The sequence below is a fragment of the Mesoplodon densirostris genome, chromosome 12, assembly GCF_025265405.1.
Source record: "Mesoplodon densirostris isolate mMesDen1 chromosome 12, mMesDen1 primary haplotype, whole genome shotgun sequence".
Taxonomy (NCBI): domain Eukaryota; kingdom Metazoa; phylum Chordata; class Mammalia; order Artiodactyla; family Ziphiidae; genus Mesoplodon; species Mesoplodon densirostris.
Window position 1 is genome coordinate 25,545,461 of NC_082672.1, and position 121,896 is coordinate 25,667,356.

General features: G+C 38.4%; 2 protein-coding genes across 7 annotated transcripts in view; one reads left to right on the forward strand and one right to left on the reverse strand.

Moving 5' to 3' along the window:
- ABRACL (ABRA C-terminal like) overlaps positions 1-9,671 on the reverse strand; it is a 13,316-nt gene extending 3,645 nt beyond the window's left edge. The window contains exons 1-2 of the mRNA XM_060114975.1: positions 9,297-9,671; positions 4,300-4,366 (exon numbers count right to left, since the gene is read on the reverse strand). Coding sequence (XP_059970958.1) covers positions 4,300-4,360 — 61 coding nt within the window. The 5' untranslated portion in view covers positions 4,361-4,366; positions 9,297-9,671. The remainder of the gene's footprint in view (positions 1-4,299; positions 4,367-9,296) is intronic.
- Positions 9,672-40,714: 31,043 nt separating this feature from the next.
- On the forward strand, positions 40,715-120,802 carry REPS1 (RALBP1 associated Eps domain containing 1). 6 transcript variants are annotated; one of them, XM_060115108.1, is made up of 20 exons: positions 40,715-40,961; positions 80,044-80,167; positions 81,795-81,991; positions 82,124-82,277; positions 82,834-82,958; positions 83,467-83,629; positions 83,908-83,971; positions 85,117-85,271; positions 96,797-96,918; positions 100,399-100,479; positions 105,990-106,077; positions 106,861-106,962; positions 109,264-109,336; positions 110,655-110,773; positions 111,610-111,674; positions 113,784-113,969; positions 115,156-115,251; positions 116,879-117,027; positions 118,145-118,250; positions 120,542-120,802. In XM_060115108.1, exons 1-20 carry the CDS (start codon positions 40,809-40,811, stop codon positions 120,608-120,610), a joined length of 2,391 nt encoding a protein of 796 aa, XP_059971091.1. In that variant the 5' UTR covers positions 40,715-40,808; the 3' UTR covers positions 120,611-120,802. The 6 variants fall into 6 exon arrangements, with proteins under 6 accessions (XP_059971091.1, XP_059971092.1, XP_059971093.1 ...); XM_060115109.1 differs by having other exon boundaries at positions 109,267-109,336; XM_060115110.1 differs by having other exon boundaries at positions 82,834-82,895.
- The last annotated feature ends 1,094 nt before the right edge of the window (positions 120,803-121,896 follow it).

Below are 121,896 nucleotides of genomic sequence, written 5' to 3' on the forward strand. Positions count from 1 at the left end.
TACCCAGCATCCTAGACCCTCTTTTTTAGCTAAATTCTTTTTTCTTCAAAAATGGACTCAAATGTCACCTTCTCTGAGAAGTCATCCATGATTCCTTCAGTCAAGCTATTAAAGCTCTTCTTATAAAATTGAGTATATATCAAAGCATTCACCATCAGTTATAGTAATAATAGCTAACATTTATTGAGTAACGTTGAATACATTTATTGAACCGTTCAATGCATTTTACAATCATTAAAACTCACTTAACCATTTTGTCAAAGATAAGACACAATTGATTGCAAGATAGCACCATTATTTTATGTTCTAATTAAACTTCCAATTTAACAATAGCACACCATGTATCACAAAATATGTCCATCTTTTAGAGATTTTAAAGTGTGAAAAACAAATATCTTCAATACTCATTGAAAGAGTAGTAGTCAGAAAAGTTTAGAAATGTGCCCAAGGTCACACAGCAAGAATACGGAAGAGCTAGGATTCATTCCCAGAGTCTGACTCCAGGGCACACACTCCTTTTTTAAAAAAATAAACGTATTTATTTATTTATTTTTGGCTGCATTGGGTCTTTGTGGCTGCGCACAGGCTTCCTCTAGTTGCAGCGAGCAAGGGCTACTCTCCATTGTGGTGCGCGGGCTTCTCATTGCGGTGGCTTCTCTTGTTGCGGAGCACGGGCTCTAGGCACGTGGGCTCAGTAGTTGTGGCTCGCGGGTTCTAGAGTGCAGGCTCAGTAGTTGTGGCGCATGGGCTTAGTTGCTCCATGATATGTGGGATCTTCCCACACCAGGGCTTGAACCCGTGTTCCCTGATTGGGCAGGTGGATTCTTAACCACTGAGCCACCAGGGAAGTCCCCCAGAGCACACACTCTTAACCACTTCCCAATACATGTTTCCAGTTTATCTGTCTTCTCGATACCTAAAGAGGCCCACAAGGGCTGAGATGGAATTTTGTTTATTTTCCCATCTCCAGCACTTGAGAAAAAGGTAGCACTCAAGAAATATTTGTTAAACGAAGGAGTTTAAATCTCCAAATAATCTTTATCCACTTAATTCTTTTCTACAGGATGAAAAATGAGAGACTTTAAAGAACTTGATTTTAAAAGAAACAGGTAAAACTAAATTCATCAATCTCCAACTTTGGCTAATACATCATATTTAGATTAGGCTAAATATGATTAATCTAAATCATAATTTAGATTGTCAAAATTATTCCAGATACAACATAAATAACCATAATCTGTCAGTAGATAACATATCTCCATAGATGCTTTCCAACTTGAAAAGTCATCTATTACCAGGAACAGGTAAGTCAAGGAGGCCTAGTGAAGTTGCAATGTTCAAAATATTTTCATCCTTATAGAAGTTAGGATAATTACTTTGTAGTCATCTAGTTTGTAAAGCTGCTCATTTTGAAGTGAAGGTTCAGTTTGCCTTAGCAAATAATAACACTGTGCTAGGGATATAGAGGTTAGACTTTTAAATGCAATTGAATCTGACCAATAAACACTAAGCTGACATGGAGAAAGATCTAATAAGAAAACCCGACAAATCTTTGGAACTATATCTTTAACAATCCAAACAATAGCACTACTCCCAAGAGTGACAGAGCTCATCACAGAGCTCAGGAGAAACTGAGAATGTAGAAATGAGGAACACAGGTAGGGGCATCACTATCGAAAATAAGACTCACTGAGGGACTGCCCTGGTGGCGCAGTGGTTAAGGATCCGCCTGCCAATTCAGGGGACATGGGCTCGATCCCTGGTCTGGGAAGATCCCACATGCCGTGGAGCAACTAAGCCCGTGGGCCACAGCTACTGAGCCTGTGCTCTAGATCCCACAAGCCACAACTACTGAGCCCACGTGCCACAACTACTGAAGCCTGAGCACCTAGAGTGAAGGCAGACTGCCTCTGGAAGCTAGAAAAAAGACTAGAAAACAGATTCTCTAGAGCTTCCAGAAAGGAATGCACCCTGCCAACACCTTGATTTTAGCCCAGGTGACCTTTATCAGACCGTGCTGTGGTCTGAATGGCTGTGTTCTTCCAAAATTCACATGTGGAAATCCTAACCCCACAAGGTAATGATATTAGTAGATGGGGCCTTTGGGAAGTGCCAAAGTCATGGGGGGTATAAGGGTGTAAATTCATGAGTCACAAGGATTAATGTCTTATAAAAGAGGCTGCAAGATTTCATCAGCCGTAAAAAAAAGATGAAACCTTGCCATTTGTGACAACATGGATGCACCTTGAGGGTATTATGCTAAGTGAAATAAGTCAGAGAAAGACAAATGTCATATGATTTCACTCATATGTGGAATATAAAAAACAAACAAACAAAACTCCCTAAATAAATGAACAAACCAAACCAAACAGAAGAGCATGCTGTGCTGTATCACATGAAACTTACACAATCTTATAAACCAATGTTACCACAATGATAGATAGATAGATGATAGATAGATAGATAAAAAAGGCTGCAAAGAGATCCCTAGTCTCTTTCACCATGAGAAGATACAAGAAGTCTGAGACCTGGAAGAGGACTCCAAGCTGACCATGCTGGCACCCTGATCTCGGACCTCCAGCCTTTAGAATTATGAGCAATTAATTTCTGCTGTTTATAAGCCACCCAGTCCAGGGTATTTTGTTATAGCAGCCCAACCAGACTGAGACAGACTCCCAACCTACATGACCATTAAGATATTAAATGTGGACAAAACTATAATTCAAAAAGATACACGCACCTCTATGATCATAGCAGCACTATTCACAATAGCCAAGACATGGAAGCAACCAAAATATCTATCGACAGATGAATGGATAAAGAAGATGTAGAACATATATACAATGGAATACTACTCGGCCATAAAAAAGAATGAGATAACACCATTTGCTGCAAAATGGATGGACCTAGAGATTATCATACTAAGTGAAGTAAGTCAGAAAGAGAAAGACAAATACCATATGATATCACTTATATGTAGAATCTAAAATATGACACAAATGAACTTATTTACAAACCAGAAACAGACTCAGAGACATAGAGAACAGACTTGTGGTGGCCAAGTGGGAGGGTATACAGGGGAGGAATGGATTGGGAGTTTGGGGTTAGCAGATGCAAACTACTGTGTATAGAATGGGTAAACAAGGTCCTACTGTATAACACAGGGAACTATTTCAATATCCTGTGATAAACCATAATGGAAAAGAATATGAAAAAGAATATATATACATATATATAACTGAATCATTTTGCTGTACAGAAGAAATTAATACAATGTTGTAAACCAACTACACTTCAATAAAACATATTTTTTAAAAAAGATATTAAATGCGTTGCTTCATGCACAAAGTTTATAGTACTGTTACATCAGCAACAGAAAACTACAGGGGACATTTGATACTAATGGCTTAATGGAATTTTCAAGGTACCTCCTGTTATTTCAAATGATTTGTGATTCATAAGTAGACAGAGCTATAAGTAAGAAGAATCAAGCTATAATGACAAGCAACTCTTTCAAGGTACTTTTTAAAGTTGTTTTTCACTTATATGATGTAAGTTTAAAACTTTGGGTTCCATTATCCCAGTTGTTGCTGAATGTATCTACTGCTCTTACAATTTTCGAAATGCTCCCCAAACTCTTGTATGTCTGGTCTGAGATGCACGAAATACTTACAGCTACAAGCATAACAGTTGCTTTCATTACAACTTAGGAAAAGGACACTAATACTACCAATTTTACATGTCACAAATTTCACAATGGCTGCTTATATGCTGCTAGGGGGAAAGCTAACTTTAAAAGAAAACTACCTAAAGGATGGCTTCTTTTAGTTATATACACATAAACACCTGATTATACAAAACTCAAAAACCTGGAGAAAATAAAGACAATTTATTAAAATTTCAATCCGAGTCCCTAGTCATTTGGCAATTTGCAAAATGGTGGCAGGGTAAAGCAGAAAAAAATGAATTTTAATAGTGTGCCAAATAAAAATTTGAACATGATTTAATTACAAGATTTCAATGCAGCTAGGTTACAGAAGCACAGCAATTTTCTTTCCATTCAAAGGATAATGAAATATCTCAACCATTCTTTGTATAAGAAACACAATACCCCGGTGGCTCTGTGTCTCCAGAAATCACTTCAGAGCTAAGAGCAGTTATCACCTGAGACTGACAGAAGAGCTGCCATTGACTGTGTCCTGAATCCCTAGGTGATCCCTTCATATGCCTCTGAAAGTTAGTCCTACCTGCTCTAACACAAACTCAGAAGAAATACTGCATCCATGTGATAATACTTACTTTTTGAACCCAGACGATGAATTTCCTCCACTAAGAGGTTAACTTCGTGATCCACATTCATTGCTGCCTGAGGGAGAAAAAAATAAATGTGTATTACTACAGTTTCTACATTCCATTAAACACACCTTGCAAAATCCAAGGGCCCTTTCTTTTTTTCATGTAGCATTTGTAACTATTCATTTACTGTGGCCCTCTTCCTAAAAATACTTGCATGATGTACCCGGCCCTAGAGTACCTCCATTTCCCCAATTTTATAACTGCCCCTCTGGGCTGACCCCACTCTTCTTCTACACAGTCTACTGGGCAGAATGAAGCCATTCTCCTTGCACCCACTATGAACTCTAAGCCCATGCCCTGGGCACCAAAAATACAAAGGTGAGTGACACAGGACCTGCCCTCAGGTAACTCACCATCCAGACGCAGAGAAAGGCCTGGAATGAATAGCACTGTGACAAGAAAGCACTCTTTTAGTGGTGGGTCCAAGGCATTAAGGGAACACAAAGGAGGAAGCCACAGAAGTATTTGTCACTGGGGAGGCGTGGCCACTAGACAGTTGGGAAAGGATGTTCTAGGCACAGGAAAGAGTATATACAAAAGCACAGAAGCAAAAAACAAAACAAAACCGCAGCACACTTGGGGCAGGCCCTAAGCTAGAAGCTGGTGGTACCAGGATAAACCAACACAATCCCTCCCCTCTGGGAGCCTGCGGGCCAGTAAGGAAGGCGGATCCAGGTGGATCCAAGGCAATTTTAATACCACGGGCTCAGCGCAATGATGACTTCTGGGTCCCTTCCTCCAGCAGTGCCCAGTGCAACCTGACTGTAATGGAGAGCCTGTGATGAAAACCATTCATCTTTGGACAAGGAGTTCAGGACTAACAGCGGCTGTGAGAATCCCCTTGGCTCATGAGGTCCTCCACGGGCTGGGCTCTGCCCGCCGTTCCACCATTCCAGCCACCTCAAATCTACCCCCTTGAATCCAGGCTGCAGTTCCATGGGGCTTCTTTTTATTCCTCATATACCCCTCACTCTCACACCCCCAGCCTTCACATATCCTGTTTCTTCTTCAACCCGGACTCTGGCTAACTTCCATACGTCCAGTCCCAGCTGAGATAGAACTTCCTGCAGGAAGCCCTCCCTGAATCCCTGGGGTAGGAGAGCTCTCCCGTGCGTGTTCCCACAGCATGTGTGCCCTCTTCATTTCACTTGATTGGAATGACACTTCTTAGTTTTTATCACTAGAGAGTGAGCTCCTCTATGCGGGGATCTGACTGTCATGCTCACTGCTGGACCATGTCTGGCACCAAGAGCAGGAGTTCAATAAATAATTGGTTTGCAGACTGGAAAATGAGCAAAGACACAAGAAGGGATGGAACCACACCTGTGGGTGTTGTCGCCATGGAGCTGCTGATTTATGTGAGGAACAGAAAGGAGCTCTGAGAGGGAGGAAGTGCACTCAGACAGAAAAGGTAAAGGGGCCTGGCAAACCCCTACAGAAACTGGGAGGAGACAAACACAGCAAGAAATAGGAAAGTGCAGAGGAGAGAAACCCAACCTTGTTGGATCAAAGACGTAAAGTATAGAAGTAAAGGAAGAAGAATGAGTTTCTATAGGAAGGCAGTAATTTACAGTGAAAACAGCAACATGAGGGTTGGAAAGTATAAGCAGCTGGGCAAAAGGAATCAATTCAGTCTGTTTGCAAATCGTAAGTTTTCCAAATCAAATAAAAGAGTGGGATTGTGTGAATGGTTTACGTTGGGGTGATGATTTGGAAGAAACAACTTTATTCAGACAGATTGTAACTAATTCTCTGTAGCTTTGAAAAAACAAGAATGACATCTATGTTTAAATGATATTGATCAAGACCCCAGATTTTCTATCAGCTAATAATAAAAGCACCACTACACTGCGACACTTTCGTGTAAATCTTATAATTTAAGAAGCCTACATTGCAATAAAATGCAACATCTTAGGTTAATGCATCTACACAAAACCGAATATCAAAAATTATAGTGCCCAAATGTGGGAACTTTGTGTTGGTGAAATTATAACATTATATTCAATTCAAGATAGTTTAAGAGAGACACTAAAAAGCTAAAACATACCCAGAGGACACAACTGAAAGACATGCCATGAGAATAATGGTAAGAAAAAAACTGGTTAATTTCAGTGTGGTGGACAGCTGTTATATTTCCCTTCTCAGCACCCATTCCGCCTTCCGGCACCAGCAGTCTAATGTTTGTTTGGATACAGCCTTTCCTTCCTTACTCTAAACCCATGTATCTTGGGTAGAGCCTCACCCTGGACTCCAGGAGTGGTTCAAAGTCAGAATAATTGGTTTGGGACATGGGATAGGTGATCCCATCCTGAACAATGGGTTCAGCCCATCAATTTTGCCAGAACTACTAGTAAAAAGACACTTTCCTACTGGGTTTTAACGTATAAGCTCACAGCCCCTATATAAATGGCTACCATGTGAAAAGAGCCTGCCAGGAATAAAGCTGACACAAAGAAAAATCCAGCCACATGACAATGATTGAGTCTGTATGACCTTGGACTTTCCAGTTACAGGAACCAATCTTTCCTGGTTTGGCTTGTGCTGGTTTGCTTAAGTTTCTGTCACTTGCACTGTAAAGAATCTTGACTTTTAGAGTTAGCCTAGAGAAGACCTGCTGCTGTTTTTTAAAAATTAAAGCCCCTTTTATGTGCTTATGTGAATAGTCTTATTTTGTGTTGCTCTATTGGGTAGGATGGATAGATGGAACAGAAAGGCAGATTTGAAAGCCATATGAGACAAAATTTCTCTAACAATCAAAACGGTCTAACAGTGAATAAAGTTTGCAGTAGTAGTATGGATCTGTGAGGGTTGATGAAGAAATCAGCCCACATTGGACAAAACAGAAAGGGAAATGTCCAAGGGTATTACAGTCCTTTCCAATTCTCAGATGCTTTGATTTCCTCCCACCCTGAATATTTATCTCTTTAACATCGTTTTCCACTCCTTCCACCCCCCACCAGCCACACACTTCAGACCTAATTCTCCTTTAATAATGAGACTCAAAGAGGAAATCCCGCCCTTAAGCAGTATGAATTCCTGGATCACATTAAGCAGATGTATGTTCATCCAATTTTAAGACAGGAAGACAACCAGAATTTCTTTGTAATTAATTACACCTGAGGCTCCTTATCTGCACTAATTCATGTAAACGTAAGAACCTTACAAAGTAATATTATTTATCCCCATTTTATGGATGATGAAACTGACTCCGAGGGGCTTCCCACAATTAAATGCCGTTTCTACTGCATCATTCTGGCTCTTCTCCTTATTTTAAAATTTTGTTTTATTTATTTTTTTGCTGGTTCTTATGCCAACTGCACTAAATATAACAGTGGGTTGTATTTGTGTGAAATGTTACATGCTGAGCGCTTACTAAGGCAGACACTTACAAAGTAAGAAAGGCTCCCTGAACTGACGCCTCTGAGTAGGAACATAACAGGCTTAGAAACTATTGTTAGCATACGTAATTTGGCATGGTTTATGTCTTTATTCGTTTATTTAATGAGAACAAAGGAGTATGAAATACTCCGCTGCACAATCCTTGGAAGGCCCATGACATTTTATAAGGACAGAAGCCTGGGACTGGTGTTAAGCAGCAACATCAAGAACAATGAGACACCACGGGCAGAGCAAGTCTAGGAAAGAAAGAGCCCCTCAGCGGGAGGCTCAGGGGAAGGCGATGGCAGATGCTAGTCGGGCCCTCTAATTGAGACAGAATCCAATTAGGCACTGTGCGTGGGCATCACAAAGAAAGCGGAATGTGGGAGCACCGGGCCATCTGGGCCATATGCTGAAATGCTCCACCATCAAGATGCGCTTAAGAATATATTTAAGGACTCTCATAGCTTTTTTCTTTGGGTGGTTGGTTCCTTTTTTGTTTTGTTTTGTTGGGTTTTTTTTTTTTTTTTTTTTTTTTAAGTTTGGAGGCAATACCTAGAAATGTTCTAATGTCAGGGAATAAGCCTACTGGAGTGGGGACATCTTGGAGTCAGGAGCCACCTCTCCACACTGGGGCTGGCCACTGTTTCCCAGCCCTCCTTCACAATCCCTGACGAGCAGCTGGTGAGGGTCAAAGAATGACTGGGTTCCTTCCTGCCCCTCGCAGGCGCGCACATACTCCATATTTGGTCATCCCTGCACCAACTTTGGGAGGTGGCCCGGAAGGGGTCCCAAAACCCTGTCCCCTGCGGGCCATCACACGGTCACCACCGGTACCAGTGCAGAGCTGGGGAGCGCGGGGTTCGGCCCCCTGCTCCGGGGCGCACGGCTGGCTCCCGGGCGACCTCCCCAGGAAGAACCGCATTCCGGAAGCCTTTGTCTCCGAGAGTCTCGCGCCAGCGCCACCTGCCCGCGCTCCCCGGCTGTCGGTGCGCCCCCGGCGCGCCCCGAGAGCGAGCTCCCAAACCGCGCGACGCAAACGGACCCAGCCCGGGGCTCCCCGAGTCGCTGGTGTCCCCTCACTACCACCCACGCCGCACACAGAATCGGGAGCGTACAGATCCGCACCCGCCGCCGGCGCCGCAGAGTCCACTACCCTGAAGCCACCAGATTCCTCGGGGGAGCCTGTGCCCTCACTCCCAGCCCGTCGCCGCTCAGCTCTGCGGAACTGGCTCCCCAAGCACAAAGCGGACACATTGCTCCGCGGTAAAAATCTTTAAACGCTGCAGGTCTCCCTGCCCTGTCCGCCCCCGGGCGGCAAAACGTCACGTGAGCCGAGGGCGGAAGTCTGCTGGAGAGTTGGGGGGCGCAGGGGCGCGCCCACCCGGTCCCCCGCACCCGCTCAGCCCAAGGTCAGTTATACCCTCCAGGCGTCTTAGCCCCCTCCCGGTCCCGGATCTCCACCCGCAGCCCACGATCCCCCCGGCTGCTTGGCCTCCACCGGCTACCCCCGTCCATCCTACATACCTACCTGGCCCCATCTTCCCAGGGCAATCACTCACCTCTCCGCCTCCTTTTCTTTTCCGAGAAAACGGGGGCTGCGTCGGTGCGGGCTGGTAATCTTCTTCAACGCACTGGGGAGGAAGAAGCTGAGGAAGGAAGTGACTGAGGCAGAAAAGAGAGGCTGGTGTGCTGGAGGAGGAAGGCTAGCGGGGGGAGGGGGGAAGAGTTTCGGTGATCAGGAATGCGGCCGCCCACACTCCCAGGGACAAGCCTATGAGGAGGAAACTCTGAAGAGGAGATGCCCGAGACGGGGGCAGACTCCAGACAGGTGGCGGAGCGCTGGAGGCTTCTAGGAAAATGCGCCCAGAGCTTCGATTACCGCCGCCTTTCGCCCGCGCCGCTCGGAGCCACGGATCCTCAACTCCAGCATCTGATCCTGGACGTTGACTTCCTGCCAGGATCTCTCTCCTAACTTAGGAAACAAAGCGTCCCCAGCGTGCTGAATGCTGAGGTCTCCTAGGAGCAACGTAAGCCAGGAGCAGGGGCCTTCAGAAAGCTACAGACGTGACAACAGGATGGTCAGTTTTGCAAAAGAAAATTCATGTTTGAAAACCAATTTGTTCTACTGCGAAGAAACTTTACTTGGACAAAGATAATTCTTGGTCCCAGTCAATAGAGATTTCTTCCCCTCTTTATTATTTCCTACACGTAACCGCATAATTCAATCATTTTATTCATGCATCCTTTATTTTAGTAACTGTTGTTTTAATCAATGTGTGTTTGTGTGTGTGTACGTGTGTGACATGTTTGCTGTACCTGGCGTCCCTTCAGAAAGGAAACCGAGACCCTGCTGAGAGAACTGACCCAAACTATTCTTAGGACAAAGGTTGCACAAATAACTGCCCCCAAATTTCTCCCCCCCCCCGCCCCACCCTGCCATAGCTGATTGGATTGAGTGGTCATGTGACCCAAGAGACAACAGTCCATAAACTGGCCATCACCCTAAGAGGTGACCTGGAACAAACAGTCCTCACCAAACCGGGACTCGGATCATTAGATAAGCCAATCAGATTCTCCCTTGGAAATGGAAAGGGGAGAATACAGAGAATGAGCTATCTGCCAGGAAGGCTGAAGCGGAGAGGGCTTGAGGCAGAAGTAGAGAAAATGGGCCGCCACAAAGCAAACACTGGAGTAAACAAAAACCAAAGATGAAGTAGAAGGTGGATGGGGGTGGAAGTGGTAGAAGTGCCTCTATGGGAAGCTGAGACCCAGTGGTATATTAAGAACAACAAAGACCTGCTCCCCAGGAAGATATGAGTATCCAGGTCCCTAGGGCTGCACTGGGTCCCGCCACTTCCCAAAGAGCGTTTTAGTTACCCTTTCACAATAAACACCTATGACTTTGGGTGTGACTTCGAATGAGTGTCTCTGTTCCCTACCACCAAAAGATTACTCTTCAACAAAGGTCTGATTCGTCAAGGTTTCTCATGTTACATGAAGTTTAAGGTGATCCCACCATCCGTTTGAGGGCTAATTTTTTCTCACTAAAAGAAAGCTGAGAGGTAGTATTTTATATCTTTCAAAGTCTACATAATGCAAAAATTATAATTCAAGAAACAATCATATTTAGCTATTCTCTAAGCAGGACCTGGCTACTTTGGTTTGTCGCAGTGACCACAATTCTTCATTCGGATAATATCCAGTGAAATGAATAATCAGTCTGTAGTTGAGCCACTTCTTTATAACTAGGTAGTGTTTCACAGTACTTTGCCAATGGGGAGAAAACAAAAGAGAGAGAGAGAGGGAGAAATCGATTACTTTTAGCAAGTAAAAGTCCCTGTTACTATAAAAATGGATTCACTCTTTTAAAATACTTTGTTTATGCATGTTGCACTAAGCGTAACATAAACTTCCTGTAATTTACAAAGAACTACAATTCAAGAAAGTTGTTTTGAGTGAAAGAAATATCAAAATCTCGCCAAGTAATATTTTTCATACCTAATTCCTACTCTTTCAGTTTCCATGCAGGTTTTTGCCATTATCTTTCCTTGTTCTTTTACCAATATTATCATCATGTAGCTAAGCGATGTGGAATTTTAACCTAAAAAACAGAAAATAAAGTTTAACATTTAAGAAGTACTTATTAACTATCAAGCATGCACCGGCAACAATGTGCCAAAACTGAAGGGTACAAAGTAGCCTAAAGCATGATCTTTGTCAAAAAGAACTTTCAGCGATGTACATATAAAATTTTAATTTGTCAAAAAGAACTTTCAGGGCTTCCCTGGTGGCGCAGTGGTTGAGAGTCCGCCTGTCGATGCAGGGGACACAGGTTCGTGCCCCGGTCCGGGAAGATCCCACATGCCGCGTAGCGGCTGGGTCCGTGAGCCATGGCTGCTGATCCTGCACGTCCGGAGCCTGTGCTCTGCAACAGGAGAGGCCCCAACAGTGAGAGGCCCGCGTACCGCAAAAAAAAAAAAAAAAAAAAAGAACTTTCAGCAATGTACATATAAAATTTTAAGACAATCCTTATCCATTTATTTAATTACATAGTATAGACCAGCACTGTTTAATAGAAATATAATTGTGAGCCACTGATGTAATTTAAAATTTTCTAGGAGCCACATTAAAAAAAGAAACATGTGAAATTAATTTTAATAATATGGTTTTATATAATGTTTTCTTTAACCCAGTATATATAAAATACTATAATTACAACTTGTAGTGAATATTTTTAAATTATTAATGAGATATTATAAACTTTGTTTTGTACTGTCTTCAAAGTTATTGTGTATTTTACTCTTAGAGTGCATGTCAGATGCTCAATAACTTTATATGGTTAATGACTACTGTATTGGTTGGTGTAGTTACAGATAATTCCAGAATAAAGCATGACATATAGGCTAATAAATTTACTTAAGAAATTACATGTTCCTGGAATGAGGAAAATAATAACACTATATTTAAAGGTTCATTTAAAAAATATAATTGTCTCTCTTGTAATGAATAGAAAAAAATCTTTGTAAAGGATCTTCAGGGCAGCAATTCTATCCTGAGTATATACCAATAGAAAAGGTACCTAAATCCACCAAGAGACATGTACAAAATATTCACTGAGTATTCATGGCAGCACTATTTATAATATTTCCAAACTAGAGCCACCCAGATGCCCAGTAACATTAGAATGGATTAATAAATGGTAGCATATTCAAAAAACAGAAATTACCCACCAAGGAGAAGGAACAACTAACAACTACATGGAAGGGTATGGTTGAATCTCACAAATACAGTGTGGAGTGAAATAGCCTATTATTCATTTTACATAAAGGTTTAAAAGCAGGCAAAACGAATCAGTGGTGTTAGAAGTTAGGATAGTGGTTATCCTTGTTGGGTGGTGGGAGATAGTAATTGGGATGGGGCATGAGGGGGGCCTTATGGGGTGCTGACAATATTCTGCTTCTTGATCTGTCTACTGGTTATGCGCATGTTTGACTCTTCAACAAGCTGGCCAATTAAGATAAATTTTTTCTTCCTGTGGCTATGTTCTTTTTAATAACATTTTCTTAAAAATAAAGAAGAGAGGATCTTGACCAAACAAGGCTTATTCCAGGAATATAAGGATTATTCAACAATATTAGGAAATTTTATAATTCCCTATGGCCAATAGTCTCTCATTTTTGTCTTATTCTTTAAATGAGGTTTATCATTTGGATCTATCATTCTAGTTCAGACTGTCATCACCTTGTGCTCATGTTAATGTTGGTTATTATGGTAATAATAATGATTATTGCATACCTTGGGCACTAATTTTGGATCCAAGTATAGTACTGTTTGAGTGCTTTGGGTAATATAAAGAAGTAAAAGTAAAATCTGTGCCCTCGAGAAATAATGGAAAAAGAATTATATACCATGAGTAAGTGAAATTTATTTGAGGAATGCAAAGTTGGTTCAACAAATGGAAAGTAATCAATGTAATACACTATATTAATAGAATAAAGGGAAAAGTCCACATCATCATCTCAACAGATGCAGAAAAAGCATTTGACAAAATCCAATACCCTGTCATGATTAAAGACACTCAACAAACTAGGAATAGAAGGGATTTTCCCCAACCTAACAACAAGCACATACAAAAAACCCATAGCTAACACCACACTCAATGATGAAAGACTGAAAGCATTCCCCCTAAGATCAGGAACAAGACAAGGGTGTCTGCTAAGGAATACACAGAAAAAGCTAACAATCAATAACCCAGTTCAGCGAGGTGGCAGGAAATAATTCAATATACAAAAATCAGTTATATTTCTATGTTTTCTATATATTAGGGATGAATAATCTGAAATTGAAACTAAGAAAACAATTCTATTTACAACAAGATCAAAAGAATAAAATACTTAGGAATAAGTTTAACTAAAGAGGTGCATACACTTGTACAAAATAGTATTGAAAGAAAAAAATTTTTAAACCCAAATAAATGGAAAGGCATCCTACATTCACAGATTGGAAGGCTTAATATCCTGTAGATGGCAATACTCCACCAAATCATCGACAGATTCAGTGCAGTACCTATCAAATTTCTAACATCGTGTTTGCAGAAATTGACAAACTGATCCTAAAATTCATATGGAAATGAAAGGGATTCAGAATAACCAAAATAATCTTGAAAAAGAGAATAAAGTTGGAATATTCATATTCCCTGATTTCAAAGCTTACTACAAAGCTACAGTAAATGGTACTAGCATAAGGATAGACATATAGAAAATGGAATAGAATTGACAGTCCAGTAATAAACCCACTCATCTATGGTCAATTGATTTTTGACAAGAGAGCCAAGGCCATTCCATGGGGAGAGAATGGTTTTTTGTCTGTTTGTTTTTGTTTTTGTTTTTTGGCCACGCCGTGCAGCATGTGGGATCTTAGTTCCCTGACCAGGGATCAAACCCATGCTCCCTATAGTGGAACCTTGGAGTCTCAACCACTGGACTGCCAGGGAAGTCCCAAGAATGATATTTTTAACAAATGGTGCTGGGACACTGGTTAACCACAGGAAAATAGCTAATTGGATCCCTATCTCACATCATACACAAAAACTTAAAATGGATCAAGGACCTAAATGTAAGAGCGGAAACTATAAAACTCTTAGAAGAAGACATAAGTGTAAATCTTTATCATCTTGGACTAAGTAACATTTTCTTAGATGTGACACCAAAAGCACAAGCAATCAAAGAAAAAATAAACTGGGTTTCACCAAAATTAAAATGTCAGTGCTTTAAAGGACACCATCCAGAAAGTGAAAAGTAACCCACAGAATGGAAGAAAATTTTTGCAAATCATGTCTGACAAAGATCTCATGTCCAGAAAATGTAAAGAACTCTTACAACTCAACTATGAAAAGACTAATAATCTAATTTAAAACTGGGCAAAGAATTTGAATAGATATTTCTCTAAAGGAGATATACAAATGGCCAATAAGCACATGAAAAGACGTTCCACATCATTTGTCACCAGGGAAATGCAAATCAAAAACACAGTAAAATACCACTTCACACCCAGTAGGATGGCTATAATTTTAAAAAAAGGAAAATAACAAGTGTTAGTGAGGATGCAGGGAAAACAACCCTCAGACAATGGTGGTGGGAGTGTAAAATGAATGGTGCATCCTTTGTGGAAAACAGTTTAGCAGTTCCTCAAAAAATTAAAAATATATTTTAAATTCTTTGACTCAGCATTCTACTCCTAGTTCTATAGCCAGGAGTGGTACATCCAGAGCAGACAAATCCACGGTAAAAAGCAAATGGATTATTGTTGGCTAGATACTAGGGAGAGGAAGGAAAGAGGGCTAATGAGCATGGCGTTCCTTTTTAGTGATGAAAAATACTCTGGAATTAGATAATGAAGAAGATCACACAATCATGTGAATACACTAAAAACCTCTGAACTGTACACTTTAAAATGGTAAATTTAATAGTATGTGAATTATATTTCAATTAAAAAAAATTTTGAAAAAGAAACAATGGAAAGACAAGACTAATAAACAATTAATAATTTTAAAACAAACCAGGGAATTCCCTGGCAGTCCAGTGGTTAGGACTCTGCGCTTCCATTGCAGGGGGTACAGGTTCAATCCCTGGTCGGGGAACTAAGATCCTGCAAGCCGCAAGGCACAGCCAATAAACAAAACAAAACAAAACAAAAAAGAGAACAAATGAAGATGCTTTGGCTGAAAAAAAACTGTTGCACAAAAGGGTTGATAGACCGCCCTGGGAAGATGCTGCCTTTTCCCATTGCTCATTTATCCATTCAACAAATATTTATTGAAAACCGTTATGGGCTAAGATTTACATGTCTCTTTCTCAAAGAGTGGTCAAAGAGAACAAACTTCCCATGTGAAAGAGAACCATTCTTTGTCAACTGAAGAACAGGACTTTTCTAAACTGGTTTATTAGACAATATATATCATCATTATTTCCAGGACTTACATTAAGATATTTTTCTTATTTTATTTTTTCTCTTTTTTTCCCCTTCCTCCAAATCTTTCTTTCTTTTTTCTCTTCTCTTCTCTAACATGCAAATTAGAAACAATGGAGTTCAACAAAGCTCAGGTAGTATGTCCATCACTCATCTGAAGTGATTTATTCCCTCTTTCCCTCCTCCGCCCCCCTTTTCCTCCCCTCCCCCACCTTCACTGCAGAGTTTCTAGTCTCCACCCCAAAATAACTTCGGGTTGCACAAAGCTTTGAGAGTCCAAGGCACAGGCTCTAGCGCCAACCCTTCTTGCTCAGCTCACCACTACCAAATGGATGCAGGCTTTCAGTATGTCAATTCCAGATTCTTGAAAGAGAAAATCCAGTTGGGCCAGTTTGGATAGATTATTATCCCAGAGTTCAATCTGCTGTGTCCAATACATAGGGTTGCCCTTTCTCTACAAAGGAGGTGTGGGAGATGAATCACCCCATAATGTCTACCATAGACAATAGCAACTCTATAGTACAATAAAGATAAAGCCTTGTACAGTAAGTAACTACTAAACCCCTACAGATAGTTTCATTTTCATTTAAATTAATTGAAATGAAATAGCATTAAAACTTCAGATCCTTAGTCAAGGTAGACTCAATTCAAATGCTCAATTGCTACAAGTGGTTAATGGCTACTGTATTGGACAACACAGAATATTTCTATTTCCTCAGAAAGTTCTTTTGGACAGAGCTGTTAGAGGTGGTTAAAAAAAATCAACAAAATCTGGAAAATTATTAAGGACCTTAATAAGATAACTACTATTTAGTTTTTGCATTTCTTCCCCCACTCCCAACCCACCAACCAAACAAATTTACAAATCACCTCTGTTCTAGGCCCCCTACTTTTCTGACAAGCAATCTAAATTCTTACCCGAACGAGGGGCTAAATGCTACATGCAAAGAGCAGCCAGGCAGGCAGCTGTGATGATCACAGGGGAGACAGCTATCAAAGTGGGCACTAAGAAATACAATTTCTAATCCAAATATCCAAGCTGTTGTCCGGGGGTGACAGAAAGCCTGGAGTGGAAGGGGTTAATGCCACAGAGCATGACAGTTCGAGTTAATCAGGCTACACATTAGAATCACCTGCTAACCTCTAAGACACAGTGCCCAGGACCCACCCAAACCAATTAAATCATAATCGCTGGGACATCTGTGTTTTAAGGTCCCAAAGTAATTCTAATGTGCAGTCGAGGTTAAGAACCACCCGTTTGGACAAGCTTTGAAGCCAGCTGCCAGGGAAAGCTTGGAGCAGCACTTGCTCCAAGGAATTCCAAGGGACTTCTGCTGCTTTTCAGCTACAATAGTTCATTGATGTCTTCTTAGTCCATCCCGTAGCATATAAAGGGTCTGCTCTGGTCTCTGCCCAGGCTCCCTCATGGTGTCTCTGGTAGGGACATGTTCCCAGGATGAACAGAGGACAATCTGATCCCTAGGCAAGGTAGGGACCCAACAACATGATCAGATTTGAGGAGTACTTAGGAAAGTCTCTTTTCCCCCAAATAGCTCCTCTACCATCATAATTTATGCCTGAAATTTCAATCCGTAGAGATTGCTTTAAGACGGGCATTGCAAATTCAAATGCTTTTAGAGACAGGCAAATAATAAATGACAGCTGTAGGAATGTTTACCCAATGTTGCTAACTCTTACCATTTTTCAAGAGATGACAGAAATCTGGATTTGTAAATATATATATATATATATATATATATATATATATATATATATATATATATATTTATCTCCCATTTTTTAAAAAATGCAATTCTCTGAAATGCTTTTAACACACTGTCCAGGTAAAATGAAACTTGTCTGCAGGATGGAAAAGTCCCTTTCCAAAATGCAAATGTCCCTAGAAGTAGCCAACAGAGGATTTCTTTTTTCTCAGGTCTCTGTAGGAGCATTTGTCTCTTTCTACAACCCTGATAAATCCTCTGCTTTATTCACAATTCTTTCCCTCAATCCTGCTGTTTGCTGAGCTTCTGTTTTCTCTTTTTCTCGACATATTTCTTCAAAGAACACTTTAAATTTGCTGCTTCTAGCCCTCACCACCCGCTATGTATTTCACTACTTATAACATGGCTTTTGCCTTCACCTTTTTGCTAAAAGTATCCTCTCCAGCCTAAGGTCACTAATGACTCACGACTGGCAGACACATTTACCTGTCCCCAGTTCTCGTTGACCTGCAGATCTCCATAGCACTTGGCATTGTCACCCATCCCCTTAGTCATGATCATTACACAGTAAGGGAGAGTAAGTGGCTCTAGGCTGCTGGAGATCAGAAAGAAGTGGGATCCTCAGAGTGGATCTGAGGGTGCAAACAGGAGGCAGGGGAATGCAGGCAATAGGGTCAACTACAGTCTCCTGGGAGAAAAGTGATATTCTAAGGCTGAGTTCAAAAGAAGCACGTCTAAAGCAGTTCAGAGTTGGAGTTCTGATCTGGAAGTTTCAGGTCCAAGAGAGAAGATATAAACCTGTATGCCTAGCACAGAAAACACTAAATAATCATTTACAGAACAGAAGTGGTCTTCACCACATCCCCTCACTATACTCTGGACCCGATGCAGAAACAGAAGCAGATCTTGCCACTGGGTCCAAGACTGGGGATGGAGGGGAGGAATTACAGCCAGAAGCCAGGGCTCAGGCAGAGGAAATCAGGGGTCAGACCCCCCAACATGCATACCCTAAAGCTTTCGGCAGAATGTTGGTGAATACTGCCATGCTGATGGGCACCTTCCCCCGTGGAGGGGACTCTGGGAGAAACTGGAGTCAGACGGCCTCAAGTTCCTTTAATCAGCTGCGGGAGAGGAGTGGGACGACAAGAAAACACTCGCATGTGTGCACAGAAAGGTTGGGGAGGGACAAAGCAGTTCACCAACTCAGACCCTTTCCTGTATCAAGGATGGATAAAGAGCTACCTCGAGGCTTCTCCCATTGCCATTTCTTCCTTCTCTAAATCCTTTTCCTCTCCTGAGACTCTAAACAAAGGAAGAGTTCCCAGCTTGAAACTTGTCACTTTCCCTCTGATCCATCCTGCCAGTGCTTCTCTATACAGAGTTCTCAGATCCCTGAACCCACCCTAGTCTCCCTGGGTCAGAATCTTTAAGGCAGAGAGCTTGTTAGAAATGCAGAATCACAGACTCTCTGAAACAGAGTTGGCATTACATTCAAGTCTGAGATGCCCTGCTCTGGGCTATTCTTCACCTTACTGTCAGGTTAATTTTCTGAGTACAGCTTTAATCATGTCACACCTGTTAAAAAAAGAAGCAACAGGCTCCAAATGGAGTCACTGTGCTAAGCCCCACATCAGCAAACCAAGGCTTAATACTTAACCTAATTGCAGTTACAACCTCTCCCAGGAATGTAGTCTTAACTGGTCAGTATAGAATTTTCTGGTCAGCTCCAATGAGGTAATCTGCCTCCTTCCATCCCCCATAGGTAAGTTACCTAAGCCTGAAACAATCCACGCTTTTCCCCCTTCTGCCTATAAAAGCCTTCCATTTTGTACAACTCCATGGAGCTCCTTTCTACTTGCTAGATGGGATGATACCTGATTCATGAATCATTGAATAAATCATTCAGTGAAACCAATTAGATCTTTAAAATTTACTCAGTTGAAGTTTGTTTTTTTTCACACACCCTTGCTCAAAATCTTCAGGGTTTCCTCATGGTCCACTAAATAAAGTATATAGTTTTTACCATGCCTTTTAAAACCTTCTACAACCCCTACTACCTTCCAGATTCCTGACCCCCCAAAACCATCTGTGAAAACCATGAGTCATTCAAATTGAACTCCATCCTCTTCCTTCACCTGGTCCAGAGTATGGGGAAGAGATGGAGATCAGTTTTGTTCTGTAAAAGTTTAGTTAGCCCTTTCTGTGTGTTTGGCATACAACCTGTACCTTCTTTCTCCTGGGCCTGAAATCACAAAATCCTCACTTTCTTTTTTTTTTGAATTTTATTTTATTTATTTTTTATACAGCAGGTTTTTATTAGTTATCTATTTTATACATATTAATGTATATATGTCAATCCCTATCTCCCAATTCATCCCACCACCACCCGCCCCCCTGCCACTTTCCCCCCCTTAGCGTCCATACTTTTGTTCTCTACATGTGTCTCTATTTCTGCCCTGCAAACCGGTTCATCTGTACCAACCAAATCCCCACCTTCTTGCCTTTGCCTTTTTTTCCTCTGCCTGATGAGTCCTTCTTTCCCACCATGTCTTTGCCTACTGAAATCCAAGGCCAAAGCCGAATGCTGGCTCTTTCACCAAGCCCCACATGTTATCTACAAGGCAGAGGTTAGCCAGGCACCCAGTGTGGCTCCAGTCCTGTCTGTGTATGTCCTTAGGAAAGGTATTAACCTCTGCAAGTCTCAGTTTTCTAATCTAAAAATTAGTGATCCTAAAACCTACTGGCAGGGTTGTTGTAATGAGTAAATAAAATCGGGTCTCTTTTTTTTTAAATACATTTATTTTATTTATTTATTTTTGGCTGCATTGGGTCTTCATTGCTGCGTGCGGGCTCTCTCTAGTTGTGGTGAAGGGGGGCTACTCTTCCTTGCAGGGCGCGGGCTTCTCATTGCAGTGGCTTATCTTGTTGCGGAGCACGGGCTCTAGGCATGCAGGCTTCAGTAGTTGTAGCACGCGGACTCAGTAGTTGTGGCTCAAGGGCTCTGGGGCGCAGGCTCAGTAGTTGTGGCATATGGACTTAGTTGCTCTGTGGCATGTGGGATCTTCCCGGACCATGGCTTGAACCCGTGTTCCCTGCATTGGCAGGCAGATTCTTAACCACTGTGACACCAGAGAAGCCCAAAATTGGGTGTCTTTTTGAAGCATCCTTCCTCTTTGCAAAAAACCTTGGGAAATGAATTAATATAGCAACGTGCCCAGCCCTGTGTCTTCTCTTTCATTCCATTCCCCTCTGTCCCCAATGTGTCATATGCCTCTCTTGGGAGTCCTCCGGCACTTTGGACATCTTCTAGGACAGTTATATCATGTCACCTTATGAAATGCAAATATCACCATCATCTTTGAAGTTTAATAAAATTAATTCAAGTTTACTACTTTAATCCTCTAGGAAGTCCAATGATCTTCTCTTTTTGCAATTCTCAGGATGTATGTTCAGCTTTCCACTGGTTCTGAGTTCTCTAATCCTAATTACATCTCACACTTCGTGAATGTTTAGCCATTCTACCCGAAGCAGACACGGGAAAGCTTCCTTTCTTTATTCACCCTTCACACTAACTCCTTCCCTCCTCCTCCCCAAAACTAACCTCTGGCATTTGTGATGAATGTCAGGCTTTCCCAAAGGTTTAAGGATGTAGGCAAGGTACATTAAAGCGAAGCAAGCAGTTTATAATGGAATACGAAAGTCTCGTTTACAAGTCCCCTCACAGCCCTGTCTCTGGAATTGCTCGCTGGCCCCCCTCCCCATAGCTCCAGCCTCCCCATCTGCTGCCAGGGCTGTCCTCACATCACCCAGCTGCTTCCTAAGGCCCTTCCCCGGCCCCAAAACCTCTAGTTCGCTTCCTATTGTGCAGAGCAGTTTAGCTTTCCAGTCCAAACTCCAAAGTCTCATTAATGTGCTCTGCTGAAAAAAAAAACCTTCCTCTCTGACCCTTGAACAGCTTGGAAGACCTGGCAGAAGCTTTAGAATTTGCCTTTTTCTCTTTTTTCTTTTTTGTCTCTCTCTACCACTTACTAATCGCTATGAGTGAAAGTAAGTCTACAGCCATTTGTTTTCTCAGTGATGTGAGTAACAACAACTCTCTCAGGGAGGCAAAAGTTGCTACGGTATATTGTTCTGAACAATACATTTATGTAAATTTGTATGGAACTTGTGCCATAGTCATTTCCTCTTAGTAGACTCTAAAGCTCTTGAGGGTGGACAGTGTCTTATTCATTTTGTATCCTTTGCAAAGCTTGGCACTGCGCCTGGCAGGGAGTGGGCACTCAACAATTGCTTAGTTGAATGGACTTAAAGGTTGACTTTCTAACCTCTTGACTCCTCTCAGGGTTATTAAAATGAGAGATTAGATGTGTACACCAAATACCTTAGTCATTGTAGACTGAATATCTTTTTCACCTTCACCAAAATTTAAACAAGTTTCTAGGGAAGAGGTAATATAAAAAAAAATTAGTATGTAGTGAATACATATAATTACCAGCATTTATATTCTATTTCCATTGCCTTTTTAATGTGAGATTAATGCACCTCCGCCCTCAGTATCAATGCCTCTGGACCATATTCAATTGAAATAAGCCACTAAAACATGCAAAAGTTAATAGAATGCATTTTTAATGGGATAGAGTGGCAAGCAATCACGACAATGAAAGTTTCATTGACATCATTTCCAACGTGATGTGAATTTTTAAAATTATTTATTTATTTATTTTTATTGAAGTATAGTTGATTTATAACATTATATTAGTTTCAGGTGTACAACATAGTGATTCAATATTTTATAGGTTATACTTCATTTAAAGTTATTACAAAATGATGGGCTACATTTCCCTGTGCTGCACAGTATATCTTTGTTGCTTATCTATACATATACATTTTATTTTATACATAGTAGTTTGTACCCTTTAATCCCCTACCCCTCTTGCCCCTCCCCCCTTCCCTCTCCCCACTGGTAACCACTAGTTTGTTCTCTATAACCATCTGTTTCTGTTTTTTTACATATATTAGTTTGTTTTATTTTTTAGATTCCACATACGAGTGATAACGTAGAGTATTTGTCTTTCTCTGTTTGACTTATTTCACTGAGCATAATACCCTCTAGGCCCATCCGCACTGTTGCAGATGGCAGAATTTCATTCTTTTTTCTTTTTTTGGCTGCGTTGGGCCTTTGTTGCTGTGCATGAGCTTTCTCTAGTTGTGGCGAGCAAGGGCTACTCTTTGTTGTGGTATGTGGGCTTCTCATTGCGGTGGCTTCTCTTGTTGTGGAGCATGGGCTCTAAGCATGTGGGCTTCAGTAGTTGCGGCACATGGGCCCTAGAGCACATGGGCTTCAGTAGTTGTGGTGCGTAGGCTTAGTAGTTGTGGCACATGGACTTAGTTGCTCCACGGCATGTGGGATCCTCCTGGACCAGGGCTCGAACCCATGTCCCCTGCATTGGCAGGTGGATCCTTAACCACTGTGCCACCAGGGAAGTCCCTCATTCTTTTCTTTGACTGAATAATATTCCATTGTATATCTATACTACATCTTCTTTACCCATTCATCTGTTGATGGACACTTAGGTTGTTCCCGTGTCTTGGCTAACATGATGTGAATTTTAAATATTATTAATTGCATGTAAAATTCTTTATAAAAGCTACCTGTTAACTATCAATTATCAGTATGTTTCACAGTGCATATTTTTAACTCCTCAGAGAAAGAGAGGAGAAACGTAGTTTGATGTTTTGTCAACATAAATTGAAATGATCTATCTACAAGAGTAAATCTTTAAGTCTTTTTGGCAGTTCTATATGTTTAATTAAGGGATAAAACAACAAAAATTTGCTGGGAAGGCACATATACCACATTTTCTTCTTTCTTGGTCTTAACTGTTGGGGGAATTCCCTGGGGTCCAGTGGTTAGGGCTCTGCGCTTCCATTACAGGGGGCACGGTTTTGATCCCTGGTCAGAGAACTAAGATCCCACAAGCAGCAAGGTGCAGCCAAAAAAAAAAAAAAAAACTATTTGGAATGTTCTAAATAAGCCATAAGAATTCTTTGATAAATGGAGATTTTTTCTTCTAGAATTAATTCCAATCTTTTCATTGATTTCTTAGGAACTCAGAACATGGTTTTTATTGCCACAGATTTCCTTAAAATAGCTAATTAGTTCCATGGGCTTACAAAGTCTGATTGAGTTTGATAGGTTATGTCACTCAAACACTTAGATTTTAATTTAAAAATTCAAAATCCAGATGTGTCTACATGGGTTTCTCTTTTGAATAGTTAGGTGGCTTCAGGGTGCTCCTCCAGCTATGCCACAAAGCAGGAAGAATGGCTAATAGTAACCAAATATGTAGAAGATTGTCTTTGAAACATCAGTATTATTACACAGTAAGAACTGTCACTGTACAAAAAGTTAGATTAGTTATCCACCTAGGGGCATCCACAATTTACAAATGGATTGCTGTATTTGCAAAATCAGATTGGTTTTCACAAAGCAGCTTTAATAATCACAGAAATAAAGACAAAACAATGGGGATTATCCTAGAGGTTATCTAATTCTTGGCACATTGATAGGAATTCAAAGCTTATGAGAGAAAAGAAAGATGAGTGGTAGTGTTATAGTCATGCAAGACTTTAATACTAATATTTTTTCAGTTCAAACAGTTATTTTTGTCATTGGTAATTATAACCATTAAACAAACATTTATTAAATATTTATTTTTAAATATATATATATATATTTTTTAAGTGTTTATCTAGTACCGACTATGAATTGATAGGTTGCTCTTTCCCCAACAGGGTTTTTTGGTCTGATATCTAGAACCATTTCCTCTGTTGGGGAAATATCTACAAGATAATTCCTGAGCTGAGATTGTGTAAGTCCCTTATCAGATGCTCTCTTTCAGTACTTTGCAATGATCTTCAGAAGCTTCTGTTTGTAGCTGTTTTTCTGTCCCCCCATGAGTACAGAGGCTCTAATAGCTTGCTAAATGTAGCTTTTATTTTCAACTATTATTTTCAAACCAATTAAAAGTAGAGAGGCCTTACGTACACATGGGGTAGGCAGCCATCACCGTGGTAAAATTTGAGATTAGAAAGCATAATGGTTGCCATACTATGTTTCAAAGCACCTACTTGTATTTCCACAGTCAAAGCACTAGAATTTGGCCATATTAGGAAGGCCACTTTCTTAACAGTGAGGCATCAGCATTACTTTGTGATGATTCTTGTTTTCAGTTACTGTTAGTCTGCTTTTTAATTACTGTAAGTGTATTATCAAGTATGTTTATGATTCATTACAAATGACTTTTAATTAAGTACATCATAGTTAATTTAGTGTGTATCATTATATCTTTGCATCAGTTTTATTTCAGGTTCATAATTTTCTAATAAGCTGCTGCCAAATGACATGTACTTCTGAAAACACCCCACATTTGCTGTGTGGTAACATTTAATTCATTATATGCACCCAGTGAATCTACACTATTTAAATAGCTTTCATAACACTAAGTTAAGTATAATAATTTACTCTGTTATTTTATAATTTATATATTATTGTCTTAGGATATATGTTATATATCTGTTTTTATGCTTCATAAAGTAAGCTAAATGTTTCAAGCTACATGTTTACTGTAGCTTTTTTATTCTCTCCAATTTTTTATTATCAAACAGTTCTGGGACTTCCCTGATGGTCCAGTGGTATAAAATCCACCTTCTAAGGCAGGGGACGTGGGTTCGATCCCTGGTTGGGGAACTAAGATCCCACATGCTGTGGGGCAACTAAGCCCCCGTGCCACAACTACTGAGCTCACGCGCCTGAACAAGAGAGCCCGCCTGCCACAAACTACAGAGTCCATGAGCCCTGGAGCCTGAGCCCCACAATTGGAGAAGAGAAAACCCACACGCCACAACTAGAGAGAAGCCCACGTGCTGCAACTAAGACCCGACACAGCCAAATAAGGAAATAAATAATAAAAAAATTTTTAAATGAAAGTTCTTTTTTCACTGGGAAAAAATTGGTCCAGTAAAGCTGTGCACTCATACAACAGTGATGAAAACATTAAAGCACAGACTTTGTTGCCCAACATGCTGTGGATGGAATCCCACCGCTATCACTTCATGTGTGTGAACTCCATCTCTCTAAGACTTAGATCCTTCATACATAAAATAAGAATAATAACACTTTCTTTGTAGAATAATTGTAAGGCTTACCTAGCCCAAAGCAGTCATTCAATGAATAGTAATTATTATTATTATGTATGTACAGTGGGATTAAATGATGGAGTTTGTCTTTCCAGGCCTTGGGAGGCAGATGTGGTCAGAGAATTAAAATCCCACGCGCAGCGCAGTGGGATAAAGCCAGGCAGACTCTTCTGGAATTGATGGGCAGGATCTGTGTGTTACAGCTTAGTTTCAAGATAAGAAAGTGGGTACCATGTCCCTTTGGCTGACTTGCATTTTGTAGGGACCCAGGAAGCTGAAAGAAATTGCCATGATATCCCAGCAGGAACTTCTGATCTTGCACAGATACAGTAACTCAATTTTCTATTTAGCTTTAAACAAGTTAATCTGTAATTTAATCTTGTGTGGGTGATGGAAATCCCCTTCCCATCGGTTGGATGAGACATTTCAGGATATGCAAAGGGTTCCCTTCAAACCATATCAGGTGCTCAAAGGGACAAGTAAAGGTGTGTCTTATGCCCACAAATCTGAGCTCTCATAGTTACCTGATGCAGCGGCTTACCCAGGGCCTGGTTTTAGAGCAGAATACAAGTTCTTTCCACCTTTAGAACAGAATAGAAGTTCTTTTTCTGAAATCGCCAGAAAGCTACTATGGTTCAGGAAACACATTTGTGTGATACCTCAAAGGAACCTAATAGGAGGACCTTACAGGTAAGCTTAACTGGAAACAGGGCCGTGGTAACAGTAACCTGGACTTTGTCCTAAGGCTCAGGAACCCGGTCTGAATCTCTCCCTTCCATTTAGTGAGGGGAGAACATAGGGCACTGGTCAAGGGGCAGGATTTGACCAGGGCTCCATGTAGGGCAGGAGACATGGAGGCTGTAGGAGCAGGAAAATTGAGCCCTCCTTGAAGGAAATTCAAAATCATGCACGACAGCCAAATTCCAAAGAACCAAAAGTATTAGGAGCACCAAATCTGGGGTCTAGTATGAAGGTTGAGTTCAGAAAAAAAGGCAGAATATAAGCAAGGTGGAATCAAATGTAGTAGAGGGCTGGATAAAGGGAAAGAAATAAATGTTTTTTCCTGAATTTTTTTCTAGAATATTAATTGACATTGATAGTTTTCACGGAATGGCTTGCCATAAGGACTGAAAAGGTGTCAGTGGCAAATGAGTGTGTGGGTGCTCACAGCTCAGATGGCCTGGGGGAAAGCAGACAGGTACTGGTGAGATCAGTTATTATCTGAGCCCAGGTTGATTTTTAACTTCTTTGGTTCCACCCTTAACCAAGTATGAGGAAACCTCCCCTTTCCCCCCATGCCAACTAAGAGTAGAGCTTTTGGGGCTTCCCTGGTGGCGCAGTGGTTGAGAGTCCGCCTGCCGATGCAGAGGACACGGGTTCATGCCCCGGTCCGGGAAGATCCCACATGCCGCAGAGCGACTGGGCCCGTGAGCCATGGCCACTGAGCCTGCGCGTCTGGAGCCTGTGCTCCGCAGTGGGAGAAGCCACAACGGTGAGAGGCCCGCGTACCGCAAAAAAAAAAAAAAGTTGAGCTTTTGCCCTTCTCTCTCAGATGTATGGATATTCGGTGTCTTCACAAGAGCGGAGGGCGGTCTCCTTGGGTAAGCCTGAGTGGGCTCCACTTGCTGGGCAGTACAGAGTGCAGACAGAGACAGTGGCTGGTTTGGCCCCTGTTCCTACACACGGGGCTTTTCCAGTGAAATCAGGGGTTCTGAGTTTTATGACTCTTGGGCCTTCAGACAGCACCCCTCTTGGTTGTCCTTCCAGCTCACCCTGCTTCTCTTGAGCAATGGCCTAAAGCCTTCTAGACTGCTTCTCCAGTATCAACCCGCAAGCTCCCAAGGGGCCCTCTGTAAGCCCCTCTCGTTGGAAAATCCCTCCTCTCCTACTACCCTTTTCCCTCAGAAGCGTTATCTCCCTTCATGATGACTTCTTCTCCTGTGGTGTTTTCACAATAGACCTTGACAAGTTAGAAATTAATTTAATTAAAACCTGAAAATCTTGCTTTCCTTGAGAGCAGGGAAAGCTTAACTCCAAATCCTCCCTGGAAGTGAGGTGAAATGTTTGCATGCCATCTTTCCAGTGCAGACAAGCAGGGGAAAACAAAGCATTCATAGAAAACAGCCTGAAATGTCACAAGCTACTGCAAAACATTCACATGAAAGGGGATCAAAGGCCATTAAAGGAGAACCAGACATCCTCAAACTAGGAACAAAGCCAACTTGGGACTCAGAGGTGTTGGGTGTGGGTGGGGAGGTGCATATTGTACATTAGTACAATACAGGGGACAGAAAAGGAATCGTTAGGTAGTATTCACATGTCTCCTCCACTGGATTCTAAAATCCTCAATGGCAAAGATCGTGTTATTCATCTTTCTGTTCTCAGCATCTAGTAGAATTATTAACACTTAGTAGGTGCTCAATAAATATTTGCTTGAAATGAACTAAACTTACCAAACTATTTTCATGACAGATATTTGTAGGTATGAGCAAAGCCCCCAGGATGTCTTAAAAGTTCCACGCATCTCAAACTACTCAAACCTTTAGAGGGTTACAGATATATTGGAACATTAAATGAATGCATATCAATGAAGTTCCGAGAAAAATGAAGAGAAAGACAAATATAAAGGAAATAGGCAGAAAAGTACCTGGATGTAAAATATAAACTAACTGGTAGTTCTCTTGTTCCAAAGCTCATCACATCAAATAATTTCTTTAAAATAACTCTATTTAATCTAATTAGAGCAGACTTAGAAACATTGAGTATTAGTCTTATTTCCAAATAAACCACCTTTTTCTCAAAATGATGAAGGCAACAGGGCAGATATTACAAAACGGAAAATGTCAAGTAAATTCTGGGGTCTGGCAGATTCTCTGTAGAGAATCAGGCATCACTCTCCACTAAGGTTCAGCCTGGTCAGCACAAGGATTTGTACTGTGGGAATATCGTTGTTATTTTTTTTATTTATTGCCATGAAGATGCTTAACATTAGTTCTACCTACTTAACAAATTTTCAAGTGTATGATATATTATTGTTACGTGTGCAAACTTTGTTGCAGAGCAGAACACTGGAACTTATTCCTCTTATGTAACTCTTTCATTTTTGTCTCCTTTTTCTCACTGTCTTTCACTTACCTTTGCCTTCAACATCACCTCTAGTTCCATTCTCTATTTCCCAGCTCCAAAGACGTAACTGGACATGTCCTTGCTTTAATCTTGTTAACTTTCATGTGTCGTTTTCTGTCTAATCAAATTATTGATCATCATCCTGCAGTTCTCTCCTAAAGAGAGAAACAGCAGGTCAACAGCAAAAAACTACATTGAATTTACTTCTCACCACTCCAGGTCTACGCAGGGAAAATTTCCATATATTCTAGGAGTATTCTGTTTCTCTCTCTTAGACCATGTACCACACTGTATTATAATTACTTGTTTACCCATAGTGAATGTCACCCTCACTGACTTCTTACCTCTTTAAAGGCAAGAAATGTTTTCTTGAAATCCTCAAACTGAGCACAGTGCCTGACATATAGTATGTATTTAATAATTGATGAATGAAAGTGGGGGGAGAGAGAGAAGAAGGAAGCAAAGGAAAAAAGGAAGGAAGGAGGAGGAAAACAGTTAATTTGTTAGTTGGAGAATTCTAGTCATAAAAGAGAAGAATATATATTAAATTTGTGGAAACCAATCATTCATATGCACTCTCACAACAAAATCCCTGTAACTACTCCTCAGCCTGGTCACTTGAAATAACCTGGCTAATTGGGGAGCATATCTTGAGTTGGGGGCAATGGGCCAGTTTAAGTAGCTATTTGTTTTTTTAAAGTTTCCAAATTCTACAAATACAACCATCAATAACAAACATTAGGCCAAACTAACCAAACAAAAGCAAATTTCATTTCGGTTACCAGGCAATTTCAGGGAAACTTTTGGTTTTGATTCCTCACCTGAATTTCTCTATTTTTTAAATTTATTTTTGTACATAGAATGATTATCTTAATGACTGCTTTCTAGTAAATAATCCTTTGAAAAGTATTCTCTTTGAGTGAATAAACTGGTTTATTGAATTACTTTGGGAAAATAGTTTTCTGTTCTTAAAGTATTGATCCAGGAAACATGAGCATTGTGAATTCTGGGATCACTGAGACTGAATCTCAGTGAGTTTATCGACTTCTTGTGGGATTGACCTTTATGAGTTTCTTTATTATATGCTACAGAAAGTAGCATACAGTTAATTTTATAGTTCTTAGCTCAAATAAACTTATTTTGGTAAAATTAGCTTTGCTACTATCCAAACAGTACATTTTCACAATGACAAAAAAAATTTTTAAGGCACTATAAATCTCTTTCAAAATAATCCAAGAGGGCCTCCCTGGTGGCGCAAGTGGTTGAGAGTCCGCCTGCCGATGCAGGGGATACGGGTTCGTGCCCCGGTCTGGGAGGATCCCATATGCCGCGGAGCGGCTGGGCCCGTGAGCCATGGCCGCTGAGCCTGCGCGTCCGGAGCCTGCGCGTCCGGAGCCTGTGCTCCGCAACGGGGGAGGCCACAACAGTGAGAGGCCCGCATGCCGCAAAAAAAAAAAAAATCCAAGAAAGTAGTTAAACTTATCTTCTGTCTTGAAGCTTAATTGTGTCCTGTCTTTAAAATAGTTACAAAAGGCACATTAAAAAAGATTTATGTCAAAAAAAAAAGATTTATGTCAATTTAAAAATCTTAATGCAATGGATAAATTTTTGAGGGAAAAAAAAAGTTATTCAACAAGAAAAAGAAAACCTGAATAGGCCAATAAGCTAGGCAGAAACTAATAAATTTGGCAAAGAAACACCACCCAAAAATATCAAGTGGTTTTATAGGTGAATCATCCCCATGGTAAATAGAAAAAAATTTATCTAGTAAATTTGGAGACCTAAACATAATCTTGATAGGAAAGTGGCAACAGTACAATGCCAACTACAGAAAGATGTTTGATTGATTGAGTAACAGAGAAATCCAAACTAAAGTAAAGCCCCTGGGAATTCCCTGGCCGTCCAGTAGTTAGGACTCTGGACTTCCACCACAGGGGGTTCAGGTTTGCTCCCTGGTTGGGGAGCTAATATCTCACAAGCCGCACGGTGCAGCCAAAAAAAAAAGATATAAAGTAAAGCCCCTGGTTAGTTGTTTTCATTTTTTGTCATTTATAATATGTATAGTTTAAAAAGGCAAATCATTTTATGTGGCTTATTCATTATAATGAAAAACAGTGGATCCTTCCATCAAAAGGTGGGATATAATTTTCATTTTATTAAATCTGCACTGGCCATCATGACTCACCTGTAATCAATAGAATGCATTAAAAAGCTGTTGCATAATTTCTGCCTTGATCTCTTGGAATGCTTGTTCTTTAAATACTCCCTCCATAAACCCAAGCACTATGTTGTAAGAAGTCCAAGCAGATGGAGATGCCATGAGATGCTCCAGGAGATAGCCCCAAATGAGTTCCCAAATGAGTCAGCATTAATTACTACCCACATGAGTGAGTCATCTTGGACATCCAGCCCAGTGAAGCCTTCAGATGACTGCACATAGAAGATACCACAAAAGATATCTGCTTAGCTGAGCCCTTCCCACATCCCTGACCCACAAAATCATGTTTTCTGCTGTTCAGTTTAGGGATAACATGTTACACAGCAATAGCTAATCAAACCACCTGCCAGTTCTCAATTCTAAGAAGCACCCCTACCCCAAGTTCCTACATGGACCAGTGGAACTACTACAGAAGTCACCAAATGCAGAGACTTAATGATTAGAGGTTAAAGGCTACAAGTGATTTCATGATACCAGCCTGATGGCCCAAAAGGCCGGACTAACTCTGAGGATACCTCAACATAGACTAAGGGACCAGGCCACAGCAGCCACTTTGCAGTAGAACCAGAGACAGCACAAGGACTCCTGCCTGTAGATTTGAGGCCCCTTCTCTCTCAGAGTCAAATCATTTTAAGCTGATCTCCATCTTCTGTCCTCATATTCCCCCATGACATCTGGGAGGAAAACAGAGAAAAGAGGAAGAAATATGAAAGGGTGAGCATTTAAGTGAACGAGACTGAATTACTCGTGATTACACTTTAACAGGAAGATTCTGAGATACGATAACTGACAAAATTAAGTTCAACCCCATGCAGATACTAATGAAGATTATAAGTATTAGAGAAAATTAAAAAGCCACATATAGTGTTTAAAATGTTTGATCCCACTACACGTATATAATCATTAAAGAAAAGAAAAAAGATACATAGATTTTAACCACTACATGCTTAGTGACTATAACACTTGTTGAATATACCCAAAGCACTAGACACATCAGTTTTTCTTTGTCCAAAGGGTTTACAGTATAGTAACAACTTAAAGACTAGGAGGAAATGGATATTATAGCTGGTAATCATATGTTGTAAATAATTATTTATATCTTAATAATGGTTATCAGCCCTAGCCGTTTGAATTATTTGAACAAAGAACAAGAACAAATATAAACAAACAGATTTTTTTTTTTTCTGTAAGCGGGCCTCTCACTGTTGTGGCCTCTCCTGTTGCGGAGCAACAGGCTCAGGACGCGCAGGCTCAGAGGCCATGGCTCACGAGCCTAGCCGCTCCGCGACATGTGGGGTCTTACCGGACCAGGGCACGAACCTGTGTCCCCTGCATCGGCAGGCGGACTCTCAACCACCACGCCACCAGGGAAGCCCAACAAACAGATTTTTAATGATCATGTTTGTCCCTGATAATAGCTGCCAGTAGTTAAATACCAGTTAGATAACAACCTTTTATATTCATTCTTTCTTGTTCTTATACTGGCCAAATAAAACATCCCATTTTACAGAAGACACTGAGACTGAGAGATGTTAAATTTGCCTTAGATTACACAGCTAATTAATTGTCAGAATCAGGTCTCAAACCTATTTTACCTCAAACTAGGATTATCTGTTTTCATTACAACTTGATACCTTCCTATTTCTGTAGCCATTAAGACTTATATTCATTTTCACTTTATTCATTTTTAGTTTTTAAGCATGCACAGAGATAACCTCTAAGCATCCTTGGAAAATGAAATATTGGCAACAGCAAAGTATGACAGAGGATTAAAATGAAAATACTTCACAAAGCAGAAAACCTCTAGCTCTTAAGCACCATGAAAGGTTATGGAACCCATAACACTGTAAAATGTTTTCATGGCAGGGCAATGGGAGTTAAGAGACACTAATAAAGATTGTAGATGTAGAATTAAAGACAGGTTGCTTTATTTTTGTTAAATTACTGGTTTAAAAAGTTGCAGTTTTTGGAGGTGACCCTGCCCAAATGCAAAAGTTTTGCTTTAGAAAACACTACTAATAAAAAAAAGAAAGAAAGAAAGAAAAGAAAACACTACTAATGACAAGCAACATGCATTTAGTATTTTTTACAACTACCTCTGCATGCTTCAGTTTTTAAAGAATAGGGAAACCATTCAGACTCTTCCCATGTTAAAAATTTAAAATATTGAAAGCACGCTAAATTGAGAAAATGTTTACAAAGGAAACTTAGGGGGAAAACTTCCTTGCATAGAGTAAATAATAAATATTTGTTGGTTTGATTTTTATTTGGAGAAAAATGCTTTTCATTTTTGGTTAGTCTTCCCTGAGAACTTTATTTATACAAAGAGTTGATTTATTTTTGCTGTGCCAACAATTTTGTGTGGATTTCTATGCCTTTGCTCCTGACGAACCTCATGCTCATATGAGATTTTACATTTATCTGGCATTTTCTATCTCATTATTAAACCCCAACTGCAACATCTAAAAAAATAATCATTTTATGATTCTCTCCTAGTTAGGTAATGAAAATAGATCCCATTGGTAAGACAGTGTAAGATTGCCTCCTGTGGTTTCTGGAGGATACAGTTGTGGTTTTTCAAGTTAACCTGATTATATATCATTTATATTGATGACTCCGAAAGAGGAAAATAAATAAGATTCATATTAAGTTTGAAAGAAAAGGACAACTCTTTTCCAAGTACAATCTATAGTTGAGTGAAAAAGACCTGCTGCAAAAGATATAACAAAGAAGTAGGCATACAATAACAAATACATGGATGGAATATATATATATGTGTACATATATATATAATGCAGGAATAATATATAGGAATATATAATGCATCTGTTGATTTTTTAAATTATATGTTTGTAATGTATATATATAACATATTATATATAAAATATAATGTGTGTGTATATACATATATATACTATATATAAAATACATCCTTTTACTTGATATTGTATGCCTATCTTTTTGTGTGGCTTTTAAATAAGTGATGTCAAGAAAAATATTCATCCAAATGTTAATAGAGGTTGCCTGTGGATGGTAGAATTCAAGGTAATTTTTTTCTTTGTTTTTTTCTGAGTTATTTTGTTTTTACAGAGAGTGTGTATATTTTTATAAAAATAATAGATTCTTCAAAAATAAAAAAACAGGAATTTTGATTACAGGTAAGAAACTATATTCCATTCCAAACTCTACGTCAATCAAACAAGAAGCACACATTGAATATCCCATGTGTCCATCCCATAGATACCGTGTTGTTTTTTGCAACTCCAAGTCTTTCTCCACGAGTTCCACAGCTAATTCAACAGCCACTTCTCTTAGCAATTCACCATCATCACATCTTCCCACAGTATCATTCTTGGTTTCCACAGAAACAAAAACCATCTTTCTGTTTTCTTAATTTGTTTATGTAATGTTTAATCCAATTATAACAATTACAATATTAAGTGCAACAGGTTGGTAAGCACTCATTAAGTCACTTAATAGGATCAGAAGTGCATGAGTGGTTGAGATCGGGTTCCCCAGGAAACACACTGAAATGAAGATTTGCATGCAGGAAGTTCCTTGATAACTCTTGTCGGGAATAGCACCCGTACGAAGTGAAGAAAGCCCATAATTGGGCAGAGGGACAACTGCCATGAGGTAACAACAGAGGCCCCCTCCCATCCCTGGAAGAGATCTGGAACTGAGATGGCTCTTCAGGGTTGTTCCTAAACAGTTCAAGGACTTTTAGTCTCCTTTATCCACTGGCCAGTCACTGGATGTGGGCTGCCCTTGGGGCAGGGGTGTAACCTGGGGGAGGCAAGTTCCTTCTCCCAAGGACAATTCCTGGCAAGGGATTCCACTGTGGGCCCCTGACAGTTCAACGTTCTCAACAGCTGGAAAAATGGGTGAGGTGGGCAGTGATCTGGGTAGTTCACAGCAACCACATGGTCCATACTCACACCACTCAGATCCACTTGCTTCATATGATATAGTACCTGATATGGGAACAACTCCCCCAGGACTCTGATGGGTCTCATTTCCTGGGAAATTTCACAAAAACAATGTGAGTGAACTATATCTGCCACAATAGCAGCTCATTTCAAGGCCGCATCTGACACTTATTGTCCCTTCTTTACTTCAATAGAATAAGCCGAGAAGAGTAGTGAGAAGCAGAATGTCTCCTCACCCTCAGCTAACACCTCTGTTGCTCTAGGTGGCTTACCTTGTGGGGTGACACAGCCCCTCATCCCTGAATGGTCTGAGTGCCTTTGTCACCATGCCCTTCTCAATCTGTGGCAATTATACTTGTCCATTTACCATCAAACCTAAACAGGGGAGACCAATACACCCCAGTGGATCTTCTGGGTGTGAAACATATTCCTTCTTGCCTCAATTGTGTAAAGTAAGTACTATTACCTCCTGATGAGTAGGTGCAATACCCTCCAGTATGTTGATTCTTTTATTCCCTACTGATCTATTGGCACAAGGAGCCCCAAGTGACAGAACATCATTCGTGGCATAAAGTTTAATGGGACTAATAATAACTAATAATAAGCCTCCTAGAGGAAGCAATTCCGTGTGAGAACCAGGACCTTCAGATGCTCAAAACCTAGGGTTGAAAACCATAATTCAAAAAGACACATGCACCCGATGTTCATTGCAGCACTATTTACAATAGCCAGGTCATGGAAGCAACCTAAATGCCCATGGACAGACGAATGGATAAAGAAGATGTGGTACATGTATACAATGGAATATTACTCAGCCATAAAAAGGAACAAAATTGGGTCATTTGTAGAGACGTCGATGGACATAGAGACTGTCATACAGAGTGAAGTAAGTCAGAAAGAGAAAAACAAATATCATATATTAACACATATACGTGGAACCTAGAAAAATGGTACAGATGAACCTGTTTGCAGGGCAGAAATAGAGACACAGATGTAGAGAACAGACGTATGGACACCAAGGGGGGAAAGCGGCAGGGGGTGGTGGTGGTGGTGTGATGAATTGGGCGATTGGGATTGACATGTATACACTAATATGTATATAATAGATAACTAATAAGAACCTGCTGTATAAAAAATAAATAAAATCAAAAAATAAAAACAACCTAGGTTTGAGGGGATGGGAAACTCCCCCAAGTGGGTCACGGAGGGCAAAGGTAAATGGGGCCAGTTTTATTTCCATCCCTTGGTTCTCTGTCCCATATTGTCTACCTATTGGAGACAGAGTAACATACAGGATCGTTAATTTGGGGTGCTACTGCATCCTGGAGTATGGGGTCCCATCTTCACAGAATATCATCTCCACGCTGACACGTCAGCTACACCTTCAAAAGGCCATTCTATACTCTCTGAAGTCAGCAGCTTCTGGATGATGTGGAATGTGAGTTTAGTGGGTTATGGTTATGTGTCCACTAATGCACTTCTATTGCTGTAAGGAGGGTCTCTTTGTCTGAAGTCGTGTTATGCAGGTTACAAGTTGGTGATAAAAACAGTCTTAAACACTTAGATGGCTAAAGCCCTGTGAACAGGAAAGCAAACTTATGCCCAGGATACATTTGATTCCTATAAAGATAAATCAACTTGTCACCAAACGCATGACTGGTCTCCTCGAGGGATGATGTTACATCAGGAATTGAACTTGGTGTTGAGCTGACACCAAGGTGAGCTGAGCTGAACTCAAGTGTTGCTGGCAGGTTGGACATTTGGCCTTGGTAAGTGGAAGCTGTGATGTGGGGCTCATATATACTTTCCATTGCTGCCACAATAGCTGCTCAGTTCCTGAGCCAATGTGCCAACCCTGGGGTGGCTGCTTGCAGAGGCTCCCTGACATCATCTGGCCAGGTTGTTTTGTCTACTTATGGCTCCTCCATAGTGGATGCTTTCTGGTGGGTGTGAACACATGATGCAAAGATAGTCACACTTCATGCCCCTTCCCATAGGTTCAACCACATGATTTCCTCGCAGACTTCCTCTTCCTTAATTTTCCAAACTGCCTCCTACCAAGCCCCTGCCCTACCAGCCCAATCATTTGTCACTGTCCATGGGTTTACTGTGTATTCTTACCTTGGGCCACCTCTCTGACATTAAGTGAATGAACAGGTGCACCAACAGAAACTCTCTCCAATGGATTTCCCCTCACTAACGTCTTTCAGGGCCACCCCTGAGCTGGACTTAAACCAAATTTTAACAATTATGTTCGGCAAAAGTGAATAAAAAGTCAAGCCACAGACTCTAGAAAATACTTGCAAATTATGTATCTGACAAAGAGCTTGTACCAAAAATGTATAAAGGATTTTCAAAACTCAACGATAAAAAAACCAAATAATCCAACAAAAAATAGGAAACGTTTTGAATAGCTATTTTACCAAAGAAGGTATTCGGATGGCAAATATGCACATGAAAAGGTGCTCAACATCATCAATCTCTGGGAGAATGGAAATTCAAATCACAGTGAGATACCACTGCACACCCATTAGAATGGTTTGTGAGGATGTAGAGAAACTAAAATTCTATACATTGGTGGTGGGAATGCAAAATGGTACAGCCATTTTGGAAATCAGTTTGGTAGTTTCTTTTAAAGTTGAACATTTAGTTACCATATGACCCAACAGTCCCTCTCCTAGATATTTACCCAAGGGGAAAAAAATGAAGGCTTAAGTTTGCAGAAAAACCTGTACACACATATTTATAGTATCTTTATTAATAGTCACCCAAAATTTAGAAACAACCCAAATATCCTTCAACTAGTGAATGGATGAACAAACTATAATCATCCATACAATAGAATACCATTTAACAATAAAAAAATGAACCACTATACAAGGAAGATCATGGAGGAATCTCGAATGCATTATGCTATGTGAAAAAAATTCAGATTCAAAATGCTGATTATCGTGTAATTCCATTTACATGACATCCTGGAAAAGGCAAAAGTACAGAAACAGAAAATAAATAGGTGGTTGCCAGGGGCTGAGGGTAGAGGGCAGAGTAGTACAAAGGGGAAGCCCAGAGGAATTTTAGGGGAGAGTCACAGAATGTTTCTGCATCATGATTTTGGTGGTGGTTACATGACCATTATGCATCTGTCAAAACTCACAGAACTGTATACCAGAAACGACGAATTTTACTGCATTTAATTTATTTTCAAAACTTCATTAGAGGTTTCCAGTTTAAAACAGTTGATATTTGCTAGCAGTAACCGACTATTTGATCTTCCTGAAGACCAGTATCTTTACATTTGTAGCTATATAATATAGCCCAGCTGTTTTAAAATAGCTTTCTCATAATGTCACTTTTTAAAACTGATATATCTAGAAACATATAGGAAAGGAATTAGAATTGGTCTCAAAGGGCCTGTTAAATCATTTTTTCCCCCTTTGTACGTGAAAGTATAAATTTAAGTAATGGATATAGAGAAAAATCCCTTTCATTTGTGAAACTGTCAAGCCCTTCAGCACCAAGGCAATCCAGTACCTGGCTGGGGGGTGGAGAATGTCCCCCACTTCGTGCAAGACTTTCTGGTTTTTCAAGTGTGTGTATGTTTGGAGGGACTTTAAGCAGATACAATGCTCCTTATAAGCACTGATGTTCAGGACTCCCCCCCGACCATAAAAGATTGTATGTCAATTGTATCTCAGTGTTAAAAATGTAAACAAATATACATGTTAATGCCAGGTAGTGAAAAGTGTTATAAAGAAAAATAATTCAGATAAGGGGATAGAGCATGGTAGTGGGGCTATTTTAGGTCGGGTGTTGAGAGAAGGTCTCTTTCTCAGTACATGATATGTGTACAGGGACCTGAGGTGTGAGAGAACAAGCCATGCAAAGGTTTGTGGGATGAGTATTTCAGGTGGCAGGAGCAAAGGCCCTGGGGGCAAGAAAGAGCTTCAAGGCCTAGGAAAGGTGGTGGAGAAAAATATGCTGAAGACATTGTAAGCCAGTGCCTACCTCATGTACTCCTCCCTTTTACACCTTTGGAAGACAGGCCATCTGTGGGCCTCTGATCTCCTCTGGTAGGTGTCCTGTAGGGACATGTGAGGTACTGCTGTGGCAAATTTAAAGTTTTAGAGATAGAGAAACTTGAGATTAATGGCATGTTATATATGTAAGTGTACAAAGTGCTACTATTCAAATACAGCTCCACAAACCCTCTTCTTTTTTTAAAAAAGAAAAGTAATGCAATGCCTATAACTGTGTGTATATTAATATCTCATTAAAGCCTGGAGTAAAATGAATAAATATTGACATTAAACAGCATACATAAAGACTATAAATAGTCTCATGTGAGTTGAGTTGAGATTTTGCCTCCAAATGAAACAGGGCAGGTTTTGCTGACAAAGTGTTACAAAAAACCCTTTGGATTTTTAGTGCTCTTTGAATTTTGGAATTCCAGATAAAAGATTTTGAACCTATAATATTACTTTCCTTTTATGGGTCATTTGTAAGATCAGCACTCTGGGGAGTAACCTGTAGCCGACAAAATAAAAACCCAAACTGAAAAATCTGTCTAATTCTGCCCTAGCTGCTGTTTTTGAAATATTTCCTATTTGCTAAGGATAAACTCTTGTTAAGATATTCTATTTGAGATATCTTGCGGATCACTTCTCAGATAGGTGCAGAATAGTGCAACCACATGATTTTCATAAAGGAGGAAATTGGGGGTCGCAGAAGTGAGCCGCTGTGGTCTGTCCAGAGCCTAAACAGCTCTATAGAGCTGATGCTATATATTTATAGCACTAAATTCCTAGTGATCAGAACCACCTTGTACAAAGAGAAAAACTTTGCCAGCTTTTCCCCCCTGTTCAACAACTTTGTTTCTCAGGTAAACACGGGAGCAAGAGTGGGAGTTAGGTCTCAGTGGTTGGTGTCTGATGAGAGTTCTCAGATGGGTTGGATGTTCATAGCCCTTCAGAGCACAAAGAAATATTGAATTAATCCTCAGTAACATCTGACCTCAAAACGGTACGACGGATACAATAATAACCTGAACAATGTTCCCCTTTCACGCAATGTTTATTAACCGTTTAGTGCCAGAAGCTTTGAAACAGTCCAAACTACAGCCGGTTTCTAAGTTCTCCTGGTCTTAATGGGCAGCGTGCTGTTCCCCCCGGTCTCCGCTCCCGGGGGTCGCAGCTCTTCCCGCAGGGCGCCAAGGGCGGCTCGGCCCTCCGTCGCGGGACCCCGGCCACCAGGGGGCGCTGCAGCCCCCTCTCCAGGGAGCGGCCGAGCCAGCCCGGTGGGTGTTTCTCTCTCCCTCTCGCGCTCTCTCCTCCTGGCCTCACATCCGGGTCTGGAGCGCGGCAGCCGCTGTCAGTGTTGGTGCGGTCGCGTCGGGGGCCGGGCCGGGGCGCAGTAAATGGCGGCGGAGGGAGGCGGAGCGGCGGCCGCGCTCAGCTCAGAGCCCCCGAAACTTTAGACTAGGAGCCCCACAACTTTTCCGGGAAGTGCTGCCTCTCCGGGGGCGTGGACGGAAGGGGCAGGCGAGGCGGGAAGTCTGGGGGGAAGCGGCGGGTAGCCGGGGAGACTCGAACCTGCGGCGGGGGCGGTGGCGGAGTCCGCCCGGGCCTCGCGCCGCCGCGGCCCCCGCCTCCTTCCCCGCGCCCTCCCCGCGGCCGCCGAGGCGGAGCCTCTTAGGCGGCGGCGCGCCGAGCCCAGCCGGGCCCCCTCCCCGCGACCTCCGGGCCCTGTGGCTCGGACGCCCCCGGCGCGCGCGCGAGGCCGGGGCTCCCCGCCGCTTCGGGGGTCGAGAAGGAGGCGGCCGGGCGGCGCGCAGTCCCCGCCGTCCCGGGGTCGCGGGGCCGGGCCCCGGGTGTTGCATGCGAGGCGGGGTGGCTGTGAGCGGAGGCGAAGATGGAAGGTTTAACGCTGAGCGATGCGGAGCAGAAATACTACTCGGATCTTTTCTCCTACTGCGACAGCGAGAGCACCAAGAAGGTGGCGGCCCACGGGCGGGTGCTGGAGCTGTTCCGGGCCGCACAGCTGCCCAGCGACGTGGTCCACCAGGTAACGCCGCCGCCGTCCCCATCCGCCGCGTCCGGGGCCTCGGCCGGCCGCCGAGGGGTCGCTTCCCGGCGGCTCGGGCCTCCAGCCGCCAGCCTCCTCGAGGTGGGAGTGGGCGCCGTTTCCAGAAGGGCCGGCGGTGGGCAGGTTTCCCCGGGTTTCTCCGCTGCGGACCGGGGCCGCAGGTGCCCGGAAGGCCCGGACTCGCGAGGGGAAGGGGGTCGCTCTTCGAGGACAAAAGTCATGCAAAGATACGATGGGGGTGGGGTTGGGGGGGTCTGTGTATTATCTCTGGAGAGCGTAAGTCCTGTATCTCTCGGCTGCCGCTCAGAATCTGTGTTTTTCAACACTGGAAGAGCAACTTCAGATGAAAGATCTTGGATTGTTAACCATGTCTTTGAATCCTACATCCTGGTATCTACTTTTTTATATATATATTTTTTCTACTTTTTTATATTTTAAGGACGCTCAATTCTTAGGGAGATTTAAAAATTTGAACTTTTAGCTAGTAGTTTGCAAGTAGCTATGAAAAGAACTTTATAGGATGCGTGGCTGATGTAAACTGGATAGTTTTTCGATTGGCATTCGATAGCACTTGGTGGAATTTATGGATTGGGTTGGGAGATAAGTATTGAGCAACTGCAAGTCAAAGGTGCATATTTGCCTCAATCTGTAGCCCTAGAGGAGCAAGCAGAGTAAGTCTTAAGCTTTCTTCATCACGTCTGCTTTTAAAATAGAAAGCTTCCTGGAAGTTCTTCTCTAATGTATGTGGTGAGCATTGATGTTACTCTGTGTTTAATGATGCAAAGCTGCTAGTGAGCGTCTGTCTAAACAGTATACCAGGAACAGGTTTTAAGCTTCAGCTGTATGATGATCCAAGCCAGTTATCCAGATCTCCAGAACTTAGAACCACGTGCATAGGTATGATGTAGTGCACTGCGGAGAGCCCTGAATGAGGACTTTTCACACCTGGGTCCTTGACCGGACTCTATTAACCCCCAGTGTGGCTTTGGGCCAGGCGCTCTCAACTCTTCAAGCGTAAGTGTGCTTCTAACAAAAATTCTGGGAAATATAAAAATGTCCCCAAGGCCTCTGTTTTAGAAGTTGCCTGTGCACTAGCTATGACTAAATTGAATGAGTTCTGTCTTTTCGCATAATCTTGTTTGTTTTACGTTGCTTTTTAAATATTTGGGGAGGAAAAGTTCAGTGTCTTACATACCAACAGCTTGGAGTCTCATATTCATTCTGCTGAAAACAGACAAAGTAAGTATTTTACGCTCTGCTGGCCACATACAGTCTCTTTATGTATATTCTTTGTTTTCTTACAGCCCTTTAAAAATGTAAAAATCATTCTTAGCTCAAGGGCATACAAAACGGGGTCCGTGGCTGTGCGGGTACTCTATGCTCCCCATATGGCTTTGGAGTTAGACTTATAGGAGTAGGTCTGGTCAGAACATGCTCATTAATGATTTTGCTCCTTTTGTAGAAATACTTTTAAGTCATTAAAAAACTAAAATTAAGGGGAAACCTCCCGTGTTCTATTTGGCTTATTATGTCTGGGGTGGGGGGAGCTGAAATAAACTGACTTTCATATTTTTAAGAGTGCATGTTGTTAAAAAAAAAAAAAGAGTGCATGAAGACTTTAAGACTTTATGTTACTCAGGATGCAAATTAGCATTAATTAACCTTTGCTTTAAATATGTTTAATGCAATCCAAGTTATTTTCATGTTGTGCTCCATTTTATTAACACTCAAAAATAAATTTCTGTTGCCTTTTTGTATAAAGAGAGAACTTAAATAGCGTAAATAGTCAGGATTCAGTTACACGTTGGAAACTGGGAACTCCCTGAAGCAGAAGTAGAATTCTTATGGCTTTCTGGGTATTTTGCAGGCAGTTAACTTAAAAGTTGGCCTAACACATAAAATGTGGAACAAAAGAGGAATATGGACAATTCCCTTATGGAAGTTCAGCATTGTCTGAAAACACAGCCCTCCCTTACTTCCTAAGCGGGAAACATTTGGGGCAACTCACGTGTAATGTTTAGTTTTTACTTAGCACTGGGCGAGGCATTTCAGGGCATCAAAACAGGAGTAAAGTTCTCAAGGACCTTGTAAACTACAGGAATACACATGTGTAACATAAAGCAATGTGAATGCCCTAAGAGAGGATAAAGGAGGGTATGACCAGGAAAGGCCTCTTGACTTAATTCAGGTGGACCTTAAATTAGTGTGGAGGGATGAAGAGGACTTCCAGGCAGAGAAAAAAACACGACTAAAGGTGGAAAGTGTGGGAAGGAGCCTTTGCAAAGACTAGCAGATAGATAGGTTTTGCTGAAGCTAGAGTATGTTTTGGGGATACTGGAACGTAGAGTCAGAAAGAGACCACGGTAGGAAAGATTCTAAAGAACAGGCAGATTTCATATTTCAGTAGGCATTGGAGACTCAGTGATAGTTTTTATTGTTGTTGTTGTTGTTGTTGTTTTGTGGTACGCGGGCCTCTCGCTGTTGTGGCCTCTCCCGTTGCGGAGCACAGGCTCCGGATGCGCAGGCTCAGCGGCCATGGCTCACGGGTCCAGCCACTCCGCGGCATGTGGGATCCTCCCAGACCGGGGCACGAACCCGTGTCCCCTGCATCGGCAGGCAGACTTCCAACCACTGCGCCACCAGGGAAGCCCCAATGATAGTTTTTGACTTTGAGTGAAGGAGAGAGTAGAGGGTGGGGAAGGAGGCTCGAGCAGTGGTCCGGAATGGATGCTAGGTACTGGGCACCCAAACCAGGGTGACAGCAATAGGACAGAAAGGAGGGACTGGATGAACAGGTCTGTGTTATTGAAGGGCTGCTGGGTAGCCACAGTGTGAGGTGCTTTGTGGGATAATGTTTCATTGAGACCAGATTATCAAGGCTGGGTGGAGAGCTCTGAACTAATTGTGAAGGTGGCAGGGAGGGAGTTGTAGATTTAAGAGAACTGACTCGTAAAAGTAGTGCTTTAGGAGGCATTTAGAAGATCAGAGCATCTGGAAGTAGAGGAAAGAAACTGGACGAATTTGGGGACTGATTGTCTCGCACATACCTGGCTATGGGACTCAAATGTGGGAGTGGGGGAGACTGCGGGGAGTGGGATTCTGCCCCCCAGGAGGCATTTGGAGACAGTTTTGCTTGTCGTAACTCAGGGAGAGGGAGCATTTCTACTGGCGTCTAGTAGGTAGAGGCAGGAGCGCTGCTAAAACAGCCTGCAATGCACAGAACAGCCCCTACAGCAGTCACCTGCCCCAAAACGTCAGCAGTGCCGAGATTCAGAAAACCTGATGTGGACTCTGGTGCTGACAGTGGGACAGAAAATGAGGCTGAAGATAAAGTAGAGATTATGAAGGTAGACCTGATGGGCTTGGGTTGCCTGGTGGTGATATTTTGATGAGATTAGAGTAGGGCAAGTGTTACTCTGTTGGACACCCCTCACAATTAGAAAAGGGGCAGGAAGAGGGCCTGATTTTTAAAAAGTTGATAATGAGTTCGATTTCAGGCATTTTGAGCCGGCAGTGCAAATCTCCAGGGGGTAGTTGGAAATGTGTGATTTGTCCACCCTGAGTGCCGGTTATGACAGTGAAATTCACGTGTTTGGGGTCTCTCCTCTTTCTCACCTGAGTATCTTGGAGGTAGAGGCCAGACAGCTTCTCACACGGTAGGCGTGCATTTACACATCAGGGCTTTGACTGATGTGGTAGTTTTCAGCATTTGTTAATAAAAGTCATGAGAAGGCTGAGTCATCTGGGGGAATGAGAATAGAGGACAAAGAACAGAGGGCCCAGAACTGAGGGAGGAAGGAGCTGGCATTTATTGAGTGCCTGTTATGTTCTTTTACTGGGCAGATCATTTTCATGCAGGAACTCATTTGATCCTTGTAAGAACCCTGGGAAGTGAGTATTATTCTTGTTTATTAACTAGGAACTTGCTAGGCAGAGAAGTTAAATAACTAGTTAGTTGTATACACTGATGTGTATAAAAATTGATGACTAATAAGAACCTACTGTATAAAAAAGTAAATAAAATAAAATTCAAAAATTCAAAACAAAACAAAACAAACAAACAAAAATAACTAGTTAGTGAATAGAGTACCTCTCCTTTACCATTATTTCTTGCCACCTCTCAGCTCTTTCCTGCTTTTCACTGTTCATGTGATTGGTTTGCCCATAGATCTTATGAAGAGTAGAGACTTAAAATTATTTGATTTTGAGTTATATGTGGATTTCCTCCTTTGCAAAATAAATAATTTTATGTATGATGATGTCTGGAAACACAGCCACTTAAGAGAAATAGGAAGATTCTTGTAGTTGGTATCCTGAGTTTTACATTGCTACAACTGTCAAACATGTTGAGAAACATTCATTACACTTGTTTTGGAATACCAGAGTAAAACCTGTTCTGAGTTTAAGAGTTTGTTTTGGGAAGACAGTGTGTTAATAGCTAAAGCGAGTGAGCTAAAGCTTTATAGAATTATGCTCCACACCAGAGAGGAACAGGACGAGGGGGAGAAAAATCTGGCTCATAGGATTTAATCATGAGGAATTTTTCTGTCTGCTGAGCGAGAAGATATTCAGTGGCTTAAAAATAATCTTCTTCAGAATTATTTTGTTTTTTAAACATTAGGGAAGGTATGCTATTTACCACACTAATCAGTATGCTTTTCTAGCTTTTACTTAAAATTTTATCTTTGGGAAAAGCTTTAAAACTTCATACAGACTTTGAATGAATAATAGCTTGATAAAAGGTTCTAGTACTAACTGTTCTTTTATTGAAGATTATAAGCAAAGTATCCTGTAAATGAGGCCGAGAAAATCTTTCAGTTCATTTGTGTTGAGCAATATCTTGGTAGAATATTTGAATAACACGTTAGTTTAATGGAGAAAAAGTGATGACGATGAAACATAAACCATTTAGTCTCTCTTGAAATTTGTTCAATTATGTGATCTACTCATTAGAGGTAGGATTAAAATAGAGAAGCAGAGCCTCATTTATGCATTGAAAGTTACGTACTTAATACCTAATGAAATAAGTGTCAGGTTTGTTGTTCTGGAGTAGTGATTTTGTTTGTTTGTTTGTAATCACTAAAAAAATTATAACAAACGATAAAAATAATCTTACCTTGAACAGACACTTTACTATACACTGTTGAAAAACATACTGTTGTGAAAGAAGTCACACTTCATGGCTCTCTGTAGTGTCATATTTACTTAAAACTTTTTTCTTTCCTATATCATAATGTACTTTTAGTCTTCTTTTTTTAGCCGGTAGACCAGAGTTAGAGTCTTAGTATCTTGAGAATTCAAGCTAGGCGTTTTGACAGAGCTCTAAAAGAGTGTGAGAAGTTGATGTAAGGAGAACTAACCATGGAAGGTAAGTTCCAGCCCTAACCTTGAACAAATCACTTTAATGCCTGGATTTTAGTTCTCACCGTGGAAATGATTGAATTGGGGTTTTCAAAGGAGAGGTTACAGTGTAGGGATGGCCACTCTGTCCAGCCACATCCTTAAGAAAGTAGCCACACAGACTTGAAATTAGTTGATATGCTATTTTGAAACTGGAATTGATTTCTTTTACACACTTTGGGAGATTTGAGGAGGAGAATCTTGCCTAGAATGCTGAAGTGAGGGAACTGATGAAAGTGTTTTAAGGTCCGTGGTACTTAGTTCTTCACGGTGTCTGGCCAGTGGGAATTTGAGATGGGTAAGACTTGGCATTTCTGATGTTTTCCCTGATATATGTTTCACTTTCTGTAGCCTTTCCTGTGATAGATTCATCTTGATTTGTCATTTCCCTCTGCCTCTGTGTAAGGAATTTATGGTTGATGGGTTGCATATATAGGCATGACATAAAAATCAGGTTGTAATAATAACTTTGCTTCAGAAATCTTTTCTTTAAGTTCATACCATATACCAAATTTTATTGCAGTTTGATAAATTATAGGACTTAAAACCACATCTCTTCATTTTGTTTTAAGAATTGACTCTATGGGGAATTTAAGCCTCTCTTGTTAAATGATGAAGACAGAATTTATTAGACTGTGTATTTCCGTCTAACCTCTTTTTTGGTTGTGGATTCCTTTGAGATTCCTGTTGCACACCTAAGTGTCCATCGACAGATGAATGGATAAAGAAGATATGGCACATATATACAATGGAATATTACTCAGCCATAAAAAGAAATGAAATTGAGTTATTTGTAGTGAGGTGGATGGAGCTAGAGTCTGTCATGCAGAGTGAAGTAAGTCAGAAAGAGAAAAACAAATAACCTATGCTAACGCATATATATGGAATCTAAAAAAAAAAAATAATGGTTCTGAAGAACCTAGGGGCAGAACAGGAATAAAGATGCAGATGTAGAGAATGGACTTGAGGACACGGGGAGGGGGAAGGGTAAGCTGGGACGAAGTGAGAGAGTGGCATGGACATATATACACTACCAAACGTAAAATAGATAGCTAGTGGGAAGCAGCCGCATAGCACAGGGCGATCAGCTCAGTGCTTTGTGTCCACCTAGAGGGGTGGGATAGGGAGCATGGGAGGAAGACACAAGAGGGAGGGGATATGGGGATATATGTATATGTATAGCTGATTCACTTTGTTATACAGCAGAAACTAACCACTGTAAAGCAATTATACTCCAATACAGATGTTTTAAAAAAAAAGAGATTCCTGTTGCACATGCTGGACATCTGCTTAGAAAACATAGTTATACAAAAATTTGCATATAATTTGAGATTTCCAGCCTTCCCCCAACCTAGTCAAGCTCATCCCATGGACCTCTATATTAAGACAGTTTTAAGGAAGAGCAGGCAGACCTGGGAAAGCTGAACATAGGTCATTCTTAAGTCAGTTTTGTATATTTTCAGGAAATATTTCTTCATGGCTACTATTTATACTCAGGGTGTGTATGCGGTGGTGAAAACTCAGAAATCTTCCCTGCCTTCATGGATTATAACTTGTGGTAATGTTAAAAAGGAAAAGAACTGTATTAATGGGGAATCATGGGAGGCTATGTGGACCTACTTAGGTATAAGGGAAGGCCTCTCTGAGGAGACGGGGATGGCGTAAGGGAGTGAGAATGAGATGTTTCACATAGAAGGAATGAGCACTCGAAGGGCCTGAACAGCATGTGAAGAGCTCTGTGTGTTTGAGGAGATGAAAAGCTGGAGCATTATGGGCAAGAGGGGAGAATGGCAGTGGCCACATGCTGCAGGGCCTTGTACACAGGGATAAAGAGTTTGGATTATAAAAGACTGAAAGTTTATATTCAGGGGAGTGGCAGCATCCGAAGTATATTTATCACAGGTTACCCTGCTGTGTAGAGAAGGGAACACTGGGGCAAGCAGAAACACATTGGCCACTGGATATGCAGTAGTTCAGGTAGGAGACCATGATGGCTTAGATTAGTGAGGCAGGAGGTGGAGAGGAGGGGACGTATTTGAGATATTTGTAGGTGGTAGAAACCGGAGGATGTGATAATGGATTGGATATGGAATATAACCAGGGGTGGGGGGCGGGCACATTCAGGGATGTTGCCGGAAGTCACCATTATTGGATGCCTGGAAGACGAATGGGTTTTTCAGGGTTTTTTGTTTTATTTGGGTGGAAGGTAATGGTGAATTTGGGAGTTTTCTTTTCTCAATCGTAAGTTCTCAGAGGCCTGTGAGATTGTTAAGAAGACCTCTATCAGAGAGGATCATCACATCTTGAGGAACTCAGAGATACTTGGCTTGGAGATGTCAGTTTGAAGCTTATCAGTGTGTTAGTGGTATTCAAAGCCATGCAAATAGGTGAAATCACTGAAGAAGAGACTATAGAGAGGAAAGAAGGATTTAGAAATAGAAACCTGAGGAACACTGCACATTTCTAAGCTGGGTGAACTGGAAGCCCTCCAGGAAGGAAGCTAAGAAGGACAGCCCAAGTGGTTGTAGGGAAATTGGGAATATATATTGGATCATGTCGTAGATGCCAAGTAATGCAAGTATTTCAAGAAAGGGATACTTAACTGTTGAGTTTGGCTGAGAGGTTGAGAAGATATGGGCAGAAATATGGCTGTTGGATTTGGCAACCTAAAGGTCATCAGTGACCATAATGAGCCAGTGTCATAGACTGGTAGAGGTGGAAGCCAGATTTGAGTGACTTGAGGGATACACAGTGGCCCAGGAACTAGAAATTGGGTTTAAAGAAGTTAAAGGAAACAGACATGGGGCCAAAGCGGAAGTATGAGGATGTGAAGGAAGTCTTTGTTTTTTTGAGTATATAAGAAATATTGCAGCATGGTTTTAGTTGTTAGGATTAATAAGGGAAGAAAGGAAGATGAGGAGAGAAGTCCTTGAGAAAGCAAGAATGGTCTAGGATCCTGACCGCACAGGGCAGCAGTTCTTTGATAGGAAACGGATAACTTCCACAATGAAATTGTGGAAGGAGGAGAGAAAGGGAAAAAATAATCTAGTCACAGTAGCATCAAAAAGAAGAAAATACTTAAGAATAAACTTAACAAAAAAAGAGCACCAAGATGCTTATATTACAAAACATTACTGAGAGAAATTAAGTACTTTTTTTTTTTTTTTTGGCTGCACCGTGCAGCCTGTGGTATCCTAGTTCCCCAACGAGGGATTGAACCCAGGCCCTCGGCAGTGAGAGCGTGGAGTCCCAACCACTGGACCGCCAGGGAATTCTCCTAAATAAAGATTTAAATAAATGGAGAGATAGTCTGTATTCATAGATTGGAAGATAGAATGTTAAGATGGCAGTTCCCCAAGTTGATCTATAGATTCAGTAAAATACCTGTCAAAATTCCAGTAGACTCTTGTAGAAATTGTCAAGCTGATCCTAAAATTTATAAGGAAATGCAGAGGATCTAGAATAGCCAAAGCATTTTTGAAAACAAAATAGGAGACTTACCCTGTCTAATTTTAAAACTTATCTACAGTGATCAAGACAGTGTGATTGGCATAAGGATAAGCATTATAGGTCAGTGGAACAGAATTGAAAGTCCAGAAATTAACCCTTATATTTATGATCACTTGGTTTTTGAAAAAGTGCCAGAACAGTTCAATGGGGAAAGGATAGGCTTTTCAACAAATGGTGCTGGGACAATTGGATATTTGTATGTTTAAAAAAATGGATTTAGACATACTGTTTTATATACTTCACACCGTACATGAAATTATCTCAAAATAAATCATAGACTTTGTAAATTTGTAATTGTAAAACCTAGAGCTATAAAAATTCTAAATATTACATAGGAGAAAATCTTTGTGATCCTGTGTTAGGCAGAGTTTTTAGGTATGACACCAAATGCATGGATCATTAAAGAAAAACTGATAAATTGGACTTCTTTAATGAAGTTTTAAAACTTTTTACACTTCAGAATATACTTAAGAAAATAAAAAGACAAGCCACAGACTCTCAGCAAATATTTGAATATTACAAACTTGGTAAAGGTTTTTAATCTAGAATATATAAAGAAATCTTACAACTCAATTATGCAGAAAAAAACCCAATTAGAAAATGGGCAAAAGACTTTTAATAGGTATTTCACCAAAGAAGATATTATAAATGGCCAATAAGCATATGAAATGATGTTCAACATCATTAGTCATTAAGGAAATGCAAGTTAAATCGCAATGATATATTGTAACACACCCATTTAAACGGCTATAATTTAAGACTGACATTACCTGTTACTGGTATTGTGGAGAAACTGGAATCCTGTACACTGCCCTTGGAAAGGTAAATGGTACAGCCATTTTGGAAAAGTTTGGCTTTTTCTTAAAAAGTTAAACACATGCTTACCATACAAACCAGCAGTTCCACTCTTAGGAATCTACACAACAGAAATGAAGATCTGTGCAAACAAAGAATTGTAAATGTCCATTTTAGCAGTATTATTCACAATAGTCAAAAATTGGAAAGCAATCCAAATGTCCCTCAAATGGTGATAAACAAAATATGGTATATCCATACAATGGAATACTATTCTATAATAAAGAGGAACAAATTACTGGTAAATGCTACAACAAAGATGAAAATCAAAAACCTGATAAGTGACAGAAGCCAAACAGAAAAGAGTACGTATTGTGTGGTTGCATTTATATGAAATGTCTAGAAAAGGCAAATCTATACAGAAAGCAGAACAGTGGATACCTGAGGCCAGGGCAGGAGTGGAAACACTCTGGAGGAAAATTTTGGGGGTGATGTGATGGAAAAGTTCTAAGATTGGATTGTAGTGATGATGCACAACTCTATAAATTTTCTTAAAGCTCAGTGAATTGTACACTTATGGTTGAATTTTGTGATGTATAAATTATACCTCAAAGCTGTAAATTAAAACTTTAATAATTTGCAGAGTGAGGGGAATGCATGAAATAGTCATCTTGGAGAATGCGCAGGTGAGTGTGGTAGAGAATAAAGGACTGTGCTGTCTATGTAAATTTAATTACAAAACCTCAGTGTAACTTAACGTAATCTGGCATTTGGTTACGCATTTGTGTTTTGAATATCAAATGAAAGGTGATACATCAATAGATATTATGTATGGAAGAGATTGCAATATGAAGATTCATTACAACTGGGTATAAATAAGTACATTATTTAATAGATTAAGAAAGGGTTGAAAAAATTGTGATTTGGAATAATGGAAATCAATTTCCATCTATTGACTTTGAATAGTATGCTGACTTTATATACATTTAACTCAGATATCTTAATTAATTGTATGGAAAATTATAGAAATATACTTCAGAAATCTGAGTTTGAAATCATTGTGCCCAGTAATAATAATTTTTTTTTAATTAATTAGTTTATTTATTTTTGCTGTGTTGGTTCTTCGTTTCTGTGCGAGGGCTTTCTCCAGTTGTGGCAAGTGGGGGCCACTCTTCATTGCGGTGCGAGGGCCTCTCACTATCGTGGCCTCTCTTGTTGTGGAGTACAGGCTCCAGACGCGCAGGCTCAGTAGTTGTGGCTCACGGGCCTAGTTGCTCCGCAACATGTGGGATCTTCCCAGACCAGGGCTCGAACCCGTGTCCCCTGCATTAGCAGGCAGATTCTCAACCACTGCGCCACCAGGGAAGCCCGCAGTAATAATAATTTTAACGAAAGAGTGGTTTCAATCTACAGGACCACCTGTGGTTGCTTTCTTTTTATTGAAATAATTACTGTCACTATCGTGATTCTCTCTGTAAAAAGAAAACTTCTGTTACTTAGAGGCACTGATTTGTTGTCTTTGTAGTATATCTAAATTGCTGTATCCAATTTGAGTTTGCATAAGTAGGTAGATCTTGGGCCACATTTTATATATATATATATATATATATTTTTTTTTTTTAAGATTTAATTTTTTATTTATTTTGGCTGCGTTGGGTCTTTGTTGCTGTGCGCGGGCTTTCTCTAGTTGCGGCGAGCGGGGGCTACTCTTCATTGCGGTGCGCGGGCTTCTCCTTGCGGTGGCTTCTCCTGTTGCGGAGCACGGGCTCTAGGCGGGCGGGCTTCCGTAGTTGTGGCGCGTGGGCTCTAGAGCGCAGGCTCAGTAGTAGTGGCTCATGGGCTTAGTTGCTCCGTGGCATGCGGGATCTAAGCAGACCAGGGATTGAACCCGTGTCCCCTGCACTGGCAGGCGATTCTTATCTACTGTGCCACCAGAGAAGTCCCTATATTAATGTGCTCCTTTGGATAAAAAATAGCTGCTAAGAGTGCTGATCTAAGAGTGATTATTGCTTCTTGTCTGTGGATTATGTAAAATGTTGTATGTGGAAATAGGGATATCTGTGTCCTTACGAAAAGAAATTATTGTCTAGAAACTATTCAAGAGTATTTTTGATTTTTCTTGTCTCATTTGTGACTAGAAGGATCAGAGGTTTGACTGCTTAAACTACAGTGTTTATTGGTGTTATACGTTATTAATAGTTGATTTAGAAGAATTCATATTCTTTCTAAAGCGAAAAGTATTTACTTACAACACCCTTGTAATTTTCTGCGTCAGCAAGTATTGAGAATGGTCAAAATTGCATAGACTTAGGAATGTGACAGTTCTAGATTTGAATCTCCACCTCAGTGCTTATTAACTTTCTTGCTCTGAGCAGGTAACTTAATTAACCCCCTTTGAAGACTCCCATTTCCTTATCTGTAGACCGAGGATGATACCAAATCCAAAAGTTTCGTAATACCACAGTGAAGTAACATGTAAACCTAGTATAGTGCCTGGCTCTTAGAGGGTGATCAGAGAAGTTTCGTTCACTCAAGCTCTGCTCTGTTAAGGAAAATTCATAATTCGTAGGATCTTGGCTTTAATGGTAGTAAAAATCTCCCCATTGTTCTTCAAACCTAGCTTTATACGTTTTGTTGTTTTTGTTGCAATGAACTTACTACACTGCCCTCAATCCTTTGATCCTATCAATAATGCCTTGTGTTTCTCCCTTTCACGGTGTAATTAGAGGATTTTTACTCCTGAAGTGAAGTTTACCACCAAAATACTAAAATAAAGGATAATTCTGAGGTTTTGAGCCTACATGGCTTGCAGGATGATGATAACCATTAATGGAAATAAAGAAGTGAGCGGGGGGGCCTAGTTTAGTTGAAGGCAGTGTGCTGAATTTGGATGTGCTGAGTGCGCACATCCATGCCATGTTCAGTCCATCTGGGCAGCAAGGTTTAGTGGGCATTTGAAAGCTTGAGAGCAGCAGCTGGGTGGCTTTAGAAGCTTGTTCAGACTTGGTGGTGGTTCCTGAATGAGGCCATTCAATAGAAATGAGGGATGCAAACTTAACTTAGTGTATTTGAAATGTCCTTTCAGAGTAGATGGTAAATTGCACTTTTGTGTGGAGATTTAGGTATTCTCACTTACAACTTCAGAAATTTTCTGAAACTCCTGAGACTGTTAGGAAGGCAAGCTGGATGAGGAAGTGTAACGTCTCTTTACCTGAACTTAGTCCAGCCTCCAAAGAGTTGAACCTTGGTTGTTAAACCCAAAAGGCATTTGCACATTTAAAGTAAGAGGTCTTAGCTGTTTGCACGCAACCTCCAAGGCAAAGAAATTGCATTTAGCTGAGGAATGAGCCTCAGAGCTAGAACAGTCTAGCCTACCCTTTCCCATCAGCGTCTCGTTGCAGCTTTGTGCTTCTCATTTAACACAAGATCTCTTTTAATCTTTATAATATAAGCCTGACAGATATTGTTATCCCCATTTAATTAATAAGAAATTGGATGCTCTCATGATCCTCAACAATTAGTAGATATGTGGAAAAATTCCTTGAGGGTGAGTTATCCTGGAGCATTGCTGTACCATTTCTTCAGGGATGGTTTTATTGAATTCTGCTTTCCATATATTCAGAGTACTTTCCTCTATTTACTATCTTACAATTACATCATTCATTAATTCAAAAAATATTATTAAACACCTATTATGCATCAGGGTATGCACCAGGGGCATGGAGTATGCAGAGGTGAATGGAAGAGACATGGTTCCTGCTCTTCTGGAAAACTTAAATCTTTCTCCTAAGCTCCAAGAACCTAGCAGGGGGTCACTGTTCCTATCTGGTCACAACTATATCTCTGGCACATTGTTGGTAGTTAACATTTGTTGAGTGTTGAATGAGTGAGCATGGATTTATCCTTTTTTTTCCCCCAAATATCTTTGCTTATCACTAGCTTGAATATATATTGCACCCAATTCAAATAATAATAGTAATAATAAATGCCGGTGTACTGCCTACTGTATGTCAGGTACTGTTTGCACCCCTTTACAAATACTAATTTGTGAAGTGGGTACAGCTTACTGTCCCTGCTTTTAAAATGAAGGTAAAGAAAGGACAAGTAACTTATTACTAGGTCACACAGCTCGAAAGTGGTAGAGCTCAGGTTTAAGGAGTCCTTTTCTTAACCACTTCGCTCTGCCTCCTAAATATTATATGATTAAATACTTGTTATCCCACTTCCACGCTCATATCTTTACTGTCTACTATATCTCTCAATATTCTAAATTCCCCAGTTTCTTCTTTAGAGTTACTTGACATTTACAGGTCATGCTGAGGTCCCCACACCAGCTTGTGGAGTCTCTGTACTGCTGTGAGTCCTGTTAGGTTCTAAGAGTTATTATAACAAGCCCTGTTTATCCATGGCTTTCAGCAGCGCGTCTTGGGATAGTTTTGTAAATAAAACTTAAAAATAGGTCCTTCTGCTACATTTACTTAGATGCCATTGTTTATTTTCGGTAGTTTGCTAAGTAAATTAATAATTTTATTGAAATAAAGGGATACAATTTTAAACTGTTTTTATATAAAATACAAATAACAATCTAAAACACAAATAACATTCTAAAAGATGGGTAAACAGAATACTTTTATCCGCTAAGGCCAACTTAGTCAATGTCTCCTCTAGGAAATCTAGATAACATTAATTTGTTTGACTTTATGAGGACCTGCTTCTCCTCATAGGAGAGGGTTCTTGGTAACCTGGTTTGGATCTCCTTAGCATAGGAGTGGCAGTTTATGCCATAGGTGTAAATAAGGTCAGCCAGGATGAATTTGTGGAGTGAAAGAAAGGAGAGAGCAAAAGGAAGCCTGAGGTAGTAGCTGCCTGAGGCATTGGAGGGAAAGCAGAGAAACGAAGGAGAGTTATGGAAAGAGTCATCTGTCATGTGCTACCAAACTCAGTATTGAGTTTCATGGATGCATGGGTGGAAGTCGGATTGCTTCCTGACAAGTTGGTACATTACTCTTTCTTTTTTTTTTTTTCCTTTGGTACATTACTCTTTCAAAAATGTGTTCTAATTTAGACTTTTGACTAATTCATACTTGATTTTTCTTTTACATTCTCTACGCTGTTACTGAGGTTTTATTTATTCAGTATTTTTCCTTAGGATCCAGAGCAAATCCTTCTCTTGATGAGTTCTCTATATTGAGATATTTGAGATATTTGCAAACTAGCTCATTTTTTATAGTCCTTTAGTTTCCTTCAAAAATTTTATCCCAGATGTGATATTTACCTGAAAAAATCTGGATCATCAAGGAAAATCTTGATGTTCATAAAAGACAATGTTGTACTGTTTTCATGGAATTAGAAAGAAAACGGAAAGCCCCGAATGAACTTTTTGGCCAACCCAATGGTTTGACATCCTGCTTCTTTGAACTTTCCCCTAATCCTCTCTACCAGATAACCCCCTTTCTGTAATCTTCCCATACTGTTGTATATGTTTGTACTTGTATATACAACTTGTACTTCTAGCTTCCTGTTCGTGTGTGTATGTTATCCTTGATAGGTGACAGGCAATTTGAAGACAAGCGTTAGCTTATCCTTGTTTTCCTCAGATCACTCTGCTTATGATAGGCACCCAGATCTTATTGGACTGGTTAATTGGTGCTGCAGGGCTTCACTCCTCATCAGTACCTTGATGGGTCCTAGCCTAACCTCTTCATTTTGTCATACCACTTAAAAAATTCCAGACGACGACAGGGAATGAGCCTTTTTGAACAATATGGAGCCTCTGAGACCTGATTATATAGATCTTTCAGTTAGACTGTGAATAAGCCAGTTAATATTAATACTTTTGAACTTGTTCAGGTGGCTTTAGTCAGATATGGTGAGCATGCATATTAATAACTTTTCTTTAAGCTATTGTACCTCAAGGCTGTTCTTTTAATTTTTTATTTTTAAAGATACCATAGTTTACTTTAGTGATAAACTCACATGAGATCCTCTGCCTTTCAGAGGTATAATTTCTAATTCTTGAACATGACAACGAGCAAATAGTGGTAGATAAGTAATCTAAATAAGGAAACAGGTCAGTAGTTTCTCATTTAATTTAGTTGACTCTTTTGGAGGAAAGCATAGCATTCTCGTAAAATGCATGGCCATAGGGAGAGCATATCAAATCTGAGTAGTCCTGCTTGCCCAGCCTTGAAAGTTATCACCAACTCACTCCCACATCTCACATCTTGTTTCTGATTATTCTTCTAACGTGGACTTTGTGTTCTAGCAGATCTGTTTTCTGTTTCTGTTTCTCACACAGTTACTTGTTAGTTTTTTTTCCCTCATCATGTTACTTTCTTCATCTGCAGTACCCTCCCCTGGCTTCCGTGCTTCCATCCTCCCCCTTTTATTAAAAAGGTGCCTTAGTTTTTATATGTTTGGAAATGTCATTTGAACAACCTTACCTTCTCTCTGACTCTTTATTTGCCTCCTGCCTATCCTTCTGTATGTGTTTTGCACTGTTCCTGCTTTTTGTTCATTTATGTCATTGCTTAACTGCTTTTCCAGGATATTTACATCCCAAAAATATTATAAGTAAATATTATAAGTGAACCATAAATAACATTCAGGTTTCTTTTCTTTCATGACCTCATGATTATCTAGAGCAGCAAAAGCACATAGTAGATGTTTATAAAACAGAGCTAGCTATTTAGGGAAGCCAGTTGCTTAGCTCTGCTATTGCTGTGCATACATGGATGTGATTGGGGTGACAAATTAAGGCACTTCTGGGGTCCTCACCCAGGAAAGTAAAAAGTGGGAGTGGTGAAGCTTGCAGCCTTGGATGTTCCACTGCTAGTGCTATGGGTACTTGCGCCCCACCCCAGTCAGTATTCTGGGCATGAGAAGAGAAGGAGGCAGCAAGAACAGGAACAAATAGCACAGAATTCTCTGAGTTTTGACTTTGCAGCTTTGCTGACCAACATTGCCAGTTCCCTCTCCCTCCCTTTCAGAATGCTTTTTTCCCTATTCTTTTTTTTAATAGCAGAATGTAAGAAGTTTAAAAGAAACAAAATAGGAATTTATTGGCAACTAAAATAAATCATGGTGGAATCTGGATATCTTGGCACTGTTGCTTATATTTTCTTTATAAAATATAATAAAGCACAACTTCTGTCCAGTTCCAGTGTACCTGGCTGAAAGGAGAAGACCACAAATCCACTTAGAGGGAGGGTGCTGGGTACACTCACATGATGTCACACAGCGATTGCACATTCCCTAGCACAGGCCACTGAGATTTGTGCCATGTCAGAATTACAGATTATACTACTTGTCACGGTCAATGTAAGTCTCACAGGAATAGTAGAAACTACTGATGTTAAACCTTTGAAATCTAAGAGCCTACTGTATTCTGTGCCTGCCTTCAGGAAGCTGAGGATTTAATAACCAGAGGAAGGAATTTATAGTTAGGTTTTCTATTACTACCCACAATTTAAGACTCGTAGAGATAGAAATCTTTTACTTCCCTAATCACATTTCTGTAGATTACCCCTAAGACTTGTTTCTGGAGTGAATCCAAACTTGTGTTTCTCACACCTAACAAAGGGCGAAAACAGAATTGTCAAAAGTTACTAATTGTATTGTATAATGGTTATTTTCTAATAGTGTTCCTTTTTTGCTTCCTGTGTTATTTATTTGACTGTACACCCATCTATCTGCCTTCCTATTTTTCTTTTACTGCCAAGTAACAAATGACCCAGATTTCTTCTCTACTGTCTGTACTAGTAACCTAACTTTTTTCTGTTTCTCCTACCCTACCCCTTAAAAAAAAAAAAAGAAAACAAAAAGATATTCTTAAAGTTCACCTTTATCCTAGCCACCAAGTCCAGTAATATTTTCTTAGGTTTCATCCTGTTTTATCATCTCCCTTGTAATTGATACTGAATTAATTCTTGGTGGATATTATCTCTTCTTTTTGTTCTCTGTGATGCTAAATTATTATGTTATTATATGTCTTTAAGCATCCTGTCTTCCTACTGTGTCTTTCTCTTGTGTAGAGTCAGCTTTGACCCCTTTTCTTACATTCAGCCTACAAAGTCCTTCAGATTTTCTTTCTCTGAAAAACCTCAGCCAATCATCCTTTTCTGTCCTTTGCATTAATTATTTTCTGAGCGCTGACTGTGTTATTGCTACACTACTGCAGTAACCTCCTAAGTCTTAACTAGCTTTTCTGTAATTGCTAAAGAACAAAAAAGCAAATTTCTAAAAACTTATATGATACTCTTCAGAAGTGCTCAGTAAAGATTAGTCTGGCATTCAGAACCCTCTCCATCTAGTTTGGTCCAGTTTACTACCTAACCACACTATAATCCCTACTTTGACCTGTTGGCACCCCCCCAGTTCGAATGCCCATCTTGACTTACCCAAAAACCTGTCCATTCTTTAACATCCAGGTTAGGCTTTTTTTTTTTTTTTTTTTCCTAATAAATATTTCCAACCCATAGTAACTTCTCTCTAATTCTTACAGAAACAAGTATTAATTACATAGCACCTGCTATGGGTCAGGCATTGAGCTATTTGACATATGTTTAATTTTAAGCTTAGAGAATATATATTATTACCATTTTTTAACTGAGAAACCTGGGGCTCCAGAGGCTACATGCTTGACATAAGCTGGAATTCAGATCCAGCTCCATCAGATGGCAAAACTTGTGTTCAAAACACCAACCATTTCAGTGTATAAGATTACAGCCTTATATGATAGCTTATCTTTGTCATTTGTATGTTATGTTTTCAGCTAGGTTAGAAGTTTCTTAAGAATAGGGGATGTGTGTTAGAACTTTACATGCCTCCTAGGGCCTACTGTGTACTTTGAACATTGTGTGTACTTAAGAGGAGAACATTTTGCTGAGGCTGAGGCATTTCTGTGGTGCTACTAATTACAACAGTCTGCCTACATTTCTTGTTAGAGCATTCTCTAAACTGTTATGAGTGCAAGAAAGACTGCAGACATGGCTGCATACTGAATTAAAGGGGGGCAGTAGAGCAACCTTATGATTTGTTTCCCAAAGTGTGGGCTATGTACCCAACAAATGGGAAAGCACATAGGGAGAAAGCTATGCCTTTTGAATTGTTTTTCAAATCCGATTAAGGAGAAAGGTTCAGTTTGTTACTTGTACGTTTTTAACACCTTTCTAACACAGGTAACTCTCTTAATAAAGAACAGGGTTTTTTTTGCAGACTGTGGTATTTTGGCTGAAATTAAATGACAGTTTTGTTTTCATTGAATGTTTTTGTTATTTTCTATTTATCTCAGGTGATACTTAATGTCCATTTATATAGTGATACATTTTCCTTCTAAAATAAATTTATTAAGTTTTTTAAAGTGTCTTGATTTAAAGAAGAAATATTAAGAACATAATAGCACAAGTGGCCCGAAGACATGGCAGAGCTTGTGATGGTGGTATGCAAGAACCTGAAGTTTGGGAAACGTGTAATGGAAAAAGCCAGGCTTTGGAGTTTCTCAGGGTTGGGTTCATATCTTGGCCCTGCTGATTTCTAGCCTGTGACCTTGGGCAAGGACTTTCTCTTTGCCTCACTGTTTTGATTTATAAAATGAACGTAACAATGCTTACTTCTTAAATTGTTTGAGGATTGTCTTAAATAAGTACTGGTATACCACTCAATAAATAGTAGCTTTTTCATCATCAATTTTGATAATTTGTTGTTTATTTCCTCATTTGGTCAACTAAAAATCTTTAATAGAATTTTAAAGATGCAGTTGAATTCTTAGTATTTTTGACCCTCAAGCAAGTATTTCACTGCCCTGGGCCTTAGTTTCTCTGGGCCTTAGTTTTTTCATCTGCATATTGAGAATAATTTAGCACCTGTATAGGATTGTTTTGGGGACTAAATGAATTTGTAAAGTAAGTAGAATACTATGGTGCCTGATATTTGGAGTAGTGCTGTATAGCTATTAGTTATTACTATTATTATTTCCTTAGAAAGGATGTAGCTTTTTGGAAGATCCTGAGGCTATTTTTCCTTTGTTCTTACCATCCTGAGTTGGGGATGGAAGGTGTTTTGTGATATTTGATATGTTCACTAAGATTTACTGAGTGTAAAGCATCTTGGTACTAGCATCATTGTAAACCAGCAAGGGAGAATAAGGAGGTCTTCAGCAAAACTACTCTGAGCCACCACCCAATTATTACAGCATGCAGTTAAAGAAACTCAAAGGAAGACTGATAAGCCCCAAAGGACTGAGGGGGTCTGACGTTGAATCATCATGAACTTCTGTATGTTATAGCATTTTCTAATTGAGTAAAATGCCATGGAACATTTGATATTGATATGTGTACTTTATCAGCATTTTTTAAAGGCAGTACCATGGGTTCATATTAGTTGAATGGTTATATTTAGTACTATTTTTGTTCTTCAATTTTTATCTATTTTGTAAGATACACCTGGTTTCAGGACAAGTAGTGTTTGTTTTTTATTCTGTGCATTATGTTCCTAAATGTTGGTTATAAAACAAATGTAGTAAGCCAAGTCATTTTCCTATTTTTCTTGAGTAATTACACTGGTTCTCTTCCTATAAAGGGGAAAATTGACCTTCAGGCATAATAAAAAAGTAGAGTACAGAAAGTTTTTTGTTATCAAATATTTAATACAAAAATATGATAAAACACTCATTTACAAAGCAAAAGTACCGATGCTTGAATTTCACACCAGATATCTTTCCTTCGGAGGCAGATTTACAGGACAAAGTTTAGCAAGTGACTTAATTATTCCTACTGAAATCCCCAACACAGTGAAATTAATTCCTTATATATTTTGCTCATCATAACAATTCATATTTTAAAATGTATTTAAATATGTATCATTTTAAAAAGGGGGCACGTAACTAATCTATGTCTGGTACTTTGGCAGAAATAGATTTTTGAAAATTAGATGTTTTCAGAGGATAGTTTGTATTGTGGTTACAGACTTGATATAAAATTTTCATTCAGAGAAATAATATTTTCACTAGAAGGGATCTTAGAGGTAGAATCTAACATTTGCCTTTTATTTACGAGGAAACGAAATATATTATGTAACTTACCTGTATTCACATAGCAAACAGTTATTAAAACTTGATTCTGTGACCTAGTCGCCAAAACTAACAACTCTTGTTTTATGATGTAACATAGTAGAACTCTGGTATAGCACAGCTTATTATATGAATTTACCACTGGGAAAATACGATCGCTATGAAATAATGCAGTGGTTAAGTGCATGGGTTTCAATTCAAGTTCTGTTGTTTGCTGTGTGTCCTTGAGCAAGCTCACTAGCATATCAGTTTTCTGTTTTGAAAGAAGTACCTACCTCATAAGGTTGTTAGGATGATTATGTTAGTTAATATGTTACTGAGCTTGGAACAGTGCTTGAAACATTGTATACACACCATCAATGTTAACTACCATCACAATCATCATCATTGTCATCCTCACCCTTTAATAACCTGCAATAGCCCATAGCACAGGTTAGAACATTATCCTAAGAGTGGGATAAATGGGTTTCTCTTTATCACAAGTAATAGAGGGACTTCCCTGGTGGTGCAGTGGTTAAGAATCAGCCTGCCAGTGCAGGGGACACGGCTTCAAGACCTGGTCCAGGAAGATCCCACATGCCGGGGAGCAACTAAGCCTGTGTGCCACAACTACTGAGCTGGCGCTCTAGAGCCTGCAAGTCACAACTACTGAGCTGGCGTGCCACAACTACTGAAGCCCGCGCACCTGGAGCCCGTGCTCTGCAACAAGAGAAGCCACCGCAATGAGGAGCCTGCGCACCGCAACGAAGAGTAGTGCCCCTCCCCCCAGCTCGTCGCAACTAGAGAAAGCCCACGCGCAGCAACAAAGACCCAATGCAGCCAAACATAAATAAATAAATTTGTAAACAAACAAAACAAGTAATAGATATTTCCCAGGCCTGTGTTTTACTGACAACTGGCCAATGATAGAGAAATATGTACAAGAAATTACATGACAACTGCTTAACCCTGTTCACTCTAACTCTACTCACTGAGTGCAGACACCTTAGAGCTCCACTCTATTCTGTGTACTTAGGGAAAGTCATGGGCTTCCAGTCCTTCCAGTAAAGGAGCTGTAGTGGTAACATAGTGCAGTAGGGAAGAACATGCCCTGGAATCCTCCGCTTCCCCATTTCCTTTAACCATGGTGGGTTAATTTACCTCTATCCTTTAGTTCTCTTATCTGTAAAATAGCAGTAAAAGTCTCTGTCTTTCAGGGATGAAAGTTTCTGTTACGAAGACTAAATGAGCTAATTTATAAAGTGCTTAGAATGATGCCCAGCCCAGTGTTGAAATGTTTAACTTTTATTATTATTTTTAAAATCTTGATAAACTAGAGTTGCTGTGGCTCTAGAATAGTCAGTTAAGTCTCCATGTAAGAAAACAGAGGGGCTTGATTACTAGTACTGGTTTCTGAAAAATGTTACTCTTTAATTAAGATTAATATTCAATATGACATATTGTAAGGGAACATGTTTTAAGTGTTGGCCTTTCCTGTAACCTGCCTTCTGTTGGTTAAATGGAATCATTTATCTTTAAAGGTGTTTTGGAAGGGCAGTTATAAGTCTGTCTTTGCTTGAAACTATCCTGGCTTATGCCTCTTGTCCAGGCATACCTATAAATAGTACTCCCTTTCACTCTTGCAAATGTCTCAGGTTGGATGTAAATTTTATGGTCACCCTAAGTATAGTTTATTGGCCAGATTGATTTTACTAGATTATCTCCATGTCTCAATAATATTTTCTAAAGGCAAACACTACTACTTTAAGCCTAAGTTGTAGATGGTTTGTGGGATTTTTCAAATCACTTTTGTATTTTTATTGTTTTTATCCTTTCTTACCTTTAATCTATATTTCAGTTTTTTTTAAAGTTTTTTTGGTTAAGTAGGTAATACAAAAAATTATTTTAATTGGACATGGGGACTTGAATTGAACTACCAATAAACTTTATAGGCAGTCATATAATTTTTCATATTAGGATCTTTACATTTGAGGCTGTCAGAAGTGTTTTATTTGTTTAGACAACTAATGACTGTGATACTGATTATAAGCAATAAAATATTTATTGGTCTGTATGTACTACTCTTATCATAGTTGACTGTCAAAAGGAGTTTATATTGCCCAAAGCAAGTTAAATTATAGAATTAGGAATCAGATATATTGCTAAGAGGAATCTTTTTAATTACCTATACCATTCAGAAGTTCAAGTCAAGAACTTCATAAATGTTTAAAATCTACCTCTGTCCTCTTTTATGGTAATTATTTAACTCAATACATTCTTTTTTTAATTTTTAAATAAATTTTTTAAATTTTATTTATTTACTTTTATTTTTGGCTGCCTTGGGTCTTTGTTGCTGCGCGCAGGCTTTTCTCTAGTTGCGGCGAGCAGGGGCTACTCTTCGTTGCGGTTCGTGGGCTTCTCATTGGGTGGCTTCTCTTGTTGCAGAGCACGGGCTCTAGGCACATGGGCTTCAGTAGTTGTGGCACTCGGGCTCAGTAATTGTGGCTCACGGGCTCTAGAGTGCAGCCTCAGTAGTTGTGACGCACGGGCTTAGTTGCTCCTCAGCATGTGGGACCTTCCCTGACCAGGGCTCGAACCTGTGTCCCCTGCATTGGCAGGCGGATTCTTAACCACTGCACCACCAGGGGAGTCCCTGAATACATTCTTTATGTTCCTTTTTTTAGCGGGTAGAATGAAATCTGCCTTCCAGTGTTAAGCTTCTAAGTCCTGTAGCAGTTACCTGTATTGTTATAGTATATTCTTCGATGAATTGCTATGATAGTATTACTAAGGGAAAAAGAACATGTATAATATATTTGAACTTTTTTCTGCTGAAAAGTTATGGGAGACATTTATAGTTTTTCTTTACACTGAAAAATATACCTTTTGCAAACACTTGTAGTGTAGAAAGGGGATTATTACTTATTTAGTACTTATCTGATATTTCAGTCCCTGATATATAGTAAGGGTGCAAGAAAATTCTGATATTGCTATTTAGCTGCAGTATTTGACAAATTTTATATGTATCTTATTTTTGAGGTGGTCTGCAGAATAATGTGTGCCATCTGTCAGCAATGAATAGATGGTTTTCTTTGTTCTTTCTGAGGACATACCGTTGAGGAAAGACTTGGAGAACTCATCCTTAACTGAGATAGGAAAGTGGTTGAAATATGAAATGGAACTTATGCATGAGGGTATGAGTGAAAGGAAGAAAAGAATCAAGAGAATGCCTGTTTATTTACCTAAGTGTTAGGATAAAATCATACCAGGAGAAAGCAAAGAAGCCATGTGGTTTTGAACTGTAGGCTTGTAATCAAAAATCATTTGAGTTCTGTAAGCAAAGCAAAAAGCATTAAAGGTTTTGGATAAGAAAGTAATATGGTAAAAGTGAGATTAGATATTTGCCCCAGTGCAACTAAGTATCTCAGAGGGCTTGGTAAGATTGCATTTCACTTCAGACCTGAGTTTAGTAGGAAGTTGGCGGTGGAGTTGGTCACAGAGTGATAGCTAGAGTCGTTTAGGAATGCAAACATGCTTCATGAATCCAGTAATGGATGAGTTACCCACTTTGTTGGACTATGCTAAGTATTTAAATTAAATTGTTTTTGTAACAGGAAAATACTAGAGATTAGTATGTCCACATAGCTTGTAAACAGGTGAAACATGCTTTGTGTTGACAGCAGTATTTTTGAAAGGGAATTAAGTCATGTTGAATTGATTGGGCTTTGATGTATGCCCTTATCTTCTTTGCCACTGACTTTTTTTTTCTTGACCTTTTCTACTTGCCTCAGTGTACTGCAGCAAAGATGATATGCAAGTGTGCATGGATCATGTGTAATCCAAACTACGTTGGACAATGCAAACTATGTTTATTATCAGAAAATGTTTCATTTTTAAAGAAATGGTAAAAATGATCTGTCCTAGTAAGAAAGATTTAATTCAAATGAAGACTAACAGAATGAACTCGGTAAATCAGGAGGATGTGGGCACCATGGGAGAGCAATTCTCTTCAGCACTAAGTGGCAAAATACAGTGCCAGATCTTTCGGTGGGTTCCAGTATGACTAAGTCATGGTCTCTGCCCACAAGGAGTTTAATGGAGGGAGGAGGTGTCAGGAGTGTGTGGTGTGGTTAACCTAGTTACACAGGTAACTCAAGTAACTCAAATGGTAGAAGCTGGAGTACAAAGAAAGAAAAAGTCATTTGCATATGGAATAGAAAGGATAGCAAATGTTACAGGAAGGAGGAGCCTGTTATGATGGGTTGTGAAGGAAGGGTATAATTTTAATAGGCAGACATAGGTTAGAGAGTGATCTGGTGAGAGAGAAAAGCAAAAGTATGGAGATAGGTGAGCCCGGTCTCTAGATTGACCAAAGTAAGACTGGAAAGGCAGTTTGGGACGATTTTACAGAGAGTCTTGAGTGCTAGACTTATGAGTTTGTTCTTTAAATATAATATACATTATTCAGAGCTGTACTTTAGATTTGTTAATCTGGTAGTCTGTATAGGAGTAGAAGGAGACTGCAGCAAAGTTGATTCAAAAATATTTCATTCATTCGTGTATCCAACCAACCAATGTATATCAGTACTGTAAATCAGGAGTTGTTCTAAGTGGTGGGAATATAAGAGATCTTCCCTGTTCTTTGGAAGCTCGTTCTTTTGGGAGATGTTGACAGTAAATAACAGTAGGGTACTCAGAGGAAGGATTGCACTTTGAGCTGAGATCTGAATGACCGGGGAAGTAGCCCAGCAAAGATCTGAGGGGCAGACAAACTGCGGATACAGCAAGTGCAAAGTCCTTTGAAGGGGGAGCAGTCTTGACTTATTGAAGGAAAGGAGGAAGAGGTGTTTTAGAGTTCTTGTATTAGTTATACTGTGGGTGTGTGTAAGGACTGGACCTGACACTCCAGGAAAGGATGAAATAATGCATTTTCTTTTAATTAATTTCCCTTGGTTATTCTTCAGTTGTCTCAGTACCTTGATCTTATATAAAGCCATTGTATAATGATTCATTAATGACCTGAATTAATGACCTGAGAATAATTTGGGGGGCTTCCAGAGTCTTAGCTGAAACACTCTAGGACCATTATATAAGTAGGATAGGTTAATATATAATAATACCTGTATATATGATTATCTTTCATGAAACGGTCTCACTTTTTTCCACCCTGCTTGCTAGAGGACCTGAAGGAACATTATGGTAGTTTTTGCCATTTATTTTATGCCATTTTTCTAGTAACTATAGAATACTCTCTGAGACAGAATATGTAGAAATGTGGTCTAGGTGTTTTAGTTGATCTGCATATTTAAAAAAATTATCTGAATCCACATTAGCATTTAAAAATGAGAACAATATCAGAATATTCCAGATTTCCAGCTTTAGAAAAATCTGAAGATGGCATCATTTGACAGATGTTCTTCTATAGCAGCAGTCAGCTAGAGCTGAATAGCAGCTGCTCTTGTCACACCTGCTCACCTTAGCTCACTACATCCCCCATCTGGCCAGTTGCACTGATTTATGGTATACTTGCTTGCGCCTGTAGACATTGTGTTTTCAGTGGCTGCTCTAGAGCAGGGAGTATGTAGCACTGACATCAAAGCAAGAGGTCCTCCTATCACTACCATATAGAGAGTGTGCTCTATAATAGCATTTCTCAGAGTTTGGTCTGCAGAGCCCTGGTCTGATATTTTCATAATAATACTAATATGTTATTCCTCCCTGCTCCCCCGCTTTTTTTTTTTTTTTATCCTGTGTTGACCTTTGCATTGGTAATGCAAAAGAAGTGGTGGGTAAAATTGACTCCTTAGCGCAAATCAATGCAGTGTCACCAAACTGTAATAGTATTGTATTAGTTATACTGTGGGTGTGTGTAAGGACTGGACCTGAAAGAAGAAACAAGAAAGAAAGAAACCAATTTCTTTCTACAAGAAAGAAACCAATTTTACTTAAGAATGTTCTATGTAGAAAAAAAGCCTAATTTTATTAAATCTTCACCCTTGAGTGTATATCTTTTTAGTATTTTGTGTGATGCAGTGGGAAGTATGCATAAAGCACATTTGCTGCATACTGAAGAATGATGATTGTCTTGAGGAAAAGTACTTATTTTATTGTCTGAGTTGTGAGCTGTACTGACTTTTTTTTTATGGAGCACCATTTTTCTTGAAGGAACAGCTTACTTGGGTATTGGGCAAAGATTTTCTTGAAAATGAAGCAAGTATGACTGTCACTTAAGGGAAAACAACTAATGCTATTTGTTACTAATGATATAAAATTTGAGCTTTCTGGCAAAAATCAGGATTTTGGAAAACTTAGCTGCAACCATGTGTTTGACTGCTTCCCAGTATTTAATGACTTTTCTGATGAGACCAGTGGTGATATTAACAAATGTAATTTAAAAAATATTTTGTAAATAAAATGTGTCAACATTTGGGAGATCTGCATGACTATGAACCAGTAGTTTACATATGACCAAAGCAGGATGCAGTGCACCAGATACACCAATGGATTTTTAATGTAAGAGTATGCAAAAGAGTTTATTAATATGGCTTTGGATTCTATATTGCAGCTAACCTTTAAGTAACTACCACTTACAGAGTTTTGGTGTGGTATCAAAAAATGATAACAGATTTATCTGAAAAGGCTTTTTAAATTGCCCTCTGTTGTGACTTCCCTGGTGGCACAGTGGTTAAGAATCCACCTGCCAGGGCTTCCCTGGTGGTGCAGTGGTTGAGAGTCCGCCTGCCGATGCAGGGGACATGGCTTCGTGCCCCGGTCTGGGGGGATCCCACATGCCGCGGAGCGGCTAGCCCCGTGAGCCATGGCTGCTGAGCCTGCGCGTCCGGAGCCTGTGCTCCGCAACAGGAGAGGCCACAACAGTGAGAGGCCCATGTACCGTGAAAAAAAAAAAAATCCACCTGCCAATGCAGGGGACACGGGTTCAGTCCCTGGTCCGGGAAGATTCCACCTGCCGTGGAGCTACTAAACCTGTGTGCCACAGCTACTGAGCCTGAGCGCCTAGAGCCCATGCTCCACAATGAGAAGCCACCGCCACAAGAAGCCCGCGTACCGCAACGAAGAGTAACCCGTGCTTGACACAACTAGAGAAAGCCTGCACATGGCAATGAAGACCCAACGCAGCCAAAAATTAATTAATTAATTAAAATTAAAAAAACTGTCCTTTGTCTTCCAACACATACCTATGTGAAGTGAGTGTCTTTAAGCAAAGCAACATACTGCAGTGAATCAAATACAGAAGCAGATATTAATCTTCTCATAAGCTGGACATTAAGGAAATTTGTATAAATATAAAACAATGTATTCTCAATTTTTTATTTTGGAAAAACGTTATTTTCATAAAATTTTATGTTACATGTGATAGGATTATTCTTGTGTTTAAATGAATTCATAGGTGCATGTTTTTTAATTTCCCAATTTAAATTCTAATATGGTAAATAACAATAAATATAAGCCACAAAAACAAAGGCTTTGGGGGAGTCCTCTTTAATTTTTTTAAGCATGTATAAGGAGGGATCCTGATACCAAAAAGTTTGAATATCACTGCCCTGGGCTCTTAAACAACATTGATTCCCAAAATGTGTTATACAGAGCATCTGCTCTATGGACCACTAGTTCTAAAGCATTTTAATAGATACTAAACCAAAAAGAGGTTTGTTTCTAGGCTGTAGGATTTTTTAGTGCCTCTTATGAACTAAAAATGCATTGTAAAGTCGCCAAGGGGGCTATAATATATGTTTATTCAACTGCAGAGCATTTAACTTGACTGGTGTTCTTTGGAATACATTTTGGAACTACTGTCCCATAAACATGCCATGTTGAGAGTTCTGTTTAGCTATGCCTTGGAGGCACCTGGGAACAGAGAGGCTTCGGACTCAGACTAATCTGGCTTTGAACCCTGACTGCCACCTACTAACCTCAGTTTCCTTTCCTATGAACTGGGGATAATGGTAGCCAACATTAGAGGAGTGTTCTGAGCGTTAAGTGGGACAACAAGTGAACAGTCTTCCTAATAATAGGTATTCAGTGTAATTGTTCCCTGTTTTCCTCTAATTTCTCTGGTAAACCTGAGTCTCCATTACAAGTTATTCCCATGTCGGTAAAGCTGATGAGTCACAGAGAGGTGTGGGGACAAGTCTAACAAGTTAGTGGAACAATAAAAGTTAAACTGACTTGGGAGCCAGTGTTGTGCACGTAGGTAGACCAAACTGCCTGGGCTTTAAAGCCAGCAAAAACAGTCAGCTTGTCCATTGACCCAGTCCAACTTAAATTAAAGAATGTTTATAAAAATGAAAGCAATGGAGTCACCTCAATTTTAACTTGATAGTGACTATAAAGGGAGGATCTTACTTTCTATTATATTTTATTAAACATTCATAAAATTTCATTTTGGAGAGAATTTTGACAGTATTCTCAGTGATTATGTATTGATTCTCAGTATTATGTATAGTTTCAATATATTCCTCATTCCATTTTTTTGCATTTTTCTACTTTATAATTCAGCTCTTAGATTCAAGCTGAAATTCTCAGATAACTGCCATATACCTTTCTTGTTGTTAGAATTCCCTGTACCTCATGTTCTGAGCATAGGATTAAAGAGCCTTCCTAATGCATTTAAACTACTCTTTCATTGTCACTTTGTACTAGGCACTCAACTTTTAGGACTTACTGAGGGTACTTGCTCTGAGGCAGCTGACATTATTCTAGGAAAAGGACAGTGGACAGCATGTCTTGGTAGAAGATTAAAAGCATGACTTTGAATTATAGCTCTGCCCTTTTTTGAGCCCTCTGGCCTCAGTCACTTGGCCAGTCTGATTCTCTTACTTCTCCTGTAAAATGATAAAACTACCAATTCTACTCCATTATTTTTAGGATTAGATGGGAACACCTTGAGTATTTAGCACTGGGCTTAGCATTGTGTGCACTCAGTAAATGTTAGCCCTCTCCCCAACATGTCCATATTTTGTGTATCAGAAGTAAAAAATGATGCCTGTGTACATTTTGCTCATTGGAGAGCTCTTCGAGTTATTATTAAAGAACTATTTATTCTTGTTTTCTACAGTATTAAAAGGTTGATTCCTTTTCTAAGCCATGGCATACAGGTAGAAAGGCAGCGACTAGAAAGACTGCTGATAGAGCAAAAATGCTACCTTGGCAAAAAGGAAAAAGTCACAAATCATTAAGAACAGAACAAAACAAAAACTCTTAATAGTGCTATTCCATTAGGTGAAGGAAAAAAAAAACCCACTTTTTCTTAAGGACCCCGAATACATATGTTATCTTCCAGGAGTTGTATAATTTTATGCTTTACATTTAGATCTGTGATCCATTTTGAGTTAATTTTTGTAAAGGGACTAGGTGTACTTTTTTGGGCATTCATTCTACTTTGTGTTCTCTTAGCTTGCTGGATCAGTGGTTCAGTTTCTGGCATTAATTTGGGGAAAACTTTTAGTTATTATTGTTTCAAGTAAATCTTTTGTTCTTTTTATTCTCCTTGTCTTCTTACTACATGTATGTCATACCTTTTGTAGTTGTCCCACAGTTTTCAAATATTCTGTTCTGTTTTTTCCTCTTTTAGTTTTAGAGGTCTTACTGAGATCCTCAAGCTCGAAGATTATTTCCTCAGCCATGTCCAGTCTACTAATAAACCCATCAAAGGCATTCTTTGTTTTATAGTGTTTTAGATACCTAGCTTTTTTTTGGAGGGGGGTGGTTCTTAGGATTTCCATTTCTCTGCTTATATTGCCTGTTCTGTTCTTGTATGGTGTCTACTTTATCCATTAGAGCCCTCCACATATTAATCATAGTTATTTTAAATTCCTGGCCTGATAATTCCAACATCACTGCCATATCTGAGTTTGTTTCTCATGCTTGCTTTGTTTCTTCAAAGTGTGATTTTTTTTTTTTTTTGCCTTTTAGTATGTCTTGTAATTTTTTTTCTTGATAGCCTGACATGATGTACTGAGTTAATGATACCATAAATACATCTTTAGTAATGTGGTGGTAAAGTATGGGATGAGGCAAAGCATTCTGTAGTCCTATGATTATGTCTCAGTCTTTCAGTGAACCTCTGCCTCTGGACTGTGAACTTCACAGTTGCTTCTCCGTCCCACCCATCTCCCCATTACCCCCCTTAGGGGGGACAAGATGGGTAGAATGTCATTTCCTTTCTCCCAGGTTAGTTAGGCTCTGATAAATACTGGGCAGGTTGGGCTCTGGTTAAATAGTTTCTCCTGAAGCCAGGCCTTGTTAAGACCAGAATGCTCTGGTGGGTTTCAAGATGGCTCCTTTTCCCCTCCCCCTGCCAGAAGCATAAAGGGGTTTTTCTCCCATATTCTCTGTGAGAACCTGGTAGAGGTTCCTCCTGGAGGTAAAGCCCCTCTGTGACAAGGGGCCCCTGTATTTTTCTCTCTCAGACTTGTACACACTGAGCCTACACCAATTCATCAGTTACAGTTATTCTTACATCAGTTATTCTTCCCTTCCTTGGCACTGGTTTTGAGGAAGTTGATGTTGATGGGTTTCTCTTCCAGTAAGTTGTGATTCTCTGTATTTGCTTTCTGTTGGTCTCCAGTTTGGGGGCAGCAATTTGCTGTATGACCTCTGTTCTCTTACAGATCTAAGAAGAGTTCTTGATTTTTTAGGTTTGTTCAGCTAGACCAGAAACCAGAAGCCCATGCCTTTCTCCCTTCACCTTCTTATCCTTCCCCCTCTCAACTTGTTAGCTCTACTTGTACATATTTAATATTGATAACATTTGCACCTTGTTCTAGAACCATAATTCTTAATTGTTTACTGTTTTGACTTCAGATTGACTTTAGAGTGTAAAAATTCAAAGTAAAAAAGTATTTACATTATGATGATATAAATATTTTACTGCAGATCCAGGCATTGTACTGTGATTACATTCTGATACTTTCTCAACTGCCTTTCTTTTTTTTTTTTCCTTGCACTGTTTGCCTTCATATCCATTCCTTCCCCTTTACTTTTTCTGAAATTTTCCTCCTGGACCCTTCTGTCAGTTTATCTGAACTGGTGGCTCCTTGGCCCAGTTGCATAGCTGTTTTCCTGCAACTTTATTTCCCCGCTTTCTTGGTGTGTATCTACTTTTTCCTGGATGCTATGTCTCCAGATTTTGCTAAATAACATCATTTTCCCAAGAAAGAGTTCATAGGAGATAAACTTTTTAAAATTTCTGCGTCTATGAAAGTGTCTGTTCTTGTTATCATCTTTTTTTTTTTGCGGTACACGGGCCTCTCACTGTTATGGCTCTCCCGTTATGGAGCACAGGCTCAGCGGCCATGGCTCACGGGCCTAGCCGCTCCTTGGCATGTGGGATCTTCCTGGACTGGGGCACGAACCCGTGTCCCCTGCATTGGCAGGCAGACTCTCAACCACTGCGCCACCTGGGAAGCCCCATATTCTTGTTATCATCGATGCTAATTTGGATACGGAATTCTAGGTTGTAAATAATTTTTCTTAGAACTTTGAGAATGTTGCTTTATTGTTTTCTGATATTCAGTGTTATCAATGAGAAGTCTGATTCCAGTCCAGTTAGTGTTTTTTTCTTAAGTGATCTGTACCTCTCTTCCTTATCGCCCGCCCCTACACCTATTCTGGCTACTCTTAGGATCTTTGTTTTATCCTTGGTGTTCTAAAGTTCCACAGTAATAATGTGTTTAGGAATTCTTTAACCCATTGTGTTGAGCACTCAGACGCTCTCAGTCTGAAAACTTCTGTCCTTTAGCTTTGGGGGTAAATCTCTTGTTCTTTCATTATCACTCTTCTCCTTTCTGTGTGTCGTTTGTAGACCTCATTTTAATAAAAATGTGGCCCATCTGGATTAATCTTTGTTTCTTTTCTCATATTTTCTAATTCAGCTTTCCCCTTCCTACTTCTGGAGAAATTTTATTTTTAATCTTCTAGTATTTTTACTGAACTTTGTATACAGTTAACCCTTGAACAACATGGGTTTGAACTGTGCAAGTCTAGTAACATGCAGATTTTTTCCAACAAATATACAGTCGGCCCTTGGTACCTGTGGGTTCCTCATCTACAGATGCAGAGTTGTGGATACAGAGGGGCAGCTACAAGGACTTGAAGCATCCTAGGATTTTGGTATCCCTGGCAGGTCCTGGAACCAGTGCCCTGTGGATACCAAGGGACTGGCTGTATTTCCATACGTCTTATTCACTGATCATTCCTTTTTCATAGTATTCTGTTCTTGTTTTGTGAGTGAGACAGTGTTATCTTAAATCTGTCAGAGGATACTCACTAGAATATTTTTCAGTGCTCTTTCTTCCATGAATTATGTCTTTCAGGGTTTGTTTGTTTTCTCCCATTTGTAAATTCGGCAGTTCTCTTCCAGTCTGTAGGCTTTCTGCAGTTGCTTGTTGATCTTTGAGGCAGTAAAAAAACTGAGCTCTGTGTACTTGGGCAGAACACCTCAAAAGGCTGCCTCACTGTAGGAGGACTGGGTCAGACTCTGGTCTTAGTTGGGTTGCTAAATGCTAGAAACAGAAGCTTTTCTCGGGGGCAACAACTCCTATCTACATCAGCTGTCCTAGTACTTCCCTGACATTTCATTTTTTAGTTTTTTGTTTGTTGTCACTTGGAGGGTAGAGTCTAGTTGCTAATATTCTGTGAGCAACTGTAGGTATAGGGAGCTTCATCTCTGTCCCAGTCTCACTCTCAAGTCATACCTAGCATTTCTGGGTGAGTCCCTGCATTTTGCAGGCCCAATTGATTCTTCTCCATGGATATTCTTGGCACTGATTTCTTCTACCCTACTTCATTAGGCATGACTCCATCTGCTTTCTAATTGTTAAAATGTACTTAAATTTCCTGTCAGTTCATTGTTCCCCTTTCCCTCTTATTTATTTTTAATTTGTTCCCTTATTATCATTTTAATAAAGCTCCTGAAAGGAGAGGAGGTAAATTCCTGTACTCAGTGTATTGTCTTAAACCAGAAGTTCAAAATACTTGTGAAGGCATGAGAACATCCCATCTTTTAGAAGACTTTTCATCAAAAGTTATAATAGAACCCACTTTGGTGCTTAAAGGCATTAGTTCTCAGCTCTCAAGAAAATGTGGTTTTCAGGAATGATTTAGTTACTGAAGTCCCTGACTAAATAAAGTACATTATGATCAGGTAGTAAATAAAAAGTGATAATAATGATATTTGTGGCCCAGACACTGTTGTAAGTGCTCTATTAAGTACAGTCTCATTGAATCTCCACAACAACATATGAAGTAGTATATTCTTTTCCCCAGTTTACATATGAGGAAACGGAGGCACATTAAAGTTATATCACTTGCTCAAATACTGTATAAATGATACAGAATGATTTCCCAACCACAGTAATCTCTATAGGTATTAAAGTGAACTACAATCTAGTTTATCTTTCCTTCCTAGAATTTAGTGGCTTTTTTGTAAATATTATTAAACAGAGCATTTAGAAAAGAAATTGATGCTATTTATTTAAGGCTAGTATTCCTTTTTGAATCCAATAAAATTAATGAAAACTTTGACACCTCTCTCTCTCTCCCCACCCCCCTTCCTCCCTCTCATCTCAGAACAGGCAGCCAGGGTTCTGTGCCTGTCAGTAAGATGTTACAGTCATTCAGAGTTAATAGTACTTGACTGTGTTACATTTTAAAGCATATTCCATTTCTAGAAATTTGTTCTACAGTTGTACAAGTATACAAAGATACGTACACATGAATGTTTATGGCATTATTTGTAATAGAAAGCTGGAAAATCCTAAATGTTCATCAGTAAGGGGTTAATTAATTTGTAATAGGAATATCCAGGCAATGGAATGCTGTGTAAAAAAATGAGAGGGACCTATATATGCTGATATAAGAAGACCTTTGAGTAATATTATGTGGAAAAAATCATATATAGTATGACCCTACATGTATAAAAAGTGTGTGTGAAGTATGTGTGCTCATATGTTTGTATATATGTAGAAAAAATTGGAAAAACATAAAATAATGGTTACTTTTGATGAGTATTATAAGAACTTTTAGTTCTATGTCCCAAGTACTATTTTATTTATTTTACCATGAGCATATAAATTTTACAATGTTAAGAAAATAAAGCTTAATCGGTTGTAGTGGCTATCAGTAGTATACCAGCAACCACTCACTGGCCTGGTTTCCTAGGTGAGTTAGAATCTATTGGAAGAGATCTGGGAATCTGTATCCTAAGAAGAGCTTTAAGTAGTTCTCACGATCAGGCAACTGTGTGAGCTTGCACACAAATACGCATGATTTAGAATAAGGGAAAATTACCATAAAGAGGTAATTAAAAGAGTGAGGCTACTTTGAATAATGCTGAACTAATAATAAATTTCAAAATTTAGAGGCAATAAATAGTTTTCTAGGAAATTATCAGATATTTTATAGATAGAAAACCTAGTTTATTCCAAATAACTTGGAAAAAACAGAGAAATATATCAGAGATATTGCCTACCCAGTGTCATAGGTGAATTTTCTTCCAAATCTTTAAGGATCATGAAATTCCTAATCTATTTAAAGCAGGAAAAAAGTAAAGCTTACTAGTTGTGTTTACAAAGCCAATGTAACACCAGTTCCAAACCTTTCAGGTATAGCTTTTTTAAAAAAGCTTAATCATTTTAAGATTATGGTTAAAATTTTAGATAAATATTATTTGAGAAAGTAATGCACCATGACTAAATGGAATTCATTTCAGGGATCAAAGGATGGTTTGATGTTAGGAACTCTATTAATAAGACCAGAGGGAAAAATGATCATCTTTTAGTTTTCTGCCCCCAAGTGCACACAATAAAACTAACATCTATCTGTGTTTTTTAAAAATATAAAGCCCCAAACAAAACTATTAGAATAGTGGAACTAGCTGAATAGTTTCTTAACAAAGGTGTTGCAGAGTGTTAGCCCTTAATGATAAAACACTGAAGTGGTCTTGTTAAAGTTAGGAACCAGACTGTACATGAATTGCCGTCCCAATTAAAGTCTCAGCTTATTTCAATAAATGATTCTAAAGATTATTTGAAAGATTAAGTAATGTGAGAATAGCAAAGAAAATTCTAAAGAACAAAAAGTGAAGGCTGGGCTAACCCTATCAGGTATTTAAATATTATAAGGCTAAAGTAATTAAAGAAGAATGTTACAGGTCCAGGTTCTATGTAGAACTGTGTCACACAGGGGGTCAGAAATAAATAAGTTACTGGTGAAATAGATGAGAAACACTCTCATACTGACAGTGAGAGAATAAATTTTGGTAACCTTTTTTTTTTTTTTTTTTTGGCTGTACGTGGGCCTCTCACTGCTGAGTGGCCCAGCCGCTCCGCGGCATGTGGGATCTTCCCGGACCGGGGCACGAACCCGTGTCCGCTGCATCGGCAGGCGGACTCTCAACCACTGCACCACCAGAGAAGCCCTTTGGTAACCTTTTTGAAAGGCAATTGGCTATAGCTAATTTTTAAACATATGTATAGTTTGGTTTAGCAGGTCTCCTTCTAGGAATTTATTCCAAGCATTTCTTTAGAGACGAATTTTGTCTAATTCACAAGAGTGTGATGGTAATTTAGACTTATTGGTAATTTAGTCTATTTTCTTCTTGATAGACTTCTTTAGAATACTTCATCAGGAGTTATTTTTGTAAATTTGTATGTCATAGCTCCTTTCCTTCTCTCCTGTGTTCGTGGGCTGATGGCCTCTGCAGTAGGGGTAGCTTGGGGAGAGACACAGTGACACACATGCCTGACTTGGGCCGCAAAGTGAGTTTTTTAGGTGATGCAGCCAGGATCAGTTGTAGAGGAATAATTGCAGATATTGCCTTTGATTCCTTTTATCTCCTCTTTCAGAACATCTTTCCCGAGTCCTGAGGTGGCAGCTTGGCATACAGGCTCTTAAGATTTTGTTATGTCTGATACAACAGAAAGATAGTATTTCTCCTTTCTCTTCTACCCATCACACCCCATTTCCACCCCACGTCCTGGGAAGAGCTTTGGGTTTGGAATCAAAAGACCTTATTTCTAGTGCCTGTTCTGCTGACTAGCTCAGAGACTTAAGAGAAGCAAAATTACCCTTGTAAACTTACTTTCTTTCAAAGCCAAGTATCTTAACCTGTTTTGTACCTGTCTTTCTACTTAAATTCCTCCTGTTTATTCCTTAACCCATTGCAAACTAGATTTTACCCTACCGCATCTCGATAACGGCTCGAGCAGCAAAAACCTAATTGCAAAACATACAGTACATTTCCCCCCCTTTTTTAATTGGATCCCACTATTTCTCCTTTTTAGAAGTTACCAATATTTATCATTTTTCTGATTAAATGATATTATATATTTTGGGTAGTAAATACAGTCTCATGTAAAGAAAACATAGAAATATCCCTTAATCTCAGCACCCAGAAATAAACGCTGGCGTATTCACTACCTCTTATATGTACATATCATAATAGAATTAGGTTATGCTTATGTATACACTGCTTTGTGTTCTGCTTTTTGTTTCCATAACATTAATGCTATAAGTGAGTTTTAAAGGCTACGTATTTTTCTCTTTATATGGCTATTCCATAATTAATTTCTTGTGGTGAGTTCAGGTTGGTTTTCATCTTGAACACCCTGTACCTAAACCTGTTTGTGCAATGATTGTTTCTTTTAAGGCTTGCTCCCACCTTCCAGAGCCTCTTCCCACCCTTGGTTTCCCACTTCCTGCTGGTACTTTTTCCCACTATCTCTTTCATAGGGTCCTTTTTATACCTGCCTGTTAGGTTTCCTTTCACTGCTCTGGGCTTGCTGGCAGTCTCATTTACTCCCCCAGCTTCGGGCATCACCTCCTGTCTGCTTCCCATCTGTGGAGCATATCTCCTCAACGTGCTCCCTTCTGAACACTGCCTCTGTGTTGCCAACTGTTCCCCGGGTAACTCCCCCGAAAGTCCCACAGGCACCTGAAATGGATGTAACGAGGCTAAAGAAACCACGGGTGATCTCCTTTTAGGTCTTCCCGTTATTTATCTAGCATTTACCTGGAATATTTTAGACGCTTTGGTTTATAAGCCAAAGTAATCCAAGATATGAAATGATCCCTTAAGGGGTTCCAAGTGGGCACAGTAATCATAACACAGTGCCTGCATAGCCTGCAGGGCTGTGTGCTCTTCTATTCTTAACTCTCGCCCTCCTTTTCCTCCTAGTTCCCTTAATGTAAACCTGCCCCTTTATCCTCCTTGCCCTTTAAAATGTACACAGAAGTGATGCCCCTTAGTGGCAGAACAGCAACTTCCTCCTGTGCTGATTGTTCATAGCAAAAATGACTGTCTTTTTTCCTTGTGCAAGTGAACAAATGGTTATTGTTATTGTGATATGTTGCTGAACCATTGATAGGTACTTTTTTGCAATTCTAGTAAATACTTCTGATTAGTACCACAGCATCTCAGGTACCTTAATCTTCCTTTGAGTGTTTTGGGGAAAAGAAAATAGACAAAATATGTTCCCTTTGTACAAGAAGTTGAGTTTTTTGAGAAGCTGAGACAAGGATATTTAGTGCTTGTTTTAAGATTACTTTATGATGTCTGTATAGTAGATGTTACTCCAGCTTTGGGGATTATAATTTAATCTTGTAACTTAAAATTCTCTTTTCTAGTCTGATACTTGTAGTAGCCAGTCGAGAAATACTTGTTGAGTGATTAGAATGATCCTTGAAAGCCTTCATGCTTTAAAACAAACAAACAAACAAACAAAAATGATTGTTTTAAAGAAAAGTAGTATAACCACATTAAATATAATCTGGAAAATAAGAGGGGGAAAAAAACCATACTGTTAATCTCACCTAACAAATTTGTTGGCAGAATTTTTATATATCTGGTTGTTTTAAAAGTTGTGTTTATGTAGTTAAAATTATGCATCCTGCCTTTTCCCACTTACTATGTCATTTTATGACTTTCTTTAAATGGCTGCTTAATAATCCATTAGTTGCAGAAACTTTTGGCCCTATTGTATGCACAGTGTTTATGAAGAAGAGTAGATGGTACATTTGTTTCTAAAAGATACGATTCTTAATAAAATGTAGTTGCTTATCACATGAATTTTAATACGTAGGAGAATGATAACCCTCTTATTGTAAGGTCAGTGCCTTTTTATTTTCAAACATTTAAACCTGAAACTTGAGGAAGTTGGTTGTCAGTTGAGAGTAATATACCATATGTCAGCTGTGTATTTTGGAGAAGTTATAAACAGAAGTTAGATAGCTGCTTATGTGGAGAATTATTGTCATAATTCTTAATGTTAACATTGTGTTCTTTTATAGATTATGGAGCTTTGTGGTGCAACTAGACTTGGTTATTTTGGAAGAAGTCAGTTCTATATTGCTTTGAAACTTGTAGCTGTTGCCCAGTCTGGCTTCCCTTTAAGAGTGGAAAGTATAAATACAGGTAAATATGGAATATTAGTAACTGAAATGAAAATGAACTTCTAATCACAAATGAAGTAAAGTCAGAACTGTTGAGTCTTTCTGATGTTTCAGTGGCATTTGTGACGTTGAGTTAGTGTCATGTCTTTTACTACCATGCTCTTTTCATTTGTTAATATTAGAAAAATATGTCTGTCTTAACTCTGTTATGGCATATATGTACTTCATACATATTTGATGGTAATATAAAAACTGTTAAAATGGTAATTTTTAAAAATTAATTTACTAAAAATTGCTTAGAATTTAGATGAATCATTTTATCAAGGGAAATGATGAATTATAGTGCCCATCTTCATATATGCTTTCCTTATATTCTTTTCTACTAACTAAGTATAAAACAACATTATACTTTGTGTTTTCCTGTTTGGAAAAGCCATGAAAGCTCCATTTGAAATTAGAAAGTATTAGTTACCCAAAACTTTGATTGACAGACACAGTATTAAAAATATTGGCAGACTAAAACCCAAATACAAGCATCTAACCACCTTACAAATGTCACCTAGGATAATTTGTTTTTCTGTTACTTGGAGGCTCATTGATGCCTAAGTAGATGGAAATTCTATAAAGGTAGGCACTTAAATGCAGAGTTCTTTGGTTTTCATAGGAAAGGCAGGCAAGAGAAAACTTGAGGTTTTAGAATTAGAATTAGAATTTTTATAACATAGTTTTAAGTACCAGCTCAGTTTATTAGTCATCCAGAGGTTTTCATTGTGGAGCTCTGGTTTGCCACGTATCATTGTTCTAGAGTTGAGAGTTTACATTCTTTTCAGGTAATTTTGAATTCCTTTACATAAATGCTGAATAAACAATGTTTTCCCTTCTTAATGTGGAGATTCTAAAGAGAAATTCTGGTAATCATGGTGGAAGGAAGTACACTTTCCTCTAAAAATGGTTCTGCTGCTGTATTGTTCTAGTCTAAAAGTGTGCAGAGAAATTCTCAGTCTTTTATCCTCTTCTCTATTTAAAATTGAATGTAGAATATTTGCCTGTAGGAGTGTCATAAGCTAGACTAAAGTGGGTGGGTGTAACTAACGCCTTGTTCTGTGTCCTTGGTAGGTGAACAGTAAGATGTTTTCAGGAATTTCTGCAATGAAAATGTCTAGATTAATCTAGTCTCAAACTTAGTGACATATTCTTATTTTGCTTAGAGCTCTAACATCTTCCTTTAGGGAACCAGTGTGAGTAGAAACAGCCTAGGCTTCGGGGTCTGACTCACCTGGGTGCAAATCCTAACTGTCAATGACCTTGGTATCTTGGAGTCTCAGTTTCTTTCTCTGTAAAATGGGGTTGATATGGTTATGAGACGAGATAGATATAAAGTACAAGCATAGGGCCAGACATGCAATGAACATTTAATACAGCTTAACTCCTTAAGGACAGTTTGGTGTTACTACTTCTTTCTAGGTTAGAGTTTCCCTAAACAATCTAAGGGAGATGATCTGAATTTTGTAGAGATAAACATTTTGTGTCTGTTGTTTCTGTATCAGTTTTTGCAAAAATTCTTTCTAATGTCAAATTCATCTCTTATTTCAGTTTTTCGTATGTATACCGTTTTTTATTTTGAAGTAAATTATTTTTGTGGTTAACAGTAAAGGACCTTCCTCTGCCAAGATTTGTTGCTTCAAAGAATGAACAGGAATCTCGTCATGCAGCTTCATATTCTTCAGACTCTGAAAATCAAGGGTCTTATTCTGGTGTAATTCCCCCACCACCGGGCAGGGGGCAAGTGAAAAAGGGATCCACAAGCCATGATACTGTCCAGCCTCGTACATCTGCAGATCAGCAGGTAAGCACTTGCGTGTAAATGCTACCAGTTGATGTCCTGTGCTGATGCTTACACTGAAACATTTATTGAGTGCCTTAGTAATGAAAATGTTACCTTAAAATTTAAATTTTAAAGTAATGATGTTCTTTCTAGGAACCTGTATCCCCAGTAGTTTCGCCACAGCAGTCTCCACCAACTTCTCCACACACATGGAGGAAGCACAGCCGCCATCCCAGTGGAGGAAACAGTGAGAGGCCTCTTGCAGGACCTGGGCCATTTTGGTCTCCCTTTGGTGAAGCACAATCAGGTATTTAGAAATTTTTTAAAGTAACATTTATTAAGGGTTGTAAATTGAAGAAGGCTTGATAATGTTCCTTTAAGAGTTGCCTCCAAGTCAATTTTTAATTATATGTTAAATGCCTTAAAGAGAAGCAAAAGCCAACTGTGAAAGTTTCTAAGTAGATATATCACTTTGAAGAGTGGTAATTGCATTTATTTATATCTATGATGCTTAGACAAAAGTTTACTGGGATCAGATTCTCTGAAGGGTAAAATGAATAAATAAATATTCCTAGGGATATATTCCTAAGTATAGATTATATTAGTGAAGGGATGTACACTTTGTTGTAAAAATGATTCTGCTGCTATATTGCTTATTACAGCAATAAATTGGTTATACCAAATGAGGTATAATTTTAAATTGACAGAAAAGATTCCATTTTGGAAATTGTTAACATTTCTTCAAAGTTAGCATTTAAAAGAAAACTTTTATATGTGTGTGGTGATTTGTTATCATTAAAAACCTTGTAACTTTATTTTTTTCTCCAAAAATGAGTCAGCATGTTTACCCATTCTGCTTTTAGGTTCTTCTGCTGGTGATGCAGTATGGTCAGGGCATTCTCCACCTCCACCTCAAGAAAATTGGGTCAGTTTTGCAGATACTCCACCAACCAGTACTCTTTTAACCATGCATCCTGCTTCTGTCCAGGTGTGACATTTTATTGGTATTGCATTTTTATTTGCTTCATTCAGAGTATTGCTGCAGTCATTGTTTTCATATTTTGCTGTTGCAAATTTTATAAATGCAAGTTCACTCTTTTACAAAAAAAACAGAACTCTGTGCGTTTTCTTCAAGTCTGTTTTCATTGGAATGTTTCACTGAAAGTTTTGGCTGATTTTCTTGCTGATTCCATAGTGAAGTTTTGAAAGGTTTCTGCATCTAGGAATATATTTGCTTGGCTTTCTTAGCACATTTTACATAACTTTCTGTTGCTTACATATTGCTGTCGTTCTACACATTTATATAATCATTGTGCAAAAACGTTTAATAATCTATATAGCAAATATGTGGTTTGCTGATGAGTTTCTGAAGACTTCTTATTTTTTAAACATCCACAAAAAATAAGTTTTACTTTCAAAGATAAGTAACCTAGCGATCTTGGTCCATGTAATCATATAGATAGATGCTGTACTGAGGAAAAAATGTTTCATTACAGGACCAGACAACAGTACGAACTGTAGCATCAGCTACAACTGCCAATGAAATTCGTAGGCAATCCAGTAGTTATGACGATCCCTGGAAAATAACAGATGAACAAAGACAGTATTATGTAAATCAATTTAAAACCATTCAGCCTGATCTAAACGGATTTATTCCAGGTGAGTTGTTAAAAACAGAAGTTCTTCTAGATGGGATAGGACAATTTCAATTTCATAATCTCAAAAACATGGTTTTATTGGTCAGAGATTATAAAGGATAAATTAATTCTCAAATTGCCTAAAAACTTTATAATCGCTGGAAACCAAAAACATGACATGTACACATGTTACGGTTACCTTTTTCGCAGTGACAAAAGTCTTAAGACTCTTACCTCACATTTTATTCTTGGAGCTTTAAGTTCAGAATAACATTAAACAACACTGTTTTAATATTTCAGGATCTGCAGCTAAAGAGTTTTTTACAAAATCAAAACTTCCTATTCTTGAACTTTCTCATATTTGGTAAGTGTGGTATATCATTAGTTGGGTAATGTGGGTTGTTTCAGAGGAGTTTATAGCAGGTAGATTTTTGCACTTTAAAAAATAAACTATTAGAGTAACCTTTTCAAGAATAATCTCAAAGAACTCAGTATTGCCTTATAATAGCCAGCTTCTCTCTCACTCTTTAGAAAAGAAATGTGATAACACTGTAGTAGTTCTTTACAATGTGCTATAAAATTCTTTAAGCTGTATCACCTGTTTCTTGTTGAAAGCATAATGTGTGGAATAAAAGCTAGTTTGCTCATACATGGTTATGTTTATCACATTTGTTTTTTAACAAGTTTAGTAAGTCCTATACCAAGGCATGATCTTAAGGACATGCTTAGCTGCCATTTAAATATAGACTGAGACTCAGGGATAGCTGCTGTGTAGTTGAAATTAGCCATTAAAACACAAATTACAATCACAGATTATTTTTTAAAAACAATTATTGGATAAACAAATGTTATTTCTACTGTATATCAGTGTATTTCTTTACATTCTAAATTATTTTGTTATTAAGGTTTTTAGAAGCATAGGATGCTATGGTAGGAAGTAGGTAGATAATGCCTAAAACCGAAAAATCAAGAACTAGCAATATGTGCATGCTATTTATGTAGTTTAAGGTAATGGATAAAAAAATGGTTGCATCTGCAGTCAGAAAATCGACATCAGGGTGGGGCTACTCTTTCTTTGTATCAAGCCTTGTAATTCTATTGGATGCTTTAAAGTGCATACATGGAGAAGTTTGATAACAATAAAAACAGTTTTTAAAAATTTCAGTGACTTACTAACTAAGCCTAGCTTTAACTAAATCCTGTTACTAAAAATGCATATGGGTTAAAGGTCATTTTTTGGTGACTTTATTTATTGGGACTGTTTCGTCAGCATTTTATTTTGAGAATTTAAGGCATACAGAAAAGCTTAAAGAATTGTTCCTTGAACACCCATATGCCCGCTGCCTACAGTTAACAGTTTGCTATATTTGTTTTATTACATATCTTTCCATCTATGGAATTTAAAAAATTATAGATTGCTATTTTCTGGGAAAGGATTTCTCTTCTTTTTGAGACCTAAAGGGAGTCAAAGAAGAATATGATTATATTAATACTAAGTTTTTCTTCTAGGGAACTCTCAGACTTTGATAAAGATGGAGCCTTGACACTGGATGAGTTTTGTGCTGCTTTTCATCTGGTAGTTGCTAGGAAGAATGGCTACGACTTACCGGAAAAACTCCCTGAAAGCTTAATGCCCAAGCTGATTGATTTGGAAGATTCAGCAGGTAAGATCGGGAGCTGAAGAGACCTGATTGCATGTTTAATAAACATAACACTTGATTCTCAAAGCAAAATAAAGATAGACGTTAAAACTTAGTTTAAGAGCATAAACATTTCATCAGAAGCACGTAGATTTGCCATCAGAATAGGATGTACAGGCTGAACCTGGATTAATGGCTTGGCTTATTTAGTAAACTTTAAATAAAGAGATTAAGAATACATGCCACTATTTCACCTTACACTAGTGACTTGCAGAGATCTGAAGAGCATTTCATAGTGTCTTGTTACTTTGCTGCCTTTAATTGCATTATAAATTGTCTGAAGTGGGTAAAGTAGCCTGTCTTTATTATCAACATTTTTCCATTTAATGCATCTTGATTTGTTGAAGGGAATGCCTGGTTTATCCTTAGACCTCTGCAGTCCGCAAGCATTTTCCTTTAAAAAGCCCACCTCTTTTCTTCAGACTCTAAAGAAATCTGGGAAATTTGTATTTGATTGTAGATAGCGCTTTTTAAAAAATGTTTACAAGAATGCTTTTATAAGTGCTCATATTTACTGGTAACTTTCTTTAAAAGGAAATAAGACTACAAGGGGTAAACAATGAGTACTTTTTTCTTACATTCTGAATGAATAAGAGGACATTAATGCTAAATTCTTAATGCGCCTAATTAAAACTAAATTATTGTTTTCAATTTTTCTATCTAAATTCTCGTATTTTATGTTGGAAGGAATTTTATGCTTTTAAAAAGAGAAGATAGAACGGAATTTGGCTTTTAAAAGGGCAACGTCTGTTTAACTCAGAAATGCAAGTCATATGACTTCACTGTCTAAATTATACGGAAAGAACCATATACATGTCATTTTTGTCAGGAAGAGAACAGTCTCCTTGGAGTTAAGAATCTGAGTGTGCTTCTAGTTTTGCTAGTTACTCTGTGACCTTCCTTGGGCAAGTTCTAACCATTTACTCTTATTTTTTCCTTCTGTTTCTCCACCTGAAATGTGGATTTGATGCCATTCATATTTTAAGACCTGAATTGTATCCTGACCTTTTATCAACCAATAGGTTGATTAAATAATTTACTGTTGATGTCAGTTTTTTAGAAACATTATCCTGTGAGAATCCTAGGATTTGCCTAATCATTTCAGGTAGTTATTTGGCATCAGTTACCCTCTAACTTGAGCTGAAAGCTAAGTGGTTTTGTCAGATAATTTTGCTTCAGAGTTCTTTGGTTTACCTAATTAGGAAATAAACAAAAATCACTTCTTTATTTAGCTTTTTGCTAGTAGCCAAAAGGGAAGCAGTTTTGATAGCTACAGACTTGCTGCATCATTGATTTATAAATTAGGCTTGTATGTAGAGTTTTTCTATGACTTTAATTTTTTAAAAACTGATAGTATACTAATACAAGAAATAAGTCAAGCTTATTCTGTTGTATGTCATTTTCTAGAGACTTGTCTGATCTTGTTATCTATTGGATTCAGATAGGTGAATCTGGCTTTTGCATGTAGTCAGTAGAGTCTTTTTTTTCTTTCTTTAATTTAAATAAAGTCTGGTTCTTTGTCATGTTGATCTACTGATGGAATTTTAAGGCTGATGATGCAAGAGGTTCTTTCCTGGGCATTTGTCTTTTTACACCTGTTAGATTTGTTTAGCAAAGAGACACTCTGGTTTTTTGCCTGCATGTATCTATACACTATTGCTCTAACTATAATTTTAAAGGTGTCAAAGACTCAGCTTTTTCCAATTCTAACATAATATTATATGGTTTTCCAGTCAAATTTATTGTAAACATTTTGACCACACAATATTAGATTAAGATCTACTTTGCCTACTTTCAAATGATGAATTTGGAGTTCTATTTTGAGGTGGGAAGAACCATTTAATCTTTTTTCTCCTACCTATCATAAGCCTGAGGTTCATGACACAAAGTCCTTTGAATATAGAAATTGTCATGTGACCCTGTGATTCAATCAGTATCCTTAAAAAACATTTTAAAATAGCTGTGTTCTTAGAAGTTCCCAGTTAAAGGAGGCATACCCAAACACTTTCTTTTGGCTGATCTGAGAACTTATCATAAATATTCCTTCTGTGGAGACTTTGTGCCTTACAGGCAAAGGTGGTTTCTATCTTCTCTGATCTTGCACAGCATATCCTATGTGCTGTTCATTATGGCACACATTATGCTGAATCCTGTTCTTTTTTTTTCCTCTTTCTACCACTACGCTCTGAGCGCCTTAAAAAAAAAACAGGAAATGTATCATATTCATTGTAGTATCCTCAGGACCTAGCACTTTGCAGGCATGGACCTTAGCTCAGTAAATAATTATTGAGTAAATTATGCTCAATATGTGCCATTTTTAAAGTAGTGTTTTTTCCTTAACATTTCTGTCTTTGAAAATAGTCATTTGTTTTTGTTTTTGTTTTTAATAAATTTATTTATTTATTTTTGGCTGTGTTGGGTCTTCATTTCTGTTCGAGGGCTTTCTCTAGCTGCTTCGAGCGGGGACCACTCTTCATCGCGGTGTGCGGGCCTCTCACTATCACGGCCTCTCCTGTTGCGGAGCACAGGCTCCAGCTGTGCAGGCTCAGTAGTTGTGGCTCACGGGCCTAGTCGCTCCGCGGCATGTGGGATCCTCCCAGACCGGGGCCCGAACCCATGTCCCCTGCACTGGCAGGCAGACTCTCAACCACTGCACCACCAGGGAAGCCCAGTCATTTGTTTTAACTTTATGATGTTGGGACATATTAAAATATTAGCTCCACAAGTATTCTATATTTACAATTTAAGTAACTCTTACAGAAAAATAGATGATGAATAATGATGACTTGAGTTATAGTTGCTTGAAGTAACAAGCTAAGCTTTCTGTAGGCATGCAAACATAGGTGGGATATATATGTATTTTTTCCAAAGTCATTTGAACAGATTTATAGGATTAAATATACCAGATAAAACAGAACAACAAAGGACCAGAGGTAGAAGTACTTGTGTAGACCTGAATTAAAATAGTTAACATTGAACATCACTGAATTTGACAGCTGGAGTAAATAAAAAGGGAAACTTGACTTTCGTTGTCTTATAAAAGAAAACACACAAGAATTCATCTGTGGAGGCTTTCTGAAGCTGAATTCAAGAAAGAATGGTAATCTTCTAGGAATAGCTATCTTCTTTTCTTCTAAATTTTTAAAAATTTTATTGGAATATAGTGGACTTACAATGTTGTGTTAGTTTCAGGTGTACAGCAAAGTGAATCAGTTATACATATACATATATCCACTCTTTTTTTTAGATTCTTTTTCCATATAGGTCATTACAGAGTATTGAGTGGAGTTCCCTGTGCTATTCAGTAGGTACTTATTAGTTATCTATTTTATATATAGTAGTGTGTATATGTCAATCCCAATCTCCCAATTTATCCCTCCCCCCTCTTAGGAATGGTTATCTTCTATTAAAAAAAAAAAAAAGATTAAGGCGACCTGCTAGCCTACCACAATTGTATCTTAAAGAAAAAGAAAAAAACAAACACGTTGAGTTATTATACATTTTAAACTCAATCTCCACCTCTTAAACTCAGTTTCCAAAGAATCATCTTTGTAGCACAGTTTCAATTTTACGTGTATTTTTTTGCGATTATTTGGTCAATCTCTCTTAAACTAGATTAGAGGTTCCTGGGCAGATAGTAACCAGATTGGTCTTGTTCATCATGTTTAAGCACCTAGCAGGGTGCAAATTGAGTACACATAAGTAGACGTTCACATTTGTGAAATGACTAAATTGGCTGAACCACTTGTTTAAAACTGTTTCGTGTCTTCACACCACACTGCTCACGTGAGCACCTCAGTAGTATCTGCTTGAGATGCTCAGAGGTAAAGGAATTTGTTCACTATTCTGAGTCCTCCATAATTGCTGCTTTGTACAGTAAACTTGAGCATGTGTTTCACTGTTCTTGATATGGTGCATAGATAGCATAGGTCCTCAAGCTCCTAGTGGTACTTTTAACATGAATATTTTTAAAAGCCAGACTTTTTATTTATGAGTCATATACCAAAAATACATACTTGAGACTAGCTTGATGTGAGTTAATCAATGTTAATAGTTTCTCTTGTGTTCACCCAGAAAATTTTAACATACAAAAGCCTGCAGAAGTAACACATGCAGCTATCTGTTTTTACACAAGTGCATTCACGTCCTTGATTTTTTTCTAATAGTGTTGTACATCTCTGCACTTTGTTACATATAGAGCTGTCACATTCTTTATCATAATTAGTGAATGTTCCTTACTTCAACCAGTTTCTTATTGATGGAATTTTCGGATAGTTTCCTGGCTTTACTTTTAAAATGGTGTTGCAAAAAAAAAAAAGATACATATATTTTTGTTTTGTACAGAGAACCTCGAATCTTTGTTTTGGAAAATTTACTCTCCAAGTGCCTTTAGTTGCAGAGGAAAATGAAAATAAGCACTAATATTCATCATTAACTTTACACCTAAGGAATTAATTCTCAAGCCCCCCCCCCATATATGTGTACATTCTTAGCACTCGTGTCATTTCTTTTCAGATAGTGGGGTATTGGAGGTGATGAATCAGTACAATTGTAAATATTGGCAAACGTGCACCATTTAGTGAAACTGGACAAAATAACTAAACTCCTCAAATTCCTGGCAAAAACAGTGACAGACAAGGCTAGCTGATACTTGAAGGAGAAAAATCTCTGCAAGAATGACACGATAGGGGCTTTAAAAGATTATGGTTTAAATATCAGTGGATTTAGTAAGAGTCTTTGGGAATACTTAACAATACCGTTAATTATTTTTTACAGAAATGAGCTTTTTTCTTTATGATTGTGTTGTGAAAGTCAAAATGAAGTGAAGGGTGTCTGTCTTGCTCTGTTAGGACGACAACTCCATGGAAATAAATGGGAGCCTTGTCTTCTTGCTCAATACTGTATCTTTGTTTACTATATTTACTTATAGGCCCTCAGTAAATGTTCACTGACTGAATTCATGCTTTTATTAATTTTGCCACCAAATTTCACCCAAAATCTTTAACATCTTTTATGGTTTGTTCTTTATGCTCATTTTCTGTGTAAGTCTTGAAGAAAACGCCCCAGTTTAGTTGTGTTTTCTCTTTATGAAATTTTAGTCCTTATTTTAAGTGGATTAACTTTATACTTAGATAATGGAAACCTCCTGTATATCTGTGGGTAATATTCTTTGAAGTATAATAGCTGAGCCAAATAGTATTTGCTATAAAATGTTGATCAGTACTGCAAAAAAAAAAAAAAGAGGCAACAAATGCAATTTAATTAGTATTTGGGGTAAGTGTTTTATTGTTTTCAAGCCTTGTTGGACATGTTTTTACATTCATTTTTAAAAAATCTTTGGTTTTAATTCAAAACTAATAGACTTCTACATAGTCCTTCTTAAAATCTGCTTACTGAGTAAGTTTCCATTTTGTGGAGTATTGGGGAGAAGTGGAATTAATTTTAGAAATAGAACTTAGTTTTTCAATCCATGTAATATCATTCAAGGCAAACAAAGCATATCTTAAATTAAGTCTTTAATTTCTTTCTGCATATGCATTGCTTATCCCTGTCTTTTAAGTGTGAATGAAAAAGGTACTATTTATAGGGGGGTTTTTTTAACTTAAAATTTATCCACACCTGTTTTTTTAAATTTTAAATGTTTTTTTCTTGTACAAATAATATTCACATCTCAAATAAAAGATATAGTTACTTTTTCTTAGATGAAGCTGATAAATGAAATTAGAACCTTGAACCTACATGACTGAAGAATTCTTCCTAGATTTGTTTTGCTACTTGAAAAGAAAATAAGTTTTAAACCATAAGACTTTAGGGAGTGTATATATTTCTATTAGATTGATAATAGCTGGCAGTCATTTTGAAACAATTTTTTAGTGTATTGAGTATAATAGTAGGAAAATGAGAGAAATTTGGGGTGGGTAGATTATAAACCTAGAATGAAACTGAAAGAGGTTCTTTCTCTTTAAGAAAGAGGTTGTTCAGCAGGTACACTGAACTGAACTGAATCTGGGAACTTTTTAGGGTCTATGGAGCCTAGAAGGATGAAAACTACTGACAGTGTTTTTATTTTCTAGTGCGATCCTGAAAATAAGGTTTGCACTTTTCATATTATCATCACTAACTTTTTTTTTTTTTTTTTTTTTTTTTGCGGTACGCGGGCCTCTCACTGTTGTGGCCTCTCCCGTTGCGGAGCACAGGCTCTGGACGCGCAGGCCCAGCGGCCATGGCCCACGGGACCAGCCTCTCCGCGGCACGTGGGATCTTCCCGGACCGGGTCACGAACCCGTGTCCCCTGCTTCGGCAGGTGGACCCTCAACCACTGCGCCACCAGGGAAGCCCTATCATTACTAACTTTTAAATGTAGATTGACAGTACATCAGTATGATCACACTGGGTTGTGCCTTCCAGGTACACTTTTATACATGGAAATACTTTTTGCATAAAAGCCCTTTTGGGGTTGACTTTAACCAATAATTTAGGCTCATGCTCTTCTTTTTCAGCCCTGATGCTCTGATGATGTCAGGGCCAGAGCAGAACCCTCAGAAGGGAGGCAGGGTTGACGCAGTGTTCCAGCAGGAGGCTAGGTTGGAACACTGCATCAGGTAAGAGTAAAATTACACCCCTGCCTCCGTAAGGATACAGTCTTAAAGACTAACTTTTGTGGGCGGCTATGAAGCTCTTTGTTGGAGTATTTATATAAGGAGCCAAGTTGAAGGAAGTGTAGTTTATTTACAGACATAATGCCTCTTCCCAGACTCATGACTGTTAGTTTCTAGAACATAGGTAATTTGCTCTTTTTCTACTGCCATTTGTTGTTCTATATATGAAGTTAGGAAAGAAGTAGTGTGTAATTTTGCTAATTTATTCCAGAGATAATTTTTGAATTTTCTAGGACAGTGATTTTTTTCAAACTTTCTCATCTTAGGGACCCCTTTACATTCTTAAAAATTTTTGTGGACCCCAAAAAAGGCTTTCTTTTTGTAGATTAGATCTGTCAATAGTAACCCTATTAGAAATTAAAACTGATACATTTTTTAAAAATACTACTTTATTTTAAAGTAACAAGAATAAATCCCTTACATATTAGCATAGGTATTTTTAGGAAAATAACCATATTCTCCAAAATAAAAAAATTGTGAAAAAGGTGGCATTGTTTTACACTTTTGCTAATCTCTTTCATATTTGGTGTAACAGAAGACAGCTTAGAATCTCAACTAGCTGCATTCTGCATTCAATCTGATGAGTGTGTTACTTTGTTTGAGGTATATCAGCGGTTGGCACACCAAGCCCTGAGGCCAGATCCAGTCTGCTGACTGTTTTTGTATAACCTGCAAGCAAAGAGTGGTTTTTGTTTTCAAAAAAGAATAATATTTATCACACATGAAAATATAAGAAATTTGAATTTCAGCATCCATAAATAAAAATTTATTGGAACAGGGCCAAGCCCATTCCTTTGTGAATTACCTATAGCTGCTTTTGACAGCAGCACAGTTGAGTGGTTGCAACAGAGACCTTATAGCCTGCAAAGCCTAAAATATTTACTGGCTAGCCCTTTGCAGAAAAAGGATGCCAATCCTTAGTACATGAAGAAAATTGGGCCTCACGTAGTGAAAGGGAGGACTATTTTCAGATAATTTTGGATATTCTTTGGTACTGCACCAAAGCTCAACAAGTGGTAATTTCTTAAAGGTTAATTGCAGTGTAAAAGCTGAAACCATATTAATGAATTGTTTGTACTGTTACATAGATCTGTCTTGAGCTTTGAATGAATCTTTTACCCATGCACGGCTTTGTAACATAATGCACTGATTATTTGTAAAATATCAGTTCATTGAGTTGTACAGATCTTTCAAATGTTGGGACATTTTATTATAAAATATCAAAATGTGTGTTTGTTAATATCACAGCCTATCTTATCAAGGAAGTACTGGGAAGCTCTTGAGCTTATAGACATAGATGTACATTTTCCAAAATTCTAACCTTCACTTAAAAGCTCAAACTTTATCATTAGTAACAAATACTGAAAATTGTTACTTTCCTTGAAGGGACAGGGTCACTTAATCCATTTTCGAGAAAATCCCTGCCTAATAGCCATGTCTGAATAATGACAGTTTATCACCTGTTCTTTCAAGAATAATAGTGGCCTGTTCAGCTGACGTCTGAGTCGCACTGAGACCACCGTGGCACTTGAGAAGTGCTGCATATGTGTTTCCCATTTTGCCACAGAATATTGTAAAAATGTGTTTCCAGGGGTGAGATTTAATAAAACTAATAATGTTTACTGCTTCATTGTGAACATCCTTCAGTGAAATTGTCATGCATATTTATTGATTTATTTATTTTTACATATTTTAACTGGGATGCATGGTGGTAAAGAATACAATGACTGCTATATTGTAGCAGTAATCACTGTATATTTAGATGCCGCTGCCTTGATTCTTGCTAATAAGCTAGCAGTTTTACCCACCATTGCCTTTGCACCATCAGTGCATATGCCAACACAGAGAAAAAGCATTATTACTATTACAAAATAATTTTGACGTTTTAGACCCCCCTAACAGTGTCATGGGGACTCCCAGGAGTCCACAGTTCGCAGTATAAGAACTGCTACTGTAGGAAAATAACTGTAGTGGAATGACTATGAAGTATAATTATTTGGGTGAATAACACTAAAGTTCTTAGCCTCAAGGGGCTGGACCCACTGCAGCTTGGTACTAGTGAATCAAAGAGGTACCCAGAATCCATCCCAAACCTGAACTTCCCTGCAGTGGGGATGGTGTACACTCTGGCCCTAAATTTGTCAGTAGAAGACTAACAGGAGAACAGAGGTCTAGACAAGTCAAATCAGGTCCCCAGTTTGCCTTAAGGTGACATTTGAAACTGAAATAATAATGCAGTATGACTTTTAAATAGGTTCTTTTGAAAATTAATCATCCTATAGTTAATACTATTTTTATTCTATTTTTCTTTTCTTTAATATCTGCTTTGGGAGATCTTTTAAAGACGCTTCTTCATTCACCATCCTTCTGACAGAGTTTCACTTCCGGTAAACTATCAAATCTAAAGCTATTATCCTTTCTTTAACTCCCTTTCCTTTTGTTTTAATTTAATAAATTTATTTGATATTTATTTTTGGCTGCGTTGGGTCTTCATTGTTGCACACAGGCTTTTCTCTAGTTGTGGCGAGCAGGGGTTACTCTTTGTTGCGGTGCACGGGCTTCTCATTGCGGTGGCTTCTCTTGTTGAGGAGCACAGGCTCTAGGCGCGCGGGCTTCAGTAGTTGTGGCACGTGGGCTCAGTAGTTGTGGCTCGTGGGCTCTAGAGCGCAGGCTCAGTAGTTGTGGCGCACGGGCTTAGCTGCTCCGCAGCATGTGGGATCTTCCTGGACCAGGGCTCGAACCCATGTCTCCTGATCTCTGCCTAGTGACATATGTGGTCTCCCCTCACCCCTCGTCCATCCTCTCCCACATTTGCCGAAGTAGGCTGTCATACTGCTCTGATGTAGGGCTCACTAGAAGCATCTTACTGGTGAGGTCCAGCTCCAGTTTGCCGTCAAGCGCCTTGCCGTCCTCGCTGCAGTCCAAGTTGAAGCCGCTGTGGAGCCGGGCGGCAGCTGCCCCCGGAGAGCTGGGCTCGGGGGTGAACATAGAGGCCGAGACCGGCGAGTCCATCCGGGAGCGACTCTGCTCTGCCACCATCTTTAATATGTAATAACTTAGGCTAATTCATCTCCCTGTGTTACCATAGAAAAAAAAGTCCATGATTTTTGTTTACACTGAAAACCACAAGCTATTTCCATGAGGAATTTGCTGCTACTATTTATTATAAATAATTTTTTCATTAGGTTTTCTCTAAGAGCTTTGAGTTAAGAGGTCTTCATAGAACATTATATAAAGCATTTCTGCCTCTTATTTGTTCTATATCACTTTGGCACTTTTACTGAGAAAGAGATAGAATTAAGAAAGAAATAGCAACAATGCTTGATCTTAGAAAACAAAAATTTATCAAAATATGATGCTGGACTACAAATTAGAACTTGCAGTGTGATATGACTATAAAGAAATAATGTCAGGGTGAGTAAAAGGGAGGTGTTTTGAGGTAGTCATGTAACAGAATAGGTGAAGAAAAATTTTGAGACTTCTTCAGAGTATCAATAGTTAATTTTGGTTCTAGGAAAATAATGGTAAAGAAGAATGAATTTAAATGAAGAAGAACACACAAAAGTTACTCATTCAATAAATATTTGAGTGCCTGATATGTGGTAGGTCCTGTGCTAGGCACTAAAATGTGAAGGATTTACTTATGAATAGACTGGAAGGTTAAAACCTATACATTGCTAAGTTGTTATATGGCTGTCTGTATAGGAATCTGAAGTATAGTACTAGTACTAACATTTAATGGCAGATGTCTTTCTTTCTGATGGAGAAACTCAGGTACTATTTATTTTATTCAACTTGCCCATGGTCAAACAATGAGATAGTGATGGATATTAGAGTCATATTTTTGATACAGGTTCTAAACAGATTAGGTATTCCCCATTAATTTGGCAATCAATGTGATTTTCAGACTGGGATTATATTCAAAGCCCTGTAAAATTTGGGACGATTGGAATGAGAATTTAGTTACCATTAAATTCCTTCTGTTTTTAAATTACAATTTGAGAGCTTAGAGAGGGCTTATTAACTAATTAAAATTAGAACATGATATCACATAATTCTTTAAAAACCACTTTGAAATCCTGTCATGGATTTGTAGCTCTCTCAGTTAAGTCTGTAAATGCTAGTGAGCCTAATGATAAAAGTTTGTTTCGTGTGGGCTCATTGACTTTGCTTTTTGCTCATGCCTGGGCTCTTTCTCTCCTTTTGCTGTCTGCCTTGAAAATATATGCTGCTTCTTGGTAACAAGGAAGACTTGTAGAGAAAATACGAGAAAATTAGTGTAAATCAGCAGTTCCCAAAGTATATGCCAAGGGAATATTGAGGGATTTTTGTCTGATAAAAAAAGGTTTATATTTGGGAAAAACTGATTTAAACATGACAAGTCTTTGATATACAAATGTGCGTGGGGACACTCCAACAGGGAATTATAGTATCCCCAGATTTATTTGAATAGAAAACCTAATATTTAAAAATACCTTACTGATTAATATTCCATGGAATACACTTTGGGAACTGGTACAAATCCATCCCTACTAGGAAAAGATTCAAAGTATGTACCCTATTGCATTGCTATGTACAACACTCTTTTTCTACTTATTTCTAACTAGATTTTATTTTCATGGAAAACTCTGGTTTCAGGTAGACAGTAAGTTGCAGGAATAAGTATTGCCTGATTGTCTGATTGTTAAGATGTTTGTTTTGGGAACGTGAGAAAAGGAAATTCAGATTATAAATTACTACTTGTGAAAACCTTCTGTTAGGTTTTTATGAGTAAATATTCCTAAACTAAAATATATTGTTTATAGAGAATTTCTCTTTTTTAAATTGCAGACGTTGGGGATCAGCCAGGTGAGGTAGGTTATTCAGGCTCTCCTGCAGAAGCACCTCCAAGCAAGTCTCCATCAATGCCGTCACTAAACCAGACTTGGCCTGAGCTGAATCAGAGCAGTGAGGTTAGCAAAGCTTCCCTTTTCTCTCACTAACATTCACTTTTTTAAGGTAAGAAGTTCCGAGCAGGGTAATTTCAGCATATAGCTCTTTCAGCGTGTGTGCATAGTTGAGGGACCATATCAAATGTGACTGTGATAGATATTTGTAATTATATGACTCTGAGGTTTTCAAAGTACTTTTTCATATGTATATACTATCATTTAGTTTCCACCATTCATTCCTACTAAATCCCTGTGAGTTAGATGGGGCAGATGCATGAACTTAACAGTCAAAAGGGTAAATGTCTTGGACAAGATATCTTACCGCCAGTAAGGGACAAGGGCTGAGATTTGAACACAGGTCCTTTGGACGTTCAGTCAGTTAGCACACCTGCTGTGTCACACTGCCTTCTCATTCCTGTAAGCAAGGCCTGGGATAATAGATTTGGAATCTTAGCATCAGAAGTGATATGAGAAGCCACTAAACCAGCTTTCCACATGAAAAAAATATTTTCTACATTCCAGGCTATTCATAGTAATTTATTTTATTTAATACAAAATGGAATGATTTAGCCCTATTAAATGCAGCGGTTAAAGACCATGTTATATAAGACCAAGCCCAGCGTGGAAAACAGAATTTGAGAACCACCCCCCATTACTTTGGAACTCCATTATACAAAACAATAAAAGTAGGGCCACTATGATTAGAATAAGGGAAGAGGACCTGAGGCCCTGCCTCCACAAAGCACCCTCTGAGGCCCCTCTGTTAAACCTTCATGCTCTGTAGAACTTCAATTGAAAACCACTGCTCAGCCTGTTAGAGCACTTTTCTTTGTGAACAAGTTATATTTTTTTTCCTTACAGTCTTTTGTATCACTTTTAGATAGTGCTTGAAGCTTCTGTGCTTTCTTTGTCTTTTAAAACCAGAAAAATACTGGGTTTAAAGAGACACTAGTTAATTTTGGACAACTGAAAAACAAGAGAAGTAATTGGCAGGTTTAAAGTACTTGCTGCTGCTTTATGATGTAATCACAGATACCTGCTTCTGAGACATTATAATACACATCCGTCATGCTGTCAGGTATAAAACCATTTATATAAGTGTTTTTCTGGAGGGAAGATTTAAGCCTTGAAAGAATTTGCTAGTAGAAAGGCTTTATGGAGAATAGGGTCAGTGTTCTTGAAACCACTGTTTTTTCTGCCTTTATTCATTTCTGTCATTTTTTTTAAAAAGCAGTATCAGATTAAAAGAGTATCTTTACTGATATCTGTTCATAAAAAAAAGCAACTCTTTCTAAAGCATGTCAGTTCAAAAGCCCATCTTCATTCTAAGTAAAAATCACATGTGATCATTAAAGACTAGCAATGGAAATCCCTTTCACATCTGATGTAAGCAGTTGCATTTCCCTTCTTAAATATTCTTACCAAGTTTCATTTTGTGGTGTTTGCTAATAAGGACATGAATGTCATAACTGGTTTTTTTTTTACTGTGTGTGGAAAATCAAAATGTTACTAAAACTAACATTGATTTTTGACACATTTTAATAATATTTATTTTTTTAAATTTACTTAGGATATGGAAATTATATTTTAATTTTCTACCTCAAAGCACTAATATTCTTTCAACAAATATTTACTCAGCACCTGCAAATATGGATGAGGCACTGTAGGGGATACACTAATAACAATCCGTAACATTTATTGAGCACTTTTGATGTGTCTGTTCTGTTCAAAAAGCTCTTTACATATATTAACTCTTTACATCCTTATAACAGTCCTGTGACATAGGCATTATTAACCTCACGTTACAGATGGTACAACTGGAGCACAGAGAGGTTAGATAACTTGACTGCAGGTGTGCAGCGTAACCAGGGTTCCAGTCATCTGGTTCCAGAGCCTGTGCTCTTAATCATTACACTAAAGTTACAAAGATAAGAGTGTTTCTCTGCTCTCCAGCTAGCTTACATACAGTCTTGTAAAATCAAGTAAAATCTCATGCCACCAAATAGGTAGACAAATGTCTTCTTTTTGGAAAAAAATATTCTGCATCTAAACTTTTTTCCATAGTTAGATAATTAGGATTTTTAAAACTCCTTCTGTACCTATGCAACAATAATTATTGAAGAAACTAATTATATTAACAAATATTGGTAAGTCACTTCCCTAAAGTGATGTCCCAGGATAATGTGGATTTATCTTTATTCAGGAAACATGCTCAATGCATCAGTATTTCTTAGTATATCTTAATTTTATGATTTTAAAACTAATCTTTAGGGAAAGCTGTTGAATGATTGCATTAGCCATTTCTGTAGATAATTTTTATAAATGTGTTCATTTGCTAACATTTAGTTTCTACATGTCTTCTCAAATTGAATATTACTGTTTTAAATAGTAAGTCGAACTTTGAAGCATAAAAATGTATACTTTTCTATACTGAATTATAAAAAGAGGATTTCGGTTAATGGAGTAGGTGTGTCTGTGTGTAAACATTCGTGTGTATATATTGTATATGTGCAGATGTTTTTCCTTCTTCAGAGTATAACTGGTAATTCTTAAGAATCAAATTTTAATGATAATTTTAATATGATTTTGATATAAAATCCTATACTGTTTATTACTAAGATCTTCAAATGGAATTTACTAAAATGAATAATCACTTATCACTCCACCTAATTTGAGGTATGATATTTGTATACCTCTTTTAGAAGAGTAGTATTTCATATCAAAATACATCTTCTATATATAACACATACTCAGTTGCTTGATTTGCTCTCATTGTGGCCGCATTCTGATTTTTCTAGCATGGGGTTGGAGGTGGGTGCCTGATTGGCAGTTTTGTCTTGTGGTCTGGCATGGCCCTGTTCATTATGCTGATTACAGGGGTTGACTTGCTACAGATTGACATAAGCTCAAACTTATATTAATTCCAGAATTCTTTGCATTTTATCTCAATTATATTTTATTAAATATCTATACATACGTACAGAATATGTGCACATACATAATAGAATCATCTTTCAGGGGTCGCACTGGCAAGTCGCACTGACTTGCTTTGTTTTGACCAAAACTTTGGTACTCAGAATTCATTAGTACCACCAAATCAGTGCATTAACATTTGGATTTTGAAAGAAGGATTTGAAGTTATTCTTTCTCTAGTCAAGACAAACCCCTTTATATTTTTCTTTTGTCACCATTTATACCACTTAGACTCTGTTCCTTTATTGTGTTTTGAATTGAATTCTGTAAGGCTTTGAATCTCTCCCGTAGAGATTGCAGTAAATTGTTACTGTACATTTGATCGTGAAGCTGCTCACTTTACATTACAAGATGACCCAGCATAGATAATGTAGAATGTTTATGGAAAAATAGAACTTACGGAATTTTGTCAGGCCTACGAAACACAACTTGCAGTGCAACCTCTGAATTACTTTGCTAAATCTTCTCCGGTGATCTTTTACTCCATCTTTCTCATCATGCTGACTTGTCTCTCCTCTGTCTGTTCAGCAGTGGGAGACATTTAGTGAACGCTCTTCAAGCTCACAAACTCTGACCCAATTTGATTCTAACATTGCACCAGCTGATCCTGTAAGTCAATCACTTAGCTTGCTTGTTTGAAATTAATTTTATTAACCCAAATTTTCATTCATTATGGTTTTTAGCTGATATGCATGATTCAGTGGAGTGCTTAGAGGGAAATGGTGGCAGGCTTTTCAATTTTTGTGTGTTTAATGGTGGAAAGAACTTTTTTTTTTTTTTTTACCATTCTTTGTATTTTCTAGTTATTTTAATGAGAGAAATCTATGTTTTTAAAATCTGATACATGTGTCTAAAGGAGCATTTTGTGACAATTGATTTAGTTGACCTTGTTTTCATTTGCTAATTGAGTGTATGTTTTATTAAACATATACTGCTTATTTCAGTGTAATGACAGTAAATACTATTTTATTTGTATGCTTACACATCGTGTAACCTGTGCTATGTATGTAAATATGCAGTGTCATCTTTTATTTTAACAGTCCAGATGGTACAGCTTTGACTTAATTAGTATGTTGAGTCCTGTTACAAGAGAATCAAGTTCAGCAAAACAATAGTGCTGTTGGTCAAAGATTCCCATTGTGCAGAGGAGGCTCCGTCTTGTCTTCCTGTGGTTCACTGTGTTGCTTTGAAAATGCTACAAAGTTCACATCCTGATTTAAAAAATAAATTCTGTCTCATAGATTGAACTTCATATATGCCCCACCCGTCCCTCAAGTTAATTGAAAACTTCTATACTGTAGCTGTTACAGTCTTCTCACTGTTCGCTCCTGCTTTTTCTTTTATTTTTCATTTTTTCCCATAAAGAGAAGGACATGCTAATAAGTACCTTTCAAAAAGAAAAGAGGAAGTAAGTAGGAAGGGAAGAAGAGTGTAAAGGTAGGATTTTTAAGAATGAGTTCAGTGAAAAGAATTGGAGAAAGTGACACAAGGCATTCTTTTTAGATGTTTCTGACCAAAGATAGCCAGCATTTATTAATTAAATGTTAAAATAGTCTTGTTATTTAATATGGATTTGGGAGAAGTGGCATTTAAAGATAATAGTACATCTTCAACATTTTAAATTAATGGCTCTTTGGTGTGTTTTATAATTTTAAAGAATTTATATCTGTTTGAAATACAGAGAATACTGCTATATTGAATTCAAACATAATGTATGGAAGTGTTTTAAGTGTCTATTTTTATAATCTATTCATTATTCAGGGGCCAATTAATATGTAGATTATCTGAGTCTTTGGCCTTCTCTTTCCTTACTACTTTGAGGACATTAATCTTTGCTTTTAGTCTCTGAAAAATGGGAGAGAAATAAAAAGGCAACACTTAACAATTTTTCCTGCTTATTAGCAGCAGTAATTAAAGTTTCCTGGGAAGTGACAGGTGCTATAAGCTAAAAGAAAGTTTTACTTCAGCTCTGAGTTTCATTTCTCCATATTATTCTTATCTCCTACTTACAGAGTCAAGTTAATTTTATTTAAAGTACTTAATAAAAGTATTTTACAGGGAAGGATGTAGCATTAGAGACTCTTTTATTCTCTAACCCTTAAGAGATATTCAGAGTAATAATTCATAGTATTATGATCTTTGTCAGGCCAGAAAAGAACATTAAATATAAAAATCTAGAACTCGGAGGCAAAATAAATTGACTCATGACTGGCAAGAAATGCAGGGAAATAGTTGACTTAATAACAGTGATATTCTTGTAACTTCTTGGAAATAATATCCAAATTTGTGAATTCCAGCTCTAGTGTTTTAAATGATATGGCACAATACTTTCTTTTGTTTTTTCTAGTATGGCAGGAGGCTCTAGGAAAGAAAGTTTTAAATGGTTAATTGACATTTTAAACTTGAATTTAGACCTCTAAATTTGATAAAGTTGGCAGTCTTAAATATTTATAATCTGGTACGTAGAAACATCTTTTTTCTTTTACGCTGGCAAACTATAATCTCACTATAAACTTTCAATTAGTACAATGCCCTGCTTTCAGTGAGGGTCTGAGTTTCTTAACCTTCATTTAATTCTTACCTGACACATTACCAGTCTACAGAACACAGCCTGTGGCCACATTCCCAAATGATCCTTTGCAAGGTTTATATAAATAAGGATTATAAGTAAGTAAATAAGGTCCATTCAGATTAGAAGAGACTCACATAGGAGAAAAAGAACACTATAGTTCTGATATGAATGTAACATACCTTACAGTGTCAGAAACACTTAATGGAATAATTTTTAAAAGCCAAATTTTGATAAGTAGGTATTGCTCAATAAAGTTTGTCTGTGAAGGACTCCAAACTGCTCTGTAGCACTTAGAGACAGCCACCACCCAGTGCAGTGACCTCACATGCAAACTGAGATGGTTAATTATTAGGCTCCCAGAATTGTTATGAAACTGAGTTTCTGATATCTCATTTCCAGAAACTTGACTACTTTTGTTGAACTGCTTATTCTGGTAGAATCTGTTTCCACCAGGAAATTCTAGACTGACGAGAAGTGCAGTGCACTAGTCTCCGCCATGACTTATCTCTGATCTTGAGTGCTGTAGAATGTTTGACTCACTCAGGGTATGAAAAGGGAGTTCATTTGATCACTGATTATGCCCAGCCAACTCAGTTGGTCTGGTGGAGCCCCCTTCCAGGTGCCTGTGTTATTCTCTAGGAATACCAAGATGTCAAAAAACAAGTCCAGTCTTAAGTAGACCACAGCTTAATCATTATAAACTGATGGTTTAATATAGCTGACTTTGATAATTACCATATGTAGCCGTGAACAAAACTGTGGGCAGAGAACTGTGGGCTAACTCAGCCCAGTGTATTTGGTAAAGTTTTCACAAAAGAGGGTATGTTTGTATGATGAGTTTTGAATGAAACCGTGAATTGGCAGAAGTGGACAAGGGCATTGCAAGCAGAAGGTCACTAGCAGGAGCAATTCAGTGCAGTGAGGGTATAGGGTAGATACGGATGGGGGAGTGATGGGGAGCTGAAGAGTGTGGCTGAAACCTGACTGGGAAGATCTTTGTTTCCTAGACCAAGGGTCTGAACTTAACTAGGAGCTAACAAGAAGTACCATGATAAGATGAGGGTGCCAAAGAGGTAGCTGGGGAAGATCATTCAGGCAACAATGTGAAGGACTGATGGGGTCAAGAGAGAGTGAGATGATGAGCACCTGAACTAAGTGACACAGGAATAGCAAGTAGGCAGGGCTGGTTTCAGACAGACAGGATAGTAAAATTTAAGCCAAGTAGAAAAGGTAGATATTTGAGCACAATAGAATATTCAATAAAGTACTAAGATGTATAAAATCAAGTACCTAAATATAGGATACAAATGTGCCATGAGTGTTTAGGAATGGGTTTCCTAAAGGCTTTGGGTGATTTGAATAGTTAGAAGAAAGTGAGCAGAGCCTGCCAGTCAGTCTCTTTACTTTTTTCTCTATTTTTAAATATGGGGATGCTGATTTGGAGCAGAGAAAGTGTTACTTTGGCATCTTGTGGCTCAGGACCCAGAGACTTACAGGCATGTATGGTTCTTCACCTGGGTGTTGAAATGTTTGAAGTCAAAGCTCTTTCTTCTGCTGCACGTCACAGTCACAGACCGAGCTTCTGATCACTAGTCCTAGGTGGGGCCTGGTCATCTGCGTTAAAGCTCTTCCAGGAATTGCCTTGTCCTCCTGGTAGCAGGATCCACTGGATTAAAGCTAGTGCAGGCTCACAGCAACAATTAGTTATATGACTGAGGTATGCAGCAGGAAATTGATTTGCTGGTACAGAAACTTATGCGAATTATTTAGAGAATGAAGAGAACATTCATGATTTTCTTTTTGGGGGGTCATTATTGTGACCTCCCTTTATTGTACTGGAAATACATGAAAAGGCTACTTAATATTCCTGTTACAAATTTTATAAGTATCACTCTACGTACATACACACAGAATATATATTAGATCAATATTATGAGTTAAAGCATCTAATAAGTTTTCCTTGCTTGTTTTTTCTTAGTGTGCTTTGGGTTTGGAATAAGCATGAATCTATCATGCTTTCTCCTTTAATCTTGCCTTAGAATGTTAAATTCTGATTCTCAGCAGTTATTTTTGCTATTAAAATTGTAAGTTAAGAAAATAGTAGTTATTCTTAAAGCCATGTTTTTCATAACCATAAACATAACAAACAACATCTTGAGTGTATTGTTAATCATTTCCTGAGTATGACTCATTCTTATGTGAGAAATCTAAACTTTTATCCATCTATTATGTTGATCTTTTATAACTAACTTTAGAGTTGTAGGGGAAATGTTAGTTCAGGTTTATTAAATAGTACACAACCCTGTCCAGAATCTCACTGGTGTAGGGACAGGAAATTACTGTAAATGGATTTATCTGTTTAATTGCAGTAAAGAATTCATTTGTTATAAATGGGTTGAATTTAGAGATTTTGCGAATAAGCCAAGGAGACCTGTCAAACAGGAGATGGTATGCTAGAAGTTGCAGAGGTGTGGTGTTAATACTGTCACCAAAACAGTGTCCAACTTAAGTTGAAAGGTCATTATCCTTCACACTAAATCATAAACTTAAACTCATTACTAGATATTTGAAATTTAAGGATCTCAAGTTCAGTCTTTAGCAGCAGCACATACAAAATACGAGCTGACTCCTAGTAGAAGGGGCTGAACTCCTGTAGGCATGTTTTTTAGCTGGTCTGTTGCTGTTAAGCCAAATGCTTGATCCTGTTCTAGTTCCTCCCCTGGGCATCTCAGCTCCCAGGGCCAGGCCTCCCTGGCTACCCAGATGCACCTTTCTCTCTTCCTTCCCTTTTGGAGAGGCTGCCATACATTGCTTTATACTATTTTCAGAAGTTGATTCCGTCAGTTCCTTTACCCCTCTAACTAGACTTGCCACTCATGACTTCAGTTGAGAATTATCAGATGTAGTATAGTCACGAAAAAATTTAAGGACAGTATTAATGTTAGAGTAGGAGTGTTACTTATCCCAACTCTTAAAAAAATGGGTTCCTTTGTGGAAGTTTTATGCATGAATTTTAAACAGTTCTGTAGAACTAATCTGTAGAAAGTATCATGCCTACTGTTACAATATGACAGGCATGTCCTTAACTTTGTTTTATACGTGAAAAAGAAAAGTGTCAAATTTTTTGAGCAGTTTAGTGAAAATGAATTCAATCTTTTACTTAGTCTTTGGGTTCTCATGAAACAGTTCCTTTTAACCTCAAAGGTTCAGATTTGTATAATTTCATCAGATCATTTCACACTTTGCCTTTGAATATTGTCTTGAATTGTATTTTTATAAGATCAGTTTTTTTCTCAAATCTTTAATCACTCAAAGTTAAAATGTACTTTTTATAAAACAAATCAGATTATTAGGTGTATATAGAAAACTTGATTTTTTTAAATATAATTCTGGAACTTTTATTTAAAAAATTAATTTTCATGCTTGCCTTAGTGTGAATGAGAAACTCTGTCCACCAGTTTTTGAAGTGTTTTTAATTTTGGTTATTTCAGGGTACCTGCTTGGCATTTTTAATACAAATTCTGTATTTCCTCCCGTTCGTCTGTAGGATACTGCTATTGTTCATCCAGTTCCCATTCGTATGACTCCAAGCAAAATCCACATGCAGGAAATGGAACTTAAAAGAACTGGCAGTGGTAAGGAAGTTGTTGCTGGGTTGTATCTTAGTTTAGTGGGTTATATTTTAGATTAGCATCAAACCAAAATACACAGGTAATCATTCTGAGTTCAGGTTTCTTTTGTTAATTGCTTATTTTTTAACATAGTACTTTCTGCAATTATATTTGTACTGTGTGTGTGTGCTTGTATATTTTTTAAAATTTATATTACAGTTTTAAAAGCAAATTATTGAATTTAATTTATAAAGTTTTTAAATAAGGACGTTTGGAAAACGTGACTTTTCTAATACCCCGTGGGTTCTTATGATCATTCTTGTGAATTTACATTTAAAGTATGTTCAAATTTTAACCGAAGAGGTATATGTTAAAGTGAATCTTGACTTTGAAATAGTATATTTTGCTTAAACTCTTGAAGTTTCTCCTCATTTTAGATTAAATGTTTTAGTTAGGGTCTCTCACAGATAGATTTGTTTTCTATGTAAGTCAACAACATAAATTACTTATTTTACAGTCATTTGTGTGGTGTTTTATTTAACTAATTGCCCTACAGGGATAAAATTAACAAAGTATGAACATGCAGATTGACTCTTTCATTATAAAGTATCTTCTGTTGTGGCAGAAAACAAAATTCTATATAAATAGGTTTATGTTTGTCCTATTAAATATTATTTTGTCTTACATTTCATGGATTTACTTGCTACTTCTTCAGAGTATTGAAACAAAGTCTTGTACTCTGAGGTTTATGAATTTATTAATTCAGATACCTATATCTTGTATTTTTACCTATTAATTGTCTCCTAGATCATACTAATCCCACTAGCCCATTACTGGTGAAAACATCTGACCTTTCAGAAGAAAATAAGATAAATTCATCAGTGAAATTTGCTTCTGGAAATACTGTAGGTAAGTGAAAGATAGAGTAGCATCATCCATTTGAGGTTTATTAAGTCTGGACTTAGAGTCTGAATAATTCAAATATATAACCATTTAATATTATCTTCACTGGATAATGCAGAGAATAGTCAGTCATTTTAAACACCCTACCCTCTGTATGAATAACTGGTTGTCCATTGCCACTGAACCGTCTTCAAGGCAGGCCTCCTGTTTGCCATCCCTCTCAACTAGCCAGATTTTGTATGTTGGCTCTTTCCCACTAGCTCCTTTCTTTCTCTCTCACAAGAAATTGGGTATATATTCATTCATTCAGCCAATGTTAATGGAATACTATGTGCCAGGCTCTGTTCTAGCCACTGGGGATTCAGCAGTAAACAAAACAAAACAAAAAAATCTTTGCCCTTTTGGAGTTTACATTCTGTAGGGGAGGTAACAGAAAAAAAGGACTCCTATCTTAGGAGATAATTAACACCCTGGATAAAAATTAAGTTGTGAAAGGGGAGAGGGAGTGACATTTTGAATAAGGTGATCAAAGAAGGCCTTACAAAAGATGACATTTGAGTTAAAACTTGAAGGAGACAAGGAATTGGGCTGTGTGAATATCTGAAGGAAGGATGTTTAAGGCACAAGGAACAGCCAATATGAAGCCCTGGTTTAGGGAAGATGCCTTATTTACTGGGAACAGCAAGCAAACACCCGAAATAGAACTAGTTAGTAAATTTGGCAGGTAGAGGTAGCAAGTGGGAGAATAGTAACTGGGGAGCAGTGTAAGACTGACTTTTACTGAGTAAGACGAAAAGCCATTTAGAAGGTTTTTTTTTTTTTGCGGTACGCGGGCCTCTCACTGTTGTGGCCTCTCCCATTGCGGAGCACAGGCTCCGGACACACAGGCTCAGCAGCTGTGGCTCACGGGCCCAGCCGCTCTGCAGCGTGTGGGATCCTCTCGGACCGGGGCACGAACCCGTGTCCCCCGCATCGGCAGGCGGACTCTCAACCACTGCGCCACCAGGGAAGCCCGATTTAGAAGGTTTTTGAATGGAGAAGTGACATAATCTGACCTTCCTTTTTTAGCAGGATCATTCTGGCTGCTGTATTGGGAATAGGCCAGAAGAAGGCAAGAGTTCAAACAGGGAAAGACCATTTTAGGAAACAGTTATAACAATACAGGCAAGAGAAGATGATAGCTTGGCCTAGGGTGGTAGCAGTAGAAGTGCTGAGAAGTGGTCAGATTCTGGTTAGATTTTGGTAGGAAAAGACCACAGGATTTGCTTGAATGTGAAGGGGTGGGGGTGGGGGGGTCACGAGTGGTTCAAGGGATCTTAGCAACTGGGAATTGACAGAGTCTGTGGTAGGAGAAGGTTTGTGGTGGGGGGAGAGTAGGAGTTCAGGTTAGGACATGATAAGCTTGAGATGCCTATTAGAACATCCAAATGGAAGTTTGTTAATTTTAGCATCCTTCTTGTACCAATTAAGTAAACTTCTCAGTGACTTGACAATAAAAAGGAAAGGGATACATTTTGAAATGAAACTAAACCAAATAACCAGTCCCTTCAATTTATCACTCTTGAAAGGTATGAGTAGTATTTCTTCACATTATCCCTAGAGTTTCTATTTTAAAACTTCTTTACTGCTTCGCAACTCTTAGTCTGCTTCTGGGATTCTCTTCTCCTTCATAAGACTTTGAGGAAATTGAAAATGATATTACCTCAGGTGAAAAATTGGTACCCTCTGGTTAATTTCATAAATTTTATTATTGTCTAAGCACGTTTTATTCCCTTGTCAAATTGTTAAAAATTTTACATTAACAGTTTTGAAGTTAGCTTTTTTACTTAAGATATTTCTAATTTATTCTTTAAAAATGAATTTTTTCATTACAAAAATTATTCACACTTGTAGAAATGTAATAAATAAAAATAAGAAAATGAAAATTACTTGTAATCTCACTATTCTACGAGTGACCGTGATTAGCATTCCTTGTCAACCTTAATCCTCATTCTGTGCATGTTATATTCTTATATGAAATGAAACTGTAGTATATGTACTGTTTTCTATCCTCCTTCCATGTAACTTATTTTGAATATTTCTCTGTTATTAAATAATAACTTTTTTAGATTGTAACTTGTTCTCTGTGCATAGTATTGTGTTGTGTAGATAGTCCATAATTTATTTGATTTATATCTAATTTTTTACAGTTAGTAATACTATGATGAAATGTTAACGTGTTAGCCAATCTTTGAATATCTCTGACTTGAAACAATAATTCAGTTATATAAATGATTATTATTAAATAGGATATATCCCATTTATCAGCAGATGGTTACAGTAGTTCAGATTCTTTTACTTCGGATCCAGAACAGATTGGGAACAATGTAACTCGTCAAAGGTTAGTGTTTCTGTCAATAAAAAGCATAACTAAAATATCTTGTTAATGTTTTAATATTTAAAATTATTTAAAACCAAGTATAAGTTATTTTTCTCTATTCTTCAGCTCTGCACTTCTCTAAAGGCTGTTAGGTTACCTACTGATTTATGTAAAAGAGAAATGATTTTGATTCTTTCCAACTTTAATAGGAAAACAGAAGGAACCGTTATGTGTTCATGGTATTCTGTGGAAGGTTTAAAATGAGCTGATAATTTTTTGGCAGTAGTGGTTGAATACAGTCCTTTTTGTAGCTCATCAGTGAGAGTCTATTTAAGTAAGAAATGTGCATATTTCCTTTCATAGCCTTATGGGCAAGTACCAAAAAAATTCAGTGTTTTAAAATGTCATCTGGAAGCACAGCCCAGTGCTGGACTACCTACCCACCCTGAAGATCTGCATTATATATAACGTCTCAGACACAAACAAAAAAAGGTGTGGGGTAGGGTGAGGGTAGCAAGGGCTCTGTCTACAAGGGCTTCACCGTCCACTCAGAACTGTGCACAGGACAGAAGCATCTTTCTCCCCTGCTTTTCACGCATTGTAAGAGCCTTTTGCCACACTCCTGGAGGATATATGGAGAGAGTGGTAATATAGAATCTCTGAAGAGCTCACACAGTCAAAAGGCTGCTTTTTCATATATCTTAGAGTTCTCAGCCAGTTTGGATTTTAGTCTACTTTTTATTCCTAGTAGTGAGGATCAGATTGCTAAAGTCCATGAGACTCTTCAGAATACATAGGAGACTTCGGTGGCCAGTAAGTGAGTCTCGAGAGAGGGTTGAGCATGAGGATAAATAATCACCTCTAAAATGAGAGGGCCTGTGGTAACACAGGAATGGGCATCTCACATAGTTGAGCCACATTCTACCTCAGCTTACCAAACTTTAAGTAAGTTGAAGGCTAACCGTATGTGAAAGTAGAGTTTCTCTTTTTTGAAAATAGCTTTTGAGACTAGTATTATCTTTAAATGAATGAAAAAACATTACTCTAGGTTAGAAGTCTACCTTGAATTCATGTTAATAACTAACTTTCTTTTTAAATTTTTTGAAATTTTGTTGACTGTATAATTATAAAGAAGGTTATTTGCTATATTAAATAACTACTTGTTGAATGCACATCATAAACAGTACTGTTTATTCATTGTAATACTTGTCTGTCCTCTGGAGAAAATGTCACACCAATAAGATCCTTTGCTGCTTAGCTGAGTTTGAATGCTTAAGAAGAAAAAAGAAAAGCTCCAATGTCAGTAGCATGACCAATTGTAACGGGGCGAATTTTGCAGGTCTCATTCAGGAATGTCGCCTGATAACACTGCACCACCACCTCCCCCTCCAAGGCCTCAGCCCTCTCATTCTAGATCGTCATCTTTAGATATGAATCGGACCTTTTCAGTCACCACAGGTAGGGGTTAGAGAACCATAATATATATTAAATACATTAAATATATTAAGCTAAAGATACACAGTATTTTCTCTTATTTTTTTATATTTATATGAAGAAAAATTTTGAATAGAAAAAGTATCAAATGAGAGGGAATTTTTTTCTCTTAATGACTACCTAAATTGAGTTCAAATGATAACGATGGGAACCTGAGAGATGCCACAAGAGATTTTAAAAGAACGATGTGGGGGTATCAAGGAGGGAAAGCTAATAGGTCTTAAATTACATGACAAAAGAGAAAGAAGAGTCATAACTTACTCAAAGGTTTTAATTTTTATATGACTGGTCATATTGTTATCATGCTGGTGGAAATAGAGAAGTTAGGACGGAGGGTGATGATGTTCTGTTTTTGATATTATGCGTTTGGAATGATGAGAAAAAAGAGAAATAATCAACAGGCCATTGGACTTGTGGGTTAGGGAAGATTGATGTATTGTTTGAGAATCATTTACATAGAATTAATAGGCTGAAGTGTTAAATGAGAGAAAATTTGGAAGTCTTCATATTTGATAGCTAAAGAGCAATCAGAAATATGGGAAGAAAACCAAGAATGTATAGTGTCATGGAAATAGGGAGGAGCAAGACAAGAGTGCCTCATGCAGGAGAGCCAGAGAAATGAGGTCTGAGAAGAGGCCATGAGGTTTGACCACATCTAGACAGTTTTGCAAGTTATATATGGCTTCCAATACCATATGTTGGTATTGGAAATCTTTTATCATTTGATCACATTCAGCCTGTCTGTTCTATTAGCAAAGTAATTATATTTTTACAAAAAGAAGACTTGTGTGTTCACACAGGACAGCAACAGGGTGGAGTTGTTGCCCAACCTCCTGCAGTGCCTCCAAGACCACAGCCCTCACAGGTAATTCTCCTAGGTAGTCACTGCTAAGCATCAGCTATTATAGTCCCCTTAGTCAATTTGTCTATTAGGTCTTTGATTCTATTCTAGAATTATTCTGAAGATCAGGAAGTACATAATTGTCATTCTTAATGTGCATTTATTAATAATTCAGGGAAGGGGACTTCCCTGGTGATGCAGTGGTTAAAATCCACCTGCCAATGCAGGGGACACAGGTTCGAGCCCCGGTCCAGGAAGATCCCACATGCCGCGGAGCAACTAAGCCCGTGCGCCACAACTACTGAGGCCCACGCGCCTAGAGCCTGTGCTCCGCAACATGAGAAGCCACCGCAGTGAGAAGCCCGCGCACCACAATGAAGAGTAGCCCCTGCTCACTGCAACTAGAGAAAGCCCGAGAGCAGCAACAAAGACACAACGCAGCCAAAAATAAATACATTTATAAAAAAATAGTAATAATTCAGGAAAGCTAGGTCTTATTTTAGAAGATAAGGATTCCAATAATGATTTGAGTTATTTTTTGAAAGAGGCTCAGAAGTGAACCAAAGGATAATGTCTTGACAAAGGAGGGTTTAGAGGAAAGAGCAGTGGATTGGGAGATACGAGGTGTCCATGTTATGTCCTGGATCTAGCAGTGACTCAGAGTAACCTCCCTGCATCTCCCTGGATTTGTTACTGCGTCAGTGAAGGAAGTGTTAGACGACTTCTGCACCCACCCTGCCAGGTCGAAGTTGTTTGCATCTGCATAAAACTGTTATGTTCCAAGATAGATTCTGGACTATAGCTTAGTTTTATGTGACTGACTGGCCTACCTTTTACATGAATGAGTTTGGTTGATTTTTCTGAGTTAGATTCTTATAATGAAGTTGCTTATTTGCAGTTAAAAAGATGGTTTCCTAATCATCAAAGACACTGAAATTTGGATATTCCAGTATTTATTTTATCTAAAGTGCCAACAAAAATGCTTTTACTGTGTTAAGCTGTGAAACCCAGTGAGTTGGTCTCTTGACTCAAGAACCAGTCTAGTGCAAAAGACAGAACTGTAAACAACACTTACAGTAAAAGTGCTGCAGTAGACTTATTTATAAAATGCTTTGGCACAGCTTTTCTAGCTGGTAAAGTCAGGGATCACATTGAAAAGGTCTAAGTAAGATGAAGTAAGTTAGACTTAAGCAGAGACTTGAAAGATAAAATGGTATTTCTTGGGGAGAGGGCATTACAACCACAAGGAATGGCATAGAGGTGTAAGGTAAGCCTGGCATATTCTTCAAGGAAAAACCATTGAGTTCAGTACAACTAGAGTCATGGGAAAGGAAATTAAAGAGGTGGAAAAGGGGCAGAGCATCTCCTATATCATACTAAGAAGGTGGAATTTTTCTTATAGGATATAGAGAATTTTTAAAGAGACTTTTTAAAGAGACTTCAGATTTATTCCTGTAGCATCCTGTACTTCTTTTGTCATAAAACTCCTCACACGGTATTTTAAATCCTTGTTTATTTATCTCTTGTCCTGCACTAGGCTTTATTAGGGGATGGACCTTACTTGTTTATTCACTATTATATCCATAGTGCTTGGCCAAAAGTAGATACTCAATAAATTTATTTTTCGATTGAAGACTTTAGAAGACTTGATCTGGCAAAGGAGTGGAGGACAAATTGAAGAAACGTGCATTGGCGTGTCAGAGAGTAGCTAGAGCATGGGTTTGCACACTTTAAAAATAACAATCTTTTTAGAAACATAATGAAACATTTTAAAAAATAGCTTTTTTATAGAATGAACAATTATGCAGTAGCCCAATTAAGAAAAAAATAGATGCATGGGGGGAATCAGAGATTAGGGCCAGAACTTCCCCTCTCCTGTGATGCCCTTTCTTTGCAATAAGAATTTTGTAAAAGTATCTTTTTTATTGGAGGTTTGTCATCTTAATTTTTTTAGTGTCTTAGCATTTCACTTAAGGTTTTTTAGAGCTAAATGTTACTGTAGCTCACCTCCCTGAATTTCCAGCTAGTAAAAAGAGCATCCTTATAATAAATTTTCAGAGAAAAAGAAAGCTCCTCTCTGACACTGGTAACACCAATAAAATGTCTGTTCTTCTGTCCTAAACCCTCATATAGGCTGCTGGTCCCGTTGTGCATCGCCCGGTGGATGCCGATGGCCTGATAACTCACACTAGTACCTCACCTCAGCAGATACCAGAACAACCAAATTTTGCAGATTTCAGCCAATTTGAAGTATTTGCTGCATCAAATGTAAATGAAGAACAAGATGATGAAGCCGAGAAGCATCCAGAGGTCTTGCCGGTCAGTTTTCAAGGGCTTATCTAATTTTCCGCTGGGAATCTTCTCATATCATGCTCAGAAGCCAGTCTTTAAACAGAGGAACCCCTAAAAGAGCAAATAATAGAAGGGGCCTCAGCGAATAAAATATCTGCTGCTGCTTCTTTTAGAGGATTTATATTCCCTAGGTCAGTGCTTCTCAATTTCTTATTGTCCTCAGACACCTGCTGGTTGCATAAAATGCTTAATAAGAATCAAAATCTGGGTGAGGGGTAGCTGTCACATGAAAAGACACAAGCACAACCATCTGGTCTTGGCTAAAATACTGTTCTGGGAGTTGCACCTTAATGCTAAACATCTCGTGTGATTTGGTAAACATTTCTGTGTAATAAGAGGCTATGGTTACCATAGCTACATTCAGTTTGTATGAGACTAAGTCACTTTATGGGGGGGTTGCATCTTACTGCTAAGCATTTGATTTTGTGATTTGGTGAAGATTGTATGAGAGGAAGTCACGTTAGTTAGACTTAACAGTCTACAGGATGTCGAAATTTAATCTTTGCAGACAGTGTTCTGGGAGGTTCTTTAGTTCTAGCAGCACGAACTTCTCTAGGGATCCCTGTCGTCGCTAAGTGTAAATGTGGAGTTGGAGGGAATGGGAATTCTGGAGTCCATTCTGATTGTTTCAATTTATACTGATCTTCTCTTAACACATCCAAAAATCTGCTTGTTTGACTGGCATAATTTAGACGAAGTGTTCTTATAGGTCTGATCCATGGAAAGTTTTCTACTAGCCACTTCTTCAATCCTGCAACTTTCTGCCTGGCCTGGGGCTACTAGGGAAATGGGCTGCACCTCCAGGAAGGCAGGGTGGGCCTAAGGGGAGTGCAGGTGTGTACAGGGTACTGGTACTTAACTCGCCTGGAATGGATGCTTCCCCTCCCCCAACCAAAGAACTTCCCAGACAGTGCTGCATCCTCAGCCACCCCCCACCCCCTCAGAGATTTATTACCTCCCCTCTCTGCCCTTTAGTAGTAGAGAATGATCATTTTATAAAGTATTCTCAAATTCCCTCTCATCTTCATCTCAGGTTTCTTATTGTTAGAATGAATATTTTATAAACATTTAACTCTGATTTGTTACATGTATATTTATTCATATATGTATATTACTTATATATAATTTGTGATAATAATATATTCATCTCTAGGTTGAAAAAGCTTCTGATCCTGCAAGTTCTCTTCGAGTTGCCAAAACAGACAGTAAAATTGAAGAAAAGACAGCTGCTAGCGCTCCCGCCAATGTGGTATACAGAAGTCTTTTTAAATATTGATTATTTTATGCATATGAAAAGTTATATGAGATAATTTGAAAACCTTAGAAATAAAGTTCGAGATGATCTAACTCATTCCACTGCCTTTAACTGTAATATGCTTAGTCCATCTCAGAACACAGTCCACCTAGAGATAGAGATGATAGCCTATCATTTGTATTAATGCATGCCACAGGTTCTCAAATCTTAATGTGGTTATTACATTCTTTCAGACATATAAAGTAGAGCTTCCTTATTTGTCATATTTAGTTTCTCTTATTGCAGTTATGAGTATAATAGGGGAAAATTATCAACCTTTAAGGTTTATGTTATACTGTGTGCTCTTTTTCTTTAACTGTCTTAGGAATGATTTTTTTCCCAAAAATTAATTATGAAAAATTTTAAACATACAGAAAGGTTGAAAGAATTTTACATTGTACATTAGTAAACCCACACCTTGATTATACCATTAGTATTTACTATACTTTATTTTTCTTCCAGTTTTATTGAGATGTAATTGACACACAACACTGTATAAGTTTAAGAAGTACAGCATAAAGATGTGACTTACATACATCATGAAATGACTGTCACAATATGTTTAGTGAATGTTCTTCATTTCATATAAATACAAAATGAAAGAAATAGAAAATATATGTTTTTCCTTGTGTTAATATACTTGCTTTATATCTCCATCCTTCTCTCTAACTATATCAATCCTTCTTATCTGTTGCTTGCATTTCAAAGTAAATTACAGATATCAGGACACTTCCCCTTGAGAAAAAAATTTTGGTAACTTTTTTTTGTCATCATTAAGACATTCCCAGTAGTCATGAAAACAGTGAGTGTTTCTGAAAGTGCTTAAATTCTGCTTTCTGGACACTTTAATTTTTACTACATTAGTAGTTCTGTGATTTTTTTAATAGTGAATTTTATTTTTGTCAGTTAATGGCAATAAATTAAAAATAGCACTTAACCAAAGAGATGGCATTTGACTCTTGTTTTTATTTATTAACAGGTCAGATCAGGTTATGGTAAATATCAGAATACCATATTTGAGTCTGCTGAGGACACATTCACAGTTACCAATAAAATGTCCACTCATTTTCAAAAATTATAATTATTGTGCATCTTAGTGATGGATTTTTAAAGAATTGCCTAGTTTTCCACTTCTTTATAAATTGTTTTATTCATTAAGATAATATATCTTAGGATTTTTGAGTAGGAAAGTCTATGGAGATAATGGATGCATATTTCTGGAGACTCCCTTTTATAGTTATTGAACAGGTATATATCGCGTGTGTATCATATTTATGTTAAAACTGAATATGATAGCTTTGAGTCACAGAATTCGGGCCTCAAGGAGCTTATTATGTCACCCTATAAAAAAATTTGTCTAGTAGGTACATTTACAATTGTAGTGTCACTAGGAACGTTCTTCCCCACTGCAATTTAAGTCAGTTGTTGCCACAGATATATAAATTGTTTCAAAGTAGTACAGGTGACTCTTAATTTTTGGAGAATGAATGGCTTAACAAAACCATATGATGTTGGCAAAGTGCTAACTAACTGTGAATGTCTTCAAGAAATGCTCATTATGAATGGAATTCTTGTCTCCTAGAGCAAAGGCACAACACCTCTTGCTCCACCACCTAAACCTGTTCGAAGGAGATTAAAATCAGAAGATGAATTAAGGCCAGAAGTTGATGAACATACACAAAAGACAGGTGTCCTAGCTGCTGTTCTTGCATCACAACCTTCTATTCCTAGGTAATCAAAGCCATTCCTGAACACATGTAACTACTAGAAACAAAAAGCACAGCAATTAAAAATATCAAACGGAAAGGAATTATGGTCAGACTAGTCTTGTAGGTGAGCATAGGCTTTTCACTGCTCCTCTTTGAGAGTTTTCTCATTTATGAGCGGGTAGAATATTCTTCCCACTTTTTTCCCTTCTATTATTAAGTTCAATTCCAATTCCATTTTTACACTCTATTGCAAATCCTGGAGCAGACTTTAAAATTTATAGTGCACAGGGACTTCTGTGCTGGCGCAGTGGTTAAGAATGTGCCTGCCAACGCAGGGGACATGAGTTCAATCCCTGGTCTGGGAAGATCCCACATGCCACGGAGCAGCTAACCCCGTGCACCACAACTACTGAGCCTTCGCTCTAGAGCCCGTGAGCCACATCTACTGAAGCCTGCGTACGTAGAGCCCGTGCTCCAAAATAGGGGAAGCCACTGCACTGAGAAACCCATGCATCACAATGAAGTGTAGCCCCCGCTCACCGCAAGCAGAGAAAGCCCAGGCACAGCAACAAAGACCCAATGCAGCCAAAAATCAAATATAATAAAATTTAAAAAAAAATCTTAACCTTAAAAAAAACAATTACCATGCACAGTAACACTGATGTTTTAACTATGGTAGTTCTAGACCAGGAATTGGCAGACAAGGGCTCATGGGCCAAAGTCAGCCCATGGCCTGTTTTTGTAAGGCCCGTGAGCTAAGAATGGGCTTTTACATTTTTGTAAAACAGAGAAGAGAAAAAGAAAAGATACAAAAAAAAGAAGAACGTTCAGCACAAATGGTATGGCCCGCAAAACTTAAAATACTTAACTTCTGACCATTTACAGAAAAAGTTTGCTGATGCTTGCTCTAGACTGTCTTAAACTCAGGTGATTGTACAGAATAATCATTAAAACAATAACTACAATAATTAAGCCTCTGAAGCTTAGATACTTTTGGTGGAGCATTAAAACTGAGCAAGTGAGGTTGAGCTATGCTAACAAGGCAAAGATGCTTCCTCTGCATTCTGGGTTTAGAGATCAGGGAAGAATGGAGAGAATTTAAAGATAAAAAATGAAGGTAATTTTTTTTATCTTCTCAGGTCTGTTGGAAAAGATAAGAAAGCTATTCAGGCGTCAATTAGACGCAATAAGGAAACCAACACAGTTTTGGCCAGATTGAATAGTGAATTGCAGCAACAATTAAAGGTAATGTAGTTTCTGAATCTTTATTTGGGAAGTTCCATGGACTCAGAGCCTCTTAGTGTTGAACTGGAACTTGGAGGAGATCCAGCAATTCTTACGCTAGTATGAAATTTTACATGTAGCAAGAGAAGTGTAGATCTCAAGTGTTTTATATGCCTTTGAGTCCTTTAATATTAAAAAGAATTTCCTGTACTCAATTCTGGTATGATTGCCTTATCCTACATGTATATAAGGCATCATATTCCTAAAATGTTTCTTAACTTTCATAATGAGACCCAAGAGCAGAAATGTTGTGACCTCAGATACCTCCAGTATCACGTGTGGCTCTCTACACTCTAAGTCTAAAATGATTTGAGTATTGTTAATTTATCCTTTTATCAAAGACAACTCAGATTCTATTAAAATGACTTAAACAGGTCTAAAGATGAGGGATGGGGGCAATTTAGATCATCTCTGCAGTAGAAAAGACGAGCCTTAATAGAAATGGTGCTTAGAGCCGGTGTGTAACTACTGTCATCTGTACTTGAGAGGAATGAGTTTGGTTTTCTTACTACTAACCATGATTTCTTTGAACCCCTACAAAAAAAGCTAACAGCCAGAATCATTTATGACTCATCAACATCATGAAGCATTCATGTCTTATAAACCAGTGGTTCTCAAACCTTAATGTATATATGCTTAATTAGGGGTCATGTTAAAATGAACATTTTGATTTATATCAGGTATGGAGTGGGACCTGAGAATTCTGCAATTTCTAATAAGCTTCCAGGTGATGAAGATGCTGCTGGACTGTTGGCTCCACTTTGAGTAGCAAGGTTGTAAACCACAAAGATGAGGAAAGAGTCCACGGAAATGTAAAATGAATACAGAGTTAGTTGAGTCCCATAACATTCTTTTCATATTCCTTATCTAGCCTTTATCACATTGTCCATATCTATGGCACATTTGTCTCTCTGTCCTAGTAAAACTGAACTTGTTGAGGGTAAACCATAATCATTTCTGTTTAGGGTGACCATGTAATGTTCAAACCAAGGTACTTTTTTTTTTTGGCTGCGTCGGGTCTTAGTTGCGGCACGCGGGATCTTTTGTAGCAGCGTGCGGGCGCTTCGCTTTGTTGTGGTGCACAGACTTCTCTAGTTGTAGCATGTGGGCTCCAGAGCACATGGGCTCTGTAGTTGTGGCGCGTGGGCTCTCTAGTTGCGGCACACGGGCTTAATTGCCCCGTAGCATGTGGGATCTTAGTTCCCCAACCAGGGATCGAACCGGTGTCCCCTGCATTGCAAGATGGAGTCTTAACCACTGGACCACCAGGGAAGTCCCCAAACCAAGGTACTTTTGAGAGAAAAGAGAGAGATGTGTTAATAGGCCAGGACATCAGAGATAAACTGAGACTGTCCTAGATAGATTTGTAACTATCGTGTCTCTGTCCCCAAAACCTCGCACGTTAGGCATTTGATAAACGTACGTTAAAGGGATAATATTCTTGTATTAACTCTCTGATCAAAGAAGATATTCATAGCTGTTCTATTATTATGAATTTGGTCCATTGTAAAGGAAGAATGTAAAACTCATGACAAGCTTGCTAGTACCATACCTCGAAGATGAAAGTTTTATTAATGCATGTTTTTCTGAAGAACTAAGGAAAATCATAGCAACATGTATATAGGAGCTATTTTAAAAATCACTTTTCTCATTACCTCTGAGGACAGAAAATAGGAAGTATGGTACCAAATAGGAAGAGGTCATCCTGTTTAAAACACTATACTATTAGTATGATAGAGAAAAAGAAAAAAGGAAAATGGATGAATTAGAAGTTGTGGGCTATCTGAAAAGTCTGCTCAAAATCAACAGTAATTAGAAATTCTGATTACAAAATACATTTATTCATTGTGAAACTGAAACTCAAAAGGAGGTTCAGGAGTCGTTATGACCAGATGTGATCACCAGGGGAAAGAATCTGTGTTAACTGACTCATCTACAGTTACTACAGGGGGTAGGCGTTTTGCAAAATTCATGCATCAGTAGGTATCATTTGCAAATATTGGATTTTCTGATAATGAAACAAAAAACATTTTATTACCCTGACTTAAGAAATAAAGATTTAATTAAGATATTTTAACATTACATACATATAAAGAAACTACATTTCTAAAGTAAAGTATCCTTTGAAAATATGAAGTTGTCCTTCCTCTTCTTAACAAATTTAAATTGTTTTACTGAATGCAGAGCTGTTGTTAGATGTGCCTTCATTTTTATACATGTTGAAACGTAACTTGGCTTTACATCTTTTTCAGGATGTTCTTGAGGAGAGAATTTCCCTGGAAGTTCAACTGGAACAACTTCGACCATTCTCTCACCTATAAGCCAATTGCCGTTAACTGTGAACATACCCATTTTTAAGCGGTTTTGGGTTCAAAGCCAATTTGGAGACCCAAACATTCAGCTCACTGCTTAATTCAACATTAAATTTTATGATTCTGTTTCGCCCTATGTGTTCACCATTGTATTTAAGTACCTTTTATTTTTTAATTGCAACAATAAAAGGGTCAGGATGACTTCGTGGAGGGTAATGTTGTGTTTGTTGGCACAGCCCGCCCTTGTTGCTCCGTAGCGTTAGGTGTACATCCATAACATTGGTCCATTAAACTTACGTGGCCAGAACCTCTCACTGCTTGGATTTAGAGAACGGGCTTCTCATTTACACCTCGAGCACAGACTCAGAAATATTTACAAAAGGAGACAAAGTTAAATAAACTGTCAGTTTGTCTTTAGGTTTAATACTTAACATAAAGAATCCAAAAATCTTTAAAATGCGTTTCCTATTTAATTTTTGATTTGAAAGAACTGTATGGTATAAGGCATTCGTTAACCATAAGCTCTGCCATAATTAACATTCTTCAAGAGTCACATGGTACTTTCAGACTTTTCCACATCAACTTGGTGGGCAGATTTTATGTTTTCCTTGTGAAAATTTGATCAGTTTCACCTGTGACTTAAACTTGCTTATGTGTGAGATTTTAATTCCACAACAGTCATGTAAACTTACAAATTAACTGTGAAGACAGGCCTTTTTAAATTGTCCCCTAGAAGCAAAAGGAAAGTGTTGACACCACAAACAACGTAAGTACTGTCCACTTGCAAACATCACCACTTTTTGCATGATTTATGTACTTAACTCTCAATTAGAAGCTTATGCTCATCAGCCTCTACAAGTTTTTTCAAGTAATATGTTTTAAAATTTCTGAGGACCTTAATTATTCACAGAATAAATGGAAATTCCTTAAGGTTCCTAGTTTATCTTGAGCTATCTTGTTACTCATTCTTTTGCCATAGAGAGAGGTTTTTCCTGTTAACAAAGGGATTCTGAAGTTTGTTCTATTCAGGATAATGTAGCGTCTCAGGATTTGTTTTGTATTAGATTATATTTTCATTTTGATCACATTTGTAAGTTTGCATTTATTGCTGACTAACAGCAGATATTCCTTTAACGTTTTCTTCTGTCTGTGGCATCATAGATGTTAAGCTGCATGGATATATCATAAAAGAATCAAAAGCGTGATTTTACACTAATAAAACAGTATTTTAACTTTTGTACATTTTTTAACAAGAATTTAAATTTTTAAGAATTAGAAGGAATTTGTATTTTGCT

Coding starts and splice junctions, on each gene's coding strand:
- REPS1 (XM_060115108.1), top strand. CDS start 40,809: ATGGAAGGTTTAACGCTGAGCGATGCGGAGCAGAAATACTACTCGGAT. Junction 83,630..83,907: donor TCTAAACGGATTTATTCCAG/GTGAGTTGTTAA, acceptor TTAATATTTCAG/GATCTGCAGCTAAAGAGTTT. Junction 96,919..100,398: donor AGCTGAATCAGAGCAGTGAG/GTTAGCAAAGCT, acceptor CTGTCTGTTCAG/CAGTGGGAGACATTTAGTGA.